General features: G+C 56.0%; 6 protein-coding genes across 11 annotated transcripts; 2 read left to right on the forward strand and 4 right to left on the reverse strand.

Moving 5' to 3' along the window:
• Window positions 1–7,095: 7,095 nt before the first annotated feature.
• ZNF740 (zinc finger protein 740) lies at window positions 7,096–15,040 on the reverse strand. Of its 3 annotated transcripts, none has more exons than XM_077838499.1 (7): window positions 14,927–15,040; window positions 12,961–13,340; window positions 12,344–12,475; window positions 12,065–12,151; window positions 11,077–11,200; window positions 9,911–10,049; window positions 7,096–7,800 (listed from the first exon to the last, which is right to left on the reverse strand). In XM_077838499.1, exons 2-7 carry the CDS (start codon window positions 12,967–12,969, stop codon window positions 7,560–7,562), a joined length of 732 nt encoding a protein of 243 aa, XP_077694625.1. In that variant the 5' UTR covers window positions 12,970–13,340; window positions 14,927–15,040; the 3' UTR covers window positions 7,096–7,559. The 3 variants fall into 3 exon arrangements, with proteins under 3 accessions (XP_077694625.1, XP_077694626.1, XP_077694627.1); XM_077838501.1 differs by having other exon boundaries at window positions 7,596–7,800; window positions 9,911–10,029; XM_077838500.1 differs by lacking the exon at window positions 14,927–15,040 and having other exon boundaries at window positions 12,961–13,561.
• An 8,039-nt stretch (window positions 15,041–23,079) lies between these two features.
• On the forward strand, window positions 23,080–33,468 carry CSAD (cysteine sulfinic acid decarboxylase). The gene is made up of 14 exons (XM_077838456.1): window positions 23,080–23,226; window positions 24,769–24,895; window positions 25,382–25,472; window positions 26,083–26,189; window positions 27,055–27,170; window positions 28,154–28,233; window positions 28,719–28,773; window positions 28,880–28,996; window positions 29,850–29,914; window positions 30,340–30,421; window positions 31,173–31,372; window positions 31,505–31,556; window positions 31,881–31,970; window positions 33,295–33,468. Exons 1-14 carry the CDS (start codon window positions 23,080–23,082, stop codon window positions 33,466–33,468), a joined length of 1,503 nt encoding a protein of 500 aa, XP_077694582.1.
• Window positions 33,469–35,542: 2,074 nt separating this feature from the next.
• LOC144277749 (uncharacterized) lies at window positions 35,543–39,871 on the reverse strand. 2 transcript variants are annotated; one of them, XM_077838722.1, is made up of 3 exons: window positions 39,662–39,871; window positions 38,047–38,432; window positions 35,543–37,539 (listed from the first exon to the last, which is right to left on the reverse strand). In XM_077838722.1, the coding sequence occupies exons 2-3, from the start codon at window positions 38,384–38,386 to the stop codon at window positions 37,247–37,249; spliced, it is 633 nt and encodes a 210-aa protein (XP_077694848.1). In that variant the 5' UTR covers window positions 38,387–38,432; window positions 39,662–39,871; the 3' UTR covers window positions 35,543–37,246. The 2 variants fall into 2 exon arrangements, with proteins under 2 accessions (XP_077694848.1, XP_077694849.1); XM_077838723.1 differs by having other exon boundaries at window positions 38,047–38,423; window positions 39,662–39,870.
• Window positions 39,872–42,789: 2,918 nt separating this feature from the next.
• On the reverse strand, window positions 42,790–55,664 carry SOAT2 (sterol O-acyltransferase 2). The gene is made up of 15 exons (XM_077838896.1): window positions 55,571–55,664; window positions 54,581–54,639; window positions 54,073–54,200; window positions 53,044–53,097; window positions 52,106–52,213; window positions 51,156–51,438; window positions 50,604–50,679; window positions 50,252–50,333; window positions 49,969–50,014; window positions 45,351–45,480; window positions 44,841–44,938; window positions 44,317–44,415; window positions 43,585–43,720; window positions 43,182–43,327; window positions 42,790–42,840 (listed from the first exon to the last, which is right to left on the reverse strand). Exons 1-15 carry the CDS (start codon window positions 55,662–55,664, stop codon window positions 42,790–42,792), a joined length of 1,590 nt encoding a protein of 529 aa, XP_077695022.1.
• A 3,239-nt stretch (window positions 55,665–58,903) lies between these two features.
• On the reverse strand, window positions 58,904–64,116 carry IGFBP6 (insulin like growth factor binding protein 6). The gene is made up of 4 exons (XM_077838989.1): window positions 63,735–64,116; window positions 60,458–60,609; window positions 59,791–59,910; window positions 58,904–59,026 (listed from the first exon to the last, which is right to left on the reverse strand). Exons 1-4 carry the CDS (start codon window positions 64,114–64,116, stop codon window positions 58,904–58,906), a joined length of 777 nt encoding a protein of 258 aa, XP_077695115.1.
• Window positions 64,117–70,971: 6,855 nt separating this feature from the next.
• SPRYD3 (SPRY domain containing 3) lies at window positions 70,972–108,625 on the forward strand. Of its 3 annotated transcripts, none has more exons than XM_077838331.1 (11): window positions 70,972–71,006; window positions 75,495–75,641; window positions 76,833–76,908; window positions 77,738–77,862; window positions 79,146–79,281; window positions 79,688–79,876; window positions 94,263–94,412; window positions 97,357–97,414; window positions 103,792–103,911; window positions 104,474–104,634; window positions 105,868–108,625. In XM_077838331.1, the coding sequence occupies exons 2-11, from the start codon at window positions 75,514–75,516 to the stop codon at window positions 106,000–106,002; spliced, it is 1,278 nt and encodes a 425-aa protein (XP_077694457.1). In that variant the 5' UTR covers window positions 70,972–71,006; window positions 75,495–75,513; the 3' UTR covers window positions 106,003–108,625. The 3 variants fall into 3 exon arrangements, with proteins under 3 accessions (XP_077694457.1, XP_077694456.1, XP_077694458.1); XM_077838330.1 differs by lacking the exon at window positions 70,972–71,006 and adding an exon at window positions 71,081–71,197; XM_077838332.1 differs by lacking the exon at window positions 70,972–71,006 and adding an exon at window positions 71,081–71,197 and having other exon boundaries at window positions 79,688–79,864.
• Window positions 108,626–114,959: the final 6,334 nt, after the last annotated feature.

The raw sequence follows: 114,959 nt of genomic DNA on the forward strand, positions 1-114,959 counted from the left end.
CCCCAGCTGCAGGCTGCTGCTCCACAGCACATGGGAGAGCGAAGGTCCCAGCTTGGAAGCCCCCTCAGCAGAGGGGGCAGGGAGGGCCCCGCAGGACAGAGGCTGTAGTGTTGGAAGTCAGGGAGCAAAGCTTCCCCCTTGCAGAGCAGGCAGGCAGGCAGAGAGAATCAAGGGGCAACGCCACCCAGGGCCACATCCTGTTACACGCCTGACAAACCCAAGGTACTGATTAAACACAGAAATTGTGACAGCGCATTACCCCAGTGCTCCGGACTGACCGTGATTAGGCCCAGGAGGACATGCCAGACCCTCTCATAGCTAACTAGGCAACGAGATGCCAAAGAACCAGAAATGCTCCTCTAATCCCCAGCCACGCACCTTATGTCCTATCACACGAGGAGGGCTGGTACGCACTTTCCACCATCCTCGCTCCTGTAACCAATATTAATATCCACATTAGCTGACCCTGAGCCTTATGAAAAAGCAAAGTTGTGGCAGAAAGTTCCATGGGTTAATTAAAATCCATACTTACCATGGTGACAGCAGATTTTTGACCCTTTAGCTACTTGGGAGAAGTTCTTGGTTCACTGAAACTTAAAGGCCAAGATTGTGTTATTTATTAGCTGTCTTATGGGAACACCTAGGAGCCCAATGGGCTAGAACAATTTCTAGCGTGACTAGTGATTGCAGGCATCCAACCCTGGACCCTTTTAATAGGGTCTGATGTCCAGAACATTAAGTATTTGCTCTGTGAAAGCAAGGGCCCTCTAAAGAGCCTCACAGCTAAGCTCCCAAAAAAATCACTACTCCCTTTTTCATAAGCCTTGACTGTATGCTACATGGGCTTTTTTTTTTTTTTTGGGCGCTTCACTGCTGCTCAGACCAGGATCCGAGCCCCTAGAGTGAACCGAGATAAGAAGCAGAGTAGAGTTTAGAAAAGAAAAAACAAGTTTTTATTTAAATACTCTAAATAGGTCACAAAGGAACAGACACCACACTAATGGTAAAAAGATACAAGTTTATAACATCTTATAAAAACTACAGTTTAAAAGGGATTCTCATTTATCTCATCAGTAACACACGCTCCCCCCACCCCCATCGCAAAATAAGTATATTTAATTAAAAAAAAAAAAAAAGACAAATAAGTAAGCCATGGGACTTTCCAGATATCACTCAGCTCGGATTCACTAACAGGAGAGTTCTTGGTCCATCTGTCAAAACAGTAGTTCTGGGACAACTCAGGGGCCACTTCGCACCTGCCTTCAAGGATCAGTCACGCCACAGTGTGGCTAGTGCGACTGTGTTCATTCTGCTTGTGAAGAACACCTGGACAGCCATGCCCTTCTTGTTCACACACTCCTTGACTCAAGGGCAGGCCAGGGTGTGCGTGTGTGTGGAATCTCTCTCACGCTTAGCTGGTGGCACGGTTTCCAATCCCTGCCCTTTGGGGGCTCATGCCAGAACACACCCCTCACTGCAGCCAGGCGTGTGGTTTTCTGTCTGGGTGATTTTTAAATGCTCACGAAGTGGGGAGGAAATTATCCTGGCTGGAGCTGGGAAATGGCATGATCAAGGTCTAATAATGCACATGAACACTGCTCTACAGCTAACCTCTTCCCTGGGCCGTTCCTGATATGGGCCTCACCTGAGAGGACATCTGAACACAAATCAGACCAGAGTCTGGTGAGCTTGTCATGCATACACACTAGAGAGCAGGGTCCCATCTCTGAAATACACACTCACACAGTCTCCTTCCCCCCTACCCCCAACCTGCCACCAGATGTGGGCTCACTGGATACAGATGCTACAGGAAAAATGAGTTTTACATGGGTGCACGAGGAGATGACGTGCCCATTTGCACCCCACTCCAGAGAAGCAGCCAGCCTGACGCCCATGACTCCGCAACTCACCTGCTTTTCAGCCACGGAGGGGCTGGGCATAGCTGCATTACTGTGGCTGCACCAGTGCGAATGCACCATGCTGTGACAGTAAGGGGCTTGCAAGAGCACGGTTTACCCTAGCTTAAAAGCAGGGGAAGCCCCGAACTGCACCAGAAAAATATGTTTACAGTGGAGGGTTGTATTGTTTTAACTACACTCCCCAGCACAGATGAGGTGTCGACACGCCTCTTTGCTACAGTCAAGTTAGAAGCCAATTTTACACATCGTCTTGTGTGTGTTACTAGAACTGACAACTTTTCAGTAGATTTATTTTGGAGTGCGGGTGCTAGCCAGATTGCCCTTTTGCACCCAGCTCAGACAGGGAAACTTTTGTTTCTCGTCAGTTTCAGTTGTGTTCCTTGTCAGTTTCACTGCCCCCACCTTTCTCATGCTAATTCGGCTGTAAACCAGCTAGGAAGAATAAACTCATAGTCACGAAACATCTGTCAATATTACTCTTTATCCCAGGGCACAGCTCGTTAAGGGCTTGTGTATAAGGGGAAACTAAGGAAAATTAATCCTAATTAATTAAAGGTGTGAATTTATAGTGAATTAGTTAAACTGCGTTAAATCCCTGTGTGAATGCTCTTATTCAGAATTAAAGTGGTCTTCATTCAATTGATCTTAATCCACTCTGGAATGTCATGACAGGTTACTTTTAAGAGCATTTAAAAATAAAAACACAAATGTTCAAATCACCATAAGTCACTAATTTATAGATATAAAACTGAATACTTTTTCCATGTATCAGCTGAGGGGGTTTGCAGAGCATGAGCCGTAGGTGAATCCAATGAGCCTCTTACCTCAGACCCATATTTTTTACTGGGAATGGAAATACCTCTGCAGAGATGGTTTAGAAAAAGGAAGCCCCAACTGCAAACAATTTGACCTTCAGGCTTCAAAACAGCTGCAGCTTCTACAGTGCACTGGCAACCTGCAGCGTCAGCTAGATGGACGAACCCTTTCTCTAGCACACTGTGTGCATGCATCAACTACTCAAGGAGAAGGACGGTCTGTAGCAGCAGTGACAGCAGTAGCTCCTCACCACCAGGTCAAAAAACAGGTTTTGAGAAAAACCCCAGCCACACAGACCACACACGCATCGAACTCTGCAACACTGAACGCAGGCAGCTTCAGGCCCTCAGAGGATCTGAGCAGTGAGGCTCCCACCCAACAGTTTCCCATAATTTAGGGGTCTCTGCCCCAGACCACAGGTGTTCCATCTGCTATGAAAGTTCAAAACCAAGAGTGAGTTAGTCTGTCTTCTAAACCAGCATCTGGTTTAACCGAACTAACCGTTTGCCAACACCCTTTTGCCAGTAGGACTACAGGATAGCTTGTACTGCCCCCTGGTGCTGGGCAGAAGTACAGCCAGATTGTAACAGGCGGCCAACCAATGTCACGTCACAGCCAACGCCCCAAGATCCACCCTCAGCAGTTCTACATAGAAGATTCGTGTTCCAATAGTAAAACTTCATATTTCTTTCTGCAAAAGTGAGTCAGTATAATTAGTGCAGGGAGAACACAGATACGGAGCAGTACTCTGCCCAGGGTCGGTGTCAGAGCTGGGCCTAGAACCCATGACCTTCTGACTTCCAGTCGATTGCCTTACTCATTGGGTGGGGTCAGGAGAATAAATAGCGACAGCAAACACACAACGGGACATCCCATTTCAGCCACTGTTGCCAAGGGGCAAAGGAGCCAGGGCTGAACAGCCAATCACACCTGTTTGGAAGAGAATCTTAAGTCTAGGATTAAAGGTTTTTCTGGTGATGTTCTCCAGGCCAAGATACTTCACGTTAACGCCTCTAGGCTTTCAGTGTTGACCCCACCCATGAAAACTTGTTCTACAGATGTGAGACACTGTCAACGAGGTATCTTTTAAAGAGGTCAGGATTTCTGGGGGCCCAAAAGAATGATAGGCCAACTCTCTGTAGGAGCCAGATACTAGTTCCTCAGCGATGCTGATGTTTTGATGTGATAAGGGGCTAGGTAAAGCTGATTTCAGCTCCCTTCACCACAACACGGGGGCGTGGAAGGCAGGGAATCTCCTTTTACCAAATAAAGAGAGTAAAAAGAGTCTTATCAGCTTCTCTGAGGGGCAGGAAACGTTGAGAGTTCCTTTAAATTCCATCATCAGTGAAAGAGAGAGCAGGGAAAGACTCGTGGAAAAGTGACTTGTCTCCTTCTCTATCGGCTTTGACCCGATTGGACCAGCTAGAATGGTAATCACCAGTGGTTGGCCTGGAAGCTGCTTCCATACAACACTCCTGCAACCTTATGCCCCACAGCCAGGTTGCAAGGCCCAACACTGTTCAAACAGCCACCACCTCTTCTGTCCAGGACAGCTTGCCCCACGAGCCTGTGGAGGAAGTGTCCTGAACTTCCTTCCCTGCTGTGCCAACCCAGGTGCTGCCAACATGGAACTCCCAGCTGAGAAGCTAGCCAGTCACCCATCCCATTGCTCCCCACAACGGAGCCACAGGCATTCTGCCTAGTGTGATTCCGAGTGACGGAATCAACGGGGCTTCCAGCGCTTCTTTGGGGAACACTATGCCTCAGTCTAACCGACCCCATGGGCGCCAGCAGCCTATGCTTTGATTCCAGCCAACACCCAGAAGCTCCAGACATACAACGGGGTGTGATTTTCTCGGGCAGGGAGACTGAAAAGGAACAATTCCAAGTCGAGGTTGCAGGGGCCTAACCGAGAATCATGCAAATGGCACCAAAAATGAACCATTCTGAAACGCTCTCCAAGAGGCGGCCTGCCTTTAACAGGCAGCAGGAGCGGATCACGGAGTGTTGTAACTAACACTCCGCTCTTCCATTCTGTATGGTTACAAGCAGAGCCTGCATTTGTCTGGCCAAGAGGCAGAGGATGCCCATTTAACCTCTCCCAACAACAAAGTATGTTAGATACAAGCAGGAAATTGGACCATTGTGATTTCAGGATCTAAGGAGCTCAGGTACCCTGAACTCACAGCTCCAGATGGACTCAGGGGAAAGGTAGTGTTTGACACCTGGGAAAGACAACCCAGGCTACCAGGTTCTACTCTAGCCGTTCCCCAAAGGAGACCACAGTGCATATGCAGACGCTGTACTCCACTGGGGAGAGATTTGGACGAAGAGCACCGCTCGAGTAAAGCATTCATACTGGTGTATCCAGCATGCAGGTGTGGAGAGCACGTGGCTGTCGAGATCCTACAAAATCAACCAAGGATGCGTCAGGCCAAGCCAGGGTGCCCTGTCCTGCACAGGGAAAGACACAACTCTGTTCTCTTTGGAAACTGGCTTTCAGTCCCATCTTTGAGGGACTGGGGAACGCAGAGCAGAATCTGGCAGCAAGGAGCATTGCAAATCTCCCCCGACAGAGTGTCTCACTGAGATATTTGGGTAAAGGCGAAAAAAAAAAAAAAACCATCCAAGACAGAAACCCATTCCTATTTCCTTAGTGCGCACGCGCATGGGGTTGGGGTCGGGGGGGAGGGAGATGAGAGAGAAGGATGAGCAGCTGGGGGCCAGGGAGGCTGAAAGGACCTAGAGACCCAAGGGAACATAGCAGCGAGATGGAGACAGAAGGTCAACTTGCTAACATTAGCAGAGCCCCCGCTGGCCTAAGATAAACGTAGGAAGTATCTACCTTCGCCGGACAAGGCCAAGCTGCACCAGTGCAGAGCGCACTCTGCTGCTGGGAAAAGCTGCTACAGAAAGGATTTTATTTCGGTATGTAGCTAGCTACATGGGGGCAATGGTGGGGGGGCTGCATGATTTGAACTAAGAAGGGACAGAGCCACTGACATTTTAAAGAGCATTTGGGTCATTTCCCAAGGGCACTTTGCTGCAGTGTCACTGATGCTCAGAAAGCCGAGTCCAGATTCTCACTGCCCTGTGTAACCTTCCCCTACGCTCTGCTCCCCCTTGCCCCAGAAGAATTACCAGGGCACCGAATGACATCTTGGGGCAGAAACAGGAGATCTGAGCTGCAGCGATGCCAGCTGCTGTGCACAGAGACTAAGCTTAGCTCGACCTGGGCTATGGGTCATCTGGGTGGGTCATCCTAGACAGAGACATCTGGGCGGGGCTCCTAGCAGAGCATCGAGCAGGAAGTATCCAATATACTGCTGTCACTGCAGGGGGAGTGGAAGACAAGGCTCAGACAGGAACAACATCTTCCTTCCCCACACATTTGTTACCAGCCGGGAAAGGTCTGATCTTTAGCGGACACTCGCTGGGCCTGAGTTTTCAGATGCAGGGTATGAACGTGCGTTGGGAGCCAAGAGGGGTATTTGGGGAGGCAGAGTCATCACTTTGGTAACAGGCTTTTTCTGGCTTGCAACACTCAGGGCTCCTGAGCATGGCTGGGGAGCCTGGCCCCCTCCCTCATGCTCATAGTTTCTGTTTCTTTCAGAAGAGGAAGTTTAACTGCCTTTCCCTGCAGGTCTCTTTAGCTGTTTCTAGCTCTCTCTGAGCTGTGCAGTTGCTCCTGGGCCACTGGAGGGTTGCCGGAGAGATCACAGTTTATTTAAGTGGTGTCCACCCCCAAGTGGGCAGGGCACTAACGTACTGGAAGTGAAATCGGAGAGTGGGTTACATTCCCCCCCCAAATCCACAACAGACACTGCAAAGATCCATTCCTGGCTAGCCCTCGGGGTCAAACACAAAGGGGTAGATCTTATCCCAAACTACAAAGCAACTGAAAGCCTTCCTGAGCATGAGCCAATCCCGGCAGCGTTTGAGGCAAGAACATTTCCGAGAAAGCCAGATTATGGGTTGCTGCCTTGAACCAGACTAGGATCTGAATTCAAGGGGGCACAGGGACATGTGGTAATGTGATCACCCCAAGCACCCTCACATACACACACACTGGGGCCAAGGAAGCAGGACAGCCTCTTGCAGAAGCCGTTCCGCCCCAGCCATGGGCTGTATACCCCGAAGCACTGCCTGTCATCATCAGGGGTTTGGGTGTTGCTAAGAGACATTCAGATTCCATGCGGGTTCACCCCCGCCACGTGAGCAGCAGCTGCTCACGCAACACCATTTCACAAGACACTGATCGCACGAGTTGCTGGGTGTCACAAGAGTTTCAACTGAGCCCCCGCAACCGCCACCCTCCCCCGCAATGGTGCGCTCTCCTCCCTCCCCCTCCAATGTCCCCGCTTGTTTCTTGAAGGTGGAAAGAGCAGGAGGAAACTCGGTTACAAAATCAGACACCCTAGAAATAAAAGCTCCGCAGACCTCAGAACCAAGCTCTCGGCTGAGATGAGTTTCTGCATTTCACGCCTGAACCAAAATCCTCCACAGCTGCTTCTCATAATCCACCGTTTTGTTGGTCTCTTCCGGTGAGACTGGTTACAAAGAGAGTCAGAGAACACCACAGTTGATTTCCACCCCGCTATATTTCATACCTGTGAGCTCTGCCTGGGCGTGAGCTGGTTGATCAGGTGATGGCAAGTGTTAAGAGTTTGAGGTGAGTGTAGCTAGCTTTGCCCTGTTGTCCCCCGAAGCCTTTCCTGAGAGGCAAATGGTGATACTTCAAAAACAAACCAATGGAAAAGAAGGTTTATACACAGCTGCCTGTGGCTTCTGCTGGTTGGGTAGAGATTCCAGATCATCCTCATCTTATTTACAGTGTCCAGACCCCATCTGAGAGTCTAGGAGAGTCCTCAGCTCTGCCCCACCTAGGCCAGGAGAGCAGGAGCAGGCAAAACCAGACACAGAAAACTGAAAATCCTGTCCACTTCCTAGCTTCTCCAATGCATCGTCCTGGCTCCTAAAGCAGCAGCTGTGAGTCAGGGGTTTTGGTCTGGCAGCCCTGGCACATTCGTTTGTGTCTAAGCAGCCGATCTGTCCTGGAGAAGCTCTGTGAAAGATGGAGAAGAGAGAAGGGAGTTATTGCAACATCAAATCCAGCCAATAAGAAAAGCACCAATGCAGGGCAGCGTGCGCTGTTGGAGTCTGTTATGGGAACGGCAGGACCAATCTCTGGAGCTAGGAAAGACTCCTAGGACAGCAAGGCATGGCTAGATTCTCTGCTGAGCATGGGGAGCTGGAGTCAGGTCCAGCTCCCCCACATTCAGGGAGCTTTGTGCTGACCCCAGCCCAAGTTAAAGTAATCTGAGGGCTGCTCTTGCTTACACAACTGGCCTAGGGTCGCTTAGGCCATTGGTTTTCAAACCGTGGGTCGCAGCAGCTCTGGTCAGCACCACCGTTAAAAGTCCTGTCGGCTGTGCTGCCCGGCTAAGGCAGGCTAGTCCCTACCTGTTCCAACACTGCGCTGCACCCCAGAAGCGGCCAGCAGCAGGTCTGGCTCCTAGGCAGGGGGGCCACAGGGCTCTGTGCTCTGCCCCCGTCCTGAGCACCGGCTCTGCACTCCCATTGGCTGGTGCTCAGGGCAGGGGCAGAGCACGGAGCTGTACCTGCTGCTGGCTGCTTCTGGGGGCGCACCACGGTCCGCAGTGCCAGGACAGGTGGGAAGCCTGTCTTAGCACCCCCGCTGCTGAACAGGAGCCGCTGGAGGTAAGCCTGTGTCCGCAACCCCCTGCCCTGAGCTCCCCCCAAACCCGGAGCCCCTTCCTGCACCTCAAACCCCTCATCCCCAGCCCCAGCCCAGAGCCCTGACCCCCTCCTACATCCCAACCCCCTGCCACAGCCCTGAGCCCCTGTCAAACCCAGAGCCCCCTCCTTCACCCCAAGCCCCTCATCCCCAGCCCAGAGCCCTGACCCCCCTCACACACTCCAACCCCTCGCCACAGCCCAGAGCGCCCTCCCATACCCTGAACCCTCATTCCTGGTCCCACTCTGCAGCCCTCACCCCTGCACCCCAACACTCTGCCCCAGCCCTGAGCCCCTCCCTCACCCCCCATCCCCAGCTCTGTTGGGTCATGGGCATCAACAATTTTCTTCAACTGGGTCACCAGAAAAAAAAAAGTTTGAAAACCACTGACTTCGGCAGTGAAAGGTTAGCACAGCCATGTCCCATCCCCACTCTCTACCCCAGCTTTTAATTACCCCTGGGTGGGTCCCCTAACTTCTCTCATGGGAATTCCCCACTGGCTGTTTTCAGCCAGTATCCAACCTCTTTTGCACTGTTTGAGGAGCACAAGGGGCCGGATCGTAACCAAGGACCTGGCCCAGTGCCCAGCCACGCTGCTCAGCTGAACGAGCCGGTGTCTAGAGAGAAGAGACAGCCCCACATGGTTAAGCAGTTCACTGTTCTGCTCTGCTCGGTGGGAACCTGGAGTCTAACCCAGCTCTGACACAGTCTCTGCAAGACAGCTAGGCCAACAGCTTCCACGCGTGGCTACCGACTGGGGGTGCCTCTGTTTTGGGGGAGCCATCCCGGCTGGCTGCTGGGCACCTGCAATCCCAGCAGAAGTCCAGGAGAGCTGGCGGAGCGCACAGCTCTCAGGTCATAGATAATGGAGGGACCCTAAAAGGGCAGCAATTTCTGACCTAAAACCCTTCGCAATCCCCTACTTCCCGGGGGGCTGTGGGAGGCTTTGCTCATGCCTCTGCAGCGCTGGGAAGATGAGCCATGCTCTGTGGGCCCTAGGCACAGACCTGCACTGCTAGGGACAGACCAAAAGCAGCACCAGGCAGATTGGACGGGCCCAGAGTGAACCAGGAATGAATTCCTGGCAAGCCCTCATCCAGGCCGTTCGTAGGAGGCCGCTGGTTCTGATAGGAAGGAAGTGGCTTCCCCCACTGTGCGCGCACAGATCTGAGCATGCTAGCTCCCAGTGACAAGACACCGTCCTGCTCTGGGAAACCACGGAGCTTGGCGGCGCGAGACCAGGCCCTTCCGCGTACAGAGCCCGGGCTGATGCCTCTTCCCAGGAAGGGGCATCTCCTCCCCACGCCCAGCTGCGGCGGGAGTAACCCTTGCGGGCCGTGGGTGGGGGAGTATCTGCAGCAAAGCGACCCCACCCCTCGCTCGGTGGCGTGCCTGGCTGGGGTGGGGGTGGGGTTACCTGCATGCAGCGCTCGCATTGGTAGGGCTTCTCGCCGCTGTGCACGCGCTTGTGGCGCTCCAGGTGGTACTTCTGGATGAAGCGCATGTCACACAGATCGCACTCGAAGGGCTTCTCCCCTGGGGAAGAGCAGAAGGGGCTGTGATAGGGAGGCTTGTACTGCCCACTGCCCCCCCCCTCCCCCCAGCGCTGGCACGCAGCCCCATGCCACCGCCTGGCTCCGAATCCCCACTGTCCTGCGTGACCCAGCCTTACCCTAGACCCCCACGCCAGTCTGTTTGCCTTGCATCTCCGCCCTCGTCTCCTACTGTGCCCCCCCACTGCCCCTATCGATAATGCCACTTCGAACCACCTCTCCTCTTCATTTCCCTTTCCTAGCCCTGTCTCCACGCCTTCCTCTGTGCTGCCCCCTACCCGTGGGCAGCCTCTTAACCCATTTGCAAAGCCGCTGCATTCTCCCCATTCAGCGCTGCCCCCAGACGGAAAGATCATTCACCAGGCTGGTCTGCATTAACTGATCAAGAGGTGCCTGCCCCGCAACGGAGTAACCATCTGATCTCGTGGCTGCACCACACGCCACTTTCCCTTGAAAACTCACCAGGACAGGGATGGATTTAATCCGGCACAGCATCCCCTCTGCACAGCCTGTTTGGTCCCCCTCTTTTCTCTGATGTCACAGCCCCACCCTATTCTATAGCTCACAGCTCTCCGCAAGCTGGGCTGTTTGGGGCGAAGCAGCAGAAAAGCAAAGAGAGGCAGAGCGCTAGGGACAGAAGATCTTCCACCATCATGATCCAGGCTCTCAGCAAGGAACGGCTCATACGGCAACAGCCGCTTGCGCCCAGTCAGATCCACTGGTAGCAGCTAGAATGCAATGCAGTGAAGGCACCATTCGCAAACTCTGCACCCAAGACCTAATGCCCAGGCAGGTACATGTTCTGAATTAAACATCGCTAGGACACTTGTGCCCTCTTGCAACCTTTTTGCTTAAAGAGCTGAGCTGTTTGATTAATAGAGCCCCTGCCCCCCCGGAGCACAGCTCAAGCTACAGACGCAGCTGGAGTTATGGATCAGCCTCTCAATGCTTCACCCCCGTTCTGCTTCTGAGCCAGAAGGCCCACAGCAGCCATCAGCAGAGCAAGACCCTCGCTCTCCTGGCTCTTTACCAGTATGGATGAGGATGTGTCTCTTGAGATGGTAGCTGCTCCGAAAGGCTCCGTAGCAGTGCTCACAAATAAAGTTCTTGGGGATTCTCAGCTGGAAGGAGCCGTTCTGCTCAATCACCATCACCTGTGAAGCACAGACAGACCCTCACCGTTCCAGCGTATGGCACAGCGAGCACATAACACTGCTCTAGGGTCAGGTTCTGCCAAACTATTCACCCCTTCCTACCCCCTTCCATTTGGTGATGTCCAAGCACTCCTGTGAACTAATCAGGGCAGGGACCATTTTTGTCATGTGTCTGTGCAGTGCCTAGCACAACAGGACTCCGGGGCCCCTAGCCACTGCATTAAAGATTGTGAAGCACTTTGAGATCTCCCGATGAAAAGCTCTACATAAGAGGTAGGTACATGATTACTGCTACAATATAAAATAGTTTAGCCTCCCAATTCTCCTAGAAGGTAAGAAGGAAGATTAAGACACTGAGAGGTTAAAGGATATGCTTGTGACCATGCAGCAAGTCTATGGCAGGTCCAAGGACAGAACTCAGGAGTTCCGATTCCAAGTCCCATTGCTTTACCCACAAGACCACTCTTCCCATTTTAGCAGAGATTCTTCTTGCAGGTGAGACGGGTTCAGTACTGCAGGGAGAGCTAGTATCTGCCACATGATGTGAGTTCACATTTTGGTTTGAGGGTATCGTGTGTCACTGCCCCACCTTTACCCCAGTGTCACTCTTGGAGCCTGTGAATTCATTTCTCGCCTTCAAGGTGCTGGGCCCTCAAGGCTGAACAGTGTGATCACGAGGAGCTGGATGCCTGAGCCGCGTGACTGTTTGAAGCTAAACACCTGAAATGCCCTGCTGTCTGAGAAACAGGCAACAATGCCAACAGCTCACTCAGAAAGACAGGTTGGCCCTGAGCGTGGTAAGACTTCATAAGGCAGCCCCATCTGCCCCACTCCTCCGTGACCATATGACGGACGATTACCTGCCTTTTTAATGGTCTTTTTTGGCTGCGATGCTTCTGCTGGCTCTGCCTCTTTACGGCTGCGAGATTTCTCACTCTCCTGGCGGAGACCCTTAAGGAGAGAAAACAGGGGTCAGTTCTTTCCCTGTGTTCATTTCCAGAGCCCCTTGCCCCCCAAGAATCCTCTGGAGACACCCTGAGCCATTACATTTAGACACCCCCCTACTGTCATTGACATGACTAGAGAGATGGTGATGGGGCAGGATCAGGGTAGAGATGATACCTGTAACAGCTCCCCACATACCAGCATGTTCGGGCTGTTCCCTCTCTCTCCATTCTCTGTCTGTTTGGAGCTCTGTTTTGGCATCATCTTCTTGCTGGCAACAGTTGGCACGAGGCACACCCCAGAGAGGCCCTCACAGGCCAGGAGGCTCGCCTAAGAGACGAGACAAACAACCATGAAAGATGCAGGGTTGAGCCGAGCTTAGCCAGCCAGCCATAACCTAACCAGCCACTGCCCACACATGCCAGTGCCCTCTATCAGAATGAATCGGACATAGTCAGCTACATGTGCAACTACACCACCCTCTAGTGGCCGAAGGTCTACAAAGTGGGTCTATAAATTAATACTACTTGTAGCGAATGGGAGAGTTCCCTTGAGCTTAAGGAGTGCAATGTTTTGGGAGCAAGCATTCCAGTATTGTGGTGTTGTGTCTGCAATCGTGTTGGCTGCACATACTTAGCTTCCTGTTTAATTCAACAGATACCCCGTTTGATCAGAACTACATCGTTTGCATTAAGTATCTACTTCTACCCGTTGTCACTGTGGGTCACCAAGGGCTCTACAGCCCATTCAGCTTGACAGTCACCTCCCAGTGACGTTGCATTCCTGTTACAGATGGGAAAATTGGGGCTCATTACCTGAGCCATCTTGTCTGTCTGTCCTCAACAAACGGATTGTAACAATTCTTTAGCCTTAATTCTCTCCCAGGAAAGAATTTTACGATTAGAAAGATTTTATTTTTTCAGTTAATCATTTTTTGCTGGTCTTGTCCAGTACCCTCCACTTTGCCGACATCTTTCTGGATTCTGAGAGCCTGGAATTGTGTGTGGCGTTCTAAGGGAGTCTTCTCCCAGCACTGCCGGGAGCTGGAGAAGCTAGACGGGAAGTTAACTGACTGCACCGCTTTTACAGATGAGTCATCCCAACCCTAGCCCTGCTTCTGGATGGATTCTGGATAAAGGGGGTTGATCGCCGTGCCTCGATATTGCTGCAGACACTTCTCTGGTTTAGTCTGAGCCTGTGAGTTTAAAAAAAAAAAAAAGCATAACTGAATCAATTGACAAGGGATGGCTAGAGAAAGAAACTTCTTTATCTGTGAGTCAAAGCACTTTCATTCAAAGAGAACCCAGGCAAAATTAATTGCTTAATATTAGCAGAGGTTTTGCAGAAAGGTAGGGAGAAGACACATAATACTCTCTCTCCTGTTTCAGAGTAACAGCCGTGTTAGTCTGTATTCGCAAAAAGAAAAGGAGTACTTGTGGCACCTTGGAGACTAACCAATTTATTTGAGCATGAGCTTTCGTGACCTACAGCTCACTTCATCGGATGTTTATGAGCTTCTCTAAGTCCTGTGCAGACAGTTAGCCTTGACAACAACATTTTGCAGATGGGGAGACAGACAGAGGTAAAGTGGCTGGCCCCAGGTCACACAGTCAGAGCTGAGAGTAGAAACCAGGAGTTATGACTCTCAGTGATCTGCCCTAACCTCTAGCCACACTCCCATCCCAGCGCTGGGAACAGAACCTGGGAATCCTGACTGCCACCTTGTGTTCAAACACACCCCTTCATTCTTCGAATACCGACACATACAGAAAGGCTGCACTAGGTGCTCTTCCACATTATTATTTTGTAGTTCAGGAGAAAGTGTCTAGAAGTCATAACTTTCTATTCTTAGAAACAGGAAACATAAAATCTGACTCTGTAGTGCCAGCTGCCTGCTCTGCGATGCTGCATGGAAATACAGTGAGACTGCGAATGAGCAAGCAGTAATGAACGTAACTGTGGATTGGTTTCAGAGTAGCAGCCGTGTTAGTCTGTATTCGCAAAAAGAACAGGAGGACTTGTGGCACCTTAGAGACTAACCAATTTATTTGAGCATAAGCTTTTGTGAGCTACAGCTCACTTCATCGGATGTGGATTGCGGTTCCTGTCCATGCATGCAGAAGTGGAGTGAGAGAGCAAGTTTGTGATTTGCAGGAAGAGCAACACACACATGGCTGTGAACTACTATGAGTGTGGAAACACAGTGCAGCACAAGTGAGGTCCGGTGCCTGAATCGGAGGAAGTAGGCACCACAATAGGTGCTCCATGTAGCATCCCAGAGCGCACACAGGGTAAGTGTGCACAAGCACGCAGGTTGTTGCAGGGGAGCACTGCTAAATATAAGTGCATCTGCACCATGCTCATGTGCAACAACCCCAGCCTGTGCACAAGCGTGCAAACCACAGCACGGGTGTGCAAGCATGCAACTACGCCCAAGGCGGTGACCCAAGAGTGCAACGTTGCAGCCTGTGCTTGTGTCTGAGCGTGCAAGGCCTGAGCACGAGTGTGCGCACAAGCGCGTGGGGGGCGGGCAAGACGCAACGCCCACGAGTGTGCAAGTCGCACCCCCGGGCGTACAAGCGACCGCGCACGCGGGTCGGTGTAAGTGTGCAAGCCACAGCCCCCGAGCGTGCAAGGGCCCCGGCGCGAGCGTACAAGCGCATGCGCGCAAGGCCGAGGCGCAGGGGGGTGCAAGGCCGGGCCGGGCCGGCTCCGGCCCCCTGTAGGGGCGGGGCCCGTTGGCCCCCGGGGCCCGCTGCCCGTTGGCTGGGGGGTCCGTACCTGGCTCGGCCGCTGCGGGCTCCAGGCTCCGCCGTTGCCTCCCTGCTCTCCCCCGGGAGACAAGTTTACAAACAGCGGCCCGAACCCTCTCGGCCGCCGCCGCTACCCCGGAACCGGAAGCGCTTGACACAGGGGTCACGTTCAGTCCGCCCGGGCGGGGCCAGCGCATGCGCGGAGCCGCTCCTGAGGCCGCCCCTGCCGCCATCTTGGTGCAGGGAAGGGGGGGGCTGTTACCAGGGTAACCCTGAGTAGCGGGAGGGAGATCCTGAGGCCTCTGGGAGTGGGTTCGCCTTGGCCTCCATATAAATCCCTGGGGGAGGGGCTCTCCCTGGCCACCCCCCAATATACACCCCCGGTGGGAGGGGCGCTCCCTGGCCCCACCCCCCCATATACACCCTTCTGGTAGGAGCGGCTCTCCCTGGCCCCGCCCCCAATATACACCCCTGGGAATGAGGGGATTATGGCTCACTCCCATCAGTGGTGAACTGGGGCACCAGGGCATGGAGGGGGGTCCTTTGCACTGCAACCCCTCTCCACCATCAGGGGGTGAAAACAAATACCCTCTCTCTGGTGAGAGGAATCCAGACATTTGGGAGACACCTAGGGTGACCCGATGTCCCAATTTTATAGGCACAGTCCCAATATTCGGGGCTTTGTCTTATATAGGCACCTATTACCCCCAATTCCCTGTCCCAGTTTTTCACACTTGCTGTCTGGTCACCCTAGAGACACCCCATCTTGCAGTCCTGCGCTGCAAGGCAGGGAAGCAGTCTTGGGCTCCCATCTACGGCGCCCTGAGGAGCAGGTGTTGGCTTTGTAGCATCCCACTGTGGACCCCCCAGAACCTGGGAATAAGGGGGATCAGGATATGCAGTTGTACTGCTGGAGTGTAGATGGAAAAGGGGGGCTTTTCTTACCCCTTCCTGCCAGGGGGTAAGGTTGGGGTAGGGGAGATGGGTCATTGAATCAGCACGTTACTCCCAGTCCTGCATTTTCCACAGTAATTAGCACGGGCCTCACTTTGCTCCCACTGACATACCATTGATATGCTGAGCACTGTGGGAAAATCTCACCCTGATTTGCTATTGGTTCTGATTTCTTTCCCAGTCCACTCTTCTTCTGGTGACTCCTGCTCTCTGTGCGCATCTTTTTAACCTGAAGAAGATCTCAAAATGCTTTGCAAACCTCCATGAAGAGCCACAACCCATCTGCCAGGTAGGGCTGTGTTGTTATCATCCCTGATTTACAGATGAGGAAACTGAGGCACAGAGGAGTGACGTGGTTAGGGTCACGCAGCGAGTCAACAGGAGTCTGGCCTTGTTCTAACACAGTGTGACAGTGCAGGGGGAAGAACCAAGTTTGCTAGACAGGGCCAGCATGCCAGTCCTATTGGTGCAAGATTGCCTTCACTTCAGAACTTCTGTACTTCACAAGTAAACTCACACTTCTCAGGGAGGCTGCCAGCTGGGTCTGTTTTGAAAGAAAGAGTGGCTGGAGAGGCGGAAAGTGCTTTAAAAGTGTCTTGCAGCCTGAAAAGCTTGGTCTTTTGACACTCAAAGAAAGGGTCCGGGTTTAAATCTGATGGACAGTGCTGACAGCTAATGGCTCATGGTGTCCAGTGTGTTATGATTTTGGTGAGTCTCAGAGCTTCTCTTAGGTGATAATAATAATCCCTAGCTTTTATCAAGTGCTTTCCATCAGTAGATCTCAAAACACTTTACAAAGCAAGTCAGTATCATTACTCCCATTTTACAAAATGGGGAAACTAAGGCATAAAGAGGGGAAGTGACTTGCCCGAGGCCATCCAGCAGGCCAGTGGCAGGAATAATAATAGAACCCAGGTTTCCTGAGTCCCAGTCCAGCACACATTACCTCTCTCAGTGTTCATGTCACAAAAGCCACCAGCACAAAGGGCACTAATTAGTGTCTTTTTGTTACTCCTATTTATGAATTAATGATTAATTAATAATTAATCACAAAGAACCAGGGATCACCCAATGAAATTAGAAGGCAGCAAGTTTAAAACAAACAAAAGGAAGTACTTCTTCACACAATGCACAGTCACCCTGTGGAACTCTTTGCCAGGGGATGTTGTGAAGGCCAAAACTATAACAGGGTTCACAAAAGAACTAGAGAAGTTCCTGGAGGATAGGTCCTTCCATGGCTATTAGCCAAGATAGTCAGGGATACAACCCCATGTTCTGACTGCCAGAAGCTGGGAGTGGAGGACAGTAGATGGATTACTCAATGATTGCCTGTTCTGATCATTCCCTCTGAAGCTCCTGGCATTGGCCACTGTCAGAAGACAGGATACTGGGCTAGACGGACCGTTGGTCTGACCCAGTGTGGCCGTTCTTATAGGTTATCACTTACAGGACTAAGGCAGATCTCAATTATGGTAGGTACTGAACAAACATTGAGTAAATAGTCCCTGGATGAAGCAATGAATGGGCCAGGGAGACAGAACTCCGATCCCAGTCCTAGACACGGCCTTCCATGACCAGGATGGATGGACGCACATGAACAGAGAGCAGTGGGCTGGGGCAAAGCATACCCTGCTGCTGTCTGTGCTGTACTGGCCGGGGATGTCAAGCTGGTATTTTCCATCAGTGCTAAATTAGTGTTATTATTATTATTGAACATTTGTATTGTGGTAGCACCCAAGAGCCCTAGTCCCGGAGCAAGATCCCACCGTACTAGCGCTGTACAAACAGGCCGTCCTTGCCCCACAGGTTCAAAAGAACGTGCATCCCAAAGGGATTTTTGCCTAACAATCCCTGTGCATTGAAAAATCCCCCCACCTTAGGGCAGGATGCTGACAGCTAAGGGACCTCACTGTTCCCTGCGAAGCTCCTCAGAGAAACAGGGATCTACACGGACTCCTGTGACCCCCTGACCTACAGACCCCTTGCAATAAGTGTACACAGCCCCACGTCGCTGACAGGTGTTTCAGAAGCAAGGGGGACCCTTAGTGGCAGGGACTGGCAACTGCAGCCTTCATGGCTACCACAGTCACGTGACCAATCACAATCATACACATTTTAGGGAGAGTGATCACTTTAGATAAGCTATTACCAGCAGGAGAGTGGGGTGGGAGGAGGTATTGTTTCATGGTCTCTGTGTATATAATGTCTTCTGCAGTTTCCACAGTATGCATCTGATGAAGTGAGCTGTAGCTCACGAAAGCTTATGCTCAAATAAATTGGTTAGTCTCTAAGGTGCCACAAGTACTCCTTTTCTTTTTGCGAATACAGACTAACACGGCTGTTACTCTGAAACCAATCACAATGACCGTTTCACAGATTGCAGATCTGGGATGTCGCAGGTGAGAAATTCCTGCTGGCTTAAAATAAAGTGTGCTTTGTTGTTGAAATCCCTATTTGCGCTCAATAAAAGTCTGGCAGGGATCTGTCCCTTGTTGGTGCTGGCCAGTCCTGTGATGATACCCTGTGGACTGACCCCTATAGTTAATTTCCCATTTGGATCCGTAGGCCAGGGTATAGAAATTGATCCTGATGTGGTGTGCTGGCCACGCTGCTCCCACAGAGTTCCTTTTCCCTCCCCACCTTCCCTTCCTTTAGGGGATACTCACGCAGAAAGCAGGCAGCAGGCTGTTGGGCAAAGCACATTTGGAAGGTAAGTGGATTCTTATGAATTAGGGGTGGTTTCCTGGAGTGGAGTAGGTCTGTAAAAGGGTGATATTCATTCTTGCAGGTAAATGAGATGGAATAAAGGGTGAGTTCAAAAGCTGAAAATTTAATGATTTACAGTGAAAGGCCTCATCTTACCCAGGGGTTGTGATTGTAACACGCTCTCTGTGACTCAGATCCCTCTCTGCCTTCCAATTACTTTTCAGAACGAGTAGGTTTCATGGTCCTTACTATTTGCAGCCCTGATCATAAACAAGAGTAGTATTTATTTTAACAAACGAAGGAGGAGATTTTCCCCAGGAGCACAAGTGGCATAGAAAATCACTGGGGCTTGTGCTCTGAAATCCCTTAGGTACTTTTGAAAATATCCCCCTCAACCAGTCAGCAGTGCTGCCAACTCTGATGATTTTATTGCAAGTCTGACAATATCTGGTGCCTGAAAACCGTAGTTCCTGGATTCCTGTGGTTAGAAGAGCATCTCAGCTATCATTTACAAAAAAATCTAAGTTTCTAACCCTCATGGTTGCAGAGAAGAGTGTGAAAATGTGAAGCCAATGTGTCCTACAGGCTCAGAAACCAGTAATTAAAGCAAAAGAAGCCCATTTTAATTTTATTTGGTTTAAAATCATGATATTTTTTAAAAATCTCATGATTTTTGGGACCTCACTCATGATTTTAGAAAGCTTGGGGTTAAGTGATAAGTGAATCAACAGGAGAGAAGTTTGGCTCAAGAAGCAAATTAAAGCCCTGACTCAGGAGAGTATCAGCTTGTGGGAGTTAAGCACATGTTTAATGTCCTTTCCACAACTGGGGTCAAAGTAATGTATTCTTTGGGAATGAGCGCTCTCCAGTGGTGCTGCAAGGACCAGAAAAGTTGGGGGAGCCAAGCAGCAACCAAAAGAGGGGGGCAGCTGGGGGATGCCCATTGGAACAAGGAGTGTCTCCCTGCAGAGCTCGTCCTGTTCCTGCCTTTCCCACTACCTATGCTTGGCTCCTGCTCCTCCTGTGGATGACCCCACTGTCCAGGTGACCCTGGTACCCAACTCCCGACATCCTCCAGTTCCACCTCGGGCTCTCGGAAGCTCTGGCTTCTGTGCTGCCCTGCCTGGTCCTGGCTGCAGCATCCTGGCTCCCCCTGTGCTGACCTGATACCAAGCACCTATATTCTCAAAAGGGCAGGGGCGAGCTGGGGAGGCTCAGGGGAACAAGGGATGATGCCTTGCATGGCCTGTCTGGTCTCCGCCTCCCCCTACCTGTGCTCAGCTCCTGCTCCCCACTTATATAAATCCATGGTACGCCCACATCTTGAATACTGCATACAGATGTGGTCCCCTCATCTCAAAAAAGATATACTGGCATTAGAAAAGGTTCAGAGAAAGGCAACTAAAATCATTAGGGGTTTGGAACGGGTCCCATATGAGGAGAGATTAAAGAGGCTAGGACTTTTCAGCTTGGAAAAGAGGAGACTAAGGGGGGATATGATAGAGGTCTATAAAATCATGAGTGGTGTGGAGAAAGTGAATAAGGAAAAGTTATTTACTTGTTCCCATAATATAAGAACTAGGGGCCCCCAAATGAAATTAATGGACAGCGGGTTTAAAACAAATAAATGGAAGTTCTTCTTCACTCAGCGCACAGTCAACCTGTGGAACTCCTTGCCTGAGGAGGTTGTGAAGGCTAGGACTATAACAGGGTTTAAAGGAGAACTGGATAAATTCGTGGAGGTTAAGTCCATTAATGGCTATTAGCCAGGATAGGTAAGGAATGGTGTCCCTGGCCTCTGTTTGTCAGAGGGTGGAGATGGATGGCAGGAGAGAGATCACTTGATCATTACCTGTTAGGTTTACTCCCTCTGGGGCACCTGGCATTGGCCACTGTCAGTAGACAGGATATTGGGCTGCATCGACCTTTGGTCTGACCCAGTGTGGCCGTTCTTATGTTCTTATGGTGACTCCACTGTGCAGGTGGCCCTGGTTTCTGACATCACCTGTCTCCTGCCCCTGCACTCCACTGCCTGGTCCTAGCTGTAGCATCCCAGGTTACCTCCATGCTGACCTGTTGCCGAGCGCCTGTGTTCTCAAAGTGGGGGGCATGGGTCCTCTGTTTAAAAAGTGGGGAGGCAATTGCCATTTGCCTGCAACCCCCCCCTTCCCCCCAGCCCTGGCTCTGTCACCTATGATGCTCTTGCAAGAGCAGATTTTCCTTTCTCCTTGTTCTCTTCTCTCAATCTCTCCTTGGTCACTCCTCCTTTTGTATCTCAGCATCCATCCTTTCTAGAAGGAAAGCTCTTCAGGGCAGGGACCTTGGCTTCCTTTGTGTCCGTGGTGCTGCCAACTGTAAATAATGCGTTATAATAACCAGCAGAGATGGGCCTTGCAGGATCCAAACACTCTAGATTTTGGGGGAGATTTGGATCAGAGTGAGCCAAATACTGGGCCAAACCAAATGGATCAGACTGAACAGGCCAGATCGCAGCAACCCTGAGCTTTCAAGTCCAAGCTTTGCATTTCAGGTACATAAACTAAGACCTGGCATCTGCAAACAGGGTTCGGGGGGACACGACCACCCTCCCTATCTTTAAGGCTAGATGGGAGAGGAGGCTTGAAACCTCTGCCTCTTGTAACTTGGGGGCTCAGCATGGGAAAGGTTCAGAATCAATGAGGTAAGAAGACTGTAGCCTGCCCTTGATTTGAGTTTTGTATTCGTTACACTAGGAACCTCCTAAAAATTGTTGGAATTTCCATTCCTGAAACAAACGGTTGCTAAATTTAAATCCTCAATAAATGGAAACAAGTCTTCAGGCAGCACTTAATCAGTCTGTGCATTGCCCCAGGAGAACGGCTGTGGCTGGATTGGAAGAAGGCATGAATGGGTTTTATATCCAGTAATAACATTTATAGCTTGGCAGGCTCAGATAAGAGTAAGTACTTCTCATGCTGTAATGTGAGCTGAAAGCCTGTGTGGGATTGGAACATAATTTTTTGTTACCACCTCTGTACATCATTGCATATTCGGCCAGGTGCATGATGGGATTATATTAACTTTTCTTTGAAGTAGCAGTTGTTGGCAGGATTCATGAGACCAGACTGGATGAACCAGTCATTTGATCCAGTGTGGCAAATCCTCTACAAGGTCTGTTTTGTTCCATTTCTGCACTGGGAGTTGCAAGGTTTGCTTTAGCTGTAGGATGCACAGAGCAGGAGAAAGACAGAAATCAGGGGCGTCAGCATAGCAATTCCATTATATCAGGTGTAAGAAAAATTGGTGCAAGTGGGGAGGTAGCACTCACCTGGCACTCAGTGAGCAAGTGTGACTTGCACTGAGCAAGTATTTAGCGGAGAATTAGCTGGTGCAGCTAAATTGGGGAATGTATTTATTAGTTGTATTAAAGGACCCACTCAGGATAGGCGCCCCATTATACTAGGCACTGTATAAACGTATGGTGATTGATGTCCCTGTCCAAAGAGTGTACAGTCTAAATAGACAAGGGCAGGAGAAAGGAAGCTTTATCATCCTCGTTTTACAGAGTGGAAACTGAGGCACACTGAGATTCATGTAATTTGCCCCCACTCACACAGGGAATCTGTGGTAGCACCAAGAACTAAACCCAGCTCTCCTAAATCCCAGGTCAGTCTCTTAATCACAAGACCAGCCTTTCTCTCACACGTATTAGGATGTTGAGGGCATAAGTTAATGTTTAGGGCAGAGGGTGCTCATTTTTCCTGCTGCATAAAAGTGAACCTTGTATTGCACATCCATTGCTTGCTAAAGCAGTCTCCATTCTCTGCGCTTCCTCGTGACTTAAATTGGTGCATTGCATGCAGGGGCTTGTAGTTCCTACAGTACTTGTTGACCTCCTCCAGTAGTCTGATGGAGTGCCGCACCCTGGATTTATAGTCCTTGCTAGCCACACCTCTGCAGGGAATATGAGGGCAGGGCTCTGTGGACTGCACTGGGCCCAACAGAGTGCACTTTGGCCAGAGCTGCCTAGTTCATTTCACCTCTGGGAGCTGGCAGGTAAGGAGCTGCTACCTCTCCACGGTGCCTGAACCACAAGTAGAGGGGAATGAGAGAGAGGGGCTGGGAGGGAAAGAAGAAAGGTGTTCAGAAAGCTCCCATCGGTGGCCCCTTCCTCGAGCACCGGATGATCCGTAATGATCACTTTTCCCAAAGGAGTTTGTAGTGTCTCAGCATCACTCTGGCCTGGGCTGTCCCTGGCATTTCTGTGGCAAACAGCAATTAGCACACAGAGGTATCTCGGGGCCAGCCTGTTTGGACTGAGCCCAGCAGGGGGCTATGTGAATTTGACTCTATTTGTGTCTGGCAAATAGAAAATCTTCTGGAAACAGCAAGGGGTCCTTTAAGAGCTGCTGTGTGGCGTGATTTGTCAGTAACAGATCATTTCCTTTGTACTTTGCCCGTGTGATCTGGGCATAGTTCTCACAGGACTGGACAGGTAACAAGACACTGGGTGGCTTTTTTCCAGAGTGGTTGTACAGAGGCATGCTCGGGGGGAAACGACTGACGATGGCAGAAGACCCCCTGTCCCACCCCGCCCTGGATAAGGCGGCTGGCGAAGAGTTCCTGCAGGAAGCTTTCCAGATCATCCTGGAGGAAGCTGTCAGGAAAGGGACAGATGTCAAAGAAAAGGTGGGGCTCCTGAGGGCAGTGGCGGCTGAGCAGTCCAGGAGGCTGGAGTGTAGCCCCACCCCTTCCATGGGGTAGCCTGTGGCAGGCCCCTCTTTGGTATGGGCAGGGGAGGGAGTTTTCCCTCTTACCCCAAAGGTGCTTTGCAAAGGGCTCCTGTCTGTTTCTAAGCCGAGTTGCTGCCAGTGGTGATCATTCGCCCTCTCCCTGTCTCCAGGTGCCCTTTGCCCGGAGCACTGATGATCATTGGCTTTTCCAAGCCATTGGCCGGAACATGGCCCCACCAGAGCAGTGATCCAGCTGGCCTTAACCAGTGCTACAGGCCACGCCCTGCAGTCCAGGCACAGACCGCCAAGTTGGCCTCTAACACCTGGGCACAGACTGAACAGCCACCCCCTGCTACCTGGGCACAGAGTGCCCCACCACCCTGGCACAGATTGCCTGGTCACCCCCTACAATATAGGCACAGACCACGTGGCCACTTCCTGCCACCAAGGCACAGACTGTCTGGCCATCCCCTGCCAGTCGAGAACAGACTGCCCAGCCGCCCCCTGCAGCCTGGGCACAGACCACCCATCCGTACAAATCAGCACCGATCGCACCCTCGGCTTTAATATTAAAGGGGAGCTCGTGGAGACTGCACGTCGCAGTCTGCAGTTCAGCCTGGCCACTCAGCTCAAGGAGCATGGTACATCTTTATGGACTGCACCAGAGCCTTAGAGAGGAGAGCCGCCACAGGCTGCACGCCAGCACCCATCCACACCGTACTGTGCCCGCTCATGCCTTAGATCGCAAGCAGAGGAGTGACTTTGCTCGGCATGTGCTGTCTGTTCCTCTGACTGCTACTGGCACTGTGCTCCGCTGTCCCCTCTCCCTAGGGAGGATCTCCAAGTACTCTGGGCATGCCAGGGCACCGAGCTTGGAGGCCTCGCTCTGGGAGGCAGGCTGGCATTGTCCCACTTTGCAGAGGGGGAAAACGAGGCCCCGTGGTGTGAAAGAGCCTGGGGAAGGGCTCTATGTGTTGTGGCCCAGGGGTCCTGTGGAGCCCCGGGAGGGAGCAGTTCTGGGATTGCGGACGCAGGGAGTGCCTCTCTCTGAGGTGCTGCTCGGACCCCATTCCCCTCCTGTCCTTTCCTGTTTATGGGCTCAGTCCATGGGAAATATATGCACAGTCCTAGGCACTAAGCAAAGGCTGGACGGATACGCTGCGGTCGGGGGAGCGGGGGTGACCATTCCAGACTCCTCCATTGCCAGGGATGGTGGGGTGGAGAGTGCCTAGAAATGAGCTTCCCCCTGCTGCTGCTTAGACAGGACCCGACTTCTTTCCCCCAGCCTGGAGTAACCCCCCTCACACATGTGCACAGGCTCCTGAGGTCATGAGCTGGGCATCTTCTACCAGCCTTGCCCCCAGCTGTAGGGGGGCTCCTTGCTGAGGTGGGCCCTGCTTGCCCTGTGCCCCCTGGAGAGGGAGCCTCCAGGAAAGGGCTGTTTTCCCAGCTCAGCAGGACCGGAGCATCTGCTGATGAGTTGTCTCTGTCTCTTCAGGTCTGTGACTGGAGGGAGCCCCATGACCTGCAGAAAATCCTGGACCTGGAGATGAGGAGCAGTGGGGAGCCCCAGCAGAGGGTGCTGGAGCTCTGCCGGGATGTCATCCACTACAGCGTGAAAACATGTAGGTGATGAGACACTCTGACGGCTGGGCCTGGTGCTGCCCATGGAGGAGGTCCTCTGCCTCCTGCTGCCTGTGTGTCAGAGGGAGAACGAGGCTCGCCCTCCACTGAGCAGGGCCTGAATGCTAGGTCAGAACTACATCCGTAAGGGATATCAGCGCAGCTGTGACATACCAACTAGGGTGTATACGTCACTGGAGCCCAGCCAAGTGAATGTGGCTATCGCCCTCTAGCAGCTGCAGCCCAAAGAGGGTAACAGCCTTAAAACTGTTACAGCTCACAGAGATTCTCCTTTAGCTCAAATGGTAGAGGCTGTATTTATGGACTCACAGGTCCTGGGGGCTGCCCAGTGTAGGGCTGAGCTGGAGACTGATGTCTGCTGATGTTACTTCGGATCTAGACCAGGCTTAATGAGAACACAAGCTCTGTTTCCTGCTCTTTCCCTGTGTTAAAGGCTCTCTCTCTCTCTTCCCTCCCCCCTGCCCCAGGTCATCCTCGTTTCTTTAACCAGCTGTTTTCGGGGCTGGATCCCCATGCCTTGGTGGGACGGATGATCACAGAGACGCTCAACACCAGCCAGTACGTCCTTGCCCTGTCTCTGAGCACCCTTTGCCTGAGCTGCCCAGGCAGGCAGCGCATCTGGCTGGGGGTGGGGCACAAGGACAGTTAAGGACACAGGAGAGGAAGAATGCAGGGGCTGTTTGCTGCCAAAAGACAGGGAGTGGTGGGTGAAATTCACAAGGTGGGGGGAAGTTCTGGGTTGTCATTTTGGCCCCGAGGGTCCCAGAGGCTGCAGTCTCTCTCCTTTAGATGTAGATGGGATATGGATTTGGCTCTCCTGACTAACAGCACCACCAAAGCTGGTATAGTGCGGGCCCAGGGATTGTGCATCTCTGTCAGAGCACCTTCATCTTTACCTGCAGCCTCCCCCTATTCCTGCCCTGGGCTCCCCACACACTGCTCTGCTGATGCCCCTCAATCCCAACCCACAGCCCCCACTACTGTTCCACGCCCAGGTGCTCTTGAATCAGGGCTCCCATCACTGCCTAGCTGGTCTGCAATCTGCAATATGGCCCAGCAGCCTGCAGTTTTCACTTCCCTCCAGGGCTATCCATCTCCTGTGCAGCTCCAGGGACGCCCCCTCCCCCAATGGCCGGGTGCCTCGCTGAGGTGTGTCTGTGTGTCCCAGGTACACCTACGAGATCGCCCCTGTGTTCGTGCTGATGGAGGAGGTGGTGCTGAAGAAGCTGCGGGAGCTGATTGGCTGGGGGAGTGGAGACGGGATATTCTGCCCAGGTGCGTGAGGCTGGTATACTGCCAGAGGGAGGGTCAAGCCCAGGGCACCCAGGGCATCACTGCCCTTTCGTGAACCGGGTTTCCTGCAGGGCTAGGAGATCCCTGAAAGAAGTGTGTGAGCAGGGTTAGCAGCTGGCACCCCAGCTGACATAGGGGGCAGACTCCGCCCTCCCTGGCATACACACTGGGCCAGAGCCAGACTCGGCCCTCCCTGCAGTTTGCCTTTATGGTTCACTTAAACAGCAACAACAGAACATAACCTGTGGCCAAAGCTTTCTCCTGAGCTTGGCTCTTCCTAGGGTGCTTCTCTGTAGGACTTGCCCGATCTTTACCCTTAGTTCCCTCTGCCTCCATCCCGTTTTATGTCCCTCCATCCCGTTTTATGTCATGGCTTGGACCGGATAGGACCTCCCATACAGAAGGAGGCAGCAGAAATACCTCTGTCTCTCTCTGCAGGGTTCTGGCGCCCGGCACTAAGGTGAGTCAGCAAAAAAGCCCTGCCTTCTTATGCAGAGTCCTAGAACCTGATGCTCTTACGGTGATATACCACCGAAACCTGGGCCTTCCTCCCAGCAGTTCTCGGTCAGTGTGAGCATCCTCCTGGCAGTGCCCTGCCAATACCAACCTCCTTCCACCAGTGTGAGCTTCCTCTCAGCAGTGCCTTGCTGATTCCAGCTTCCTCACCACAGCAGTGTGAGCATCCTCCTAGCAGTGCCCTGCAGAGTGAGTTTCTTCTCGGTGTGGTGATTGAATCCTGCTCACGGAAGCCTCCTTCCCCTCCAAAGCTGTCCTTGTTCCTGTCCTGCAGCACATGGGGAATGGGTGACAGGCTTGCACTGATCTCTGTGGGTTTGTTTCCCTGCAGGAGGCTCCCTCTCCAATATATATGCCATGAACGTGGCACGGTACCAGCGTTTCCCGGACAGCAAGCGGACGGGCATCTGGGCACTGCCGAGGCTGGCGATGTTTACTTCGCAAGAGGTGCAATCTGGAGTTTCCCCTTCACTAGGCATGACAGGCGCATGAGAAGACGGGGCTGAGCTTCGTCTCCCCTGAAGGATGGGCTGCTGCAGTGTCACCCCATTGGAGCCGCGAATCAGCAGGGCCCAGAGCATGACCCACTTCTTCCCTCAGCATCTGTGCCATTTGGCTTAACCCCTGCCATCTACAGTCCCCCTCCCCAGTTTGGCTGGCGTGCCATACACATAGCCCAGCACAGGGACCAGGGGCTTTTGGGGGTCCTTTTCAAACAGGAAGCATTGCATTGTAGGATGGAGTTAGGCCAAGTGCGTGAACCAGAGGGTTAAGGGTTGCAATGCCTGAGGGTCGCTATCTGCACCGGGAAGGATGCCCAGACCTGGATTCAGCTGGATTTCAGAGTAGCGGTCTGTCCCGCACTTGTAGATGCCTGAGAGGTGTTGTGGGAGGGAGGAGAGGGACGCGACGGAGGGTGCAGTTCAAAGAACTGCAGCCCAGGGCTTCTTGCTGTAGCATTTTTCTGCTAATTTGGACCAGGCCCCAAAATCCCGTAAATGTCTTCATCTGTCTATACCGTCCACACCCTTCGAATGGGCCTCTTACCAGAGTACCAGGGGCCCTTTTGGAGAACTAAGGCACATCAGTTCTCCCTCCACCCGGGGTCCCCCGTGGGAATAACGCAGCAGGGCTAAAGTATCACAGAATACACAATCCAGCATAGGTGCTGGAACTAGGAGTGCGGGGGGTGCTGCAGCACCCCCTCACTTGAAGTGGTTTCCATTATATCCAGGGTTTACAGTTTGGTTCAATGGCTCACAGCCCCCCTGCAATACAGGAGAAAATGGTGCATTCAGTTAAAGCAGCCCTGACTCCTAGGGATTCTGCAGCTCTCACCTCTAAATGACACTTCCTGCCCTGTGATTAGTTTGGGATTGGACCCTGGCAGGAGTCAGTGCTGATTCCCTCCCTTCTGCCTTCCCCCATAGTGCCACTACTCCGTCAAGAAGGGGGCAGCTTTCCTGGGCATTGGCACAGACAACATCTACCTGGTCGGAGTGGATGAGAGGTGAGAGCTCACGCTGGGAAAACACATGGCCTTTATCCAGACCTGGCACTGGTTCCATTCGGCTGAGCATGCCTCCTTCCCTTCCTACAGCACCTCCTGCTGGGAAAGGCTGGTATGACAGTCGCTGGAAGCACCCCAGGACTTCTTTCTGGGAGCTGGAATCGTCCCAGCAATCAGTGCCCCCTCCTGGGAGAGGCTGGGACTGGAGTAGCTGGGTGCGCCCCAACACCTAGGACGCATGCCCCACTTCCTTCAGGCTCTGTATCTGGAGGAGGCTGCGACTGCAGTGGCTGGGAGCTCCCGAAAGCCATCACTCCTCCACGGGTCCCATCAGTGACTCTTGCTGGCCTGAGCAGGGAGCTGGGTAGCTAACAGCTCCCACAGGCGCTTCCCTTGAACCACCTGCATGGACTTGGGTAGAAGAATCCATCTCTGCTCTCTGCATGGAGGCAGACCCCAGGGATAATTTGTGCTCTCATCCTCAGGGGGAAAATGATACCTGCAGACTTGGAGAAACAGATCAACAAGGCAAAATCTGAGGTGAGTATGGGGTGGGGCGAGGGGGCCTGGTCTGCGGAACAGGGAGCAGACTGCTAGGTACACCCCCGTAACTGTAACACCGCCCACTGTCCCTCTTCCCTTCCAGGGTGCGTGTCCTTTCTTCGTCAACGCTACCTGCGGCACCACTGTGTTGGGAGCCTTCGACCCCCTGGTGGACGTGGCAGACGTGTGTGAGCGCCATGGGGCCTGGTTTCACGTGGACGTGAGTCCCGCAAGGAGGGCGGGGCAGGGAGATGTGCCCTAGGGAGCTAGAGATTTAGGAAGGACTCCGTCCTTGAGCGCATGTGACTTTGGCACAGACAGCTGTCCGGGAAGGGAGGTGGGGCTAGGGGAGTGGATGGGGAGGTCACTGGGAACCTTCGGTTACCACAGCTTGGCTGAACTGATCCAGCATTGCTGGTAATTGACAAGCCCTATCCCTAACCCCCACACGGCTTGTCTCCACAGCCGAGTTCGCTCCTGTTGTAGTGTGAAGGATCCTGTGATCTCTCTCCCATCCACACATGCAAACCATCACTCATGTTCCGCGATGCTGGTAACACCACTGGGGCACCGGCTGAAGCCGAAGTGAGTGCAACTGGTCTGCTGCTATCGCTCCGCAGCGAGGATGCAATGCTTGGGGGCCGCTAGTCCTCCAGTGCCTTCCCATCTTCCCCCTGGGCCACTTGGACAGTAGTTTTGTGTGTGTGCCATCTCTTGTGCATCCAGACTGAAAGTCACGTGCCAGTTCATATAGGCCAGTTTGGTGTTGGAACCAACAGCTGCATTCCTCCTCTAGTGTCCTCTCTCCATGTGCACTGGGCCTCTTGCAAAATCCAGGCAGGAGACTTTAGGGTCAAGCTCTCCCCTTAGAGCAGCCAAAGGCAGGGGATCGTAGATGTCACAGTGAGAGAAGAGGCCCTAGGCTGGGCTAGAAGGGACCATCTTGAAACAGGGTTCCCCTTGGCTGAAGGTGCAGCATGCCCCAGTCTCAGCAGATTTAGCCACATGTAGCTCCCCACTTGCTGCTGATTGAACTCAAAGCACTACTGTCTCTCCCTGTTCTTCCTTGGCAGGCTGCATGGGGTGGGAGCGCCCTGCTCTCCAGAAGACACAGACATCTGCTGCGTGGGATAGACAGGTGCGTACTGTCCCCAAACCGGGGGACAGGGTTAACTGTCATGCTCGCAGCTTCATGGGAGTAGTGGAGGTCAGAGCCTGCTCGATCAGGTGAGGGGGCCGGTTATGCAGAACTTTACATCGGGGTGAGGAACTTCAAGGACACACTGAGAACAGGAATTGAGGCAGAGCTGGAGATGATCCCTCCCTGTGCGATCCAGCATGGGCAGCCTGTGCCTGTAAGACCCTGAAATTAGCACATGGTGGCATCAATATCAGTTTGTGCAGCTCTGCTCCTGCTGGTGAATATCCCATTCCATACACCTCCTGTAGCTGGCTGTCCACTGCCCAGAGCACCCACAGCCATCCCAGTGCTCCCCTGCTCTCCAGCCCTTTCCCTGGCCCAGCTGATGTTAATGTCTCGCTGAGTCTCCCTTTCCCTTGCAGGGCGGATTCGGTGGCTTGGAACCCCCACAAGATGCTGATGACGGGTTTGCAGTGCTCTGCCTTCCTGCTTCGAGATAGCTCCGTAGGTTTTCGCCGCCATTCCCTCCCCTAAAAAGAAAAGGAGGACTTGTGGCACCTTAGAGACTAACCAATTTATTTGAGCATAAGCTTTCATGAGCTACAGCTCACTTCATCGGGTGCATACTGTGGAAAATACAGAAGATGTTCTTATACATACAAACCATGAAAATAAACACCCCTTTTTTCATGGTTTGTATGTATAAGAACATCTTCTGTATTTTCCACAGTATGCATCCGATGAAGTGAGCTGTAGCTCACAAAAGCTGATGCTCAAATAAATTGGTTAATCTCTAAGGTGCCACAAGTACTCCTTTTCTTTTTGCGAATACAGACTAACACGGCTGTTACTCTGATTCCCCTCCCCTGCAGAGGCAGGCAATTATAACCCCGCTGTGATGGATGCAGCTTATGTTCTGCTCTCTACAGTGTCTCCTGCTGGAAGAGGCTGGAAATGAAGTGACAGGGAGCTCCCCCGCAGCCAATAGTCCTGCCCCATTCCCTACAGCGCCCCCTGCTGGGAGAGGCTGGGACTGGAGTAGCTGGGCACTCCCCTTCAGCCAGTGCTCCTACCCCACTCCCTGCAGCACCCCCTGCTGGGTGTTGTTGGAAGTGGAGTTTATGTGACCATGTAGAGTCAATCCAGCTCCCTCAGTGCTCTCTTGCTGGCCTGGAGAGCCCATGCTTTGTCCCTGCCTTCCCATGGGGCCCTGGTCGGGACATGCTGATGTGTTTGCTGGACCCTCCCGTTTCAGGGCCTGCTGCAGAGGTGCCACTGCGCCAACGCCACCTACCTCTTCCAGACCGACAAGTTCTATGACATAGCCTACGACACGGGAGACAAGACCATCCAGTGCGGCCGCAAGGTGGACTGCCTCAAGCTGTGGCTGATGTGGAAGGCCAATGGGACCGAGGGGCTGGAGAAGCGAGTGGACAGGGCCTTCGAGTTCACTAGGTATGGGGTACCCCTGACCCCAAGAGGTGCTCTAGTGATGCCCCATGATCCTTACAGATGGATGGTGTCTCTAGCTCACGATTGCTTTATGCCCACCACAAAGATCAATGATGTGCTCTTCATCCTCTCTAGGTACCTGGCTGATGAGATAAAGAAAAGGGAAGGTTTCCAGCTGGTGATAGAGGTATGGGCCTCCTGGAGCCATTGCTACTCCACGGCTCATCCGGAGCTTGTCGTTTTCCAAGGGAGCGGGGAGAGTGTATCATGGATTCCCAAAGCCCTTATTGATGGGTGGGCGGGCAGCAGCTATTTAACCTTGTTATGTGAGTTTACCAGCAATGAAATCCAATCTCCCTGGGTATTCCTAGAGCCATAAGCAAGGGGGGAGCAGGCTTGGATCCTGTCCAGCTCCAGAGGCTGCACCTCCATTAGCTGAGGTTTCAGGGTGCTCGGGTTGTTTACTTACAGAGATCCCTGCTGGTGACCCCTTCTCCTTTACCTCCCCCAGCCTGAGTTCGTCAATCTGTGTTTCTGGTTTGTGCCGCCCAGCCTCCAGGGCAAGCAGGGCTGTGCTGATTACTGGGAGAGACTGGGAAAGGTGAGTGCAGGGAATGCTGGGAGTGGGCTGGGGATGTGGGGGCCCTGTTTTCTGATGGATAGATAGTCTCTGTGGATGGTAGTAAACTCCAGTGCAGTCCCCCCCAGACTTGTGGAGAGAGACAGAGAGAGAATGTGTGTGTCTGTCTGTCCTGTCCCCCTGCCAACTCCCAGGCTGCGGCACCCCAGCTTTCTCTTTGCTAGCTGCTTCTCTAGCTTACTGTGTACTTAGACGTCACTGTTTCTTTGTATCCAAGGTCCTAGCTCTGTGTCCCACTGGTCTTAGCTGATGTCTCTTGTCACACTTAGACACCAGAGTTCCAGGCATTATCCATGACAGGGATTTTCAAAGCTGCCTGGCAGAGTGGGACATCCAGCACCCAGGGAATCTCTTAGGGAGTCCCGCACCCAAATCCCATTGACACCTTTCAAAATCCAAGCTGCTATATGGTGACCCCTTGTGGGGACACTTTCTGGCATCAGCCCACAGCACAACAGGTGTGCTCAGCCTCAGTTTCCCTTTTATTTGAAAGGAATGTAGCCCATCTGCCTCTGGGCAGAATGTCTTCCTATACACCCGTGCTGTGACTCCTCCACAACCTTGCAAGTGAAACCTTTCTCCAGTGCCCACAGTGAACACACCCAGTCATTTCCCCCTCCCCCCGTCTAGGGCCTCACCCACCGCAGAATCAGTAGCAGCACTGTACTCCCACTTCCTTTGGCGCCTGCTCCAGGTCTCCCTGCTTGGGTATGACTACCCTTCCCTCAAGGCTTTGCCAAAGAGCTCCCCAGCTTTTCCCTAGGAGTCCCACCCCTGCTCAGGGGGATCCACCCTCTTGCTTCTGGGCTCAGCTCCCCCTGGCTAAGCTAGATCTTCCCCTTTTGCCTTGGGGCTACTTCCCAGGCCTTCTACCCATCAGGGTCCCTACCAACAGTCCTGTTCCTGCTCCCACCCCAACTTAGCTCTCTCCACTGGGTCTCCTGAAGCTTTTTCCCCAAGCAACTCCTGCTACCCCATCACTGCTCCTCTGGGGCTCCTGCACACCTCCAGTGCCTGATTCCTCTGCTGACTCAGGGGGCCCTCTCTTAAGCCTAACTGGAAGGTGGCTGACACATCACAGGTGCACTGGACCCTAATCCTTCTTAAAGGGGACAGTCACCACACAAAGCCCAAAACCCTGAGCTAGCTAGATGGGCTGGGTTGGCCATTGGAAGGGTCTACTCTATAGCCCAGGAGAAGGGTTACAGGTTTGTATCACAGCTGGCTAATTAGGTGGCTATGTGCTCCACTGACTGATGCTGATGTTATGTGCGGCTCCGCCTAGGTGGCTCCAGCTATCAAGGAGCGGATGATGAAGAAAGGGTCCATGATGGTGGGCTACCAACCCCTTGGCAGCAAGGTCAACTTCTTCCGCCAGGTTGTCACAAATCCCATGGTCACCAAGCAGGATTTGGATTTCTTCCTGGATGAGATTGAGAGACTGGGCACAGATTTGTAGGGAGCCCAATAGACACAGCTGATTGCATAGGAGGAATGGTGGTTGTGGGGCAGTCCACATGGGCTGTGGAGATGCACCGAGCTGTGTGGAACTGGCACAAAGCTCCACCTGGGTTGCCTCCAAACAGGCTTTTCAAGTCAAACACAGTGCTCCTTTGTCGTTCCTCCCCTGCCCTTAGCAGTGCTCTGGCCTAAGTATTCCTGATTCATTTACTTAAGCACATGTCAGTTCTTAATAAATGCTTGGTAAATGCTTCCCTCCCCCCGCATTTCATAAGCAGCACAGCAGGAAACATGGCTTTTGGTTTTAGATCCAAACCACTGCCACCTTTGTTAAATTGCCATACCAGCCCCGGTGCAAATTCTGCTTGCCCCCTCCCCCCATATCGTATTCTACTTGCCTGCTAGCTAAAATGACTCACCTTGAATGGGTGGAAGTTTGCAAAACTGTCTTAAAGAGACCATCAGGCTCTTGGTGGGCTTGGAAGTTCACTGCTGCAAGAAGTCTTGCAACATTGCCTACTGCTCCAGAGAATCGGTAACACAATTCTGATGGAGGACGCAGCATGGTCCAGTGGTTAGTGCACTGCCCTGGGATTCTTTATCTATTCCCAGCTCGCTTTCTGCACCTGTAAATGAGTCACTTCCCCTCCCTGAGCTTCAGTTTCCTTGTCTGTGAAATGAGGACAGTGAGACTGACCTGCTTTGAGATCCATGTACGCATTCTCAGCATTGTCTGAGAGTTCATAAGAACAGCCATACTGGGTCAGACCAATGGTCCACCTAGCCCAGTATCCGGTCTCCTAACAGCAGCCGGTGCCAGACACTTCAGAGGAAATGAACAGAACAGGGCAATTATTGAGTGATCCAGTCCCAGCTTGTGGCCATCAGAGGTTCAGGGACACCCAAAGCATGGGTTGCGTCCCGGACCATCTTGGCCGATAAGTTCATTGAGGATAGGTCCATTAATGGCTCTCGCATTCTTTTTGGACCCCAGTTATACTTTTGGCCTTCACAACATCCCCATCTTTTTGCCCCAGCTCCCAGCCTGCTTGCTATCCGCCCTCCTGTCTGCAGCCAGCTCACGGCCGTTCAGTCTTCTGCTTCTAGCCTTTTTGCCCCCATGCACCAGGCCAGGATCTTGGGGGGGGGGAGGGAGGAACGGAAGGGTACAGACCTCCTGCTGGCTGGATGTGACACTGGCTGGTGTCCACACTCAACTTGGAGCCAGCAGGTTCATGCTGGCATTTTAACACGCTGAAGTGGGGGAACAGCGGCTTTGACTTGGCTCAAGGCCTCATCACCACTGTGCATTCAGAACATGTGGAGAGCCGGCATTTGCTAGCGCTCCCCCCTTGGAGCCCAGCTCAGACAGGAGCCAGGAGCTGCTCATGTTCCTGCTTTGGTATTGGGCACAGAGGCAGCGAACGGACCCGCATCACTCCCAACGCAGGGCCCAACCCGGCCCTGGGCTGGCCTAGTGAAGTGGCTTTGCTGCAGCAATGCTTGTGCAAACTGGCTGCAAATCAGGAGGACCTCCCTTGCCCCTCCCCACCCAAGGAATACCACCAGTACACAGTGTGTTCCCCACGGGCACAGACCTGGCTCTGCACCCCAACCCCACAACATGCCCTGTTGTGGCAGGCAGGGGGACGCCCCAATAGTGGGAGAGGGTGTGGCCACAGTAGCCCAGCCCCCTGGCTATTCCCCAGCTGCCATAAGGCCAATAGGGACCATATACAACATAAACCTAACAGCAGAGCCCTGTACTGGACTATTTTTTAAATCCCACCCCGCAATACCCACTCCCCCCAGCTCCCACCCACAAAAACTTTAGGTCCCGCAAATCCCACAAGAGAGAGACAGACTCCCCAGCCTACTAACAAAACACAACCGTCGGTTAATATATTATATATAAAAATGGAATTCAGACAATTTTACCACTAAAAGAATAAAACAAAATTTGCTTAAACCATATAAAAATAATACTTTAACTCCTAGAATAGACATCAAATCTCTTTCTATCCCTCGCTTAAATTGAGGTATCAAAACCTTTATTTAAAAAAAAAAAGCTTGCTTTACCTTGCTGAAATTCTATTTATGACACACTGCTGTCGTGTAGATCGCATATCACGTCAAAACAAATTACGCCAACACTTTCTCTTAAAAGATGCAGATTTTTTTTTAATGATACAAAGTTGTTTAAAGAAACTGGAATGTTTTACACCGTGCTAGCACCAGTTTGGGAAATTTGAAACAAACCATTCAAGTTACGTATAGATCAGGATTACTCTTGCTTTCTGAAAAACATTTAGCGGCAACACTGCTCACCGCTCTAGGTTTTTGATAGAAATTTTTAAAGAAGGCTCAAGCTAAGTGATCGATAAGGTGGTCAATTTGAACAGCAGGTGCAGCTAAACTTGCATTTTGTTTTCCTGCAAATTACCGCAGTCTGCTTTTTTGCCCACCCAATCCCATCTGAAACAAAGTACATTTTACCTGCTCCCGCTGTGATGACAGTGGGTCCTGCGGTATCCCAGTCCCACTGCAGAGCTCTAGCTATTATTAGTCTGTCCTGGCCAGCAGCGTAGCCAAGTGGCCCCAGAGCAAGACAGCTTCCTGCCCGTCTTGCAGGGCTCTGCATGAAATCCAACCACGTGGGGTTGAGCTGTGATTATAATCAGTGAGAAGCAGGGCCTGAGCTGCACTGGCTTTGAGAAAGTTTATTTCTTTGCAAGAATAAAAAGGCTTCAATTGTGCTTCTTGGTAAAAACGGTCTTTAAAAAAGAGCTGCCTAGACGAGACCCCAAGGAGAGATCGGGGGAGTGGATCCCCCAGGTTCTTCTTCGAGTGATGTGCCTGTGAGCGGGCAAAGGATCTCCCACTTTATAGCTGTCCCAGATCACAGGTGTCTCCTCCCTCTCCATCTGCCCCCACTCTTGAATCCATTCCCTGGGGCTATCCTGGGCCCCCTACTTGGACTGACCCACCCCAGCTAGCAATTGGTGGCAGGCTGGATGGGGGAAGCAGCCAGACACATATCTGGGGCCTGACTCAGTGGCACTTGAGGCTGCTGGCAGTGAAAGTGGCTTTAAAGGAGGTACATCTGGCACCCTGAGCAACCATCCACCTCAAGGGCCTCTCTGGCTGAGGTAAAGTAATGGGAGCTGCTAGACACTGAGCTCTTTGGAGAATCTGGCCATGTTTTCCCCACTGCACATGTAGGTAAACTGAGGCATGGGGCAGGACAGAGGCCAGCATTTTTCAAAGTGGCCACTGATTCCTCGGTGCCACCCATGGCCTGGTTTCCGAGCACCCTCCACTCCAGCTAAGATCAATGGGAGTGGTGGGTGCTCAGCCTCTCTGCAAGCTAGGCCCTGGGGGGTCTTAAATCAGACACCCCAAAACTAAAGCGCCACTGTCAAGGCCACTCCATCCCCTGGACCAGGGGTTCTCAACCTTTTTCTTTGAGTGCCCCCCCACCCCCCCAATGTTATAAAAACTCCATGGCCCACCAGGGCCACAACTGTTTATCTGCATATAAAAGCCAAGGCTGGCATTAGAAGGTAGCAAGCAGGGCAACTTGCCAGGGTCCCACACCAACCTACATTGCTCAGACTTCGGCTTCAGCCCCGGAGGCGGGGCTCAGGGCCCCAGGCTTCAGCCCTGCACAGCAGGGCTTCGGCTTCCGGCCCTGGGCCCCAGAGTGGCTAACACTGGCCCTGCTCACGGACCCTTGGTTGAGAACCGTTGCCCTGGACTAAGCCCCCCAGATCTCCTTAGGCCCTGCCTGTGTCCCGGAGGCAGTCGAGGTCCTCGGGCTGGAGGGGCACCCCGTCCTGGGAGAGGATGGAGAGAAGGCAGATGACAGTGGCCTCCTGCCTCGCTCGTTTCCTCCACTCCAAGAACATGCTGAAAGCTCGCAGTTTGGTGTTGCCGGGATTGTTCTCCTCGATCTGCTCCAGACAGTGATTCTCCAGGCCCAGAAACTCGATGCCGATCTGCTTCCAGGACTTGCCCATTTTCCCTGCCAGCTGCATCAGCTGCTGCTCTGAAACCAGACTCTGCCTCTCTGGGAAAGAGGGGAGAAGAGTCAGCCAGGAGAGGCTGGGGCTGGCATAGCTGGGAGCACCCCCAAAACCAGTGCTCCTGTTCTGCTCTCTACAGCGCCCCCAGTGGGTGAGGCTGGGACTGGAGTAGCCAGGAGCTTTCTCAACAGCCAGTGCTCCTGCCCCACTCCCTACAGCACCCCCGGCTGGGAGATGCCAGAGCTGGAGCAGCCGGATGTGTCACCCACAGCCAGTACTCAAATTACAGGGGTCTTCAGAGGGGATTGGGCCCCCTTACTAATTTTAGGGGCTGCCTCACTGCTGTCTTACGGACCCCTTAGTTCTCACTACTATTTAAATTAAAGCAAGCCACTTGGTATTCAGGGCCACTCCTATTTTCCACATCATTGGAGCTCGGGCTGCTGCCTTTCCCCTACAGTGCCCCCTGCTGGGAGAGGCTGGGAACAAAGAAGCTGGGAGCTCTCCATGCCTGTCACTGAACCACCCTGCTCTGTGGCTGTGCTCCTTACCGTAGGCATGCAGCTCACTTGCCCTGGCGCCGCTATTCACAGCCTCACTGCGATTTGCATCATCGCCACTGTTCCCAGCATCTCCTCCTGTCTGGAGCTGGTGGCCCTGGACCAGGTCCAGCCTTGGGATATTGCACAGCACCTGGTTGGTGATGTCTAGCGCTTCCTGGGGGTATGTCTGCATCAGCAACTCAGCCACCTGGATGCGGGAGGCGCCGTCCAGCTTCCCGCGGCGTATGCAGGGAGCCATGCCCCCATGGAGCAGGTAAAACTTGAACTTCTTGAACTCCTCCTCTCCCAGATCCTCCAGGATGTGCAGCACCTGCTCACCCATCTCCATCCTGGCACCTCACCCTGGAGCCCCCCGAAAGGCAGACCTGCAGGGCCTCAAAACAAAGCAGCCAGGTGATTTGGGGTGACTGGGTGGAAAACCCTCTGTTCAGCCTCTTCAGGGGACCTGCTCTCTGAATGCCCCTTCCTCACTCCATTCCTTAGACTCTGGGGTCCCCCTTTCAAAATTCCTCTGAACTCCAGGATTCGCTGTCAGTTGAACCACAGAACCCAAGTGTTTCTGAGGGGAGGCCCCAGTGCCCAGGCAGCTAGGCTGAGCAGGGAAGGGTCACCTCACAGCTCAGAGGGTTTCCCCAGCCTACCCCAAAAGGTCCCTGCTGTCTCAGCAGCACGCCCACCCTGCAGCCCCTGGCTGCTCCCAAAGCTAGTGAGTTCTGCAGGTTTCGGTGAGAGATGCCTTTTTCTGCAAAACAGCACCAGGGTCTTGCAGACAGACAGCATGGCTAGGACTCAGGACACCTGGGTTCTATTCCCAGCTCTGCTGGTGACCTTGAGCAAGTCACATGGCCTGCTCTATGCCTCAGTTTCCCTTCCCCACCTTTTGTCTGTTTAGACTGCAAGCTCTTCGGGGCACGGCCTGTCTGTGCAGCGCCTGGCACGATGGGGCCCTGGAAGATTATTCAGTGTGGAAATCTGGAGCCACCTGGTTTTCCCTGGGTGGCATCTGCTCTCAGTGGTAACACGATTTTGGGGGGGAAGGAGGGGGTTGGGGAAATGGGTATTTCAGGGGTGGAAGGAGCTAGCGTGACAGGGCTAAAGGCCGCTCCCAATGGGGCAAGACGGGTAGCGGAGCCCTGGCTGTCCACACACACGCACACTCAGACACCACAACCAATGTGCTGCACCCCAGAGCCAGGAGCCCCAGCCCTCCCACCTCGCTCCCAGTCAGCCCAGGCCTCCCCAGCTGGGAAGCCAGCCAGGGGCCCAGGTCGCCCCACGGGCGGGTGGCACTTTGTGTGGGGGACACTCCCAGGCTGCCCTGAGCCCCCCGTTACAGGGCACCCGGGGGCCGGAGCCGGGGGCCGCCCCTCCCCCCGGGCCTGCCGGGGTGGGTCCCCATCCTACCCAGGGTTTACAGTTTGGCCCCGTGGCCCTCAGCCCCCCCGGTTACAAACTGTCCCAGCGCCCCCCGATGGCGCCTCCCCCGCCCCGAGATGCGGACGCTCTTCCAGCTACTCCCGCCCCTCCCGGCTGGGGAGGCCCCGGGGGCCGTTAGCTTCCGGGAGGGGAGGGGAAGGAATCGCAGCCCCCAGTTCCGACCCACCTCGGGGCCCCTCTAGGGCGGAGGCCGGCTCCACTCCGCTCCGCTCCGCGCCTTCCGCAGCGCGAGGCGGGATGACGTCCTCCCCATCGCGGCGCAGGCGCAGTACGCGCGCGTTCGGCGTCCTCCTCACTGCGCGCGCGGGGGGTCCGAGCCCTTTCCGGGAGCCCGGCGCGCAGCGCGCGGCGGCGGCAGGAAATAAATATATAAAGAAATAAATAAAAGGAGGAAGCGGAAGCAGCCCCTTCCCCCCGCCCGGCTCCTAGCGCGCGTGCGCGCGGAACCCCGGATCCGCCCCGCCCACTCCGGGGACGCCCGGATCGCAGCGCTGGGGGTGGCGCTGAGTGCGGGCGAGGGGCCCGGAGCCGCCCCGCGGGGCCGGGGCTGAGGCGCGGATGGGGCGGAGGTGTGCCCTGGTCCCTCGGGCTCCCAGCCACCCGGCCCTTGGGCCCCCTGCCCCGGCGGGGGTCTCTGAACTTCCTCGGGGTCCGGACTTCATGGATCGCCTTATCCCGCTGGCAGAGCTCGGCGCCCTTTACAGGCGGGGAGGAGTGACTCCTTCCCGCCCCCACCAGAGCTCAAGCAGTCCTGTCACCCCTCTGTCCGACAGCTGGGGAAACTGAGGCACGGTTTGACACCCCCCCCCACTCCCCCCATCAGAGCGTCCCGACTCTCCCACCCGGAGCAGGGCTGGGCAGGGAAGGGCGGCTGCTGATAGGGTATCTGGCAGGCAGCGAGTCCCAATCTAAGACCAGGAGGAGTACTTGTGCACCTACCACTCTGAAACCTATAGACAATTTACAAAAATGCGGCAAAAAGAACAGGAGGACTTGTGGCACCTCAGAGACGAACCAATTTATTTGAGCATCAGCTTTCGTGAGCTACAGCCCACTTCATGGGATGCGTGTCTGAGGAAGTGAGCTGCAGCTCACGAAAGCTTATGCTGAAATAAATGTGTTCGTCTCTAACGTGTCACAAGTCCTCCTGTTCTTTTTGGGGATACAGACTTACACAGCTGCTCCTCTGAAAAATGCTGCAGGAGATCTACATGTCCCTGAAGAAGAGCTCTGTGGAGCTCAAAAGTGTGTCTCTTCCACCAACAGAAGTTGGTCCAGTAAAAGATTGCTTCACCCACCTTGTCTCGCATATTCTGGGACCAACATGGCTACAACAACCCTGCAAAGATGCTGTCTTGAAGTTGTGCTTTTAATTCATGTCACGTCGCTCCCTTTATGGGGGAATTCTTACTACAGGGACGAGGCATCTGGCTTGCTAGATGAGTGGAAATTTGCCCCACAGAAACTCTTATTTTTCAAATAGAAACCATCGCCGTTTGTTAGGGCTGCTCGCCAATCACTGAGCATTTCCTGTGAGAAATTCAGAAGGAAATGAAACTTTTTTTTCACTTTGTTTCAAAATATTTTGTGGAAACATTGGATTTTTGCAATGAAACATGCATGTTTAGTGTTCTTTCCCCCTCTGTTCTCCTCTCTGAAAGGAAGGAAATGGGGGTTGGGAAAGAGAGAGAAAGTGGGAGAGAGAAAGGGAAGGAGAGGAAGCAGACAAAAAAGTATTTCAAACTGATGAAAGATTGAAAAATTTGCAAAGTAAAATGTCCACCAAAATTGTTTGCATGGTTCAAAAAGCTACTTCTCACTGAAAATACTTTAATGGAAACAATTTGATCAGTTCTGCTATCAATATTAATACGACTGACACACACGTTCTCTCTCTCCCTATCCACCCCATTCATAAACAGCTTATCTTTGTTGACATGCAAAAGTTGTACCGTTTCAGCTATACCCATATAGTTAAAGCAGCACAGGCTCCCTCCCTGGTGTGGATGCAGTTATATTGGTATAAGAATGCCTATAATAATATCCAGCTTTTATAGAGCACTTTTCATCAGTAGTTCTTCAAGTGCTTTACAAAGGAGAGCCCTATCATTATCCCTGTTTTACAGATGGGGAAACTGAGGCACAGGAAGGCTAAGTGACTTGCTCAAGGTCACCCAGTGGTAGAGCTGGGAATCAGAACCCAGGTCTTCTGAGGCCTGCGTCAACCCTCAATCCACTCGGCCACACTGCAAGGGGAAGTAGCTATGCTGGTATAAAGCAATACCAATAAAGGAATCCACACTCCTACTGGACACCGTTCTCCTGGGACAATGTCCCTGGAGCAGCATGGCTGGGAGCTGCTGGGAGCAAAGCCTGGCCCTGTGAGTGAGCCGATGGCCGCAGGGTCCCCTTGATGCACTGCACAGGTACAGTAGCACTAAAACTGTACCCTGCTCAGTAGGAGGTGCCACCCCAGGCAGACAGGTCCCAACTGGCAGCCAGCTGGGGCTGGAGTTCATGGCAGCTTGCCCTGTTAGTGAAGCCAAAGGGCTGGGCTCTGTCCTTTCATGGTGCAGATGTGGTTTTGTGCTCACAAACCCCTTGATCTACCCCAAGTGCTGCGCTGCCCTGTCGATTAACCTGCTGGCCTAGAGGTTTGTGTCAATTGCTTGGGGGGTGGAGGAGTGTGAATGGAGGAACCGTGCCTGGTGTCAGGACTGGCACCCAGTGATTGAGACAATGCCAGAGTCTGGGTCTTATCCAGAGGTGGAGCAGTAACCTGTTGAACCAGGCACGTTTGTGTGTGTGTGCAGAATTCTAGTGTGGCCTTTTCCCCCATGGGAGTGGATGGAAAAGAGTCCAGCTGCCGGGCGTGAACCCAGGGCTGAGGCATGGGACGGCCCCTGCTGTTACTCTGGCCCGTCCACAGACTGCACAGGGCTGTCTCAGTACAAGAATGTCCAGTGTAGCTCGCTGGTGCATGGCTGGGTTGGCAGCTGCTCCTCACCCCACCCCAGGTCTCTCCAGAGAGCCAGGCCCACTGGCAATGCCCTCTTGCCCAAAGCCTCCCTGGGGAAGCGACAGAAGGCCCGGCCTCGCGGGGGAAACGTGATCCAGCCCGATCCACTTGGGACATGCTGAGCAAGAAAGGAGCCAAAGGGGTGGAGACGGGCACGTGCAGCTCCTCCATGCATCCTGGCAGCAGGAGCTCTCGGTAGCTGGGGTGTCCGGCAGGCCTGGGTGCAGCTGAGTGTCCTCCTGGTGCGATGGGGAAGACGGTATCCAAAGGGGCCCCTAGCTGCGGCAGGACCAGGAGCGTGGCGTCACCAGCCCCCAGAACGTATTCTGTTGAGAACCCCCCCGGAAATCCAGTTAGTGACAGAACTGGGCCCTCGCTGCCTTGGGGGGTAATGGACTTGGGGCCAGGCCAGAGGGAGGGGGACACTACCAACTGACTGAGCCAGAGGGAGAGGCCTGAGGCATGGGCACAGCCTAGCAGGGAGGGCCAACACCTCTCGCTGCTGGGCGAGAGCAACAGGCTGTGACCCAGGGGCCTAGAGGAGAAGGGGACCCTAGTACTCTAGGGAGATAAGTGACCCGCGATGAGGCCGGGGGTGTCTGGCACGGCAGCTGGGTGAGATCTGCCCCCTGTGACCGAGACCAGCCTCCGGGCCGGGTGCCCTCACCTGCTCGAGCGGGCAGTGGATCTGGGCATACCACTCCTGGCAGTACAAGCACACCTGGATGCCCTGGCCGATGAAGAGGCAGATCCACATGATGATGTTCCAGATCGGGCTCTTCCGCTTGTCGTTCAGCAGGAAGTTGAAGATCACTGAGGGGAGAGCCAAGGGGGAGGCCGGGCAGCGACTGCCCCATCCCACGCGCCTCCTGTCCCCACCCCACTGGGGTCCCCCCGTCTCTGCTGAGTGACCCCGTAGCCTTGTGAACTGGGCCGAGACCCACTCAATCCTCTCCCATCTATGCTCCATTGGCCACTACTGTGGGCTGGCGTGGGGCTGGCTAAGGCGCTCTCCATTTGCCCCCTTTTCGCCCTGGGGACCGAGAAGCCGGGCACTAGGCGGCGCTCACCTCCAATGATGGCAAAGAGGGTGAACATGACGGGGTAGAAGAAGCCAAAGCAGAGAGTGATGACGTATTCGTGGACGATGGCGGACATGATGAAGACTGACAGCATGGCTGCGACCCGGGACCTCCCTCTGAAGAGCTGGAAGGCAGGGAGAAGGCACTGAACCAAGGAGCCACAAGGAGCAAGGTCCCAGACCCCAGCTCCCCCCAGGCCGATGGCCCATCCCATTACTAACCCTCGCCCTGCCAGGAATGTGTCTAGTGCCACGCCACCCTTATGGTGAGACCCCACCTCCTTGTCCTTCCCCCAGCTCCACACCATCCTGGCATAGATCCTTTCCTCTGCATGAGACCACCCCGCAGCAGGGAGCTGGATCCAGAGGAGGGAGCCTCACTGTGTCCCCTTCCTGCATCTACCTCCCCAGCCCAGGACCATTTCTGGCTGCTCGCCTGGCACCCTGAGCTGGACGGAGAGCAGCGAGGATCCTTTCAGAGCCCAAAGCCCCCTTGCATCATCAGCAGTTCCCGTTTCATTGAGTCCAAGGGCATCATCCTCACTGCCTGGGCTGGCAAGCGCCCCCTCCATCAGGGCCGCTGGCCTGGGCCAGGGAGCCAGAGCTGGGATATGGTCATCTGCAGAGCCCCCTGACCGAACAAGGCTCCAAGCGCCACCCGCACCCCTGCCAGGTGCCGCAGTGACGGCCACAATGTCCAACCGGCACCAGGGCCACATACCCAGAACAGGTCCTGGTAGACATAGTAGTAAAGCCAGTCGTGAACCACCACGTTCCACGTCCGGTAGTAGGTGGCGAAGGACGTGGAGTTCCACCAGTCCTGGGCACGCATGCAGGGAGAGGGACGAGGGAGAGACGGGAGTGAGCCCGGGCCGAGGGTGCTGCAGCGCCCACCCGCGTGTGCACGCCCATCTGCAGCACCCGTGGTGCCCACGTGGCCCTGGAGCTTTGGTGTCCCCCAGCCCCTGCAGCTCCGCTGCTGGCAATCTTGTAGCTCTCAGACAGAGCGGCCACCCCTTCCCCACCCAGCTCCGTGGCACAGGGGAGCCCAGCTGGGCCTGGGCACTGCAAGCCAGCTCAGGAGCCCCCAACAGGGGGCAGGCAGAGGCCTGGCACAGGGCACCCTGGCTGAGAATTTCAGGGGTGTGGGGAGAAGAGACCCTCGAGCTTTCTATGGGTCCCACATCAGGGTGGGTGGCGGCAGGGCTGGCTCCAGAGGGCCCTCCCCTCCCTCCCCCAGCTCACCTTGTAGAAGGTCCGGTCCGCAAAGCGCAGCATCTCGGCGAAGGCATTGAGCCAGCAGTGCAGGAATGCGAAAAACGACAGGAGCAGCAGGAAGGTCCCTGCAGTGGCGAGAAGGGGCGTCTGGCCTGGGTTGGGCTAGACGGCTCCGTGCTGGGGCAGGCGCGCCTGGTCTCTGCCCCCCACCCCAATGCAGTCTGTCACCTCCGGGGCCTCCTCCCCCTCCATCACGCCCTGGGACCGCTTGCCCATTCCTGTCGCCACAGCCTCGCCAACCTCCACGCCCGCTGTTCCACAGCGGGATTGCCCCGACCCTTAGGGGGCACTGCCACCCAGGCCAGCTACCCTGGCCTGCTGGTTACTTACAGCAATTATCACACCCCCAGTCCCATATGACCCCTCCTCCCACAGTCCCCCCACGCACCCAGCCCCACATGGCCCCTCCCAGCTCTGCACAGCACCGCCCCCTCTCCCCAGCCCCACCCAAGGAGGGGAGTGGTGGGGGCCGTGTACCTGGAAGGGTGGCGTTGAAGACGGAGAGCACCAGCATCTTGATGCTGAAGGGCTGCTTGCTCATGTTGGTGAAGATGGGGATGCAGAGGCGCTCCAGGATGAAATAACTATAGAAGAGGCAGCCCAGGAACTGCCAGGGGGACCCAGTCAGGGATGCTGCTCCCCGGGCCCCTGGAACGAGCACGCCCTGCTGGGGTGCAGGGTTAGAGCTGGGGACACGCCCCGCTCCAGCTCCTCCCAGAAGCCTCCCGCAGGGAGACTGAAATGCTTGTCACTGGGCAGTGGAGTTGAGAGGCCTGGCGCCGTTCACACCTCCCTGAGCGATTGCCTCGGGCTCTCTGCAGACTCAGGCAGATGTCTCCGCCCCGCTCGCACTCAGGCGACGTTGGCTTTTTGCAACCACAAGGGCTAGAGGCTGTTTTTTTTTTTTTTTTCCCCAGGGTTCAATTTCAGTCTTTCGTTGGAAATTTGAATATCGACCATTTTCCGCCAAAACATTTCCGCTTTCCGGCATTTTTTGACACCCTCTCCCCCCCGCCCAAGTCAAAACTCTCAGCAGGAAGCAGACACTTCTGCCGGAAAAGGTTTTGTCAACCCCCGCCCAGCCCAATTTTCCAGCGAAAAACAAGTTTGCTGGGGAACGTCAATCATCCTCATTTTGCAGATGGGAAACTGAGGCACCGAGGGACTGAATGACCCGCCTGGGGTCAGAGGGGAGTGTGTCACAGGGCAGGAGGGGATTGAAACCACACAGCCATCCTTCCCCTCCACCAGCTGGCATTGCGCACGGCCCGCTCTGGAAGAGGGCTGAGCAATGGTTTCCCTTTCTTTAGATTCCTGCCTGGTGGGAAGGCCGTGTCTACTCTTAAAATTCAGTCACTCGCTACGGCGCTTCAGTGTAGCCACGTAGCTAATCTACTTCCCCAAGAGGCAGTAGCTAGGTGGACGGAAGAATTCTTCCAAGGGTTAGCCTGGCATAGCTGCGTCTTTCCAGGGTGTGGATTTGATCCCTGAGAGGTAGCAATGCTGATGCCAGCGTAGATCGGGGTGGCAAACTTTTGGGCCCGAGGGCAACATCTGGATGGGGAAATTGCATGCAGGGCTGGGGCAGGGGGTTGGGGTGCAGGAGGGAGTGCAGGGCGTGGGAGGGGGTCCGGTGTGCAAGAAGGGGCTCAGGGCAAGGGGTTGGGGCCGAGGAAGGGTGCGGGGTGTATGAGGGGGCTCAGGGAAGGGGGTTGGGGTGCAGGAGGGCATGCAGAGTGCAAGAGCAGGCTCAGGGCAGGAGTGCAGGGAGGGGTGCGGAGTGTGTGGGGAGGCTCAGGGCAGGCAGTTGGGGTACAGGAGGGGTGTGGGGTGCAGCAGGGGGCTCAGGGAAGGGGGTTGGGGTGCAGGAGGGGTGCGGCAGAGAGCTCAGGATAGGGGGTTGGGGTGCAAGAGGGGTGCGGGGTGCTGCAGGGGGTTGAGGTGCAGCAGGGGGCTCAGGGCAGGGGGTTGGGGTGCAGGAGGGGTGCGGGGTGCAGCAGGGGGCTCAGGGCAGGGGGTTGGGGTGCAGGGGGCTGCAGGGGGTTGAGGTGCGGCAGGGGGCTCAGGGCAGGGGGTTGGGGTGCAGGAGGGGTGCGGGGTGCAGCAGGGGGCTCAGGGCAGGGGGTTGGGGTGCAGGAGGGGTGCGGGGTGCAGCAGGGGGCTCAGGGCAGGGGGTTGGGGTGCAGGGGGCTGCAGGGGGCTGAGGTGTGGCAGGGGGCTCAGGGCAGGGGGTTGGGGTGCAGGAGGGGTGTGGGGTGCAGCAGGGGGCTCAGGGCAGGGGGTTGGGGTGCAGGGGGCTGCAGGGGGTTGAGGTGCGGCAGGGGGCTCAGGGCAGGGGGTTGGGGTGCAGGAGGGGTGTGGGGTGCAGCAGGGGGCTCAGGGCAGGGGGTTGGGGTGCAGGAGGGGTGCGGAGTGCTGCAGGGGGTTGAGGTGCGGCAGGGGGCTCAGGGCAGGGGATTGGGGTGCAGGAGGGGTGCGGGGTGCAGCAGGGGGCTCAGGGCAGGGGGTTGGGGTGCAGGAGGGGTGCGGGGTGCAGCAGGGGGCTCAGGGCAGGGGGTTGGGGTGCAGGGAGCTGCAGGGGGTTGAGGTGTGGCAGGGGGCTCAGGGCAGGGGGTTGGGGTGCAGGAGGGGTGTGGGGTGCAGCAGGGGGCTCAGGGCAGGGGGTTGGGGTGCAGGAGGGGTGCGGGGTGCAGCAGGGGGCTCAGGGCAGGGGATTGGGGTGCAGGAGGGGTGCGGAGTGCTGCAGGGGGTTGAGGTGCGGCAGGGGGCTCAGGGCAGGGGGTTGGGGTGCAGGAGGGGTGCGGGGTGCAGCAGGGGGCTCAGGGCAGGGGGTTGGGGTGCAGGGGGCTGCAGGGGGTTGAGGTGCGGCAGGGGGCTCAGGGCAGAGGGTTGGGGTGCAGGAGGGGCGTGGGGTGCAGCAGGGGGCTCAGGGCAGGGGGTTGGGGTGCAGGAGGGGTGCGGAGTGCTGCAGGGGGTTGAGGTGTGGCAGGGGGCTCAGGGCAGGGGATTGGGGTGCAGGAGGGGTGCAGGGTGCAGCAGGGGGCTCAGGGCAGGGGGTTGGGGTGCAGGAGGGGTGCGGGGTGCAGCAGGGAGCTCAGGGCAGGGGGTTGGGGTGCAGGGGGCTGCAGGGGGTTGAGGTGTGGCAGGGGGCTCAGGGCAGGGGGTTGGGGTGCAGGAGGGGTGTGGGGTGCAGCAGGGGGCTCAGGGCAGGGGGTTGGGGTGCAGTAGGGGTGCGGGGTGCAGCAGGGGGCTCAGGGCAGGGGGTTGGGGTGCAGGGGGCTGTAGGGGGTTGAGGTGCAGCAGGGGGCTCAGGGCAGGGAGTTGGGGTGCAGGAGGGGTGAGGCAGGGGGCTCAGGGCAGGGAGTTGGGGTGCAGGAGGGGTGAGGCAGGGGGCTCAGGGCAGGGGGTTGGGGTGCAGCAGGGGTGCGGGGTGCAGCAGGGGGCTCAGGGCAGGGGGTTGGGGTGCAGGGGGCTGCAGGGGGTTGAGGTGTGGCAGGGGGCTCAGGGCAGGGGGTTGGGGTGCAGGAGGGGTGTGGGGTGCAGCAGGGGGCTCAGGGCAGGGGGTTGGGGTGCAGGGGGCTGCAGGGGGTTGAGGTGCGGCAGGGGGCTCAGGGCAGGGGGCTGGGGTGCAGGAGGGGTGCAGGGTGCAGCAGGGGGCTCAGGGCAGGGGGTCGGGGTGCAGGGGGCTGCAGGGGGTTGAGGTGTGGCAGGGGGCTCAGGGCAGGGGGTTGGGGTGCAGGAGGGGTGTGGGGTGCAGCAGGGGGCTCAGAGCAGGGGGTTGGGGTGCAGGAGGGGTGTGGGGTGCAGCAGGGGGCTCAGGGCAGGGGGTTGGGGTGCAGGGGGCTGCAGGGGGTTGAGGTGCGGCAGGGGGCTCAGGGCAGGGGGTTGGGGTGTAGGAGGGGTGTGGGGTGCAGCAGGGGGCTCAGGGCAGGGGGTTGGGGTGCAGGAGGGGTGCGGGGTGCAGCAGGGGGCTCAGGGCAGGGGGTTGGGGTGCAGGAGGGGTGCGGGGTGCAGCAGGGGACTCAGGACAGGGAGTTGGGCTGCAGGAGGGGTGCGGGGTGCAGCAGGGGGCTCAGGGCAGGGGGTTGGGGTGCAGGAGGGGTGTGGGGTGCAGCAGGGGGCTCAGGGCAGGGGGTTGGGGTGCAGGAGGGGTGTGGAGTGCAGCAGGGGGCTCAGGGCAGGGGGTTGGGGTGCAGGAGGGGTGCGGGGTGCAGGAGGGGGCTCAGGGCAGGGGGTTGGGGTGCAGGAGGGGTGTGGGGTGCAGCAGGGGGCTCAGGGCAGGGGGTTGGGGTGCAGGAGGGGTGCGAGGTGCAGCAGGGGGCTCAGGGCAGGGGGTTGGGGTGCAGGGGACTGCAGGGGGTTGAGGTGCAGCAGGGGGCTCAGGACAGGGAGTTGGGATGCGGGGTGCAAGAGGGGTTCGGGCTCTGGCCTGGCGCCGCTTACCTGGAGCGGCTTCAAGGTGGGAGCGGCGCGCACCGGTGCCAGGGCCGGCTCCCTGCCTGCCTTGCCTGGCCCCGCGTGGCGCCACTCCTGGAAGCGGCTGGCACCACTTCCCTGCGGCCCCTGGGGGAGGTGGGGCGGGGGGCAGAGGGCTCTGCACGCTACCCTTGCCTGTGGGTACCTCCTCTGAAGCTCCCATTGGCCACGGTTCTCCGTTCCCGGCCAATGAGAGCTGCAGGGGGCGGTGCCTGGAGTCAAGGGCACCGCACAGAGCCCTCTGCCCGCCCCTCCCCGCCCCCCCAGACACACACCGGGGGCCAGCGGTTTCTGGGAGCGGCGCTAGGGGGTGGCAATCCCGCGGGCCAGATCCAAAGCCCTGAGGGGCCGGATCCGGCCCACGGGCCGTAGTTAGCCCACCCCAGCGTACACCATCCCTTACATGCTCAGGGTCTAACTGATCGATGGATCAGGGCTGGGAAGGCCCTTCGGGGGTTTTCAACTTTCTCTGCAGCATGGGGCACGGCTGGTCACCCCGTAAGGATATCTGGGAGAAACACAACGGCCTGGGTTAGCCAGGGGGTCAGACCGGAAGGTCAGGGCCCCTTCTGGCCTCGAACGCTAGGAAACGATTTCAGAGGAAAGCAGCCGTTCTCACCTTGGCGAAGTTCTGAGCGACGTATTTCCACCGGACGTAAGGGGTCCTGGGGGAAGGAAGTCGGTCAGTGGCTGGAGCTTCAGACTATGCCCCCCCATCCATCCCTCCCACTTGCTCACAGACCCAGCACACTCATGGGAAGCAGGTCAAGCCTGGGAGGAGTGGGGCTTCCCCCAGGTATGGATCCCTCTGTCCTCAGCACAGCCCCCCTCAGGAAGCTGGCAGAGGAGTGATGTCCCTGGTGCCCCTCCTCCCCCTCTGCCATGGCATGCAGCAGGCTCACCTGGGGTAGCTCTCTCTGTAGATCAGCGTGGGGCAGAACAGAAAATACAAGTACGTTGACAACGCAGGCAGCTTCACCTCCCCTGGAAGGAGAAAACCAAATGTGTGGCTAGGAAATGTCTGCAGGGAGCGCTGGGGGAGAGGCAGAGGGGCCCTGGCTGGCACCGGGCCCTGGCAAAGAGGGGCCCTGGCTGGCACTAGGTACTGGCAGAAAGGGGCCCTGGCTGGCACCAGGCCCTGGCAGAGAGGGGCCCTGGCTGGAACCAGGCCTTGGCTGGCACTGGGTACCGGCAGAGTGGGGCCTTGGCTGGCACTGGGTACCGGCAGAGAGGGGTCCTGCGATCAGTATTTACCGTCCAGCGGCTTGGCATGGATGATGCCGGGTACGGCCTCCCGCAGGAACGAATGGCTTTTCATCAGGAACCGGATCTGGAGAGGAGGGAACAGGGAACTTTGCTCATGCTCCTGAGCTGGCCGGTCCCCAGAGAGCCAGCCCCCCACCGCCAGCCAGAACTGCACCAGGGCTGGGGGTGTCCCTGGTTCCCTAGAAGACAGAGATGCATGGACACCGTACCGAGAATCTGGCTAGCTCCCCTCACAGCTCCAATCTTCCCCCTTCTACCTGCATCCCATGTGGACCCCATAGTGGAAGCTGGGCCCCCATCCAGAAAGATAGGACGACCCTAGCTTTGTGGGGCTATATGCTGAGCCAGATGCTCAGGGAGACTCCAGGAATTTGTCCAGAGAAACATCTGGTTGGAGACATCTACAGTGGGACAAGCAGGAGTTCGGGACAGCTGGACGGTGACTGCAGGACAGGACAACTGGTCCTGCTGAGCCATGGGGCCCTCCTGCCCTGCCTGTGCCTGGTTCTGCCCCTCTGTGCCCAGCCCCATGGCACTCACCTGCTCGAGGATGACGATGAACCTGTATGCGAGTGGGAGCTGGTGCTGGATCACCGTGTAGACGGGGTAGAAGCCAAGCATGGCAGCGTGGCAAGCCAGCAGCGCCCCCCAGAGGATGGCAGTGAAGGGGCGGGGGAAGCGCACGGTGTGGTAGGAGCCAGCCCACAGCTGCAGGGCTTTGTAGGGGACCAGCAGGGTGTAGAGGAACATGACCAGCCAGGTGGCCAGCACTGTGGGGAGATGCTCGAAGGCAAAGATGAAGAGCTCAAAGTCCAGGATTAAGCTGCAGGGAGAGAGGAGAGCGACGCAAGACTCAGAGCTGCACCATGGACCCTCCGTGCATCATGGGCCCGAGGGACACTCATGGCCCTACAGACCCTCAGGGCCCTATAGCATTCCACTAGGGGTGTTCATGGCCCTACGCACCCTCAGGGCCCTATGGCATTTCACTAGGGGTGTTCATGGCTCCATGAACCTTCACTAGGGATCTTCGTGCCCTAAAGCCCTCCTGTGAACCTTCACTGCCCTATGGCAAACACTGTGGACCTTCCCAACTCTTACGGACACCGGGGAAGGCTGCCCCAGGCTTCCTCCCAGTGCTCCCTTGGGAAGCCCTCAGGCTGCGTATTCTCACCATGCAGGGGATGGGCCCCAAATCATGTTCTCATGGTTAAACCCCCTTCCCACACACCCCGCCCTGCTGCTATCATCGCTGAATGGGCAGAGAGGAAGGGTCTCCCCAGGGTGGGGGGAGGGAGGGGCTGGAGAAAATGCCACTTTCTGCTCTTCAGTGCAAGCTGAGGTCTCTCAGGCTGGGATGTGGGGCCCTGGGGATCTATCACATCCCCAGGAACACTGTGCTCTGATTGGTCAGGGCAGGGATCCCCCTTGGCCACACCCCCAGGCACAAAAGGCCGTGATTGGTTGAGGCGGGGATCCTCCTGGCATACCTCCCTTGGTCAATGAAGTCCACCGCAACAGTGCTGACGATGAAGACGCAGAGCATGGCGATGAACATGTGGTAGATGGTTCGGAAGTGCTCAACCTCCATCAGCTCGCTGGAAAAGAGCCGGGCAGGGAGCTCATGCTACCCGCCCAGAACTAGGGGAAGGGCAGGGCCTGCCCCACCCTCCCTGTGTCCACAGCCTCTTCCTGGCTGGGGGCGGGAGACTCCTCCAACCTTCAATAACAAAGCTGCTGGCAGATCCTCATCCCCATTTTACAAGTGGGTAAACTGAGGCACAGAGCGGCAAAGAGACTCATCTGAGATTGTGGCACAGTCAGGACTCCTGATTCCCAGCCCCTCACCCCCCGCAACTCTAGCCACTAGACCCTGCTCCCCTTCCAGACTTGAGACTGGAACCCAGGAGTGCTGACTCCCAGCCCCACCACTATACCCAGTAGATCTCATTCCCCTCCCACAGCCGGGCAGAGAACCCAGGTGTCCTGACTAAATGACCCAACTTGTGGTTGCCCTGCAGCACCAGCACAAGGGGCCCCTCTAGGGGTGCATACAGCTCCCCCCTCCCCAGCTCTGTCTCCCCCACCTCCCATTCTGTAAGATTCGACAGCACAGGGGCCATTCCAGGGCATGTCGGGGAGGGGGGGCAGTTCTGGATGTGGGAGGGGCAATCCCTCACCCCAGCTACTCCTTGGTTGCCTCTAGGGTCGCTGAGCAGCCTTCAAGTCTCCCCGAGGCAGCCCCAGGATGAGCCCATCATGTCAGGTGCCCTGTGCTGGGCATTCAGGGCTCTGGATGGGGGTTTGGTCCATCCCAGCTGCCAGGTGCTGCTGCCTTGCCCCTGGCATCAGGCTGGCACACATGGGCATCTCGGTGCAGCTCCCTGCCCCTGTATGTGCAGGCCGTGCCAAGCCGGGCCATACTCACTCGAGCAGCGACTGCCGGTCGACGAACACCTTCCGCTTTTCCAGCAGGGAGCCTCTCCCCCTAAAGGATTCCAGGGGGGATTGGGGTTAGACCCGGGGGAGAAACCCCCACCCCCGAATCGGTACTGCTTTCCGCGTGCACCTTCCATCCCAGGGTAATGGCCACCCCTTTCTAATGAGCTGGTGCACGCTCACCGCTGCCGGCTACTGGGTGGAACCAGAAGAGCTCAGCTGTGTTTCACAGGCCCTACACTACTAATTGCTAACGAGGATTCTCCTGCAGCTCAAGCCGGAGAGGACTGGGCTTCTGCAGTAGCCAGGTTCATGTCCACTGGCACCAAGCAGCAACCACAGACCGGGGAAGGGGCTTTCACAGCCACGTTCCCACATCCACTGCACTTCTAGGGTAGAGAGCAGCCGGTCACCATCCCCACCCGCCGCAAGGTGGGTGGGCGGAAGGTGTCCCTCCGGGGGGATCAGCACGCGCGGGTCTCCAGTCTGATGCTTAGAGCGTCTGGTTAACAGGGCAGTAGATACTGGCGTTCCAGCTGCCATTGGGGCCCTGTGACACCGACATTGCCTGTACCCTAACGGGCTCATGGGCTAACTGGACAAGGAGCAGGAGGGGAAACTGAGGCACAGAGGGGGGCAGTGACTTGCTGACAGTCACGCAGCAGGAATGGGACTAAAACCCAGGTGTCCTGAGTCCCAGTCCAGCACCCTCACTACCGGCCCAGGCTGTGAGTGACTCTACTCAGCAGGGGGGCCTGGGTGGTGTCTGGGCAAGGGAGGGGGGCACCAGCTTTCAGCACCGCTGCCATGTCAGTGCCCCCAGCACCCCGTGTCACACCCCAGACACCCCCATCTGGGTTAGGTTGGAGAATCCCTGGTTGGCTGGCGGCCAGGAAGGGGATCCCCGAAGCAGGGGACTCCCCAGGGTGGTGCCGCATTGGGGCAGGGAGAGGAGTCCCGGAGCTGGGTGGGGGGAGTGGGGTGCTGGGTGGGTGGATCCCCTGCCCTCTGCTCTCACCTATCCTCTCTCTCCAGCCGGCCCTTCCTGGGGGGCTGCGGGTAGGACCGCGCAGCCTCCTTCACGGCCTTGTCCAGCAGGTCTCCGAGCTGCCCCTGCATGTGCTCCAGCAGCTCCGACTTCACCGCCTGCCCCAGGGGAACGAGGTGGTGACTGGCCTCCCCAGGGAGTATCCCAGCATGCACCTGGGAGGTGCTTCCCCCGTCCCCCCGATTTCTCACATCCTCATCCCAGCTGCCTCCCTCCAGTCCCCGCAGCTCTGCCAGCTGGTGCCAGGGCCTTGGGGGGACCTGCTCCTCCCAGTGCCCTGCTCCAGAGCCATCAGCGTCCTCCTCTAGCCCTGATTCCCCCCCACCCCTACCCCGCAGGAGACAAGCTGCCCGGGGGGAAGGGCTCTCCCACGGGACCTGCCCATTGCTCCTTCCCCGGCAACCATCCACCTAGCCCCCAATGCCCACCCCATCCCATCCCCCGGCCCGCCCCAGACCCAGGTGGAGCCCTGCCTTACCTCCATGTGTCTCCTCCATTGGATGAGGCTGGTGACACTGTCCTGTTGCTCGATGTTCCCTGGCGGGGGGGAGCCGGGGGCAGTGGGTCAGTCACGTGTCACCCGCTGGGTGGTGCCCCCTGGAGGGGAGGTGCTGTATAGCCCAGCTCCTGTCAGAGCCGGCGTGCATGGGGGGCCCCACGTGTCCACACCAGAGGGGTCGGTAGCTCTCTGTGGCCACGTGGCAGGGCCAGAAAGATCCCCATTTGCCTGGAGGTTTGGGGACCCCCACCCCATTTCCGCCACGGCTTGGTGCCATCTCGTACTGTGACAGAGGCAAATTGGAGTGGGATGGGATGGGCCCCTGGAAACCAGCCCACCGAGCCTGCATCGGGGGCAGCGCTGCAGGAGGGGTCGGCTGCCAGCCCGGCCTGCTGGCTCACAGGGACTGGTGGGGCATTGACATGCCAGCCCCAGTATGGGCTGGTGCCACCCCCTGAGCCTGGAGCTCCCAGGGCTGCAGCTGCTAGGTCTTAAAAGGATGATGGGACACACCTGAGCTGCCAGCCCCACCTGGCAAGCTCCCTGCCTGTCCACCCCAGCTAGGTAAGATACAGACCCCCCACCTCCCACCCCACCCCCACTACCTGGGCCTGGGCACACAGGTCTGAAATGCCACATGGTCACCACAATGTACCGGGCAACCCACATGGCTGTAACATGCCACACGCCACCACCAGGCACCCGCACACGGCTGTGACATGGCACACTCTGCTCTAGCCCCAGGCACCAGTGACATGCCCCAGGCTGCTCCAGCCCCGACACCTGCCTGCTCGGCAGTCACTGCTCTGGACCCAGGCACTGCCCCCCCCCCCCCCCCGCCCAGCTCTGATGCCCCTGGCAGGTCCCGTCTATACTTGGACGCCTGCCTGAAATACTGAAATACTGCGCCCCACCTCCCCTTCCTCCTCTTTCCTATCCCCCCGCCCCCGCTCTGCCCCTGCTCCTCACCATCCAGCCCCTGAGTCTCCTCCTCTTCCGCCTGCCTTCGCCCCTCTCTCGTCCTCTGCCTGGCTCTGCCAGGGGCCCTCTGAGCTTGCTCCATGTTGGCTCCGGAGGGAATGGGACCAGGTCAGAGCGGCTGCCCCAGAGCTACCATCCTCTTCCTCCCATGGGGCTGCCTCCCTCCCCGTGCTGGGCCCTGCCCGGTCAGCTGATTGGCAAGGGGGGTAAAGTCCTTGGAGAAGTTTTTCCACTCTGGGATCCAGGCTGGAAATGGGAGCCTTGGACCCTCCTTGCAGGGGTGATAAGATAAAGCCCTTATCAGGGCAGAGATAGCAGGGCCTGTGGCTCCAACCTCTGCCCCCAGCCAGGGTCACCCCCCCCACACACACACTTTAAAACTTTGCCTTTGGGCACAGAATCATCAGGTCCCACCCACATAGGATGGGCCTGGGCAGAGATGGAGCGGGCACCTAGACTGATGCCTTCGCTCTTCTACAGGCCGGTTTGGAGACAGGCGGGGCTGCGTCCCTGTCTCTTGCTGATTGTGGGTACCGCTGGCTCTCGGATATTCCCAGCATGCTTTGCACAGGGGGGTTGCCGCATCCTCTCCTGGGGCAACCCATGTGTGTGGGTCATAGGGAGGGAAGGAACAGCTAGAAAGAGCGGGCTGGGTCCCAGGCTGGGCTCCCGGTTAGCCCGTCCCCTGCTGATCTCTGTTCCCCCTGTGATCTCACTGGGGCACGGCGCTCATCTCTGCTCCCTGCCCTACGCCGTGACTGAACAGGTGCTACGCTCTGCCCCAGAGCTAGCTGCAGCTCAGTCAGGGAAGGGAAAGGGATCAGCACTAGGTGTAAGGGAGCTCCCAGGAGGGGAGAGGGTGTCACGGCTGCTTACACCAGCGAGTCATTTGGCCCGCAGCCTGCCAACATTCCAGAGTGAGGATTCAAACGTCTTCTTGCTGGGCACTGCTGCTTACGGACCACCTCCCTTCCCCTGCCCTCTGCCCCCACCCCCGGGGGGGACCCCTTGCTGTGCCTCTCCCCCCCAGACTCCCCTGTCTCTGCTCCGCACGGGGGGCCCCTCTTTGTTCTCCTCATGCCCCAGAAGAACCCACCCCCCTCCATGAAGGAGCATCTCTGCCTCTCAGGCCCCCAGAGGCTCCTCTGCCCCCAATTTGCCCCACTCTGCAGTGGCGGGGGGTGGGGGCAAACGGACCCATTGGCTGGATAAGGCAGCATCCTGCTGGAATTCAGCCCGTCTGGCTGCCTTGGACTTCCCAGCAGGGCTAAGGCGAGGGGAACTTTGAGCCAACCGGCCGGCTCTTATTGGCAATTGATGAGGGGTTGCCGAGATGACACCTCTGCAGGGCTGAGCTCTCAGGTCCTCCAGCCACAGGGCCAGGGCTGGCTTGGAAGAGGCTACGTGTTACGGTCCCGCCCGCACTTACAGAAATCTTTGAACCCAATCTAGTGCTGATGCCAGATCCCTAGTGAGCAGCCCCCTAGACAGAGGCCTCCAGCCAACTCTGGGGCAGGGCCAGACCTGGAAACTGCCCCCCGCCCCACCAACACACACACACCTGCCCCTGGAGGGATCCCCCAAGGTGGGACAGAGGCATCAGGGCCCTCACTCTCCTCTACAGGCCTACAGTCCTCAGCTGGACTCTATTTCCCCATGAGGCACTGCCTCCTCTCACCAAGAGGGGAACCATGGTGCACCATGGGAGATGTGGTCCAGCCCAGAATATAAAAGATACTTTTTTTTTTTTTGGCGCACTGAGGCTCAAGCGATGGCTCTGATTCTCTTCCAACTGGCCTCAGCCACTCCGGGCGGATCTCATCCACATTGTCAATAGCATTCATTAAACAGAGGGCTGCTGACGGACTCCAGGACGCAGGTAGGGCCACATAAGCGAGACGGATGCTCCTTCCTCCAATGGAACCGAGTGCGACCAAAGAAAAGCAAGTCGCTGCAACTCTCACCAGTACCAACCTGACCAAAGGGATGGCGCAGCATCATGACACGCTGCCCTAAGAGAGGGCCCTGTTCCAAAGGCTGGTGGAGGGTCAGCACTGACATAGGCCAGGTCTGCGGTACAAAGGCGTGGTGACGTTCCCCTACCCAGCATTGCTATGCCAGCAAAAAAGCCACGTTGATGCTCTCTGTCATTCGTCAGGGTGGCAAAACTGTGTCTCTACCAGGGGTTATGCCGACAGAGCCTGGCAGAAGCGTGGACTGGCCATAGGAGCCGGGATATCCAACTGGACTAAGGGCAGGCTAGTTATTCTGGTACAGCCTATTTCCCCAGCTAGACAGGCCCTAAGATGGGGTCTGGAGGGCACCAGGAGGGATGCACGGCAGAAAGAAGGCAAGTGCCAGGCCCTCCAAAAACCAAACTCAGCTTTATTTAAAATAAACATCTCCCAGAAGCATCCAACAATCCTCAGGAGGGCGCATTAAGGTAAAGGAGCTGCAGGACAGGTCACAGCAAAAGCACAGCTGTGGGACGGGGCAGGGCGAGCCGGCAGCCTGGCCCTGACTCCCGCTCCAGTTGCCTCTGGTCCAGCTGCTTCCCACACCCGGCTGGCAGCAGGACTCTCCCCAGCCAGCTGCTTTCCTGGGGGGGCTCAGGAGGAAGGTCAGAAAGTGAAAGGTTGCTTGGCCCACGGCTGACCCCCCCCATCCCTTTCTCCCCTCCCAGCTTCTTAATTGATGTCTGACTGCAGCTCAGGATGTGTGTGTGTGGGGGGGGGGGCCTCCTGAGATTTGGGGGTGCAGGGGTGAACTCTTGCTGGCTCTTTCCAGCCTGTCCCCCAAAGCCATGCTGCCCTTCCCAGAGTACCCCCCACCCAAGATCCAACATTAGTAGCACTCTTCCAATACTAGCCTTCTTTGTTCCCCACACAGAAAAGCAATTCACCACCACCCCCCGTCCAAGGGGGAAACTCCCCATTGCAGGAAATGCATCTGTGGGTGGGGGGGTTGGAAGCACCAGGGGATGCTGCAACCCCCTGCCTCCGCCCACTCCCAATAGCTTATTGAACAAACACCTGCACTAGCAGACTCCCAAAGCAGCGGCATGGGCTCTAGGCTGCTACCACAGAGCTGTTCCCTGCCCCCTGTGCCCAGCCAGTCCTGGGTGTGAATGGGGCAGGTGGGAGAGGCCGATCCCCAGCGAGGGCAGCGCCCCCAAGCTGCCTTCAGGCCAGCTCCTTCCAACAGCCACAGTGCCATGTAATAAATTAAAGGCAAAATGATTCTGTATCCTCGGGCTCTTCTTCCCATAGCGTCTATCAGGCTGAGCCTCCTCCAGCCCCGCTCGAGCCCAGCCCACCCCTCTCAGTCACTCCCGTTGGGCAGGCAATGGGGGTTGCCCTCCAGCCCCCCCGAGCCGGCCAGCGGGTGGCCCTTCTTATCCACACACCAGCACTGGCCTCGCCTCTGTCCTTTGGATGCCCGGCACTGTAAGAGGAAAAGACAAGGGGGAGGGAGGGTGTGAGAGAGGACATATCAATGGGCTGATCGACAGTCTTGTAATCGGAGGCATTTCCACCACTCCCCTCACAATGAAGCCCCAGTTCCTGGAATCATGGGACCATTACATGAAAGCTGAGATCCTTCCAGAGACTGGGAGTATGTTTCTAGCCCTCATGACTGCAGAGAAGAGCTAGAGATTGGTATATTCTAGCTTTTCCTCTAGCACGTGGTACCCCTACATCTCCAAGTGCTTTACATATAGATGGGGAAACTGAGGCACTGGAAGGGGCAGCAACAGTACTGTATCCACTAGGCTGTGCTGTCCCGTAAAGGATGAGAATCCAGATGGGCAAAAAGACCCCGGCGCAGTAGTTGGGGGGACCTGGTTTAAAATCTCTGGCTGTTTGGAGCTGGTGGTGCTTGATCTTGGGTAACAGTCAGATGGTCCCAGGCACTAGCCCGGTATGGCAGGGAGTGGTAGAAGACACACGCACTGATATGCTAGGGCAGCCGACAGGGCATAGGTCAGTGGGCCAGTGGCTGGACACAGAGGTCAATGCCCATTGGGCTGATCACCTGCCAGTCCAATGCTGGGTCCGGGCAGCCACTCACTGGCTTCCCGCCAATGCCCTGCACCTACAGGGCTCACTGCTCTGACTCCATCCAGCCCTCATGGTGCCCCAGGCCCAGAGGTGCCCACCCCAGCTCAGGGGAACCCACCCCAGCCCTGGCCCTGGCCCCTACCTTACCTGTTTTTTCCTGTAGAAGCCTTTGGTGTCGCAGTTGGGAATGAAGATGTCCTCTCCACTCCGGTACAGTGGGGCCTTGAGCTCCAGCATGACAGCTGCCAGGTGCATGCGGCATGGAGCCTGCCAGGGGCCAGGACAGATTGCAAGTTCAGGAGGGATGGGACTCGCTGGGCTTCCCCCCACAGCTCTCAGAGCTGCCTTTTCTCCTCCCCCCGCCCACCCCCATGCCCCAGCCAGCCTATGCATTGGGCTCTGCCCTCCTCTTCGCCAGTAGGGGCAACCAGCATGCCGGGGAGCTCATCTCCCTGCAGCAGGAGTGCTCCAGCCCAGTGATTGCAGAGCCTGGGACAGCTGTTTGTAGCCTACAAACTCAGTCCCAGCCTCTTCCACCAGGGGGCGCTGTTGAAAGTAGGGCAGGGGCACTGGCTGTGGGGGAAGCTCCCTGTTACTGCAGTCCCAGCCTCACCCAGCAAGGGGCGCTGTGGGGTGCAGGGCAGCAGCTCCCAGCTACGGCAATGCCAGCAGGAGGGGCTGCAGGAGCGCTGGCAGGGGATCCCAGGTGTGTTCTCTACCGGTGCTGGATGCCTGGGCAGGAGATGCCTCATGTCAGACTTCCACAGGCACGTGCTTGCGCTGTCCCTGTCCCTGCACCCCTCCCGCAACGCACCGTCTCCAAGTCCGGCTTGCCGTCGCTGTTCAGCGAGATCTGGTGCAGCCGGTCCTTGCCACCGTTCACCTCCACCAGGGGGCCGTGGTGCTGGGGGGGCCTAGGCTCCAGCGTGGGGTGGCTTGCCCTGCGACTCTCCTTCCGGCTCTCCCCTGCGGAGGAAAGGGAGACAGAGCCTGGGGCCTCAGCCTGCCACGCACCCTCCCCTGCCCTTCCCCACCCCAATCTGCAGCCAGAGTGACCTGTCCAGCACAGGGCCCTGCGGCTTCTGCTGGGGTCAGGCCCCTCAAGGATGCAAAGGGGACACCCTAGCTGCGCCAGCCTGGTTGCTTGGGTGAAGTGAGTTTGCTGCATCCTTACCTATTGCCAGGTGCCCGTGGCAGATGCAAATGCAGCCACGCCCCCCCGGCTGAACAGGGGTGCCTTTAGGTCATTGCTTTCAGGGGCTACCACCAACTCTGCGTGTCATAGAATCATAGAATATCAGGGTTGGAAGGGACCTCAGGAGGTCATCTAGTCCAAGCCCCTGCTCAAAGCGGGACCAGTCCCCAATTTTTGGCCCAGATCCCTAAATGCCCCCACCCCAAGGATTGAATTTACAACCCTGGGTTTCACAGGACAATGCTCAAACCACTGAGCTATCCTGCCCAACCCCCCAGTACTAGTCTTCTTTGTTCCCCACCCAGAAACGCAGACCCCTTGGAGACACCCAGGATCCGGCACCATGGAGCACCTGCAGCTCCATGCACCCAGGAGGTGGGTGGACCTCAGTCCTTTGGGGCCTGGGGCCCAGAACCCCGCAGCAGCGCCCAGGCCAGGTTCACCAAAAATTGTGCATGCTTGAGTGCTTGAAAATCCAGCCCTGAACTCTTGCGAGGGGGGCAGGGGGGATCTTGCCCCAAATTACTGCTTGCCCAAGGGCCCCAATCCCAGTGCCCAATATCCAGCGTCCCGTTCTGCACTCCCACGTTCCGACACAAGGGGGAGCCAGCGCTCCTGGGATTGGTGAGCAGGCCAGAGGAATGGGTGAGTAACTGAGAGCAAACCCACAGATGGGCCTGAACAACCCCCCCCTCCACCCCCACCAGAGCTAGCCGCCCTCCTGCAAAGAATCGGGGTCCCTTGATACAACAGCTCCTACAGGGTGGGTGGAACATGCCAGGAAGCAGCTTTGGGTGTCTCAGAGTCATTGAATGGCCGTGAACATCCCCCGCAATCTGCAGCAGCCTCCCAGCTGCCTTAGCCCTGGGTGAAATTGCTCAAGGCATCTCTGCTCTGCTGGAGAAAAACCTTTGCTTTATAGTGGGGTGGAGCAAACAGCTGGATTCTGCAGTCGCACCACGGCCAGGTCTCACCGCTCTCATTAAACATTTTTTGTCCTGTGTTTGTACAGCACCTAGCACCACGGGGCCTGGGTCTATGACTAGGGCTCCCAGGTGCTAAGACATGGTCAGTTTAAGGGGTAGGCTCAAGATTTAGGCTTTTCTCCAAGAGTTGGTGGGAATTTTTACTTGATCTCTTATTATGGAAGAGCCTGGCATGAAGTTTGGGGGAGGGGGCGCAAGCAGCAGGAGAGAATTTAGGCTGAACTGGGGGCTCAGACACAATAGCACAGACCCTGGCACCATTCTTGAAAGGGGATGGGGGGGGGGAAGAGATTGAGGGTCCTCTGAATACCCCCTCTGGAAGGGCTTTTGCCCCTGTGTTTCATGCCATTGCGTGGATGGAGGGCTCTGATCTGCCCTGATCCCCCAGCCAGGACCCCCCATCCCCGGTACACAGCCACCCCCCACTGGTGGGGTTTGTTACAAGGCGATGGATTCCTCTCCTCCCCCACCCCAACGCGTTCCTCTGAGCTCCCCCAGCCAGCGCGGGGGTCTGCGAGACTCAACTCCCCAGCCACAGCAGTGTCCTGAACCCTGATGGAGAATTAGCTCTGGGTGGCTCCCTGCGGCCTGTCTGTTGCCATCTGACACCCCCATGCCAGATCCTTTCTCTCCGGCCAAGCACAGGGGGCTCGCCCCCGGACCGGTGCCGGCTGAGAGAGCGGTGCTCTGAGCCAGACACCTTGGGGGAAGTTCAGTCCCAGTCTCCCATACAATGGTCCCCCACCCCGCCTCAGTCTGGCTTTTGCCCCTCAGAGACCAATCTTTGCTGGCAAATTTTAGCTACTGCCAGCTGGAACCTTTACTTGGGTCCCCCCCGCTTCGCCACGTTCCCAGGCTTGGCTCAAGTCAGCAGCCTCCCGTGGGCCGGCCTGCTGGTAGCTAGACTCGGAGCTCTTTCGGGGCAGGAGCTGGCTGGCTCTGTTTGTACAGTGCCTAGCACCACGGGGCCCTGGCCTGTCTCCCACCCTCACAGCCCAGGGGAGGGCCTGTTCCCCTTCCCAAGCAATATATCCACCCACGGGCCCCTTCTCCCATTCAAGAGGCTGAGCCCACTTCCTAGGCACCAAAATGTGTGTGTATGTGTTGAGGGGTATCAGGCCAGATCAGGGCACCTGGTAGGGACACCTCCATGGGGGGGGGGGCGTGGCTAGAGGTGATCCTGCTGGACTCCTGCTGGGAGCACCCATGGGCCATTGGCAGCTACAGCTGCTGAGGCAGGGGTGAGCATGGCTGCATATTGCCCACAATAGAGACAACTCAGGGGACAGAAGCCCCCCCCCCACACTTCTCAGGCAGCCCCCAGCCCCTTCTTCCGCCAGGCAACCCCCCCACCTGGCATCAAGCCAACCCAGGGCAAGCAGAACCCGACCCACTTGGAGCCTCTCCCCCTCCATCGCGCTGGGCAATAGACAAGGCGCCACCCAGCCTCCCCGTCGCCCCCAGTGTCCTGCAGCAGCACCCCGGGGTCTGAACCCTCCCCACCCCTGAGCCAGAGAGGGGCAATGCCCAGCCACTCCCTTGGGAGTGCGCCCCCTGGCCAGGGAACCCCACTATGGCAACCCCCGAGTGGAAGGACCCATCTTCTTCTGCCCCTCCAGGGGGAGGAAAGAGACTCAGTTCCGGGGAGTGGGGGGGGAAGCGGGGGGGGGAAGGGGGGAGAAAGCAGCCGCCTTTGCCCTTAGAAACTAGGGAGATGCCCCTCCAACTTCTGGGGGTGCTGCTAAGTGTCACCAGGGATCCCCCCGATCTAGGCTCAGCACCTCCGCGAGGGCTGCCCTGTGCCCTTACCCCGAAGCTCAGCTGGGGGGGGGCTCCAAGGATCCCCCCCCATCTGGGCTCAGCCCCGAAGCCCAGCCGCGGCTGCTCTCCCCAGCCCGCCCCGCACTCACCTGCCGGGGGCTCGGGCTCCGTGTGGTTGCGGCTGCCCTTCCTGCCCCCCACGGCCCGGCACACCCCCTTGCCGAGGAGCAGGGCGTGCAGGGGGGTCCGCTCGCCGGCCCGGGGGATGCAGCGCAGTCCCCGGGCGCAGCTGGGCGTGTAGACCCCGCACGGCTCCCCCAGCTCCCGGACGCAGCCCTTCTCCCCGCAGGCTTCCCGCGGCGCCTTGGCGCTGTCGGGGGGCGCCGCCGCTGCCCTCTCGGGGGCCCGGCAGCCGGCTCGGGGGGCGCAGGCCGGGGGGTCCCCGTCCTCGCAGCTGGGGCACTGGCCCAGGGCGCCCCAGGAGCCCGGAGCCAGCAGCAGCGCAGACACCAGCCAGCAGCCCGGGAGCATCTTGGCCGGCTGGGCAGGGGAGGAGCCGGACCGTGCTGCGCCCCGACTGCTCTGGGCTCCCTCCCCACGGCCTCGGCCCTTAAATACCCTGCCCAGCCCACAACCTGCCTCCAGCGCTGGCCCCGGAGCGCCAGGTGTCTGCAGCCCTGGCACCCCCCGGGCGGTGGGGGGAGCGTGGGCTGAGCGCTGCCCGGCTCCGCTCCCACCCCCGCTGCGCTCCGGCCCCCCGCTCTTGCCCCCCCAAAAAACCCTCTCTCCTCTTGCCCCCCTTCCAGGCTCCCCCGCCCCGCGGCTCCTCCCCCTGGCTACTCTCTGTTCTCACCCCCACCCCTCCTGTCTCTCCACCCCACCCCCATGTTCATTTCCAAATTCAATTTCCCCCTTCTCTCCATCTCGGAGATTCCTGGGATTCTGGGGGCGGCGGGAGGGGGGCGGGGGTCGCCTGAGCCCCTCTGAGCTGCAGAGGCTGAGAGAGGAAATGAGGCAGGCCGGGGGAGGTGGAAAAGAAACATGCCCCTGTCCCAGACCCACAGTCCCAAGAGGGAGCTCCAGGCCTTACACCCCTTCCCAAGGGGTCATCAGTCCTGCCCCCCACATCCCAAGAGGTAGCTCCCTCCTATCCTATCTGATTTAGTTGGGGTTGGTCCTGCTTTGAGCAGGCGGTTGGACTAGATGACCTGAAGCCCCTTCCAACCCTGATACTCTATGATTCTATCCCTCCATTCCCAAGGGGTCAGCTCCCATCTCCATGCCCCCATCCCGAAGTGGGAGAGCCCATCTCCATCCCCTGCCCCATTCCCAAGTGGGAGGGCCCATCTTCATCCCCCTCCATTTCCAAGGGATCAGTTCCCATCTCCATCCCCCCCATTCCCAAAAGATCAGCTGGCTCCCGTCTCCATCTCCCCATTCCTAAGTGGGAGAGCCCATCTTCATCCCCCTCCATTTCCAAGGGATCAGCTCCCATCTCCATGCCCCCTTTCCCAAGTGGGAGAGCCCATCTCCATCCCCCCATTCCCAAGAGATCAGCTCCCATCTCCAACCCCCCCCCCCATTTTTCCAAGTGGGAGAGCCCATCTTCATCTGCCCCAGGCCAATTCCCAAGTGGGAGAACCCATCTCCATCCCCCCGAGGCCCATTCCCAAGTGGGGGAGCCCACCTTCATCCCCCCCATTCCCAAGGGGTCACCTCCCATCTCCATCTCCCCATTCTCAAGTGGGGGAGCCCACCTTCATCCCCCCCATTCCCAAGGGGTCACCTCCCACCTCCAACTCCCCATTCCCAAGTGGGAGCTCCAATCCCTCCCCCCCCCACCAGTAATTTCTCTTCCTGTGATTTGGATCTAATTCTCTGAGCATCTCTTTTGAAAAACCAAACAACCCCCCCACCCTCTCAACCAAACAGAAACCGCTTTCATTTAACCCAACCCCAAAGAAGCAAAGAGCAAACAATTTCCTGGTGCCCAATCCCTGATTTCCCCTCCTTTCCCTGGGGGCGCTGGGCTGAGATCATGGTTCCCCTCCCCTTCTTCCCTCAAAAGTACATTTTTTTTCAGGGTCTGAATGAATATTGTTGCCTTTGCATGGAGCCTAAATGCCTGGAATATTTCATGCTTCCAGCCCATCTCTGTTGTGTAATCCAATCGCCGAGCTATTTCCCTTCCCCTGTCTAATTCTTTCCTAAAACATAACACATCATTTTTACTGCTGGCCTTTGTGTGCGCAGAGCTGAGTCTTAAAACAATGTGCTTATTTGGCAGGCTAGGTCTACTGATTAGAGCGGGGCATGGGAGTCAGGCCTCCTGGGTTCTTGACTAGCGGTTAGAGCAGGGCCCTAGGGAGGGTCAGGTCTCTTGGATTTCTTGCTCTGAAAGGTAGTGAGTTCTAGTGGTGGCAGCAGAGGGCTGAGGGTCAGGACTCCCCGCTTCAGTTCTTGGCTCTGGGGGAGGAAGTGTTGTGTAGTGGTTAGAACAGGAGGCACTAGGAGTCAGGACTCCTGGGTTCTATTTTCAGCTCTGGAGAGAGTGTGGTTTAGGGGTTATAGGAGGGGAATGGGAGTCAGGATGTCAGAGCTTTCTTCCTGGCTCAGGGAGGAACTGTGGCCTAGTGGCTAGAACAGGAAACTGGGAATTAGGACTCCTGGGTTCTATGAACAGCCCTGCCACTGACCGTGTGACCTTGGCCAAGTCACTTTCCTTGCCTGTGCCTCTGTTTCCATGTCTGGAGAGTGCCGATGATATTACTTTCCTATCTCTCTTGTGGGGCTTTATTAATGTCAGTAAAGATCTTTGGATGTTGTTAGTATTTCTTGGAAATTTTCACCGCTCACCTCCAGGGTTTCTGTTCTGGCTACTCCCCCCATTGCTTCCAGCATTTTTCTTTCCTTGCTTCTGGTTTTCAATAATCAGCTTTTCTTACATGTTTTAAAAACAACAAAATTCAGTTTTCTGTTGGTTGCTGCTCTTGCAAATCCTTATAGGCTCCAAGAGCATGGGAGTAAGAGGGGCAGACAGAAATCAGTGTTACACGGCTTTCCCACCCAGTGCTTTCCAGCCAAATCCCTTCCGAACCTGCAGCTGGTCAATCATCAAAACCCTCCAGGGATGTAGGCGGGTCAGTATTATTGGCCCTATTTTACAGATGGGGAAACCGAGGCACAGAGCCCATAAAGGGTCTCACCCAAGATCACAAGTCTGCCATAGAGAAAGGTGCCGAACTCAGCATCACCCTCAGCAAAGCACTGTGCCTTTAACAAATGGTTGTCCCTGGAGCCTGAATGGAGAGACGCTTGGGAATATTGCATGCTTCATTTTCCTTTACATCAGTAGCAGCACACACACCCACACCCACACCTGAAGATGCCCTGGGCCTAGTGGATCGAGCACTGGGCTGAGACCCAGGTCCTAGTCCCAGCTGCTGGGTGGCATTGGGCGAGTCACTCCACCTGCTGGTGCCTCAGTTTATTCACTGGGAAAAGGAGGATCGTGACCCTCCTTTGTAAAGCTCTATGGCTGAGAAAAGCGAGGTGTTGTCATTAAGCAGCTCCACTTGGAGGGGCTCCAGTCTTTCAAAGGGCTGAGGAAAGAGGTGCAGTTAATTAACGGTTCACATAGCTGTTGAACTTGAATTTGTATCAATCATACCCCAGGGACAGGACCTCTCCCTGGTAAGAAGCGGCTGTTGCAGATGCTTGCCACCGGATGGCGCCCCTTAACCCTTCGCTTTCAGAGGACTAACCAGGTGCAGGGCTGCGAAGCCACCTTTGAAATGCAACCGAGAGCTGCAAGCAAAGCGGGGCTAGTGATGGACAGGCCTCTCTGCTTTCTCCGGCCTGAAGCTGTGGGGGCAGAGGGGGGACCCCCTGCTCAGAGTTGAGGGGGGGGGGGGCTCTGATATTGTTCAGGCCATCCAAGAGGTGATGATTTCATTCTGAGCAGGACTCCCAAGTGCAGCTCCGTCCTCTGGAACACAATCAAGCAGCCCTGGGAGGCAGCCACAGTCCACTTCCCATAAACAAGGCATTCTTCGGCCCTGAGCGGAACATGCCTCTTACTTTTCCTGAGATCCACCCTCACCCTATTTGCATTTCCCCATTTTCCACCCAGGATGCCCATGCACGCTGCCCCAGGACAGGATTTTAACGCCTAGGTCCTGATCTCTGTTTACTTTTGTCCATGACGTTCCAACGGGGAAAAAGAGGCGGATTTGTAGCCGGGAGTGAAATCAGCCATGGGAACAGCTTCTCAAGGGATGTGGCAAAGGCTCCGTCCCTTGGAGTTTATGAACCAAGCCTGGATAGCTTCCCAAAGGGTAGGCCCTGACTCAGCCATGCGCTTTTGGGTTCAATGGAGGAATTAGCGGGTGACTTACTTGGCATGTGCTATGCTGAAGGTCCGACTGTCTGTCTCTGGCACTTAGAGCACGATTACCATACATCTGAGTGCTTCCTAATCTTTAATGGATTTAGCCCCACACGACCCCTTGGGGCAGGGCAGTGCTACTATCCCCATGTTCCAGATGGGGAAACTGAGGCAGAGAGAGTGAAAGGCCGAGATCCACAAAGGTATTGAGGTGCCTGACTCCCGCAGCACCTCCTATCTGGGCACCTGAACAGGGAGGCAGATTTTCAAACCAGGCCGTTTCGTTTCAGGGGGCTGGGACCTGAGCTCTTTTGACAACCTGGTTTCAATAGCGCCAGGTACTTGGGAAAATCTGACCCTAAGACTGCAGTCTGCAGGAGTCTGGTGATCTCAGCTATGCCCAGTCGGCCCAGACAGCGCCCCCTGCTTGTACCTGTGTGCAGCGGGGTGCAAAGTGCTCCTTGACCCGAATTCCCCCCTCACTCTGCCGGCAGCATTTAAACCCGCTTTGCCCAGGTGTAACTGACTAATGCAAGGTGCCAAGCAGGGGAGGATCGGACCTGAGGGGGAGGGCTGGGATCCAGGGGTTAGAGCAGGGGAACCGGCGCCAGAGCCCTCAGGATGTGTACTTGGCTGTGTGGTAGAGGGGTTAGAACAACAAAGTGGGAGCGGGGACTCCTGGCTTCTGTTGCCAGCTCTTCCACGGGATTCCTGAGAGATCTTCAGCAAGCCATTTCACCTCCACCCACTGGGTGGATGTGCACCATTGCCCCCTGCTGGATGGGAATCAGACCTACTTCACTGTGTGTCATAGGCCCTCTGCTGCAAATGCAGATTCTCCTTTAACTCCAAGGGCTGGGCTGTTGGAGCAGGTGCACCCGAGTGCTGTCCCTGCTAACACTGGGAACCTCTGGATGCCTTCTGCGTGTGATGCAGTGACAACCACAGAGCCCTAGACTGGGGGCAATAATTTAGTAAGGGATGATGCAATCCACAGAAAAACAGCGATTCCCCTAGCCGGGGAGCAGGGAATTTGCATTTCCCTGGCTAGTCAGATCTCCTCCATGCTGCCTAGCAATGAGGAGGTCCTGTCTCAGAGCTGTGCTGGGGGTGTGTGTGTGTGTGTCAGAGGCCCTGGTTTTGCATCATCCTTGCCCGTAGCTACTGCAGGCCATCAGGTGACCCGCCTGCTCTTGCCAATACAGAGGGTTTTTTTTGCTCGGGTGCCCTGGCTGCTCCTCAGCCCAGAGGACTCACTGCAGTGCTCTGAAGGACATGAGGCCGCTCCAGCAATCTGGACACCTTCCCCTTCATTCTGCGGCAGAGCGAGTGACTGGACGGGCACGGCTCGCTGGAGGGCTAGGCTGGGACGTCAGCCAAGCAATGCTTGAGGTAACAGGGGAAGGGAACATGCACGGAGCCAAGAGCCACGGCTCAGAGGAGAGAGGGACCTCAGGGTCAGCCTGGCCGGGTGGGAGTTACTCCAGGAAGGAATTTGGCCCATGGTGTAAAAATAGAAGGTGGAGTTCAAATGCAGGCGTGTCTAGGATGAGGAATGGAGGCAGCTCCCTCCCAGCATGGCGCAGAGGGAGCTCTGCTATGGGGGTGAGAGGGGCCATAGCGATTTCAGTGCAGGAGCTCAACTCAGGGCCTGAAGTCTCACAAGTACAGCCCAGGCAGCGGCAGGCTTTTCACCTGCCTGCCAAGCTGCTAACAACCTGGAGTTGCTGCTGAAGAGGAGCCACTGACCTCTCTCTTCAGCTCCTTCTAGGGCCCTCCTCACTGTACGAGTTGAGCCCTCCCCCACTCGCTGATGGGAGTTCACCCTCACAGCTCTCAGGGATTAGTCCCATTTTACAGACGGAGAACAGAGACGCGAAGTGGATTAAGTGACTTGCCCAAGGTTAGCCAGGGGAGTTTGTGACTAACTGGGAATAGAACCTGGGTTTTCTGTGTCCCAGACTAAGGCTCTACCCACTAGCCCACCCTTCCAACACCAGAGCCAAAGATTGAGAGGAAAAATAATGTACGAATACCATCACTTGCAATTTTGTGTATCTCCTTCTCATGCAAACTAATAGTAACCAGGACTTGGAAAATGTATGACGTTGATGAGCTAGAGGCTAGACAAGCCAGCCTACTAGCCAGAGGTTGATATGTGAGACGGGGTGGGTGGGCTCACAAGTGAAGTCCAGGGGCAAGTGGAGAGAATGGGGAGGGAGCTGGGACTCCTACTGGTGGGTTGAGGGGTGTTGTCTCCTCCCCTCCCTCCCATACCAACCAGCACCTAAACAGTATGACAGGCCTAGGTCCTGGGGAAGGGGGCTATTGTCCTTGCCATGATTGACAGCATCCTGGAGGACCCCTTCCCTGACACAGCCTTTCTAGTCACCCACCATTCTAGGGCCATGGGGGTGCCCCCCATTATATGGTCCAGTGGTCCTTCTCACTTACAATGCCCGGGGATCCCGCATCATAAAACCCTAGGGTATCATGCCCTTATAAGACTCGGGTGGTCACTCTAGTGTGAGGGCCTTAGGTAGCACCTCCTCGATTCTAGTACCCTGGGAAGGGGGGCCCTTTAAAGGGCCCTGAGCTGGAACCTTTCCTAGCACCCTGTGGAAGTCCCCATTAAGGGGCTCTAGGTGGCGCCCCCATTCTAGTCCCCAAGGGTCCCCCATTCTAGGGCCCTGGGCCCCCCAATTATAGGACCCCCCAGTCTAACGCCCAGGGGTCCCCCGTTAAAGGGCCCTAGTTGCCCATCCCCATTTTAGCATCCAGGGATACCCCTAGACTCCCCCTCACAGTCTATGGCCCCCCAAGTCCAGTGCCCGAGGGTCCCCCAGTCGAGGGGCCTCGCCCCCTTCCCCAGGCTGTCTGCAGCCCAGGGACAGCGTTTAGCCCCACCCCGCTCTTTACGTCATAATCGCGCGCCCCGAGCGCGGGGCGTCATCATCAGCTGCGCATCCGCCAGAGCCGCCAGCGTCACATGACCAGCCCCCGCCTCGCGCTCTCCCGTCCCAGCCTCCGATCGGTGTGTAGCACTGCCCGTCAAAGTGGAGCGCTCGGGGATTGGCCGGGCCGGCTGTCGGGGGGCGGGAGGGAGGCAGGGGAGAGCCGGCGGTGGGGTACCCGGATGTGAGCTGAGGCGGGCGGTGGCGGCCGAGCGGGTCGGGAGAGAAGAGTGGGGAGGGGTCCATGGAGGGAGAGGACGGGCCTGGCTGGGTAAGGGGGAGCCCGGGCGGGCAGGAGGGGAAGGAGAAGGACGGGGGGAAGGGATGCGCTGGGAAGGGGGCATCCCGGGGGGGGGGGGTGCTCTGAGCCCAGGGTGGGTTGTGGGGGAGGGGATACCTGGGGAGAGGGAAAAGGACGGGGGGAAGGGGAGGGGATATCTGGGAAGGGGGGATCCTGGGGAGAGGGGATACTCAGGGAAGGGAGGGGAAGGGATGCTCTGAGCCCAGGGTGGGTTGTGGGGGAGGGGATACCTGGGAAGAGGGAAGGAGAGATACGAGGGAGGAGGGGATACCCAGGGCAGGTGAGGAGGAGAGGGATAAGGATGGGGGGAAGGGGAGGGGATATCTGGGAAGGGGGGATCCTGAGGAGAGGGGATACTCAGGGAAGGGGAGGGGAAGGGATGCTCTAAGCCCAGGGTGGGTTGTGGGGAGGGGATACCTGGGGAGAGGGAAGGAGGAATCCCAGGGAGAGGGAGATACCCAGAGGAGGAGGGGAAAGGGGATGCTCTAAGACCAGGGTGGGTTGTGGGAGGGATACCCCAGGTGAGAGAAGGGGGAGATGCCCAGGGCAGGTGGGATGCAGGAGGATAGGGAAGGGGGATGCCCTGGGCCTAGGGTAGCTGAGGGGGAGGAGATACCCAGGGTGGGTGAAGGGAGTGACTGCCCAGTTGTGGGGAGGAAGCAGGTGTCCAGGGTGGGTAAGGAAAAGCGGGGAAGGGTGCCCTGGGGTCTGGGTAAATTAAAGGGGGGGGGGGTGCCCAGTGGGATATAAGGGGACGCCTACAGTGATTTAGCAGGGGAAGGGGAGAGGACACAAAGGATGTTCCGGGGAGGGGAGGGAGGATGTCTGTGTTCCCCGGCTGACAGGAGGTGAGTGTGGCAGGTGCTTCATGAGTTGGTGCCCTTGTATAGCTAAGTACCCTGTTGTGGAAGGTGAGTGGACAGATGGCAGTGGGTGCCTAGTTATAGGAGGGAAATGGATTAGGTGCTGGCGGTAGCTATGGATGTTCTACTTGGGTATCTGCCTGGGTCCCCTAGGCAGTGTGTGTGTGGTGGTAGGTAGGGCCCAGAGATCATGGGAGGAGAGGTGGGTCTGAGGACTGGTCATAGGACTAGGCAAGTGCTGAGGGTATGTGCAGGGGGTGCTTCTCCTGCTGGCTTTTTGGCATCAGGAGTCTCTATTCTAAAATGCCTGTCTCTGTAGCATTGGCCGTCGGAGCTAGCATACTGACGTTATTAATAATTCTTCATGTAGCACCAGGAGCCTGCTGGGTGCATTCCAGAGTAGAGCAAAGTCTGTGGTTTGCGTGGGAACGGCTTAGGTTCGAAGGCCAACTTTCCCAAAGGGGGTCAGTGATTTGGGGTACCTTAATTTATTAGGATTGCCTGCATCTTGGTCCTGATTTTCAGAGGTGTTGAACAGCCCCAGATCCTGGTGACTTTGGTTGCAGATGTGAATGCTGAAAATCCCTAAAAATCAGGCCCGAGGTGCTGCACTCCAGTTGAGGATCCTGAAACCACTGGCGTCGTTTGAAAACTTTAGCCTGAATGACTGTGAAAGGCCCTTTATTTCAGTTGTGCTGTGCTCATTAGAGGTGTAGGTATTGCTTGATCAAACCTGAGGTGAATGGAGCAGAGGGCTCTGTAAAGTCAGACACTACTAATCTGACACCACCTATGCCCCATTTGGCTTCCTTCTGACTCCAGGAAAAGACAAGACTCTTTACCCTACTGCCGAGCCTTGTGATTTGTGCATGGAGGTGATTTCCTTCTCTGCCCCTCTTCCAGGCTACTCCACGGTGAAAAAAACTCCAGTACCTGCTGCTGCTAGTGATTTTTCCCAACAGGCAGAATGAAACTGATGTGAGGCTGATCAGTTTCATGGCTGCTTGGGGAAGATCTGAGCAGCAGCAGAGGCACTGGGGCTGTGTCTATCTGCAAACTGAGGCCTGGTCTACAATTCAAACTTGTACTAGCATAGCTAATGTCATCTGGGGAGGCAGTGCTCTTATACCGCTAGAAAGTCTCTTTTTGGGGGTGTATACTGCTATGCTGGTGCAATTGTGCTAGCATAGGCTCTGCCACGTAGACATAGCCTTAGGAAGCATTGTGCTGCACAGGGCTCTGGTCACATTTGGATGGTTGTCTGCCCAACTGTTAGAGTTGGAAATGTAACTTCCTTTTTTTTTTTTTAAAAAAAAAAAGGCATCTTGGATCTCTGTAGAAATAAATGGCTTAGTTGCCCTTCAGCTCGGCTCCTTCTCGCCTGTGGAAGCTCCCTACTCATCACTGGAGTGTGGGTTTTTCCAGCTCTACATTTGGGTTGCACTGATGCCAGTGGCCTTGAATAAATACCAGGCGTGTCTTACTGGTGCTCTGATTGCACTAATTTTTCTATCTCGAGTCTCAAAGGCAATAACCCTTCTCCTTTTCCCCAACACACAGGTCACATTTTTTGCTAAAACTCTTAAAGGGATTTATGGTGGGTCCAAGTCCCTGTGAGCTTCTGTTGTGTTTAGGGATTAGTCAGAAACCAACTCCTTTTGGGGAGGCTGGGCAGGTTCACCCTGATGATCTCTGCTTCTCAGCTGGGGTTGCAGCTCTTCCAGCTGTCTTGGAAGTTACACGACTTCTCCCTGCCCTACCTGTCATTTCAGTCACTATCGAGATTGACTCTCTCCTCCGATCAGTCCGTGATGCCAGCCTCTGTCGTCCTCTTGTTACATTTTCAAACAAGTGCCTTCATGCTTTGTTCCATGCTGCCCTTCATGTTTGGGAGGCGCTCCCTGTAAACATCCACAACGCTACCTTGTCCTCCTTCAAGACTCTCCTTAAAGCTCTGCTTTGCTTTGGTGCCTACACAAAACTTAGCAAGGGTTTGCCAAGACACTGCAGGTCATGTGGACCAACACTGTTTCCTTGGGCTCTCCCATTTGTCTGTATCCATCTGTTGTCTCTTGCCTTATGCTTAGATGGTAAGCTCTTCGGGGCAAGTGATGGTCATTTGTGTGGTACCTAGCGCAGTAGGCTCCTGGTCCATGACTGGGCCTCCAAGTGCTACAGAGTACAAATAATAATAATTTAGTGCTGTTCTGGCTGAGCAGACAGTCAGTGACGTTCATGTTGCCATCTCTGGTCTGGGAGCAAAATCCCTGTTAGCCCTTGTCTCCGGCATCTTTCCTACACTGTGGGACCTGCCAAATCCCAGATACTCAATGTGTGACTCCCAGCACTGGGGGTTAGTTTTGGGAATGGGGGGTGGCAAGGGGCCGTCTTTGGAGCCAGGGGATCAGAAAGGTCTCAGCGTTGTATGAGGGATGGTGGGGTGAAGAGAGCTGGAAACAGCTGCAGGGTGTATCAGTCTGGCTGGGTTGGATTGCATGGGTTAGAGGAGGCAAGGTTTCTTTGAGTGCTCGGGGAGGAATAGCTGTGTGTATGGACACAGTGTGGCTTGCGGGTGAGGCCAACATTCTGTTGTAACCAAGTGCTGCTTTCTCTCTTCTCCTTCTCTGTACCCCCTCTCTGCTTTGAAGAGTGCTTCTGTTTCCAGTTCCTGGTGTCTCTGTACAGCTTTCCTCTGGCTGGTGTATTAGCACCAGAGAGTGGTGTTAGCATTCAGAGGGTCAAATGAAAACTATCTCGCCACTGGCATGTAGTCTTGGCCGTTATCTCTTTATAGGTTTCTGTCTTAGTGGATAGTAATAGAGGAAGTGTTTTCTTGTGGTTAGAGCTAGGTCTGGGAGTCAAGACTCCTGGGTTCTACCCGCTGGCTGGGATGGGAGCTCAGAGGTTGAAGCAAGGGCTGGGAGTCAGAACTCCTGGATTTTCTCCCCTCTTCTGCTGCTGACTTGTGTATACATGGGCAAGTCACTGCCTCTATCTGTGCCTCAGTTTGCCCCGTAGAACAGGGATAATACTTAACATGAGTGGTGCAAGACTGACTGTTTATCAGGTGCATTACGCATACTGTAGCATTTGATCACAGCCTGAGTCAGGAGAACAGCAGTGCCTGTCTGGCTCCCGATCCCTCCGAATAATGTAACAGTTCACACAGTGGATTGCTAGGTGTGGGATGTAGGAGGGCCAATGGAGGAAGTACATGCTGTTGCTGTCTTTCAGTGATTCGAAGAGCTGGGCTTCCAATGCCCTAGTCTCCTCTGATGTCTAGATAATGCCTTTTGGCTGTCTTGGCTTTTCAGGAGCAGAGACTGTATCTTGGCTGGTGGACTCCAGGGTCTCATTCCACCTTGTACATGCTAGCCAACTTCTTACCTCCTTCCTTTCAATAGGTTGACTCTCACAGCCATAATGGATGACTTGAACCTGCACTACCGGTTCCTGAACTGGAGGAGGAGGATCCGGGAGATTCGGGAGGTGCGGGCTGTCCGCTATCAGGAGAGATTCAAACACATTCTCGTGGACGGGGACACACTGAGGTAACTGGCAGGACTGGCAAACTGGATAGTGGGGGCGGAGCAAGGAGCAGCCATAGCAGGGGATGGCCTGCAGTCTTCTCGCCTAGCATGGGGAAGGCGTCTGTTGTGACCGGGTACTGTCTCGCTCTGCCTCTGCAGCTTGGGAATGAAGCAATAAAGTGAAATTGTTGAGGTCTCTGAAGGCCTTGCTTGAGATCTCCAGTTTGGTCCTTTCTCTGCGCTGGGTGTTGCACACAAAGGTGTCGGATGGACTCTTTAACCTAAGCATCTTCACTGAACAAATGATGCATCCTGCGGTTATTCCAGTGGGTTGAGACTCACAAAAATTTAAGCTGGAAAAGGCACATTGGGTCATTGTATCATCCCCTCCTCCGTCCAGTGTTGTTGGTTAGGACATGGTTGTGATGTACAGTACATTCTTCTGTGCTTTGTCCTGACTAATGTCCCAAGTGACAAGGCTTACCTAGAGGAGATAGATTCTTTTGTGGTTCTGTTCCTGGCATCTACCATAGGCAATCCATTTTCCCTCTCTGTGCCTCAGTTTCCCCATTTGTAAATTGGGATGGAGGGAAGGATACTGACCCACCTTGCCCTAAAGCATAAGTGTATATAACATGCTTTGAAATGCTCTAGAACTACAGAATGTTATTTGCAGGTGTGGTGTTTCCAAGCTTGGCAGGTGGCTGATTGGACTGAGCTGCAAATCCCACAAGTAAGGGGATTGGGGAATGAGGGGCTTCTGCTGCTAGGACCAGCAGCCTTGTGGCATGCCCTAGGACTGCAGCCAGGAAGCAGAGCTGTCCAATCTATATGCTTCAGAGTGACTTGTGATTTTTGGGGGCCCAACTTGAGACACCTCCAAGGGGCCTGATTTCCAGAGTGCAGGTGCTCGGGTCTGTCTGAGAATTGGCCCCCTCCAAGGCATCTCACATGGGGCACCCAAAATTGCCAGTCACTTCTGAAACTCCAGGCCTTAGTCTCCTGCCCAGGGGGCACTTGGCAATGAATTGGGTAATGACTGTTCCATTCGCTAGCTCAGCTGGCAGATAAGCATGACTGGCACCTTCGCCAGATGGATGTGGTCGGCTACCCAGCCACATGCTCCCCACACCCTGACTTCCCTTGTCATTTAAAGTGCCTAGCCCAGATCATGATGTTTAAGTAACCCGGCCTCTTATTTCTTGTCTGCAGTTACCATGGGAACTCCGGGGAGGTTGGCTGTTATGTCGCCCCCCGCCCACTGACCAAAGACAACAACTACTTTGAGGTAAACTTGCTTTCTGGGGCTGGGTGAACTCCCTGGGTCGGAGCTGATCTAAAGATCCTTCCGTGTGTGTGTTGTTCTCTCCTGGTGACACCACCTCTTGTCCTCTCTTGCTAGCCCAGCGTGCTGCGTCTCTGTGCTCTGCTGGCTTTGCCATATGTTCAGCCAGGGATTTCTGTACTGAGATTCCTGGATGCTAAAACTGGCATGGGCCTCCTGCATAACACCAGCCAGAGAATTTCTCCCAGTTACCCCTATAATGAGCCCCATAACTAAGCAGCCCTTCCAGAGAGCTATCCAGTCTGGCTCTGAGTCCTTAAGAGTTGGAATCCACCACTTCCACGGGTGGTTTGTGCTGGTGGTTAATGACCCTCACTGTTACAAATTGGTGTCCTGTGTCTGGTCGGAATGTGTCTGGCTTTAACTTCCAGCCATGGGTTCTTGCTCTTCCTTTCTCTGCTAGATGAAAGAGCCCCTTAGTATCCAGTGTTTTCTTCCCATGAAGGTACTTCATGATCAGATCACCTCTCGGTCTCCATCTTCTCTTTGATAAGCTGAACAGGTGAAGCTCCGTTCTTGGAGATGGAGCCTGGCTGCTACTGTTGGTTTTTTTCCATTCTCCCTCACTTGAGCTTGGAGGGTCTAAATTCTCTCGCCACCCCGTTTCTGGAGGTGCAGCCAGCTTGTTGTTGCGCAGCATGGCTGTGCCCTGGCTGATCACCTGAGCCACTGTGTTGGTGTGGGCAGGTGCCGACGAGGAGCCGAGCCCATGTTCATGGCTGGAAGTGTTGCTGTTTGAATGGAAAGTGATTGTTCTCGTAACTACTTGCAGGTGTCGATTGTGGACAGTGGTGTGCGGGGCACCATTGCCGTGGGCCTTGTGCCACAGTATTACAGCCTGGACCATCAGCCGGGGTGGCTGCCTGATTCCGTGGCCTACCATGCTGACGATGGCAAGTGAGTTGGGTGCCCCCCTGCTTGCCAGATTAGCGGAGCGTTGAGGCATGGCTGGGGAGCACATTGGTGTGTGCGTTTCCTGTGGCATTTCCTGAGCTGCTGATTCAAAAGGGCTCAGGGGGTGTGGGGGGAGTGGCGGAGGGAGGGAGGGAGGGGCACAGGTTGCTTTGGTTGAGGCCTGTTATACAGGGGGCTTTAGGTGCTGGCCTTTGTCACAGGGGCTGTGACTCTTGTGTGGAGTGAATGGGGGGTTGGGTGGATGCAGGAATTAATTTGATCAGCAGTAAAAGCCCTGAGGAGACCAGTGGCCCAGCTAGCTCAGTGATCTGTCTTCCCACGGTGGCCGGTTCCAGCTGCTTCAAAGGGAATGAACAGAACAGAGCAGTTTATCGAGTGATCTTCGCCTGTCCAATCCCAGCTTTTGTCAGTCAGAGGTTTAGTGGGGAAATGACACATAGATTGCTCTGGGTATCGCTCAACACATAGACATCCCCCCTTGTGCTGGAGCTGCGTGTTCCTTCTCTCTGGTCAAAAGGACTGTGTAAACCTTCTGGAAAACGTGGCAAGCTGCCACTGCCATGGAATGTCTGGTGCTGTCAGCCCTAGATTCTTAAGCAGGCATCAGCATCCTGCTGGGCGCTCCACTGAGCTGCTCCATTTGCTTCCCTTCCAAGGCAGCCCCACATCTGTGGTGAGGTCTGTACCCTCTGTGCTCATCCCCTCGTATCCAGATAGGAAGAACGGCCCAGGGGTTAGGGCACCAGGCTGGCACTTGAGAGACTTGAGCCCAGGTCTCCCAGACTTCTGGGGTGATCTTGGGCAAGTCATGTAGCCGCTCTGGGCCTTGGTTCCCCATCAGCACCTGCCTCACACATACCATACATTAAAGATTGTGGGGTGCTCAGAGCTCCGCTGATGGGGGCCAGATAAGTACCTAAGATGGATAGACGGCCAGTCTGAATTAGCTGGCTGACAAGCTGTCAGATGTCCAGGCAGCTTCTTGCGGGGGTCAAGGTAACTGCATTGAGGTTAGCTGGGTGCTACCTGGGATTCTCTCAGAGACACCTGGAATCTTACTGTGCGAATGGGAGGGTTACTCCGTTGATGATGCCCTGACAGTGTTTTGTGTCCCTGCGGAGACCCAGGGGCCTATAGGCACAAAGTGTTCCTCCCTCCCCTGCTTGTTAATTTTGCCCTTTGTGCCGAGCCTGGGTGCCAGTGAGTCTCACGTTGGGGCATCTGCGATGCTTTCCAAGGTCATTCCTTGCTCTTCGCACCCTCAGGCTCTACAATGGCAGAGCGAAGGGCCGACAGTTTGGGACGAAGTGCAGCTCGGGGGATCGGATTGGCTGCGGGATCGAGCCAGTTTCTTTTGAGGTCCAGACAGCCCAGATATTCTTCACCAAGAACGGAAAGAGGGTATGAGCTGCTTATTGGAAATGGTTGTCCATCCGGCTGGGTTTCTTACTGCTTGTGGGGGAGGGATCTGTTGAAAACCAAGTTGCTGGTGGAACTCACCTGTAGTCATGGCTTTGTGGACATCAGGGCAGGCTCTGCAGAGATGAGGACGGGCAGAATGTGTGAGCTGCTCTTCCTGGGGCTAGATCCTCTAGATGCAGAGCAGGCTTCCTCCAGTGACATGGCTCAGCTGTGACCCACAGAGACCCCCTGACCCCATAGGGCAGAGGTTGGGGTTCAGCTCCCATGGCTAACTCTGCTACTGCTGGCAGGATTGACTGAAATACCAGGGACCTGTCGTGCTGCGAGCAAGTGACACCAGAGGTACAGGAGGCTCACGGAGGGTCTTGCTGGCTGTATCCCGTAGGTGGGCTCCACCATAATGCCCCTGTCCCCGGATGGGCTCTTCCCCGCCGTGGGGATGCACTCGCTGGGAGAAGAGGTTCGGTTGCACCTCCACGCCGAGCTGGGCAACGAGGAAGACGACAGTATCATGATGGTGGATAGCTATGAGGATGAGTGGGGCCGGCTCCACGACGTGAAGGTCTGTGGCACGGTGAGTGAACTGATGGGTCGCCCCTGCAGGGAGCCCGGGGCAATGTCTGCCTTCAGCTTAGGTGCAGGCTTTGAACCTGGTCCTTCCTTAGAGCGAAGGTAACCCAGTTCCTGCCATTCCCCTGCCCTGGGTCTCCTTCCCCTCTGGATTCCAAAGAGAGCATCTTAACGCTGGGGGCAGGGATCTACGGAGCACGTGCTATGCAGGGTGTTGGCTGCCGACCTAGCTGGCAGGTGATCAGGTCCCCTTGAGGCATTGGCCCCTCTCTACAGCAGGTGCTGTGCTCTGTGCTGGAGGGAGGGAATGGTCTGAGCTTGACGGATTGGTTCTGTGCTTGCGTTAGTTTGGGTTCTTACTGGGGTTACCAGGGGCTGTGATGTCAAACAGGGAGATTCCTCTGAATCCAAGGGTCTCTGGCAGGAAGGGCGCAGGTTGGAGCTAGGAATAAGGTTTTAAAGATTCTCCTTCCCTGCCTTGTAAGCTACAGTGGCTGCTGCCATTTATACCGTGATAGCCTATAGACGCCCCATTGTGCTAAGCGCTGGACAAACCCAGAACAGATCTGCCCTGAGGAGCTGACAAGCTAAGTCTAAAATGAGAGACAACAAGTGGATACAACAGTGGGGGAGCCTAAGGAGCCAAAGAGACCAAACTGGCATCTTTTCTCCCCAGCTGCTACCCAGAGAGGTAGCATGGTCTAATGAGCGTGGCTCTGGACTGGGAGTCTGGAACCTTGGTTCTCTTTCCAGTGCCTCGGTTTCTCCTTCTCTGAAACAGGGACAGTGATGCTGATCTGCCTGCATACAGTGCTTTGTGATCTGTGAGGGGGAAGTGCTGGCTAATTGCTAGATAGAATTAGCATTACCCAAGAATGTGCAGGCTTGTGTGATCTTTTCCTCCAAAGCGAGATTGTTGGCTCTGTTAATTCCACAAACACACAGATGCTTATTTATTTTTAGTCAAGCTCGAGGTGGGGGTAGTGCGGGGGATTTCCCCCTACCCCCTGGAAATTCATCAAAGAAGTGGAATTGTTCCAAGCAGCTCTTTTGAAAACCCTGCTTGGCTTTGCTTTTTGGGCACCCCGGCAGCGATGCATGATCTCATAAGTGATCACCGCCCAGTTAGAAGGTAGAGCCTTGAACTCTTTGCCAAGGTGTCTCAGTGCCTCCTCTCCGCTCGGCACTGGAAAGCAGCAGGAGTTGGAAATTTGGGACTAGCTGTGTATGATCTGTGCTTAGCTTGGGAGTTCTGAAGTCACTGGGTTGGGCGCTGCTGCGTTACAGTCCAGACACTTGCTCCGTCCCACTCGGCCTAGGGATGAAAGTCTTGAGGTCTCTCGGGACTCATGGCTGCCATTCTGCCCCACTGATTGGGGGCATCTTTATTAACTGTATATAACTGGGAGCTGCTTTCTACCAAGATCAGTTCTGAAGATGTGTCCTAGTCCCAAAAGCATTTATACTGATGCACAAAGTGCTTCTAGCCCTGACTGGCTGTGAGGTACAGGGCTTCGCAATCGCTCTGACGCCACACTTCAGCCATCTTTGCAAAGCACGGGTGAGATCTGTGGTTATTAGCCCCTTTTTTACAGATGGGGAAATTGACTAGCTGCAATCTCTAGGGCAGTATAAAATCTGGGAGTCCTGACTCCCAATCCCTGACTTTACCTACAGGGCTATGCTCCCTCCCAGAGCTGGGGATAGAACCCAGGAGTCCTCACTCCCTTTCCTCTGCTCTCACCCATGGGCGGCCCCGCCCTTAGAGTTGGCAAAGCCACTCTTTACTGATCCCACCAGGTGCAAAGCCTTGGTCTGTCATGAAGAGGGCTGCAAAGCTAACAAGCCAGTTAGCTCTGTTTCAGCGTGAACCTGTGGAAGGGTATGAATGCGTCCTTGGGATGCCCGTATGTCATTGGGGCTGCTGCAATACACAATGAGCTTGGCAATTGCATCTGTCTCTCTGCAGCGCGACCCAGTAAAATCCCCACTGTAGGCTGCTCCTGTCCGCTCCTGAGAGCGACGAGGCTAGTGGAGTCCCACAGGCTGGTTCGCTTGCCCCTGAAGCTAGCCGAGTAATCCAAGACCATGCTTCTCCATCCTTGCAGGGGATTCTGGTCTGGAGTGGCCATTCCCAGAGCCCAGCAGTAGCTTGGAGCGCTGCCATGCTCTTTCTGTTCCCCAGCTGCCATGGTTACCTGGAGCGTGGTCCCTATAATTATCAGATGGGTTTTACCCTGGCTGGGGGCAGGTGAGGAGCAAGTCCCTCATTGGCTGGGGAAAAATCTCAGGCTGCCATGTGATGACCCCTCTGCATGGCTGGGTTGTCACGTAGCTTCCGGGCCTTGGTCCTACAAGCTCAGCCTGTGGACGTGCTTCTTGCTGGTGTGGGCAAGGTCCAGCACTAGGCCTTGTTCAGCCCCTTTCCCTACCTGCAAAGGGTACAAGGCTGACGATCAAAGGTGGGGTTGGGTCCAAAGGGATGAGGGCCAAAACGACAGCCGCGTCATGCCTGGCTCTGCACCGGCCTCGCTGAGTGTCTGTGCGGGCTTCCCTGCAGAAGCCGGCTCCTCGGGACGTTCTCTGCCCATGCTCTGCCGCACTGACCTCTCGACATGGGTCATTGTCACAGGGTGGTGGAGCCTCCGGTTGAGTTGGCTCTCCTGGCTCTGTTTTTGGCCAGCACGCCCCGCCCTCTGGAACACTGCTTCGCTTCCCTCCCTGCCTTTGCGGAGCAGGGATCTCTGTGTTCTGGCTGCTCCCCAGAGCCGGTGGGTGCAGCGGGGCGGTTCGTCACCTGGCATCCCAGGCGAACCCAGCAGCGGGGCTGGCGGTAGCTGCCTTGTTGGCGTAGCTGTAGGGCCTAGCACTTCACCTCGCTTCCAGCACCCTGTTGTGTTCGGTAGGGTGAGAAAGGAAACGGCTGAACGTGAGGGTGGATCGACCCATGGGCGTCTGAATTTCCCGCTGTCTTTGTTGCTGTGTCTGGATGCTCGCTGCCCTTCTAGTGGAGGTAGAGCCTGTGGCTGCTGCATTACCCCTGATGCTTCCGGGGCATCCTGAGGCCACACGCTGTAACAGCTCTGACACATGCTGTCCCACGGCAACGGGAGAGCTGTGGTTAAAGTAGGGGACTGGGAGTCAGGACTTCTGGGTTCTGTTCCTGCCTCTGATCCACTTTCTGACCACGGGCAAGGCTTTGCCCTCACTGCCCCTGTTTCCTGCCTTGTAAAATTAGGGCCAGTAATATCTGCCGACATCACGGTGGGGCTTATGAGGCCGGCTTAGTCTGAGGGATTGGAGGGACTGGCTCTGTAATGAAGTGCACAGCAGTGTCTGGAGCCCATTCTTGTTCGTGAGAGGGCTCTTCCCAACGCCAAACATACCTTCTCCTCCTCCTCCTCCCTGGTCCAGCCAGGGTCCTTTTCCCCTTGTACTTGCATCTCCTCTTTCCTCTGGGGATCCCAAAGTCCTGTGGTAGAGGAAGACAAAGGCAATCCTTTGCTCACAGATGGGGAAACTGAGGCACGGTGGGTGTGGGGTATGTGACTTGACCGAAGTGCTGTTGTCCGTGGGGTTGGAAGCTAGAACCTTGTGCTAATCACTAGCTGCTGCTGCCTCCTCTTCCCAGCTGGAGCTCTCAGAGCATTTCTACCCTCTCCCAGAGCCTTTTTCAAAAACAAACTCGGGGCCCAAACCTTCTCCAGCTGTTAAAGGATTGCAGCTGTGAACGCAGACCCCACGTCGCAGCACATGTGACGGCCGCTCGTGTGTGCCGGATGGAGCCGGGCCGGACCATTTGATCAAGGCGCCGCGGCGGGGAAGAATCCGCCGTCTTGGGCTGCATCCTTTTCCATCTCAACCTCTGTTAACCGCCCCCCCAATTCTCCTCTGACATTTCATTGCAGACAACATCTGTGAAGTTGAATTTTGAGGCAGGGCCAGGAGAGACATTCCAAGGCCTTCGCTGACCTTTAGACAGAGCGAGTGTTTCTCATCTGCTCCCTGGAACGGCTGTGTGGGGTTTTGCCATGGCTCCTGCCTGCCAGGGCAAGTCTGTTTGGTTCTCCCCCCCACCCCCCCACCCCTTCCCTCTTGCCATGTGTAAATACCGGCCAGCTCAGCCGCACTACCACAAACGTTCGAACAATGCACGGTGCTAATTGACGCGGGAGGGTTGGCAGGGTGTGGCGTGAACACCGAATTAGGAACTTTATAAATAGGCTCTTGCATTCTTTCACGGTACAGCTGGCTCCTGTGTGCGACGGCACCCCACCTTTACTCCCTTGGTTTGCATCAGCCCCAGCAGAAGCCACTGTCCCTCTCTCGGGCAGAGGGATTCCCACGCAGGTGCTGAACTCTCCTATCTCCAAAGCAACAGGGTGTGGTGGCTGGGGTTACTGGGACTCCTTGGTTCTTCTAGCTCTGCCACTGACGCAGTGCTTGACCGTAGCCATGTCACATCGCTGCCTTGTGCCTCAGTTTCCCCTCTCTAAAACTTCCTAATTCTGGTGTGAAGGCTTAATGTCTCTAAAGAGATCCTCAAATCAACAGCATCTTATGAGTGCAGTGTGTTACTTTTAAATAGGCTCATTTCCTGGTCCACCAATACAGAGACCGTCCATTTTCCGAAAGAGACAGACTGCTTGGAGAGGGGCATTTGCCTGGGACAGAGCTTCTTACAGGCACAGACCAGTTCTGTTTCTTCATTTCTAAGTCACCTGTCCCCCAAAATGCTGTGTCGGATGAGAGGGGTCTTGAATGCTAACATCAGATGAGCTCCTTGGGGACAACCTAGTGCTGTTGGCAGCTGGGGAGTGGGGCTCCTCTGACGAGTTGGTATTGGGTTCTTCTGGGGACTGGATCAGCGCCCAGATGTGCCAGCTGGGGCATGCCAGCAAAACCATAGTCCTGCATGTGAGCTTGGCACCAGAGTGTTCGTCTCACTGAGATGACTTAGGCTTGGACAAAGCTACCTGTCCTGTTGTCCCCAGTGGGGAAATTGTGCACGAGGCAAGATCAGGCTTTTAAAGCCAAGACTAGGAGCTGGGAGTCGTGGGTCAGTGGATGACCTTAGCCAAGTCGCTGCTACTCTTTGTGCCTCAGTTTCCCTCTCTCTAAAACTGAGAGTAGAGAGAGCATGGGTATCTACCCCCAGTTGCTGACCTGGACAGAGGTCCCTCTGACTGCTACTCTCAGGGCAAAGCTGGCTCTCCATTCTCCAATCCCTAGCAGCTGTGATTCTGGCATCTTTCAGAAGTCTCTTGTTGTTTGGCTTCTTTTAATATCATAATGTTCGTGGAACTTCTGTTATCTGCACTAGGGGAGCACCTTTGGGCCCCAACTGAGATAGGGGGCCCCGTCATTCTGGGCCCTGCACATACAGTGAGAGGTGATTCCTGCCCTAGAGAGCCTGAAAATTAAATAAACAAAAGGCCAGCGAAGGGCTGGAGGGAAATGAGGCTCAGACTAGACCTGGGCTTTCTGTACATGCAGTTTTGTCCTGGTGTAACTGGTGGTCGGGGTGATTTGTTTTTTTGACCCGTCCAGTTATACCAGTACAACCTCTAGTGTGAGCACAGGTATGCTGGTGTAAAGGTGCCTTTGACCGGTATAGCTTGTTCCATTTCCCCTACAAGAATAAGTCACCTTTATACTGGTAAGTCTGCATTCCCATCAGGGGCTTGTGCTGCTTTCACAAGATCAGTACAGTTAAAGCATTGCAGCGTCTGTGTGTGGACAAGGCCTGGGATTTAAAGATGGGATGTTGTCGGGTAGCCTAGACTTTACAGCATGTGCTGAAGAACACTCTGCTTTCTCTTTACTCAGCCTGAGAAGACCTGTCTTAGCTCGAGCTAGCCGCTGTGGTCCATCCCACACCTCTAAATCCTAGTCTGGACAAAGCCCCAGACACCTGCTGGAGGTCATGCAGCAGGTTGGTGGTAGGGCCGGGAATAGAACCCGGGTGTCCTCAATCTTTCCAGTACCCTCACTGCTAGACTAACTGCCGCCTGTGTATTTTCTCTCCTTAAGAACATGTTGGTGGCTTAGCCAGACGGCCGGAAGGGGGGTTGAAGCAGTGGGTTCTGGGAAGGAAGGAGGCCTGGCAGTCATGTTGTTACACAGCCACTCCAGGAGCATGAAAGAGTCTTTTCCTCTAATCCTCGGTATAGTTCAGGCCTGATCCGATCCCTTTCTCTTGCCTGCTCCATCCCACTAGTGACGGGAGCGCATAACTAACCCTGGTCCCTGCTGGGAAAGGGGGTCCGTGGGTGGCCCTGCCACACAGCGTGTGGGGGTGGCATGAGCCTGCGGGGCTTTAAGCAGCATGACGGGAGATTCCCTGCACTGACAGTGGAATCTCAAAGGCTCTAATCTTGGGTCCTGCGCTTCCTCCCCTTTCGTGGCTTGCAGCATGAACGTGTATTATCAATGAGACAGAGCTGGGTGGGAGTGGGAAGTTCTGTCGCTCTTCCAACACTTTGTTTGGTACTTACTGTTTTACCTGGATGTCCCTGGGATCCAGATACGTGCCCAGTCCCTCTTTGAATCTTGCTACTTTCTTGCCCTCAACAACATCCAGTGGCAATGAGTTCCACAGTCTGTGTATTGGCGTGGAACATAGCCCCTTCTTTTCCAACTTCTACCTGTTCCTCCATGTGCCTGGCTCAGAATTCTGGTGGATAGCTAATTACTTTTGCTACTAATTGAGGCCATAGGATGGCTAGTTGCTGCCAGCTCCTTACCTGCGGGAAGACCAAGCCATCTGTGATGAGACTACCTACCTCTTATACCTTGCTTTTTATCAGTAGTTTTCAAAGTGTAATTATCTCCATTTTCCTGATGGGGAAACTGAGGCACAACGGTGACATGACCTGCCCCAGGACAGTGGCAGAGCTGGGAATAGCACCCAGAATAGCTGGTGCTCTATTCACTAGGCCACACTGCCTCCCTCTAGTGGATGGGCTCTGGCACTGCTGTGTTGCCAGAGAGATGAACTCAGTGAGCCATCTCTGTGGCACATCTAGGGATTTTTAGCTTTGGGCCCTAGCGAAAGAACAGACTGGATCGTGAGGATTTCCCTGCACCCGGGGGCTGAGGCAACAATGAGTAATAGGCAGCAGCAGTTCATGGAGGACACGTTATGCCAGGCAAACTTGAGGGCTTTTTATTTTCATTGGCTGGAGTGACTTTGGCAAAGGGTTTGAGATGGTCTCGCGCTCCCTGTCCTGGGGAACTAGCTTCAGTGCATGCGAATCCAATTACCCTCCTGGGCTGGAGCAGACCTGTGTGGCGTTGGGATGAGGCTGGGGTGCCGTGCAGCTGCTGGCATTCAGCCTTTTATTTAGCAGCCGGGAAGAGTTTGCTAAATTAGCTGACCCGCTGAAATTGCGGGGTGGCAGATACCAGTGCAACAAAGGCCAAGGGAGCTAGGAAGGTTGTCGATGTGGGCGGGAAATAGCCATGGGTCTGCGGTGTTGCCCGCTGCTGTGATTTCTCTCATGATTCTCTCGCTGCTTGGTGTCTCTTTACTCCTTAAAGCACCATCTCCTGGAGTCATGTGACAAAATCCTCAGCTTGGTTTTTTTTTTAATTACTGAAAGTTTCTAGCTCCTGTGCCTGTGGAGAAAAGCTAGAAAACATGACCCCAAATGTTCAGAAACTGGAAAGCCAATAAAAAGGATCACAAGCGATATTTTAAACCTCGTGATTGGCTTAAAAATAATCTCACAATTTTTGGAGCCTGACTCGGCGTTTTTGGATGTTTGGGGCTGGCGATGCTGGATCTGAACCTTGTTTTTTTGTTGTAGCATCGACTGCTGCGAGTACATGTTGCCTTCACAGAGCTAGCTACGCCAAGTAGCGAGTGTCAGCAGGCTCCGGCCCCTCGAGGGAAAACCCACTCTGTGCCTAGTCGGTGGGCAGGGGCTCCGAGGGAGATAGGCAGCGAATTGGCTGAGAGTTTGTAGTGCAGTAGGGGCCCATGTTAATTCGGCTGCACCTATGTTACAGATCTGGTGTTAGGTGTCCATCCAGCATGCCTAGAACCAGCCCAGGCTCCCAGGTGCAAGTACAGGCACCTCGCTGCCTGGAAGGCATCACTGCCGAGGGCTGAGGTGGGATGCAGAGCAGTGCTGCCGATCAGTGGGCGGGAGCGAGTAACCATCCCCAAGCAGCGGGGAAGGGGGGCGAGAGGTGGCGTTCGGGGTGGTCCGAGCGTCTCCGGCCAGGAGTGTGTGTAGTCAGCCCCCCTTCCTAGCCCAATTCCCAGTAATCAAATCTCCTCTCGGTCTTTTTTTTCAATCAACTAAACAAATTGAATTCACCGTCAGGCTTTTTTTTCTAGCTCTTAGCTCACTTTTGTGGTTCCTGCTCCAATTTTGAAACTCCCTTTTTAAAATGTGGACCCCAGAACTGAGGCCAGTGTTGCGATGCTGGTCTCAGCAGCGCTTCATTAGAATCCAAAGTCAAGGCTACGCATTCTGTGCTGCAGCTTGACGCTGCGATGGAGAGTACGGCCAAGATTTTCAACAGGGAGACTAAGTGGCCCGTAGGGGAGGGATGGCCTAATGGTTAAGGTGCTAGCCTGGGGCTTGAGAGACCCAGGTTCAGTTCCCCACTTTGACTGTGACTTTGGGCAAGTCATTTAGGGGGATGCTGCCATTTGAGCCTTTGACAACAAAATCCATTCTTAACCTCTCTTGTGAGTCAGTTTCCCCATGTGAAATGGGGATAATAGCAGGGTTGGGCAGGTAAATACACTAAGGATTGTGAGGTGCTCAGACACTGGGGACAGGGCCTAGATTTAGGTGCTTAAGGGCCTGATAGTTCAGCTGTTTATAAAGGATTGTTGGCATCATTGTCATGTAATAGACGGGGAAACTGAGGCACAGAGCAGGGTAGGGGGTGAGGACTTGCCCCATGCCACCCAGCAAAGCAGTAGCAGAGCTGATGTCTTTGAAAGCGACTAGTGACTTTTTTGCATGTCTGGACTGCAGATCAAATGGCCTGGTTTCCAGAACGCAGGTGCTCGGGACTTTCTGAGAATTAGGCCCCTCTAAGAGGGTGCCACACTGGGGTGGGGTAGGGGCCTCCGAATCGCAATCGCTTGAAGGCCTGGGACATGATTTTTCAAATTTCCTGTGCTCTGCCTACTGCACCATGCTGCCTTTGCCTAATTTTAATAATGTCCGACTGACTAGCTCTCTGATACAGCTTATCATAGAATCTCAGGGTTGGAAGGGACCTCAGGAGGTCATCTAGTCCAACCCCCTGGTCAAAGGAGGACCAATCCCTACATGGCCCCCTCAAGGATTGAACTCACAACCCTGAGTTTAGCAGGCCAATGTTCAAACCACTGAGCTATCCCTCTTCCCCACCAGGAAAGAACAATCGGTGAAAACCACCTCCGCCCTTGGGCCAGCCTAGAAGGGGAGATTGCAGACTGTTCCTCTCCATCTTGCCACCCTTAGTGCTGAATAACTTTGCCCCTGCTAAATTCCCCCTCCCCCAATCCTTTGAATCTCTAGCCAGGGCTTTTCCGTTTTAGCTCCAGACTGTCAGGAAATGATAATGCACATAATTCACATTCTTCTCTCGGACAGTCTTATTACTGACGGCCCTTGATGAAAGGCCTGGTTTGGGTTTGGGTGCTCCGGTTGGCTGGGAGGGGGAGGTAAAGGGCAGTTTTATCATGTGTCTGTCTGTTCCGAAAAGTTGGTTGTCTTGGAATTTTCGTCATCTGCGCCACAATCGCCTCGGGCCGTCTCCTCCCCGCACACGCTCCCCGTCCTGGGGAATTACACGGGCCTCTTTCTTTTTCCAAACCCAGCTGCCTGCTAGGAAGCATCATTTGAAGGGAAGCTGGCAAGGGTGGCACAAATGCCCCCTTGAGAAGCCCTGCTGAGATTGTGGGCTGATTCCCTCCCTGCCCATGGCAAAGGATTCTTAGGTTTGTCCATACAGGGACCCCCTGGAACCTTCATCCATCAAGTCAAGATGCCATTCAGCAATATGAGAGAGGCCAGGTGGCATGTGCCCCCTCCTCACACCAGGTCCTGCCCCCCCCCCCCCCCCCCGGTTGAGAACTCATACCTAGGTGACCAGCCAGCATGGGACTGCCTTTCCAGAGGGGCACTGTATTCAACCTGCCTACGCACTCAGCGGCTGCCTGAGCCACTCTCCAGCTTTGTGCCTTGTTCTTCGGAGGGGTGGGGGGGCCTTCTCAGACTTGTCCTCGATCCTTGTGGTTCCTTTTTCCTGGCTCAGCGCCGCCCCCGTCAAACCAGAGAGGAGCTGCGCTTGCCCATCGCAGCTTAGGAGCCACTCCATTGTGCTCTGCACTGGGAGGCTTCCAAATTATAGCTCTTTCAGGCCTGAAGCGTCTGTGTATGATCATCTCTTTGAGCTCCAGCAGTGACCGAGCTATTGAGGGTCCTGTCTCTCACTCTCTGAGCTGTGATTGCTTCTGAACGCCGCGGAAGACACGGCGCAACCCTTATGGATGCGGCTATCGTTGTCTCTTAGCACAGAGAGCGTTCCCAGCTCCAGTGGGGGCGAGGCAAACGCATTGTTGTATGGGTGTATGGCCACGGAATGGGGCACGAGGGAGGCCGGAGGGTGCTGGGGGGTGCACTTTGAGCTGGAGCGTGGGGGCTGGGAGGGATTGTGTAGGCCTGGGAGGAGTCCCTGTTGATGTTGGATGGCACAGGGCGGGGCTGGGGGGCGTAGGCTGGTAGCCGCTACTCAGTCTGTTATTCAGATGATGCCTTACTAGTTTTAAAGCAGCTAATTAAAAGGGGATTAAGGTATTTTGTGGGCAGCACTGCTGGGTGAATCACTGCCACTGCTGTGAGCGCTGCCATGGCACTGGGTAAACAATGCCCCCCTCCGGTCTCCAGGAGGAGCGTGCATGCCAGCACCTTTGCTGGGGCAAGTTGCAGCCGAGGGGCGTGAGCTGCTGGTGGGAAGCTTCCCATCTGGGAAGGTCTCCAGGGCCAGGGGGCCCGGCTGGTGGGTGCCAAGCCTGCCCCTAGAAAGCGGTCACCCAACTCTGGGGTGCCAGCACTGGGGTCTGAAGGTATCTTCCCACAGATTCAGGGCAGCAGCAAGCCTGGCACCTCCCACGCTAGGGGTGAGAGGTCAGAGGTCAGGATCCTACAACCCATGGGCTCCGTGGCTGCTAGCCTGTGGGGCAGGTTGTGCTGGTGGTTTTTGTGTTGTGAGCATCCCTGGAGCCCGTTTCCCTCCCCAGGTTTTAGGGAATGGGGTGGGGAGAAGGAGCCACCAAAGAGTCTCAGACTGTGCCCCCTACCTGGGAAACCCCTGGATATGTTGCCCCCCCAAATCCAGCTTGGATTAGGTCTGGAGAAGCTTCCAGGGGATGGGAATTGAAAACCACATGGGGAAATCTTCCCCCACTGCCCTTCCCTCACCGAAAGGCGGTTCCGCCATTGACTTCAGGGGAGCCAAGGTTCCCCCCAGATGCCTTGAGGCACCCCGCCTCAAGGGCTTTGGAGTTGCTCTGTAAGATGCCAGCTGCCCTGCACAAAGAGTGGAGCCATAGGACTGGAATGGTCGCTGAGGTTATGCCTGGTTTTGTGGGAGCCCCATCACATCATCCTGGCCAGAAATGGATCAGGTTCCATCTTCAGACAGCATAGGGCACTTGCCCCCAACCCTTCCTACTGAGGCTGCAAACCCACTCCTCTCCTCCAGCCTCAGCTGCTCCCTGGCCAGTTAATTCAGATTTGTTCTTGTGCCAGCGTTGTCCTTTGGCTCCTCAAGCTCTTCCCCCTCCCCGGTGTAATTTACCTAGAGCAATTGGATCCCCCTCAGCCTTTGTCTGGCTGAGCAAGCCAAGCCCCTCCTGTCTCCTCTTGTGAGATCAGCTCCGTTTCCCTGGTCAACCTAGTGGCTCTTCTCAGCATGTGCTCCACTTTGAATGCCGTGTTCTGGCCTGGAGCACATGCTCTGGTTGTATATTGCAGCAGAGCTAGCTGAGGGAGGATTGTGCAGGGGTGAGGGCTGTAGCCTGGGGATTGGGACACGCAGGTTCAATTCCTGGCTTTGCCACACACTTCCTGTGTGACCTGAGGGCAAGTCACTTAGTGTCTCTGTGCCTCAGTTCATGGCTATTGGGGAAAACTGCCCCCCCTCGCAGCAGGGTTAGGAGGTTAAATACATTGATAAGTGTGATATGCCCAGAAGCTGCGGTTATGGGCGCCATGTTTGTACCTACAGTGGATCTATTAGAGCATGGAAAAAAATGTCCCTGGCTCTGAGCAAGCCCCTGGCTCTGCACAGCTGGGTGGCCCCACAAACCCCTGGCCATTCTGCATCTCCCCCAGTGTTTTAGAGCAGTTGCTGTGCCCAGGAAACTTACCCTCTTCATGTAATGGTGTGCAGGCTCTTTCCCATCAGCCTGTAGGACTAGCTCCTGGTCTGGTGCTGTCATTGGCCCCAGCCCTGTCTGGACGCCACATGCATGCATAATGTGCAGCCACCTACGTTATCTGCTGTTCTAATCGACGGAGCTGACATGCTCTTTTACGTGATCCTACGTAAGTGTCCTTCTCTTCTAAGCTTGCTTTCTTCCAGCAGGGGAACATTTACAGTCTCTTTCCAGTGTTGTTCCTTGTCAAGGAGTGACCCGAGCTGACTTCGTCTTCCAGAGCCTCGTGCTGATTTTATTTTGGTGCTTAAATGGATGAGCAGTTCTCAGAATCCCGTGGCAATGCAGCGACTGAGTGGAAAAATGTAAACCACTGACCCTTTCCATGGCTTGGCAGGAGCCAGCAAATATTGGTTCAACATGCAGCCGGGCTCCGAGATGCGGGGTGGGGGAGCTAAAATGGACAAGATGCTTTGGGCCTGGTACAAACTAATCTGTCAGCTCCAGCTGTCAGCCAGTTCGTGTGTTGTTTTCTTGATTGCCAGGCCTTTGACGTGGTGTGTCGGCTCTTGCAACTCTGATCTTGTGAGTGTAAATAAGACTCTCTTCCTAAGAGATGAGCCCAGGCAGCCCTGGGGAGCAAAGGAGGGTGTGAGGTTGTCTCGTTTATGATCCCTGAAGGGATATTTTTCCACGCAGCTGCATTAGGTGGGACAAGGGCCCGGCTTGCTGGAGGCAGGAAACAAAAGCTGATGTCTGTGAAGCAACAATTGGAATGTCGGGTGCTGTCCAAAGAAAACCTCGTGACACAGGGCTTGCCTCATGAATCTGCAAAGCTCCCGGCCTTGTAAACATCCCCTTCTCCTCCTGAAAAACCCAGATTTTGCAATTCCCTCTGGATCCTTAGAGCAACTGGGACAGAAAATGCAGCTTTCTTCTCTCTCCTCCCCACCCTCCCAAAGTTAGCCAGATCCCAAGCGAGATCAGTTTAACTCAGTCTGTACTACTAGGACACAATCTAGTTTTTCTCTCCAACAGAAGCTGTTTCTTCTAATGACTCCCCTTTCCTCCCCAACCCCAGGGCTTTTGGGGGTGGCTGGCTCTCTTGAGGAGTTGGCTATGGGGTGTTCTGGGTGATCTGGTGGGACGTAGGGGGTAGCCTAGAACAGCTGTCGTCGCAGGGTTGTCCCTGGCTTGTTTGAAAGGACTGAGCGGTCTCATTCTGCTTCCTAGAAGATGCTTCTCTGTATCCCAAGGGGGACAAGGCCTGACATGCTCTTTTATGTGACCCTTGGCCAGGCAAGCAGGTTGGCTGGCTTCTGTTACTTCCTTTCCCTCTTCTGTTGAAACTTACCAACCTTCAGTTCTGAAATCTGTCTGAGCCCCCCTCCCCGTCCCCAGTGTTGGGGGCATAAGTCCCTCCCACTGGGCGGAGCTAGATCACTGTATAACTAAGCCAGACTGAGTGACCCCACCCATAGGGCTGCAGAGACCCAACTGGTCTCCTTCCATACAGGCTTTTTCATAAGCCATTCACTTCACCTTGAAGTGCCATGATTTAAACTGGGCCGGAGAGCTGAGTGGCATTCTCCTTTGCTCCCTGCCGGGCTACGAAACACTCCCAGGCTAGGGACAGATGGAACCTGCAGCCCAGGCTCCCCCGGGTCACTTGTGCAGTGCAGACAGGAGCAGGGCCTGCTCTGTGGCCGTGCAGGGGACCTTTCCAGGGCAAACAATCGATCATTCTGCAGGTCAGGGGTTTGCTACCTATGACTTGTGAACAGGTGCCTGCGGGGTGGGGATTCACCCCGTCCTTCCTGTATTGCTAAGAGAGGGGAGGGTGTCCTGGTTATCTGGGAGTGGGATACTGGGTGAGGAGCTGGGACTGTGTTGGCATGGGAAAGATGAGAACTGCTGCCATAGGAGTCCCTGCCTTGTGGGTCTCCGGTGCCGCGTCTGCTCTCAGAGGTTGACTCCGATCTCCTGTTCTCTGCAGCTCCTGGAGTACGTGGGCAAGGGGAAGAGCATCATCGACGTTGGGCTGGCCCAGGCAAGGCACCCCTTGAGCACCAGGAGCCACTACTTTGAGGTGGAGATCGTAGACCCCGGGGAGAAGTGCTATATCGCACTAGGCCTGGCCCGGAAGGTAAAGCCACTGCGGGGAAAGTGCCTTCTGGATGGGTCCCACACATCCGTCCGATATGTGTGTCTGTCCACGAGCCTGCTGATAGCAAGAGTGGTTTGAGGTGGGGCTTCGGAGACCAGGTTGTTCTGAGGAGATCTCCCATCCGTGGGATGACCCAGCCTAACCGTGTTCAGCTTCCACGAGGTGCCCCGATCGTTACACAAGCTGCATGTTTTATTATTGTGCCTATTTATTAAAAGCCCCTTCCCAGGCACCCCTCTCCCCCCCAGCAGGTGAATGATCTAGCCAGGCTCATTTCTCTTTGTGAGGTCTCACCTGATTGTGGCGTAGGAGCCATCCTGTAGGCTGCGCTGCCTCCCCCTCGAGAATGCAAACCACCCCCTGCCCCTTTCCTGCCATCTGTTTCTGTGTTTGTCCTGACATGTGATCTGGATTCATGCGCTCATGTTCGTCTCCCGGGTGATGCAGCACATTACCCTCCCCTGCTGCTGCTAGCATTCCTCATGGCACATCGGGCTTGCCAGGTCCAGTCTCTGTGTGAGAGCTGGCCCTGGGGTTGGCTGTACCCATGTTGCCAGGTTCCATTCTCTTGCCAAGTCAGCTACTGTCTACAGGGGTCTGCTTGTTACCCAGCTGTGCCTTGTCTGATGACAACCTATGAGTGAGGCTGCCAGGACAGCCCTAATCTGGGACAGTGATTGGAAATTGCTCTGCGGGCACTACGTGAAATGAGGGGTGGGCTCTCAGTTCAGTTCCTAGTGAGGGAGTGTCTGCATTGCAACGGGCACCTCTGATGACATTCTCTGCGGGGACCATGTAAAGCCGGGTCTGCACTTAGGTTTTGCCGTGTTAACTGTGTCGGCTTTGCCCCCTGACTTATTCCGGTTCAGAGAAGCGAAATAAGCGATACCCGCATAAGCAGTTTTATACTGGGATAACTATCTACACTAGGCTTTCACCTGCATCACCGCGTTGGCAAAAACCTATCTTGATGGCAATAACTCTGCCGCTCAAACAGCTAAGAGCAGGCCTGGCCTAACGAATGAGACCAACACAGACCCTCTTAGGTGCTTTCTTCCCTAAGAGAGAAGGTGTTTTCTGTTCCCAGGTCTGCCACTGGCTTGCAAAGTACTTCTCCTCCCCCCTCCATGCCTCAGTTTCTCCATCTGTAATGTGGGGACAATGATACCTCTTTGAAAAGCGCTTTGGGATAAGAGCTAGGGATGATGATTGGTGATTAAGATGAGTTGATAGGAGGTAAGCACTGAGGAAAGACTACACTGTTTGTAGTTTTCACATGAGTTGGTTGGCGGGTTGCGTTCTGGAATGAAGGGGGCAACCTGTCCATGGCCAGACCCCAAAGGAAGCTGCCCCTCCTCTCAGAAGAGAGGACTCAAAATCGTTAACAGGGCAACAAAATGCCCACGTGAATGGCCCACAACAGGCAGGAGGTGCCCCTGGAACCTGGGCTGGGAAGGAGCCAGAAGCGACCCCGTTTAATCCCACTGTTCCTTGCCCACTTTTGCTGCAGCTGGAATGCGGCAAATAGGTGGAAATGGGCGCTTGTGTCCAGCGGTTTCTTGGGGGCAGGCCAGGTTAAGTGTGACAAGCCACGCTGGGTCACAGCATTGTCAGCTGGAAACCCTAAATTCCATCTACCCCTTGTACTGGTTTGGTCCCTGTCACCATATTGTCGTCACGTCACGACCTTCCGTGTATTTAACCCCACACGCCCCTAACCCTAACCCCGTTGTACAGGTGGGGAACAAGCAGAGAGACTGAGTCCGTTTAAACTGTTCCCTAAACCTGGATCTGTGGGACCAGGGCTTATGGAGTTGGGATTTCTTGAGTGTCCGCACTGCATTGTGAACCTGGGTTTGCAGCTGCTGGACCCGCGTCTCAGCCATGCTAATGTATCTGCGCTGTGCTGCACGGACCTTCTGACTCGGGGCTGCAGCTTGGCAGGCATCCCACACTGCTAAAAGACAGGGCTTGGAACCGAGTCTCAGTGGGACTCTGGCTCTGACCCACCCTCCTAGCAGGGTTCTAGGACTGAGGGCTTAGCGCCCTGAGTCAGAGTGATTTGTTTGTGGACGGAAGGGGGGCTTCAGAGCCCAGGTTCAGTGTTCAGTGTAGACATGCCTTGTCCAAGGGGCAGCCATTTGACTAAGTCCCAGGTTTGCGTCCTAACCACTGGACCATCCTTCCTGTCTGATGTCCAGGTGATATTGTCGGGACTGGCAGCACCACAGCCCCTCTGATTGATGCAACAGGCCTATCCCTGTCCTGGGTCCCCAGCCCCGTAGCGTTCCCGCTGCGGCATTAGCCAGCGCACGCTCTGCGCTGGGCTGGGCCGCGGTGGAGCAAGTTGCTGCGTAGGTCCCAGGAGCATCTTTCAAACAGGGGCCAGAAAGCTCTGGGGAGCAGGTAGCTCTGAGTCACCCTTGACTCATGCTGGTGCTGGCTGGCCTGCTGTTAGCCTTGGCAGCCTTCGGGCAGGGTTCCCTCATCCCCGGTGGTTTGGGATTGGTCTCGGTGCAGTGCATCCTCATTCATTGAGCTGCAGCCGTCTAATCCCAGGGGATTTACCTGCCGGTGAGTCATGCACCTGAGGCAGGCCATGCCACGGCCTCCCAATTAACTCTCTCATGGGCCAAGCGCTCTGATTGCACAGGGCCTGGTTCCCCTCCCCTTCCTGAAGCCAAGCGAGTCACAGCCTCCATCGGGGATGGCGGGAGGGGGCATGCCGTGGCGCCAGGGATGTGGCTGGGGGGAGTGGGGGATGTGTCTGCTCCGCTTTTACAGCTGGATTTTCCATCTCAGCCCAAGGCCAAAGGCAAACTCACATTTTATAGGGAAATATTTTAGCAATTCCCGCTGCTGGGACTCTAGGTGATAATGGGTGAAGTCATGAGACCCACCCTCCCTCCTCTCTCTGCCCTAGGACTACCCGAAAAACCGCCATCCCGGCTGGAGCAGAGGATCTGTGGCCTACCATGCAGGTGAGCGAGGCAGGACTGGAATGGGGAGGAATCTAAGTCTCTGGCCAGAACCCAAAGGAAGCTGTCCCTTCCCAGTTTAACCATGCACTCCCCAAATGCAGCAGCATCACCCAGGGGCAGCCACTGGCAGTCAGTGCAATGCACACAACTTGTGGGACGGTGGAAGTGTCATTCTCCCAACACTGGACACCAAGTTTTTAGTGGGGGAGTTTTCAAAAAGCAGCTAAGGGAGTTAGGTGCATAAATACCCCTGGGGCTTGGAGAAGCTTTTGAAAATGTCTTTAATGTCAAAGGGTCCGGCTTTCATTCTGCTCTCGGGGCAGCCTCTCAGCTGTGGGGTCTGGATCGTGAGTGGAGAAGTCCAGGGAGTTGGCAGCCCACCAGAGCGAGGCTCGGTGTTTGGTCCCAAGTTTATCAGCCGGGAAAGCTGGTTAATGTTCAGGTCACAGGTAGCTCCACTTGCTTACAACCCCACTGGTTACTGCTGCCATATCTGCCCATCTCCGGCTTGCGTTGGATGATGGTGGTTCTCTTAGCTCTGAGTCCTCTCGCGCTGTGGGCTGGATCCAGTCAGACCCACTGCACTCCAGCAGGGATGGGGGATGAGTTATTTCCACTAGGGGCTCAGTTCATCTGGCTGTTGCCTTCCAATCTTCTTACGTCAAAACTGGCCTGTCCCCTTTCTGCCACCACACGCTCCTCTGGGTCTTTGATGCTTGTTTCTGCCTGCTTTGAATTTAGCCCACATTAATCTGCACCCCAGGAAGAACAGCGAGCCATTATTAATTTGCTAAGTACCCGAACATGCAGCAGCCCTCTGTGCGTTGTCTATAGCAGGGGTTGAACCTGGGACTCTTAGTCTCAAATCGTGAGCCTCTCCTACCTGAGCTAACAGACCGTAGAGTCTCCTCTTCTTGTGTGTGATCCAGCCAGCGGGAACAGTCACCCAGTAGAAGGGTGGGTTACAGTAACATCCCCACTACTGACTCTGCTCTCGAAGAGTGGTTCTCACCCAGCCCCTGTATGGAAGCTGGGCTCAAGCACTGAGGGCTGCAGGCCCGGGTGTGGACACATTCCCCCTCCCAGGGCTCATGATAAGAATGAACCGAGGCTGGCTCTTGTGTTGCTCGCTGTGAAAGCCCAGGGGACTAGCGGGTGCTTGGCACCAGGCTCTTAGGCAGAGCAATCGACCAGGGATCTGGAGGTCGGACTCCCTGGAGCCTCCAGCTGCCTTTCCTTAGAGGGTCAGATGAGCTTCTGTGGCCTGCGATGTGCAGGAGGTCAGAATAAATGATCACCGTGGTCCCTTCTGACCTTAAAATTGACGAGTACAGCGAGACCTGGGGTTTCCCTGTTGGCACCGTGTCTGCTCCACTGGGCCAGAAGGAGCTGGCAGTCTGGCTAGCTGAAGAGTGGGGTTCTCTCCCCTGCCTTGGACTGTAATGCTGGCTTTCGGCTGATCCCCATCAGCTGAGAATTAGCTACTAGCATGTTGAGCCAGCTGTCCCACTGTGGCTGCTCCCGGCCAGCACGCTCCACCAGCTGGGAGCTGAACAGCTGCTGAGTGCAGGGTTGGTCCTGGGGACTTGTTCCTGTGACCTGCTGCCTCTGTGGCTGCCTAGAGCTTTTGGAGGTGCTTGCTGCAAAGACCAGCTCCTGCTCTGATCATTCTGGCCTGTGTTACCCAACACACAGGGCTGTAAGTGTCCGTGCTGAACCTCTCTCTAGGGGCCCCTCGGCTTGATCTCTGGATGTGAATCGGCATAGCTGCTCCGAAGTCAGTCGTGCGACACCAGCCAGGCATCAGGCCAAGTGTGTGTAACCACACAAGCAGATCTCCAAGGAGCCACTTGGCAGATCAGAGCCACAGTGCTTAGAGCCAGGTGGCTGCTTGGCTCGGGGTATGGCTTTGGAGCACCACCTGCATCTGCTGCTGCCCAGGCTCAGCCGCGCTTTCGGGAAGGGTGTTGAAAAGATTTAGGTGATGTTGCTAGTCCAGCAGCAGAGCTCCAAGCATTTTACAGAGGAGGGCAGTAGCCTTATCCCTGTATGACAGAGGGGAAACTGAGGCATGGGGCGGGGAAGTGGATTTCCCAAGGTCATCCAGCGGCAGAACTGGGAATAGAGCCCAGGTCTCTTGAGAGTCCCGTCTGGGGTTCTACACACAAGGCCAGAAGCTGCTGAGGGCAGGATTTTTACAACCAACAGTGCCTGGGTGTTTTCAACATCTCTGCTTGAGTCACCCAGTTATGGGCTCCCAACCCCTGGTTCAGGAGCCCCATTGCCACCATCTAGTGGTGATTGGAGTTTGTCTGCGGGTGCCTTAGTGGCAGCCTGACCTCTTGCTATCCCTGGCCTAGGTCAGCCCTTGAGTCTTGGCTCTTAGTGGCAGAGGCACTGTTGATGCAGACTCAACCCTCGATGGACGATTGAGGCCTGGTCACCGTAATCCTACCGGGTCCTCTGGCTCCAAGACAGCAGGGCTGGGAGCCTTGTGGCCCTTCCCTCGGGATTGAAGTTGTTGGGAGCTGTCCCCACTCCTGCTCCACATTCCATCCCTCCCTCCGTGGGCAGTCCGACCTTCTGGGCCACACTCCCTTTCTGCCTGATTAAGGATTTTATTTTCTCTGTCTGACTTGTCTCTCTGAAGGAAAAGCTGTAAACGCTTTTGATTCCTGGTGGTTTCTTTCCAGTGCTCGGCGCCAGGGGAACATTCAAATTCCCATCCAAGTATTCGATCTGCTGCCTCCCACTTCCCTTCGCTGGCCACTTCACCTTCCTCCTCCTCCTCTTCCTGGAAAAATTCTCCTCCCACCTTTTTTCCCTTCGTGTTACCCAGCCTTTGCAGTGCCAGCTGCTGCTCTGAGCTGCCATAACCTCTGGCAGACACGGGCGCTCCATGGAACCACACAAAGCCGCTCAATCAGTCCTGCAGCGGGGGAATGTCCGGGCAGCAGAGCCCAGGCTGGGAGGTAGCGATGCAGACGGGCAAGAGCATCTCCTATCCGCTCGTGCTGCAGGCGAGTGGAGGAGGTACCACGTGGGTAGAGGGGAGAGTCTGCAGAAGCGAGGGGCAGTAACCCGGCCCTAAACTCCCTCATGGGCTTCTGTTCATTGTGTGGCCCTCTCCCTCCGTCCCTGGCTCCTGCCAGCTCCCTGGTTTGTGGCTGGCTGGCGAATCGAGGGCAATCTCTTTTGTTTTGCTGCCTCTGAGTGTCCGGCTCCGGTTCTCATCACCCTCCTTATGGCACGGAGCTATCTCGGATGCTCCCCTCCCCATCTCTGCCAGGGCTGTGGCTGGTGTGAGCTGAAGGCGTCCGTGAGGAGTGTGGGAGGCCTTGGTGGAGGCCAGCCGCCCCGTGGCTTGGTCACAAGCAGAGATCTTCGGCCTGCAGTGCCCGGCTTGCTCTCTTGGGCCGGTGGGTCTTTGCGGAGGTCTTTCTCCTTCCTTGCCCATCATCTTTCTCTCCCCCAGGGTGGGCTGGCTAGCCGAGGGCAGTTGAACATTGCTGCCCATGGTGAGCATTGCAGCTGGGTGCCTGGGGTGTGCCCAGATGCCCCAGTGCCAGGCCAGTTCTCAAACAGTTGAGCATGGTGTGCAGGCGGGTGCATGGGGGGCAGAGGCAGCTGCTGTGACCCACTTGTGTCCAGGTTTCCCAGCTCCCTTTGGCCACGTTGTCCTTTCCCTGGCAGCCCCAGCCAGTCGCTCGTGGCTCCAGCCTGGCCTCCCCCACCCCCATTTTGGATCTTGCCTCGTAGCTGGAGCTCAGCTGCCTGGCTGGCAGCCCCAGCGCAGTCTGAGTTGAGTTTGGCGAGCCTGATGGCTGGGTGCCTGGGCTCGAATAGCTGACTGAGGTTGCAGCACAGTCTAGGGTGCTGGGAAGCAGCAGACCTAGGTTCTAGTCCGGGCTCTGCCTCGACCTGCTCAGTGAACCGGGAGAAGCCCCTTCTCCTGGCTGTGCCTCAGTTTCTCCTCCATTCTTTCTGTTTCGTCTGGAAGCTCTTTGGGGCAGGGGAGCTGCCTGGCCCAATGGGGCCTTGCTCTCACTTGGGGCTAATAGAAAAACTAACCATCAAGGAGCCAATCTCCTTCCAAACTAGGACTTTTGGGAGTGAGTGGAACGCGGAGTCCAGCTGGGGCCGAGAACTCCTACATCTCCTGAAGCCCCCCCCCCCCCCCCCCCGGCCGTCCAGTGCAGCCGCTGGCCTTCGTCTCTCCGGGGTTAGACCGAGGGATGCTCCCCATGCTCGCAGCATGGTTCTGATGCCAGTGCCCAAGGGCCAATCACCATCGGGGCCCCATCGTGCTGGGCGAGGGTCGAGCTCACGGCCTCCCTCACCCAGACCTGGGTGCGGGCATGGGTAGAACACACCAGTTGGGGTTGCTCTGGCCCCAGCTCAGCAATGGGGGGCGCGGAGCTCCCTGGCTTGGGAGGTCTGTGATGCTGGAGGGGAGGGGGCAAGGAAGAAAGGATTCCAGCCTAGCTCCGAGGCCGAAGGGGGGAGGGTACTGAGGAGTGGGTGTATGGGACCCTGTGGGTAGGTGGAAGGAGCCAGGAGGGGAGAGCTGGGCAGGTACCGAACTGGCTGCAGAGGGCACGGGGTCGAGATCTACTGGGGGGGTCTTCCCTCGGCAAGGGGGGCAGCAGCGGGCCATGGCCCCCTCGTTGCACCCTGCTGGTGCCCTGAGACGGTTGGGAGGTTGGAAAATCTCCAGCGACTTGGTGCAGGGGATGGGGTTCTCCTGGGCTCCTTTCCATGTGGCATGAGAGGGGGCTGGGTTAAGCCTTCCCTTGCCCCCGCCCCGAGTACCGTCCACCAGCAAGCCCTGCTCCCCCCAGCCTCCAGGGGTCTGTTTCCCTCCGGTTATCCTGCATGGGCCCTGGTGCCCGCCCCCGCCTGTGGCAGGAGCCAGGGGATCCCCTACAAGGCGCTCTCGACACACAGGAATGTTTACACAGTATTATTCCCAGCTTCGGTTTCCCTGGCAACGGGGAGAAATATTTACCGCCCCTTCGCTGGGTGCATCTCCCTTGTTTGCTGAAACAACCCCCCCCCGCCCCCCGCCAGGCCTCCGCCTTCTGCCTGGCCCATGTGCCTTGGGGCTCCTTGGTCCACGAACCAGCTGCATGGTGCGGGAGGCACAGCCGGGGCCCCCCTGGCTCCTTTCACGTGGGCTCCCACGCTCAGCTTCTCTCCCCTGGCACCATCTGCTCTCTGGTACATGAGAGCCCATTCAGCGTGTGGCCCCAGCCCGGAGCTCACCCCGGTGCATCAGCTTTCTTGCAGCACTCCCGGGTGCAGACCATGGCCGGCTGGGCGCTGGGGTCTCTCAGGGCTAAAAGGAGGGTCTGGCGCCGCTGGGTGTGTGGTCAGCCCCCTGGGTCCAGTCCATGGCTCGGGAGGCAGCTGATAGTACAGCCAGCTGTGGGGGCTGAGGAGGTGGGCAGGTTGGGGCTGGCAAGTGAGCCGAGATAGGGCAGGGTGAGGCCTGGGGTGCTGGCACCGTGCCCTCTGAGCGATCGCTCTCCCCGGCCTGTGGTAACATGGGCGCTCGCTCTGCAATTCGCAATCTCTGCACAGGAGCAGACACTGGTAGAGACCGGGGGGCAGGGGGGTGCGTGCAGCCCATCCCCCCCGAATACGCCCATCCCCCCAGCTGCTGGGGAGGAGGAGTACAATCAAACCACCTCGGTGGGCAAGGGCAAAGCGCCAGGTAAGCACAGCCCCTCATGCACCCATGGTGGGATCACTCATAGCTGGCAACTAGTGCGGGTCCAGCTGTGGAGCATTGCAGCGGGAACCCTGCACCTCTAGGTCTGTCCTCTCCTCCATGCAGCAAAAGGCCCAGATTCCCTGGACAATCACCTGCCCCCTGTCCCTTATTCCTGTATCCCATCCTCTAAGAGCAGCTGTTAACCTAGAGCGTCTTCCCCCAGTAGCCCTTAAGTGGGGGCTGACCTGGAACCTCAGCCCCCAAAAGCCGGATGAGCTAGGATTCCTCTCGGCAAGCCTGCTCACAAACCTCCGCGTGGCCCAGCCACTAGAGGGGGGCAGAGAGCCGCACTCTGTGCGGGGTCCACCTCTCCCCCAGGCTCGGCCCGTGCTCTCTCCTATCCTGGCCCGAGTCCCATGGCACCAGTGCGGCTGTGAGCTGTGTGGCCCAGGTATCTCGTGCCATCTCCCACTGGCGGACGTAGCATTCTGACCCACCTGCCCTGCAGGCAGAGACCATGTTGGTTGGTGTAGACCGGTGGTGCTGCCAGGCTGGAAATCTCCCCAAAGAGTGGCCACGTGCCTGGGCATCGCTCCCCTTCCCGGGCCGCCCTGCCAGGCCCGCCATGCTTAACAGTCTCTCCTCTGCCTCTTCCTTCCAGACGATGGGAAGATCTTCCACGGGAGCGGCGTGGGCGACCCCTTCGGGCCCCGGTGCTACAAGGGCGACATTATGGGCTGCGGGATCATGTTCCCGCGGGATTACATCCTCGACAGCGAAGGTGTGTGACCGCACGTGGCCGGGGGAGGCGTGGCTGGCCCCCGGGGACCTGAGATCCAGTCCTGTAGCAATGAGTGTAGTGCTGAGGGCTGCAGCCAGTCCCCCAGCTTTGCCCCCGGTGGTGAAACAAGACTCGGAAAAGCAGGGGGGATGTGGAGCAAGGCAGCATGGTCTAGTGGCTAGAGGCAGGAAGCCGGGATGGCGTTTCTGGCTGTGCTGCTGACCTGGCCGAGTTGCTTCGACCCCCTGGCTCAGGCCTGGTGAGGGCAGGGGCTGGCGGTCGCGGGGCACCCTGGGTGCTAGGCAGTGCCGATGGGTGCTAGGCAGCGCCTTCGCTGCGGTGTCTGGACGGGGCTGAGCAGAGGACATGTGGTAGCAGCTCCTGGGGGGCCTGTCGGGGGAATGAATCTGGATTGGGGGTGGGGGGTCCTTAGTGGGGTTTAATCCTGGAGCCGCTGCTACGTGAGTCGAAGGGCCCAGCCTGTTGCAGAGACCCCAGCGGGTGCTCCCTGCATGGGGTACAACCCAGCCCCGGGGTGACCCGGCTTTCCCCACCACCCCAGGCGACAGCGACGACAGCTGCGACACCATGGACCTGAAGCCCAAGCTGCGGGGCGTGCGGAATGTCATGTACCTGCACCAGGAGGTGGAGGAGGAGGATGAGGAGGAGGAGGAAGAGGACGGGGAGGAGATGGAGCAGGAGCACGAAGGGAAGAAAGTGGTGGTAAGAGCTGGGCTTTGCTGGCACCTGGCTGGGGGCTGTACCGTGGGGCTGGGACAGCTTGGGGAGGGGGTGGGACTGGGGTGGGGGATGCGCTGGGTGGGGTGGCTCATGGGAGGAATGTGGGGTTGGGGGGACAGGCCGGGGGCATGGTTGGGGGATGTGCCATGGGACCAGTGTGGGTCAGGAGGGGGAATGCACCAGGGGCTGGGGCATGGTGGGGAACACGCCTGGGGGATGACTCGGGGGAGGGGGAATTTTCCAGGGTGATTTGGGGGAGCGGGGGGTGTGCCGAGGGGTGGTTCCAGGGCACTGGGGATGTGTCATGGGGCTGCTTTGCCCCATGGGGTTTTTTCTGCTTTGCATCCATGCTGGTAGGAACCGGAGGCCCTGCCGGGAGTGACGGGGTGGCTCTGTCTGGGGTCCTGGGACCCCGCCCCAGGGACACCTGGGACCCCGCCCCAGGGACACACATGGGCACAGCTCATGGTGCTGCCACCCCATGCAACGAGCTTGAATCAATTGGAGCTGACTGGGCAGTGCCCAGCCCCCAAGAAACTGCAGCCCCTAAGCCAGCGGCCGACCGGCCTGTTCTCCCCCGTGCCCCACTGTGACCTTGGCCCAGGCCTGGGTACGAGCTGGCTGGATTTCCCTGGCCTGAGGCGCCCCCTAGTGGCTGATGCCACAATGTTCCCCTCCTCCAAGGGGTGCTACAAGGAACTGGCTTTCTTAGCAGTGCCGGAGAACTGCGGACTAACACCACTCCAACGCCCGGCTCTGCGGCCTGCTGGCTGGGGCTCGGATTGGCTGTACTGGAGTCCTCCTGGCTGGCTGGCCTGCACCCCTGGCTTGTTCTCCTCGGGCTTTACGGCTCCTGAGCCCATAGGACGGGGTGGCTAAAACAACAGGCCTGGCGGGGCGCGGGGGAATCTGTGGCATCTGGGTTTAACAGAGGCCCGGGCTAAAGAGTGTACACATCTAGCCGTGGTGCATGCTGGGAAGCGTCTCTGTGGGCAAAGTGGGGGGCATTTGCAGTCATTGCAGATTGGGTTACTCCCAACAAGGAGCTGCTGTGGCCCTTGACTGGGCATCTCCCAGCGTGGAGCCGGATGTCATGGCTGTACGGAGTTTAGCCGGGGCTGGGGGGAGCTGAGTGGGGCCCTGGGCTGGGAGGGAAGGGGCCATGCTGTGGCAGTGAAGGGGTTAACAGCCCGCGGCACCGTCGTGTCCCCCCAGGTGTTCTTCACACGCAACGGGAAGATCATTGGCAAGAAGGACGCGGTGGTGCCGGTCGGCGGCTTCTTCCCCACCATTGGCATGCTGAGCAGTGGGGAGAAAGTCAAGGTGGACCTCCACCCGCTCAGCGGCTAGGAGCCAGGGGGCATATCCCGTCCTCTGCCCCCCTCTCGGGGTCAGCACCCTCCCCATGGGGCACCCTGGGGACGTTCTCCATCACTTCAATCCCTCGCGCTTTGAGCCTCTGCCTGTAGGGGGCAGTGCTTTGTCGCTGGTGGCTGAAGTATTATCCCAGCTGGTTCTGCGAGTGCCCCGCTGGGCCCTGGTGCCCGGCAGTCTGCAGGTGGGATGTTGGGTGGCTGGAGAGAGCTCCGGAAGCTCTGGATGTGCCTGGTGCTGCCCCCCCAGCTCTGTCCAGTGCCAGCCAGAGCACAGGGCAATCTCCTGTTTGTAGCAACTTGCCAAGCCTTGGGCCCAGCCTGTCCGTCTCAGTGTGGTGTGTGACATGCGGAGACAGGTGCCGCCTGAGGCCCAATTCCCACCCCCCTGTGTGGGGCTGGCCCCTTCCCCCCAGCTGGCGAGATTCCTCTTTGCTTTAATTTCCTGTCTGGCTGCTGCTCTGTTGCAGGGATCCTGGTAGCTGGGCACCCGGCTTGGGCTCTGGCTACCACCTGAGCATGTGTGAGATCTGTGCCCACTAGGGCCTCTCCTGTTACCACGGATGGTTTTACAGCACTGTGGCCTCCTGCCTGCCCCAGCTTGGCCTGCCCTGGTGTTGGTGAGGAATCAGGCACCACTCAGATGGGGGTCTGGGCTGCCTTGAAGCCTCTCCCTGCTGTCCTGCGGTGCCCGAGCCTTGCCCCACTTGCTAAAGAGCCGGCTTCCTGGGCTTCCTCCTCTGCCCCTCTGTAGCCAACGATGGCCAACCCTCCGCCCCTCGTGCCCACACTGGTTGCCTTATTACAGTGTCATGCCATCCCTCGGGGGGCTGGGATGGCCTGACCCATGGTCCCAAGTCCCCAGGCCATCAGTCAGGCTCCCAGGGGGCAGGGCACAGGTTGGGGGGCAGGCTAGGGTTTTGTCCCTGACGGCTGTCTCGTTCTGCCCTCTGAGGTCAGGGGCTGCGGGTGTCAGGGGGAGTGAACACTGGCTGCTGTGGGCCCTGATGTAACGTCAGGCTGGGGCTGGGCCTTGAGGGGACAGTGCTGCAGCCCAGGGCCCCTTTGTGGGGGGGCCACAGTCAGCAAACCCCGGCCCTGCGTGGGGTGATCTCAGCTGCCCCTCACCCAGCCCCCTGACCCTGGAGCCCCCTAGACCCCAGCCCATCTCCCCTCCTAGGGATCACCAGGAGGTCTGTAAGGGGCAGGGCAGATGGGTGGGTTTCTTCAGGGTAACTGGGGCTTCCCCCATTAAGCAGCCTCCCCGCCCCACCCCAGGTAAGCTTGGAAATTCTCGCTCCCCCCTAGCCTGGTGTCAGCATCCCCCCAGGTTGGGCTTGTAGCCAGGCTCGGGGCAGACCAGCCCTCGCTGCTCCACCCGCTGTTTCCTGCAGGCCAATTCAGCCTTCCACTTCCCAGAGTCCATGTGGACCGGGTCAGGGCTGCCCCCCAGTTCCGAGTCTGCCCGTGGCTCCCTCTCCCACCCCCGCTCTCATCCTCCTTTGAGGGGTAGCTCCCTAGCCTGTGGCGGGGGTTCCCCTTGCTGGGCTGGAGGACGTGGTCCTCATGTGGGGTGGCAAGTGGGGGGTCACGGCGGGGAGGCCTATTTCCAATGCTGGGGATTGCAGCACCTGCCCCAGAGCTTACACATACCCCCCCCTTCCCCCTAAGTGCTGGTGCCTGCCCTACTGCCAATGCGGGGGCAAAGGATGGCGATGGAACCCGCCTGTGCCCTCCAAGGGAAGCGGGGGCTAATGCAGCCAGGGCTTGGGCAGCCTAGTGTCTCAGCCCAGGCTGGCGGGGCTGCAGGGAGTGAGGGGGATGCTCTGATGGGGGGCAGAGAATGAATTCAGGGGGCACGCGAGGGTTCGTTGGCAGAGTTAACGTTGGGGCAGGTTCCTTCACTCCTCTCTACGGCTCTCTTGGGACACCTGGGGCCAGGGCTGCGCCCAGGTGGCCGCTAGCCAATGAGAGCTGAGTCGCTGGAAGGGTCTCTCACCCCCCCACCCCGCTCCCACCCCTGCCTGGGCTGCCCCAGCCCTGTGATGCCGAAAGCTCCCTGGGCCTACGGGGTCATGTCTGTGATGGCTGGGGGGCTGGCTGTGGACCAGGTGCCACTGGGGCTTATGCTGCTCTTTCTTTGCTTAATTGTTACCAGATCTTGTGAATGTAAAAATCAGCCCCCTCCCCCTTTTGTGTATCCCCCCAGCCCAGGTCTGGACACAGCCCTTAGCTGCTAGTGGGAAATCAGTGAGCCTGGGGAGGGCTCCAGTTGTGGGACTCTCCCCTGCTAGGCTTCAGCTGGGAGGGCGTGATGCCCTGGGCTGGGACCATGCCCTGGGCTGGGACCCTGCCCGGGTCCCATCTGCATGGAGCCCATCCTCCCTCCCCCCGCCCGAGATGGGGATCTCACCAGTGCTGAGGCTGCTGCTGGCTGAGAAACCCGGACTTTGCACCTACGGGGAATCAAGTGTTTTGACCCAGCCAGGTTGAGATCCCCCCAATCCCCACCCCCAGTCTGCGCTCTCCACCCTCCGACTTACACGTCTGTACATACTGAGATCTTTATACACACTCAATAAAGATGGAGTTTCCATATTTATCTGTATCTGGCTCCTGGCATCTTTTGTCCTGGTTGGTGCCGCCCTGTGGCTGGCCCCGTGGGCAGCAGGGACCCGTGGCAGGCAGCTGGGCTGTGGGATGGCGGGTTGAGGATCAGGGCGGATCGATTTAAATCAGCGGTTTAAATCCTGATTTAAATCACCAAGCCTTAGTGTAAACCATCAATTTGAATCAGCTTCTCCTTGTGTGATTTGGTTACTTGTTGAAGAAAGGTGCATTCGCTGTGGTTTGTATAACCCTTAAAGCGGGTTGAGTTACAGCTGAATGGAGCCTTGATGCTAAATTTGGTCCATCTTTTGGTGAGCTGGGTGGGGAATCATAGAATCATAGAATATCAGGGTTGGAAGGGACCTCGGGAGGTCATCTAATCCAACCCCCTGCTCAAAGCAGGACCAATCCCCAATTAAATCATCCCAGCCAGGGCTTTGTCAAGCCTGACCTTAAAACTTCTAAGGAAGGAGATTCCACCACTTCCCTAGGTAATGCATTCCAGTGTTTCACCACCCTCCTAGTGAAAAAGTTTTTCCTAATATACAACCTAAACCTCCCCCACTGCAACTTGAGACCATTACTCCTTGTCCTGTCATCCGCTATCACTGAGAATAGTCTAGATCCATCCTCTTTGGAACCCTCTTTCAGGTAGTTGAAAGCAGCTATCAAATCCCCCCTCATTCTTCTCTTCTGTAAACTAAACAATCCTAGTTCTCTCAGCCTCTCCTCGTAAGTCATGTGTTCCAGTCCCCTAATCATTTTTGTTGCCCTCTGCTGGACTCTCTCCAATTTTTCCACATCCTTCTTGTAGTGTGGGGCCCAAAACTGGACACAGTACTCCAGATGAGGCCTCACCACTGTCGAATAGAGGGGAACGATCACGTCCCTCGATCTGCTGGCAATGCCCCTACTTATACATCCCAAAATGCCATTGGCCTTCTTGGCAACAAGGGCACACTGTTGACTCTGTCATGGAGTCTCTGGGCGATGCTCTGGAACTGCTCCCCATGAAGCCAGTCAGGACTCTGGGGCAGTCGCCTTTCTGTGAGCAGCCTGTCTTCAGGACACACAGCTCACACAGCTTCCACCTTCCTGGGTCTGACCTTGGAGCATTCAGCATCCTCTGCCCCTCCGTGCGCTTCCCCCCAGCGAGTCCGCTCAGGCGGGGCTCCTGGGGAAGCCAGAGGGTCCTGCACCCCAACTTCGCAGTCAGACGTGACTCTCAGCCAGCCAGTAAAACAGAAGGTTTATTAGACGACAGGAACATGGTCTAAAACAGAGCTTGCAGGTGCAGAGAACGGGACCCCTCAGCTGGGTCCATTTTGGGGGGCAGTGAGCCAGACAACCACGTCTGCCCTTCACTCCATGTCCCAGCCAGCCCCAAACTGAAAACCCCCTCCAGCCCCTCCTCCTCTGGGCTTTGTTCCTTTCCCGGGCCAGGTGGTCACCTGATTCCTTTGTTCTCCAACCCTTCAGCTCTCACCTTGCAGGGGGGGAAGGGCCCAGGCCATCAGTTGCCAGGAAACAGGGTGTCGGCCATTCTCTGTGTCCAGACTCCTGCACACACATGCCCTCTAGGGCTCTGCAATGATCATACACCCTTACTCCACCCCCTAGATACTTAAGAACTGCCTAGGGGAAACTGAGGCACCCCCACACTATTCAGAGGAAACATTAAGAACACTCCCACTTCGTCACAGACTCATATCCAGCTTCTCGTCCACAGTAACCCCTAGGTCCTTTTCTGCAGAACTGCTGCCGAGCCATTCGGTCCCTAGTCTGTAGTGGTGCATGGGATTCTTCCCTCCGAAGTGCAGGACTCTGCACTTGTCCTTGTTGAACCTCATCAAATTTCTTTTGGCCCAATCCTCCAATTTGTCTAGGTCCCTCTGTATCCTATCCCTATCCTCCAGTGTATCTACCTCTCCTCCCAGTTTAGTGGCATCCGCAAATTTGCTGAGGGTGCAATCCACACCATCTTCCAGATCATTAATGAAGATATTGAACAAAACCGGCCCCAGGACGGACCCTTGGGGCACTCCACTTGACACCGGCTGCCAACTAGACATGGAGCCATTGATCGCTACCCGTTGAGCCCAACAATCTAGCCAACTTTCTACCCACCTTATAGTGCATTCATCCAGCCCATACTTCTTTAATTTGCTAGCAAGAATACTGTGGGAGACCGCGTCAAAAGCTTTGCTAAAGTCAAGGAACAACACATCCACTGCTTTCCCTTCATCCACAGAGCCAGTTATCTCGTCATAGAAGGCAATTAGATGAGTCAGGCATGACTTGCCCTTGGTGAATCCATGCTGACTGTTCCTGATCACTTTCCTCTCCTCTAAGTACTTCAGAATTGATTCCTTGAGGACCTGCTCCATGATTTTTCCAGGGACTGAGGTGAGGCTGACTGGCCTGTAGTTCCCAGGATCCTCCTCCTTCCCTTTTTTAAAGATGGGCACGACATTAGCCTTTTTCCGGTCGTCCGGGACTTCCCCCGATCGCCATGAGTTTTCAAAGATAATGGCCAATGGCTCTGCAATCACATCCGCCAACTTCGTTAGCACTCTCGGATGCAATGCATCTGGCCCCATGGACTTGTGCTCGTCCAGCTTTTCTAAATAGTCCCGAACCACTTCTTTCTCCACAGAGGGCTGGTCACCTCCTCCCCATGCTGTGCTCCCCAGTGCAGTAGTCTGGGAGCTGACCTTGTTCGTGAAGACAGAGGCAAAAAAAACATTGAGTACATTAGCTTTTTCCACATCCTCTGTCACTAGGTTGCCTCCCTCATTCATTAAGGGGCCCACACTTTCCGTGACCACCACCTTGTTGCTAACATACCTGAAGAAAACCTTTCTGTTACTCTTAACATCTCTTGCTAGCTGCAACTCCAGGTGTGATTTGGCCTTCCTGATTTCACTCCTGCATGCCTGAGCAATATTTTTATACTCATCCCTGGTCATTTGTCCAATCTTCCACTTCTTGTAAGCTTCTTTTTTGTGTTTAAGATCAGCGAGGATTTCACTGTTAAGCCAAGCTGGCCGCCTGCCATATTTGCTATTCTTTCTACACATCGGGACACTATATACATGTGAGTTAGCAGGTATGTAGCTTAATATTGTCTGATTATTAACCACATTTTTAGTGTGTTAGAAAATGGTGAATGATATATTTCACTTTGTGTGTCAAGCTGCATTAGGATGGTAACTAGAATTTCATTAAGCACATCAAACTGCACAGCAAACGGATTTTCATTCAACAAAACAAGCCCTTACTCCTGTGCATCCATGACCTGTTGTGCCACATTTATAAAGCCAGTCCCCCCCCCCACCCCCCGCCCCAGTTACATCCTTTCTTTATGTAGACAAGCTGCCTTTGACTCCAAGTTTTTGCAAGAGGCTCATGGATTCAGCATATTTATTTTTGATTTCAGTGTTTGAAGGGATGATGAGTCATTTAGGCCTTCACGTATTTTGTATTAAATTCAAGTATCATTTTAAAAAGGAAAAAAAGTACAAAATAAAGTGGATTTACGTTACAAAAATCCATTTTTTTCAATTGTTTAAAAAAAATGTTTTTTTCCCTGCCCTGTTGAGGATCCTGCTGAGTGTGGCGGCTGATTCGCTGCCCTGCCTGATCCTGGCTTTGCCTCTGCCCCCCAGCTGGCATTCTCAGTGCTAGCTGTACTGGGGGCACGTTGCCCTGGCCTTGGAGCCAGGCTGGCTGCCTCTTGGGCTTCTCCTCCTTCCCCAGGCTACTAGAACACGCCTTAAACCAGGGTCCCGTCCAAATCAGGCTGCTCCAAGACACACCCCTCCCTGTAATTGCTGCATCCTGCGGTGTAACCGCCCAGTAGAGACCCTAGCAAGGAACAATGACCCTGGGTGGGGCATTGTCCAGTTGCCCCTTACAGCTGTAGCAGCAGCTGGAGAAGTGACTGGATTTCCCCAAGGCGGGGCAGCTGCCTGGGCCTGTGCCAGCAATGGGTAGGGGGCACCTCTGCCAGTCGGTCCACTGCTCTGGTTTTTACCTCCCCATGTTGGGTAACGTGGACCCTCCATCCTGGGTTGTGAACGCCCGCTGCGGTGAGTTCCTCTGCCGTGTGGGCCGCTCTGGCTTTGCTCAGGGCAGGCGCTGCCTTGTTGCGGCCTGGCTGCCGCTCTCCTGCACCCAGCACCAGTTGTGGCTCCTTCATGCTGTTTGTCAGGAGCAAGAGTCAGGGCCTGGCCAACGCTAGTTCCAGCCTGGGAGCCCAGCTAGGTGCAATAGCCAGTGATGCAGCAGGAGGCGCTCCGCTGCTGACTGGAAAGAAGAGCCCTCCAGCTGATGCTGAGCAGGACACGGCCCATCCCTTTGGCTTGTGCTGCTGTTTTAGACAGATGCAGTGGAGCGGGGTGGGGTGAGGACATCTGGGCTCCCTCCAGACTCAGGCCCTCATCTCTCTGCTCACCATGTTAACTCTGAACCTTACTGATGACCATTCCTCTGTAATGCTTCCAGTTCCACGGGCAGAGTGAGGAAGCCAGGCAGAACGGTAAGTCTTAATGCGTGAATGGTGTAGGCAGGAGAGATTAGATTTATTAGGAACTGGGGAACCTTTGGAGAAAGGAAGAGCTCATACAAGGAGGATGGGCTCCACCCAAACCAGCATGGAACCAGACTGCTGGCATCAAAAATTGAAAAGGTTGTAGAGGATTGATTTATTTATTTTTAAACTAAAGGCTGGGGGAAGGCCAAAAGGAGCAGAGGAGCACACCGTTCCAGCAGAGACAGCCCTGAAGGATGAATTTATTAAAGAGGGAATGCAGTAGTCCAGGGGTTCTCAAACTGTGGGTTGTGACTCCAAAGTGGGTTTGCGACCCTATTTTAATGGGGTCACTAAGGCTGGTGTTGGCTCTGGGCCCCAGCAAGTCTGAAGCCCCACTGGCCAGGGCTAAGGTTACATGCCCCCCGCCCAGGGCAGAAGCCCTTGGCCTTCAGCTTTGGCCCCCTTGCCCAAGGCAGTGGGGCTCAGTCTTCGATCTTCCCTCCTGGGGTCGTTTAGTAGTTTTTCTTGTCAGAAGGGAGGTCACGAAGTTTGAGAATTGCTGCAATAGTCTCCAAAGAGGATAGGAAAGAATAAGTAATAATGAGGGATTTCAACTTGGACTGACTGGGAACTTCACCTCTGGCTGGGATAAAATTTCTAGGCAGGGCTAATGGCTGCCTCTTGGAGCAGCTAGTTCTAGAACCCACAAGGGAAGAGGCACTTCTTGATTTTTGTCCTAAGCGAGCCCGGGGTCTCGCCCAGGAGGTGAGAGGAGCCGAACCGCTTGGTAACAGTGACAATAATTCAATGTAATACCCTTGTGCAGGGGGAAATGCCAAAGACGCCCACCCTGGTAGCATTTAACTTCCAAAGGAGGGACTACACCAAGACAAAGAGGCTAGTTAAATGGAAACAATAAATCCTAAGACAGTAAATATCCTAATGCCACTATATAAATCCATTGTTCACCCACACCTTGAATACTGCGTGCAGGTCTGCTTGCCTGGTCTCAAACAAGAGATATTCAAATTGGAAAAGGTACAGAGAAGGGCAAGAAAACTTCCAGATGAGAAGCGGTTCAAAAGGCTGGGATTGCTGAGAAAAGAGCTGAATGGGGCAGGGTTGGGGAAGGGGGTGTCTATGATAGAAAGCTATAAAATCATACCTGGTGAGGAGAAAGTGTCTAAGGAGGTGTTATTTACCCCGCCCCATAACACAAGAACTGGGGCTCACCCAATGGGATTTAGCAGGCAGCAGGTCTAAAACAAACAAAAGGAAGTACTTCTTCACACAACACACAGTCAATCTGTGGAACTCCTTGCCAGGGGATGTTGTGAAGGCCAAAACTACAACATGGTTCAAAACCGAATGAGATAAGTTGATGGAGGATAGGTCCTTCAATGGCTATGAGCCAAGATAGTGAGGAACACAGCCCCGTGTTCTGGGTGTCCCTAAACCTCTCGCCATCAGAAGCTGGGAGTGGATGACTGGGGACAGACCACTCGCTGACTGCCTGGTCTGTGCATTCCCACTGGGTTGGCTGGCCCATTGGGCTGACCCAGTATGGCTGCGCTTTCTCTCATATCCATCCCACTGGTTTCCTCCCAGTTAACTTTTAGCAAAGCCAGCTGGCAGCTCTGGATGGACAGGGGCAAGGAGGAAGGGGGCTATTCTATCTTCTCCATCATGGCTCATCAGGCTTGTATCTTCCAGGCGTGCATTATGCAGTGTGGCTAACATCTGTCATGGGTGGCTCATTCTCCCCCCACCCCCCCTGGAGTGGAGCTGGG

Source organism: Eretmochelys imbricata, chromosome 20 (assembly GCF_965152235.1).
Source record: "Eretmochelys imbricata isolate rEreImb1 chromosome 20, rEreImb1.hap1, whole genome shotgun sequence".
Classification (NCBI taxonomy): domain Eukaryota; kingdom Metazoa; phylum Chordata; order Testudines; family Cheloniidae; genus Eretmochelys; species Eretmochelys imbricata.

Coding starts and splice junctions, on each gene's coding strand:
- ZNF740 (XM_077838499.1), bottom strand. Junction 12,152..12,343: donor GGAACAGCCCGAACATGCTG/GTATGTGGGGAG, acceptor TCTCTCCTTAAG/GGTCTCCGCCAGGAGAGTGA. Junction 11,201..12,064: donor CAAAAAAGACCATTAAAAAG/GCAGGTAATCGT, acceptor TGTGCTTCACAG/GTGATGGTGATTGAGCAGAA.
- CSAD (XM_077838456.1), top strand. CDS start 23,080: ATGCTCGGGGGGAAACGACTGACGATGGCAGAAGACCCCCTGTCCCAC. Junction 26,190..27,054: donor AGACGGGATATTCTGCCCAG/GTGCGTGAGGCT, acceptor GTTTCCCTGCAG/GAGGCTCCCTCTCCAATATA. Junction 31,557..31,880: donor GTTTCCAGCTGGTGATAGAG/GTATGGGCCTCC, acceptor TACCTCCCCCAG/CCTGAGTTCGTCAATCTGTG.
- LOC144277749 (XM_077838722.1), bottom strand. CDS start 38,386: ATGGAGATGGGTGAGCAGGTGCTGCACATCCTGGAGGATCTGGGAGAG. Junction 37,540..38,046: donor AAGTGAGCTGCATGCCTACG/GTAAGGAGCACA, acceptor CCTCTTTCCCAG/AGAGGCAGAGTCTGGTTTCA.
- SOAT2 (XM_077838896.1), bottom strand. CDS start 55,664: ATGGAGCAAGCTCAGAGGGCCCCTGGCAGAGCCAGGCAGAGGACGAGA. Junction 50,334..50,603: donor CCATGCCAAGCCGCTGGACG/GTAAATACTGAT, acceptor TTCTCCTTCCAG/GGGAGGTGAAGCTGCCTGCG. Junction 43,328..43,584: donor CCTCTTTGCCATCATTGGAG/GTGAGCGCCGCC, acceptor CTCTCCCCTCAG/TGATCTTCAACTTCCTGCTG.
- IGFBP6 (XM_077838989.1), bottom strand. CDS start 64,116: ATGCTCCCGGGCTGCTGGCTGGTGTCTGCGCTGCTGCTGGCTCCGGGC. Junction 60,610..63,734: donor GGAGCCCGAGCCCCCGGCAG/GTGAGTGCGGGG, acceptor TTTCCTCCGCAG/GGGAGAGCCGGAAGGAGAGT. Junction 59,911..60,457: donor GCAAGCCGGACTTGGAGACG/GTGCGTTGCGGG, acceptor GGCCCCTGGCAG/GCTCCATGCCGCATGCACCT.
- SPRYD3 (XM_077838331.1), top strand. CDS start 75,514: ATGGATGACTTGAACCTGCACTACCGGTTCCTGAACTGGAGGAGGAGG. Junction 76,909..77,737: donor AAGACAACAACTACTTTGAG/GTAAACTTGCTT, acceptor AACTACTTGCAG/GTGTCGATTGTGGACAGTGG. Junction 94,413..97,356: donor CACTAGGCCTGGCCCGGAAG/GTAAAGCCACTG, acceptor TCTCTGCCCTAG/GACTACCCGAAAAACCGCCA.